This window comes from Sinohyriopsis cumingii, chromosome 1 (genome assembly GCF_028554795.1).
Source record: "Sinohyriopsis cumingii isolate HCF-2022 chromosome 1, ASM2855479v2, whole genome shotgun sequence".
NCBI classification, from domain to species: domain Eukaryota; kingdom Metazoa; phylum Mollusca; class Bivalvia; order Unionida; family Unionidae; genus Sinohyriopsis; species Sinohyriopsis cumingii.
Window position 1 is genome coordinate 192889430 of NC_142961.1, and position 144179 is coordinate 193033608.

General features: G+C 37.1%; 2 protein-coding genes across 3 annotated transcripts; both read left to right on the forward strand.

Moving 5' to 3' along the window:
• Positions 1–11266: 11266 nt before the first annotated feature.
• Positions 11267–15674, forward strand: LOC149808601 (uncharacterized). Its single transcript, XM_089950939.1, has 4 exons — positions 11267–11400; positions 11959–12176; positions 13556–13705; positions 13926–15674. The coding sequence occupies exons 2-4, from the start codon at positions 11969–11971 to the stop codon at positions 14129–14131; spliced, it is 564 nt and encodes a 187-aa protein (XP_089807065.1). The 5' UTR covers positions 11267–11400; positions 11959–11968; the 3' UTR covers positions 14132–15674.
• A 49698-nt stretch (positions 15675–65372) lies between these two features.
• LOC149808602 (protocadherin-like protein) lies at positions 65373–118236 on the forward strand. 2 transcript variants are annotated; one of them, XM_089979801.1, is made up of 19 exons: positions 65374–65869; positions 66399–66473; positions 69328–69483; positions 73563–73641; positions 74294–74469; positions 78928–79107; positions 80187–80308; positions 82245–82422; positions 83413–83571; positions 88554–88688; positions 89022–89141; positions 89903–90088; positions 91686–91879; positions 98453–98699; positions 99177–99681; positions 101633–101808; positions 104289–104306; positions 114054–114096; positions 114986–118236. In XM_089979801.1, exons 1-19 carry the CDS (start codon positions 65800–65802, stop codon positions 114999–115001), a joined length of 2835 nt encoding a protein of 944 aa, XP_089835927.1. In that variant the 5' UTR covers positions 65374–65799; the 3' UTR covers positions 115002–118236. The 2 variants fall into 2 exon arrangements, with proteins under 2 accessions (XP_089835936.1, XP_089835927.1); XM_089979810.1 differs by lacking the exon at positions 104289–104306 and having other exon boundaries at positions 65373–65869.
• Positions 118237–144179: the final 25943 nt, after the last annotated feature.

Consider the following 144179-nt stretch of genomic DNA (forward strand, 5'->3'; position numbering starts at 1 on the left):
CCTTTCTAAACTTGTTTTGTGTTTCTCTGAAAGTATTCATCTTGTTCACTTGGTCTTGGTAGTCTCAATGAACTATCGATCTTGCCTAGGGTTCCTTTTTATATACAGACCAATACCGGCGTGTCCATACGGCAAGGTGAAATGATTGGGAAGTCGCACTCGCTTCTGGTACACGATTTGATAGACTTTTTCCAAGGGTCGACTGACGATGCGGTGAGTGGGTAAACGTATAATCTTGTTGGGTTGATAGGTGGTCACTTTAAAGTGTTCATCCTCTCCAGATTGCAAGGCTTCTTTCAATATCTCAAAGTTGACCACACGACTGGTACGATAATTCAGAGTCAATCTTTTCACTTTACACGTCGTGTGCACTTCTCCTTGTGGGTCCCGGTATTCGCAGCCTTAATTTTTTGGACCGCTACTGACGAAACTTAGAATCTTATCGTCGGGATGCTCGTCTGTCCAGGCTCCTAAACGGTCTCCTTCTATGTCACGGTGCTGTTGACTCGGGTAATGGATGTAAATGCAACTGTCCTTGTCAAAGCACAGGACGCGTTCCCCTAACAGTTCTAAAGCTTCGTACAATTTTAAGCGAGCATGAGCTGTCACGTAAGTCGCAATGATGACATTTACAAAAGGGTCGTCTTGTACAAAGTCCAGATCTTCTTCGTAATTGACCAAGATTAAATCCTCGCGAACGACGTCCACGTGTTTCATGAATTTGGTTTTGTCGTGAATCATCTGGAAGTAGCGGGAAGGTTCTGTCAAATACTCCGTCTTGGGTAAACACGAACGTTGTGCCATTTTACCCCACAAGCAATTTAACATCACTTTGGCAAACGATCGCCTGCCTTCGTTTTTCTCGATGTGATCTAAAGTAATGCCTTCTTGTGCCCAGTATTTCTCTTTGAATGTCTTTTGGTCTTCGGGAGTGTGACACCAGGAAGGATAGCCATTGGCTTCTTGTTTGAGTTTCAAAAAAGCATCCACGTAGTCGGCGAAAATGCCTTTCTGCGTGGGGTCACCCTTGTGGTATTGTTGTTTCTTGGGAAAGTGACAAATTTCGTACACTTCTAACAGTTGATATCCCATGTCCAGAGCTTTGAACAATTCCACGCTGACCCATGTCCCCGTCAAGGCCCGTTCTTCCTGGGTGTGATGGCAAGGTTGATCTTGGTTGTACGTTTAGGCACAAGTACGGCACAAAGGAAACATCAGTTTGCCTTGGCAATGGTGAGGTAAGACGGGATGGTACAAGTCCTTGGGAGGCAAAACTTTACACTTGATCAAGCCTTCGTATTGTCGAATGTTTTTCAGGTCGATGTGTTCCGTGATCAATTGTGGGTGCCCTACAGGAAAGCGACAATATTTGCACACGTAGGGTTACAGCGAACACACGTCCAAGTATTTGATTTCTTCTCCTTTCTCTTCGTCGGCTTGGTACAGCAAACGGGTGGTATTGGTCCTTCCTCCGTACAAACTATCGCTCGGGTTCAGGGGGTCCATGAAATGGTAACTTTCCACGAGGCGTTTAAACTCGGGATCGGTTTTCATACGGTGATCGTACTCGTGTTCCCACATTTCCACCACTTGGTATCCTTCCTGTTCTAACTTTAGGCGTCGCTGACAAGTGGCCTGGTACAAGTCTTCCATGGCTCGTTGTAAAAACTGATTTTTAGTGTCGAGGTCAGGGTAACAGACGGGACATCCGTGAAATAAGCAACCGTTAAACTCGTACACGATCTTGGGGTTTTCTAAGTCCCAACCATCGACCGAATGCGTTCCGATGGTCTTTTCGCCTCCTCCGTTGCGGGCATGCTGAATCCATTTGTCTTCCTTGTCGCACAAGTAATGTAACCAGCGTAGGGCTTTGACCGAGTATTGACGTTTGACATAGTTGGTCGTTTGAGGACTGATGACAGCCACGGTGTTTTCAATCATGAATCTTTGCCGGTACACTAAGGAACACGCTTTGGCAATGGTGCAAGCTTCTTTCCAAGGATCGACCCCTCCGTGTTCCATGAACAGTTCTCGAAATTTTCCACAGCATCGCCGTAAAATGACCACGTCGGAACGACAATACTTTAGCATTTCTTCCTGAAAGTCGACAGGGTCGGAGGTGTGAGCCTGGTACCAAGCGTAGAAAGCGTCTCGTTGTTCGGTACGCATGTTGTCGGGGTCGTAATAGTGAGCTCAGGCAAATGGAGTAGAACGGCGTGTTGATTGGCTTCCGTATTGAAAAAGTGTGGAAAGTACCCTTTAGCCATTACTGTCATTCCAAACGTTTTAGGCATTCGACTCAAAGGCATGGCCAAATAGCTCATCGAATCTTTAAACTGTACTTCTCCCACTTGCATGAAAATGATTTTGGCTCCGTTCAAAGTGACTTTAGGACGTTCGGTGCCATGTTCTGTATAGTACCTGAGAAGAAACTGTCCATCGTATCCAGAGAAATTGTGAGCCATCACCGTGGCATGACGATGACAATCTCGGTAACGTTCGATGTCTTCTTGGCTCCATGTCTTGTCGATGGACCGATCGGGCGAAATCGGCTAGCGTGTTCTGTCCCCGAAAGATTTTTTCACGTCCTCCAGGAATCTTGCTGCATTGAGGGCAATAACTGAAGATAGGTTCTTGAATGCACTTCTCGCACGCTCGATGAGCCACGCAGAAATTAGGAATGTGAATGCCGGTCTCTTGCATGCATTCGAAATCGAAAAAGATAAAATTGCCTTTCTTCTTGTGTCCATCCTGTTTCTCTGGTGGGGGTTGGTATTTTTGCACGTAGCATTCGTGTTCCAAGTCCACGATGTGGTGACAAACGTGACATTTTTTCTTTCCTGAACATACGTGTCCCTTGGCACTACTGGTACATAGGCCTTGTCCACACGTGGGGCACAATCTTAGCAGTTGACAAGCGCATTTCTTCTGTGAACCTTGCGTCTTCAAATGCTGTTGGTAACAGGCAGGGCTGACAAACGTGCGCAGACAAGTGAAACAATGAACTGGTTTTTGTCCTTCGCTCTGACAGGGTGGAGAGGCCAAACATCCTGAGCATTTCGATCCACAATGCTTATGTTGTTCTCGATTGTTATAGCCATAGTCACATTTCTCACAGTAATAAACATATCCCGGGAATCCAGTGATAGTGGTAATGGTATCGAAATGGTCATCGTGATGATAGACGTGAATGTATTTTCCATCCTTAAAGTCTTTCCCTCGAAACAACAGAGGCCCACGCATTTCTTGAGGATGCACTTTCAAGGTGTAGCGCGGAGTTAGGGCATCTTGCAATTTTTGCATTTCAGGAATGCCACAGGGTTTGTCTTTGGGCAAGCCAGCTTGTCGTAACAGGAGTTCTGCTTCGTTTCGTTGTTTGGCTCGGTCCGATTGTCGAATAGTTTTCCAGGCTCTTTTCCATTCTACCGTGTCGTTCTTGTTGACATTGGTTCGTCCCACCACGATGACCCGGCTAAACACATCTGGTCTTGAGGGTTGTGAATTCGGACGAGACTTGTTTTGGTGCTGCGAAGCTCGTCCACCAATAACATCTTTTTGCGTCCAGTCCCTTGAGGAGGAGAGACGTGGGTCATGTCCAGTGTGGCTTTTCCATCGGTGATGTCAAACTGGTCATTGGATTGTTGTACGTGTTGAATCTTGTCCATGACTTTGGAAGCGGTCAATTCTGCAGGGGTGCTAAACTCGATCCAATCAGGGGATTTCAAACCATCGTGTTGTATGGAAAGTCTCAAGCGATCGTCTTCTTTGGGTTGACATTGTCGCTTGAGTGTGGTGAGCAAAGAATCCCACATCCCGGTGATGAACCCTTCTGCTTTCTCTAACGGTACTTCGAACTTGAAATCTTTAAACTTCACCGTGTATTTGTAAGCCGTGGTTCTAAATTTTCTAGAGGAGCGCTTTTCCGTCTCTTGAATGGAATAGTACTTTTCAGGGTTGACTAAGGGTGGTGAACTTTGTTTAGAGGGTTTGGATTCTGGTTCACTCATGTAAACTTCAAAATCACTGGCACGAATTTGTGATAAGACTTCAGCCCTGGTACGAGGCGATAGATCACGTTTCTGCCTCTTACTTTCTTCTTCTTTTTTCTTCTCAAATGAATTGGATCGTTTCATCTTGAGTGAAAAATGACAAATGACTCAAGTTTAAACACCATAGACTAATTTATAGTCCTGACAGACCAGCGTATATAAAAGGGTGTGTGTCTTGTCCTTTCACTATTCATTTCACTCTCTAACCGAGCACAACGATGGAAGAGACTAGCCAAATCGAACGTTTCATCAGAGCTTTGCGAGGGGTCATTAGAAAATTTTCTTGAGACCAGCCCACGGACTACTCTCCTTCCTTTCGAGATAAAAGTGAAGATACTTGCTATATCTGTCAGAAGAAAGGGCATTGGTCTTCAGAGTGTCCAGACCGTCAAAGTAGAAATAAAGGGGTTAGAAAAGACAAAAAGTCAAGATACCTGTTATTATTGTCAAGAAAAAGGACATTGGTCTCCAGATTGTCCAAAAAAGAAACAAGAGGAGTCAGAAGAATAGAGGGATTCTTCAGAGAAAGAAGAAGAGGAAGAAGAGGCGGAAGAAAGCAGATAGGTGAAGAAAATGAAACAGGAGAAGAAAAGAAAAAGGGAAGAAAGTGTGGAGGAAGAGGAGGAAAAGCCTGTGACGGTGAAGAAATTTAAAAAACCGATAGACTAAACAATGAGACAGAAGAAGTGTATGAACTTTTTAAAGTGCTCTGTTGTGAATTGTGAATTGGATTGTACATATTTATAAAAGAATAAATTAGGTATAAAAAGGTAAGTGTCTTTGGGTTTTGATTTTAAAATAAGAACGTACACTCACGCACTCATACACAGACACGTACTATAGGGGTAAAATGGTTTTTTTTAGTTATTGGCAATTGAAAGTTTATCTCTTTTCGAGGACTGTGGGTGGCCCTGAAAAGGGCCTTTTTTGGTGTAAGGGTGAGTTTAAGCAATCAACTTTAACTGCCTTAAGCCTTTGCCACGGCCAAGGCCAACTTCTGGACTGCGTACTGTTGATGATGATTTGGTTGAAATCACTAAGGGTGGTACGGTAGGCTTAGTCACAGGGTTGGCGTGTTTAGCTCGGGAAGGTCGTATTCTCTTCGGTCGTGATAAAGAAGTCTGATACATTTGTTTCAGACTTCTTAACTCCGCTAAAATGTCCAACAGTACCGTGACCGTTTGATTTTTACCCTCTTGTTTCTTTGCTTGATTCTTCTTCTTGTTTTTTTCTTACCTCTTCTTCTTGTTGCTGTTGCTGTAGGAGAAAAGCTTGTTCTGCTTCCTTTTGCCGCTGTATAAATTTCTCCAATTCTTCTTTCTGTCTCTGTCTAAAATTTTCCACGTGCGGTAATGAAGAAGGTGACGAAGGTTCCGGAACACATTCTTGCGAGGTAAGAAAATCCACAAAATCCCAATTTATCTCTTCTGAAAGTAAGTCCGGGTTCGCTTGGGTGGTCCCCACTGCTGGTGCACCCCAATGGATCGTTTTCTGAGTTTCCGTCATGTTGAATAACTGTCGCATGGATTGACAGCGCACAGGCGCTAGCGAATCTATATAGACCACGTGACGTCACAGACTGTTCTCTTCGGATTGGATGCGGACTGACTGAATTTTGTAACGCGTGTTTGGATTGGTCAATGAACTCAATCTGTTTCAATCCTTCCTCTACCTATAAATAAGCGCAGTTCACTGCATTGATTCACCTGTTCTCGTTGCCTCAAGATGTGGACCACAGTCGAATCATCCACCCTTGTTTCTTCAATAATGTTTAGGACGGACATGCTAATGTATGTCCGATCCAAGTGGACAGTTGTCCACAAGTCAGACACCAGTCTGTGGATACGAAGAGTATATATGGAAAGACAAGGATGCCTCAAAAGGACTCTGATTTATGGCCCTGCAGAAAGACGCAGCTTGAGGACAAGAAGATGCCGCAGATGCCCTTTATGTTAAGGGCATATTAACATAAATCCAAAGGCCCTTTTCAGGGCCACTCATAGGTCTCGAAAAGAAATTGACTTTCAATTGCCTACCCTTTTTTTTTTTTGTATTTTAAAAAAAAATAGAGACCCCTCCCTGTTTCAATTTTCGCCTGTTTCCTTTTCATAGACCCATCAGGTCGGGACCATATTAAAATAGGGTCCCGACCCTGTTCCATTTCAATTCCCCTTGAGGCTAGAGTGACCCAAGACTTTTTCCCCATGTTCAATTCCCTTGAGGCTAGAGTGACCCAAGACTTTTTCCCATGTTAAATTCCCCTTGAGGCTAGAGTGACCCATGATTTTTCCCCATGTTAAATTTCCATTGAGGCTAGAGTGACCCAAGGGGTCCTGTAATGCTAATTTCCATTGAGGCTAAGATGACCCTATTCACTACTATGGCAAAACATTCACATTAGTAATACAAATATTATCTGTGTTGATTATATGAAGTTTGTTACGAGTTTCATTATCTGTTTCATTGCAATCACTTTTCATACTCAGAGAAACATTTGTATCAATTAAACAGATGTTTAGATGTTGACTCCTTTTTGCACTTTCATAGAGATTCGGTTTACAGCGCATATATCAATAATTATATTTTGTTTTGATTTGTCTGTTTGTCTTTTGTACCCAGTGGTATTTTTAAAATTTTCATCCTAATATATCACAGCCTGATGCTAATGAAATAAAACTAAGTTGCATGGAAAACCGAGAAGAAAAAAATACCACTCTTTACATGATCAAATGCATAATTACGAGTTAATTCTTCACTATTGCAATAACCTAGTATGATTTCCATGTATATATAAATTGATAAGACCACCCCCCCTCCTCCTTTACATGAAATACGACTTGTATTTCGAAATACTCCAGATAAATTGCCGGTGATAAAAATTCATAGATACCATTGTGTATGGGTTCTGTTTACGTATATTTACTCCGTGTAACCAGTTCAAATTCGGATGATAAGCTTAGTAGCGGGATCGCTTATTTACCTACTCCCCTAATAAATTACTTCTCGATGACATTCAATATCATGTCAAATTTGCCATCGGCACATTTTGGTACGAGTTACTTTCCTTTATCTACCAAACGTTTGAGAGAATTCAAATGATCACTGTGCAAAGACATAAGGAGAATTTGCCATATCGCTTTAGATTGAAAGACAATATAATTTCCTTCTTTTTTCAAAAAACGGTGCCGTGTAGATCGAGTAGTTGTTGTAGAAGTAAAACGCCGCGCTAGGGCCAGCAGTTTACTAGAGAAGCGATGAATTTGGTCAGTTTGAACAAAAGAAATGGCGCAACGAAGAACGGGCTTTGGTGGAACGGAAAGATGATATAAGTACCAGACCTTAACTGATCGAAAAAAGCTACCATGTTTCTGAGGAAATCTCAAAGAAAAAAGGGAATAAGAATATTAAGAAAGTCAGAAACATAGGAAAATCTACAGAAAACCATGTGAAGAGGAAACATTGGCGAGGCTGGACTATCGTAATACTAGCATGCAATAAAAATAATAATAATGATATTAATAATAATAATAATAATAATAACAACAACAACAACAATAATAACAACAACAACAATAATAATAATAGTACTAATACTAATAATAATAATAATAATAATAATAATACTAATAGAAATGACAACAACAGCAGCAACAAAAACACAAAGGTTCCGTGGAACGCTCTGTCATGCCGTTCCGTATGTATGTATGTATGTATGTCTATCTGTCTCTATCTCTCTCTCTCTCTCTCTCTTTCTCTCTCTCTATATATATATATATATATATATATATATATATATATATATATATATATATATATATATATATATATATATATATATATATATATATACATACATACATACATACATACATACACACATACATACATACATACATACATATAAAGAGAGAGAGAGAGAATATTATCTTTTAGGTTAGAATGTCATAGGAACTGTGTATTGTGTGAGAGTCATTCATGCGAGTGTGTCTGCTACGCATGAATGCTTTTAAAAGCGACTCCGTTATATTCCTTTTTTTTAATTTTGACTCGCCAACTAAACGATAAAAAGAAACAAAGACTATATGATAACATGGTAAAAATAACTTCACAAAACGACACACAGAATGAGAACAACGGCCAAAAGAACTTCAATAAAACGACAGCAAACAATAAAACAAGATATAATCATTCCTCATTATTTTTAATGGCGGCATATTTGTCGTGTGGTCATGTTGACAGTCGTGTTATCGCGCTAGTTTTGTTGTCGTGTTGTCGTTAGATGTTTAAGTTACACCATAATGACAATAATGGGGACACAAGACTCTCATTATTCGTTCCTCTCGTTGTTTACTCTTGTATCTGGAATCTATTTTGCTAAGGATTCAATTTTTTTCGAAATGTTGAATTCCCAAATGATATTTTTATCCATCAATTTTTGCTGTTGTAAGCAACCTGTGTTTGTGGTTGTTATTGATGATGTTCAGTAACAGGAACGGCACAATAATGAATTAAAGTTTAGATTTGAACCTAGAATTGGAATATACATAGGCCTAGCGTGATTTAACTTTGATGAGTGGCTTCATTTTGTACGGTATGTAATAGACTGTCCGAATATCAACCGCTCCAGTGGCCTAGTGGTTAGAGCGTCCTCATCGGATGCGGGAGGTCGTGTGTTCGATCTCCGGCCGAGTCATTCCAGAAATTTACAAAAATGGTACTAACAGCTGCCTCGCTTGGCGTTCATCATTAGGAGGTTAGTGTTAGGAATGGTCAGCCTGGTGTCAGGATAATGTGACTGGGTGGGACATCATGCTACATGTCTGCGGCATGATGTCCCAATGCTAGACATCACTATAAACTGCCACATTGCAGAATCGTAGCGATATGACTGAACAACTGTTAAAGCTACGTTAAAAATCAAAATCACATCACATCACATCACTGTCCGAATATCAAAGTTAGATACATAGTGAGGCTCGAAGTTTAAGCACGACACGAGTTTCTTGTTAAATTCTATGACAGGGTACATTATCAGTTTGTATTTGATGTTCAGACTGAAATTAATGACATCCTGACCTTTTTCCATTGCTACCAAATGAGTCACTCCTTCGCCGTAATAGTAACTTCAGTGTCATGGTGGCGTGGTTTAGTTCAATGTAGTAACATAAATCACACGCGTGAAGCATCCATCAATAATGTATCACAAGAACAAGGTGTCAGTTTTTCATGTCTCTTGTACTAATTAAAAAGTGCCGCTGTCGTGTCCTTTCGTGCGACCACCGTTGGCATGGCGTCCATGTGCATACTGTTCCGAGTTGGTCTTGTACCGTACATTTTCAGGTTGTTTAAGTACTGTACACTTTCAGGTCGTTTTAGTAGCACATTGTTATGTTCGGGTACTATTTTAAATGTGCATAATTTGTGTCTTTACCAACTACGTTTTTAAATAATGTATAAATGATCAATACTTGCCAATCTACTTTAATGAATATGCTAAGTTGGCGGGTTCGGGGTGGGAGTGAGGAAGGAAAAGGTTACGGGGTAATAAAAGGTGGATTGGTGCAGAGCGGTGCACACATATGAATGAATTAAACGGAATCAACACCCGTTTCTTTGCCAGCATGGCACGAGAACCACACTGTTCATCTTTGTGACACTGGATGCAAAAATTCTGAAGCCAACTTTATTATTTATTAATTTATAACAATTGCTCCTTCAATATAGAATGAGTGTATGTACATGCATCTGTCTGTATATTTTTCTACCAGTCTTATGTATTTAAAAAAAATTCAGAACTGCGGAGCATTTCCAGTAATTCAGTTCATCAAATAAAAGACAAAACTTATCCAAGAATAACCAAATGATACAAAATACCAGTCACACATAGCCATGAGCGGGGGGTGGGGGGGGGAGCGGCACTTCGGGATTGAACCTCACAAGTTTAATTTTCATTTATATCTTTGTTTCCGATTTATTTTAATTGTTTTGGTGCGGGTTATTCCCTTGAAAGATCTTGAGACCCGCCATCCATGGCCGGTCTGGAACCATGCTTGATTTATTGATTGGTGTTTAACACCTCAAAACAAGAAAGGTTATATCGTGATGAGACGGTTGTAGTAAAGGTTCATTGCCCAGAGACTCCTTTTGCAGTTGGGCAGGAATTGAACCGACACACTTCTCGTTGCGTGATTGGCATAGTGACCACTGTAGCCGATTGCAGTGCATCTAAAATACCATATTTTGTATGCGGAGAAACCTGTCACAAAAACATGAAAAAACACTACCCCTCTACTTCTCTAAGGTAATGTTTAGCATTTCCTATGTTACAAAGCTAGTTGCCTTTTACCTGCCACAGAGAAAAACATAAATACTCCGGCTGCCGAAGTATAGAAGTAATGCATGAAGACTCGTCGGCAATTTCCGTCTGCGAGGTGCGGTTCATATACTGCTAAATTGGCTGTATGTGCTGTACAAATTCTGAAAATGCTAGATTTCTCTTAAATTGACAAAAGATAAGACCCAACAAATAGTTTAACCAAATTGAAATAAGACCCGAGCTCAGATATATAACACAGTGATAAAGTACTTCGACACCAATCATAACCATGGTCCTTAAGACACTCAAAAATAATGCCTAGCAGCAGCATTAATAAAAAAACACCCTTAACATGTGTTAAACCTCTGACCACATTTTACTGGCTCTAAAATAACCAGTAAAATCGGATAAAACATAATATTAAATATTTTTCATTTTGTCTTTATTTTGAACTTAGGATTTTCATTACTTACCAGTTAAAATAAAGTGAGATACCAGCACATATTGACAAGTTGTGGATACATTGTGATTAGATATTACACTATTCAATACAAAATCGATAGGCTTTGAATGTATTCAGGAATAAAAACCAATAGATCGTGCAGCAAAATGAAGCAAAACATCTTTTAATTTTAAATAGTGTATCCAAAATTTTAGCTTAATTTTATTTATCTGTTTATTCACACCTTTCGAGCTGAATTTCAAAATGGGCGTTGGCTATGAATTACACGTATTGAGACCTACATAGAAGATGGAGTGAACATATTAAATCAATATTTTACAGCCTTCCTTACCATGTCAATTGTGTTGACACAGAACTAAGCCCAAAGGGATATGATAATTTTAGTTCTTTAGTAAGAACACAAACGTGTGATAAGGGACATTGCTGTGTTGCAGTACTCTAAAGGTGAATTTTGTTATAGCAACAACCAAACATGATCGGGTACTATATAAGATTCGGGTGCTAAAACAAGAATAGAGTCGGGACTAACTCGAACAGGAAATTTAACCCGTCACTTAGGAGTAACAAATCAGGTAATTAAAGTAGAAAAAATTGTAGCGAAAAAGGATTTTAAATACAAAAAGTTTCACGATCTTTGCATTTTCTCGAATATATCACGACAACTTAATACGCTGATTTTTCTATTCACATAAATAATAACAAAGCTAATATAGTATAAATAACAGATGGGCGAATTTTCTAAAACTTATTTTGCAAATATGGTGCATTTACGGAATGCGTACACATTCACTTTCGCGAAACTTTTGTGAGTTATAATTTGCAGCGTATCCTAATTCAAATAAAACACATCTGATGTAAAAAGGAAATGGAATGTCATTTCTTGCAATCTTTCTAATAAAACGTTTACAGTTAAATTTCTGAAAACCTAAGTAAAATACAAAAAGCGATTCATCGATAATTTTAAATATATTGTCATATTGAAGGTATGTAAAACTACGATGATACACGTCTGGAAAACAAAATTAAGAAACGGAAACATACGTAATTAGACGCAATATGACAACATATTTCTTCAATAATCCTTGACTTTAGATATTATTATTATTATTATTATTATTATTATTATTTAGGACACATCAAATGGGAGTCGTAGAAGGTTTCAAGTCTGCCAGCCTCTTTGCAAAGATATCGTTTGTGTTGCTAGTGGTTGCAGCCTTGTTCACCAGCATTGCTTTCACGTGCACCGGATGGGCAAAAAATAATGTGGGCACACACTACGGGTTGTGGCGTGTATGTGGTGAAAATGTATATAACCCTGGTTGTGTTCAGTTGGATGGATGGGCAGTTGGTAAGGGCAATTGTGCTCCTAGTTACTCTATTATTATATATATGCATAACTACCAATATTTCTAGGTTAAATTTATTATATTTTTGCGAGGAACGAATCAAGCGAGTCTAAGCATGAAGTATAACGTGCTTTAGTATTATGCATTCAAACAATATTCTATTAAATAAATACAGAAATTTAAGCAAACAAAGTGATCTCATAAATAATGTGACGAGGCTTACACTCCAATTTTGTGTACCTAAGACAGATACGCTGCATCATTCCAGCAGCTGAAACCGAATTAATGACGGTGTAAGTCGTTGATGTAAGCAATAAATAAATATAATGGGTTAGAGCGTTCGCTTCGGATGCGAGAGGCTGCGGGTTCGAACCCCCAGCCGAATCATACTAAAGACTTATTAAAATGGTACTAGCATCTGCTTCGCCTGGCGCTCAATATTGAGAATTCAGCGTTAGGACTGGTCGGCCTGGTGTCAGCAAAACGTGATTGGGTGGAACGATGCTACATCTCTACTGCATGATGCCCCAGCTCTAGAGATCACTATAACCGTTCACACTGCAGACATCGTTGTGATATGAGTCAATTTTCGAGAGCTATTTTAAAAATCCAAACACATACATACATACATTCATGACAATTAAGTTCTATCCGGAATAATGACCGCCCAGTATAGTAATGGTGCTTATGCTTAAAAACAATAAACAATAAGCGTAACAGATTATATTTGTAAACTGAAGTGTAGGAATATTTTTTATGCTAGATTCTTTTCCTTTTTCCGAGAGTGGAAATTAAACTGTATTCTCATATAGTGTATAGAGTATAGCATACTATATATATTGAAAATGTACCCTTATGCTCTGTTTTGTCTTTTCGAAGCAGAATTATCTCAAATTTTCCAGCAACGATTGAAGACAACCACTACCACTATCGCCACACGCACCATTAAATAGTTTGAGTACAAAAATTAAATGGCATGCCCACCTATTTGGATTATAAGTGCTTTTTCAGAGTTCTTATGTATGCATATGCATTCTCAGCATATCAATATTCTGTTGTTATCAGAAGTGAAAACAAAATTCAATTGTTGGTCGTCGGTAACGATAATGATACTGGAAAAGATGCATTTCATTTGATTCAATATAGCGAATAGTTCAGTGTATCTTTAGGTATCGTTTGTATGTCTATGTGAGAGCATCCGTTTCGTAGATAATGTATTTATTGATGATGTTTGATGAATACTACTACTACCACTACTAATAATGTTGTTGTTGTTGTTCTACTTTTCTTTTTCTTCTTATTCTTCTTCCTTTTCTTCTTCTTCTTCTTCTTCTTCTTCTTATTATTATTATTATTATTATTATTATTATTATTATTGCAGACTGGTGGGCCGCTACACAAGCCTTAGTTAGCTTCGGGTTTTTCGGAATATGGCTGGCACTTATTCTTGTGAGCCTTGGCATGTTTTCAGAAAGTTTCAAGGGAAACAAGGAGATGGTTATAGCGGCGGCCATTGTGTGCATTGTTACAGGTAAAAAGTGTCATACATCTGTTTTTTTGCTGTTGTTTCTTTAATGTGATACAAATAAATTATTTCGATATGTCTGTTTGATTATTTTCTCTCATGTGATGAAAAGTGATTCTGATGTATGTATGTATGTATGTATGTATGTATGTATGTATGCATGTATGTATGCGTATCTGATTTTATTTTTCTCTTATTTATTTAATCATTTCTTTTATCCATACAGGTGTCCTGTATTTGATTGGCGTGATCGTGTTTGGTGCTGAATTCGACAAATTCTTTATTAGTAGGAATAATTTAACACTAATGAACTATTCTCTGTCATACTGCTTCGGGTTATCCATAGTCGCTCTTGTTTTCGAAATTGTGGCCGGAGTTCTGATGATCCTCGGTGGCAAAGGAGGTGGAGGTGGAACTAAACCTTCTGCCTAGAAGAAAATTGAAAAATGAAATATTCAGACTAATAACGTTCTTAAGTTATGTTGCTTCTATCGTATGTCAGCAAGTGTAAGCTTAGTAAATGTAGTACCTTGTTTCATTAAAGCTAGTTTTATCACATGAAAGTAAAATACAAAGAATATGCTATACGCAAAATAAAGAAGACGTTGTTTCATAGTCACTATGCAAGAAAAAGTCCGGAAGAATACTGTTTCATTTTAAACTTTTACAAGAGCTTTCACCGATGAATAGCCTTATGTTAAAGGCAAAATAAAGTTGACAATGCAATAAATTTGAGAATGAGATCAGATTATAACCAATTACGCCCTGAAAAGCATCAATACATTGTTAGAGGAATCACGCATGAAAGGCATTCGAATGTACACTCTTAGAGAGGATCAAGCCCTAAGAGGCATCCGAATGGATACTGTTAGAGTGAAGCAAGCCCTAAAAGGCATCAGAATGTAAAGTTAAAAGGAATCACGTCCTGAAAAGCATCCGAATGTACACTGTTGGAGGGAATCACGCCCTGAAAGGCATCTCTGTGTACACTGGAAGAGGGTCTGATAAATGTAGGGGTTGACTTGCCAGAAGAGTTTCGGAACCAACAGTTTATGAAAGCAAAACGCATAACAGACTGTACAGGAATAATTGTTTGAAATGAAAGACTCAGTTGAATAGGCGCTGACATGTTCCAACTACAGGAGACACAATACCGTCAAGGTTTAAGATGGTATCAGTGTATATGTTAGTGTAACATTTTGCAACGTTGCAGACGTAGATAATGCGGAAACAACATCTCTCCGAGTCTGGATTACTTGGGAAACTTTTGCCTGGAGATGCTATAATGGCCGACTGTCAATGTGACGAAGGCGAAGTTCAATGTACCTAATCGCACTAGAGATGATAACATCAGTAATATGTCAGGGAAGTTTATCAGTCCAATACAATGTCTAAGCCAGAATACACGTAGAACAAACAATTGGAAGAAGTAAAGCTATACGCATGACGTGGAATGCGCTATCAGTATCTTTAATGAAAACAATAAAGACATAAACATGCGAGAATGTGCCATGGATATGCGTCATAGTAAATTGTCTATTGCTAAAATGGTGACAAAGCTCTCTATAACACACTTAAGTTAATGAATTGTAACAGTGGGATGCATTAGGACGTTAAAGTATAATACTTAATCAGTATAACTTCATTTTGTTTACATTAAACTTTAAGATTTCAGTTGATTGGAAGTGCATGATTGGGAGTGTACTATTTGTCCAATCACTTTTCCAATGTAAGCTACCATATTTTCTGACAGACTCAATTTCTTAGAAGAAACCAGGTTTTCTTGAGAGGTCTCCGTTTATGAAACATTTTTCATCTTCGTCTTCATACCAGTGATACATAACTAATTCAGTCCTGTAATGTATATGTAATTGCTATATGACGGCTGAAACAAATTAAATTTTGTGTACATTCACCAATCATTTTCTTGAAAAAAGTAAATAAATATTGAATGACCTCCATTTGGATATACAAAGGTGGTTGTTTTTAGTTCTTTTAATACACACACACATTATGGCTCTGTCTCTCTTTCTCTGTCTGTCTCGTGTATGTACACTCATATATATTGTATTCATAATATGACAGGCTAAGACCTTACATTAAAATATGGATAAAAATAAGATTCAATTTAAATGTTTTCTCCACGTCGCCTTATAGATCTATCGTCTCTAAAATTAATGGATTCCGCCCCTCCTGCTTTAAAAAAATGAGTGAGTGTTTATTTACGCTCATGGATAATCAAGGAACTCTCTAAGCTAGAGACCCGTGGGTGAATGCTTGGCCTTTTGCATGATATGAACGTATGACAATGTATGGTTATAGAGTGTGCTGTGCAAGATTTCAAACTCATGATACGGCACCGAGTACCAGTGTGTAAAGGCAGTCACAGTGGCATAATCATGGGACAATGCTGGTCTAAAACAAAGTAAACTGCCTACTTAAACAAGTATCCTCAGATAAAACATGAGAGATACAGGCATCATCACAAATGAGCTATTAATTCAGTCAAGATATGTAGAAACTAAGAGGTGGACATTGACTTCCTTTAGCCACCCCCACCCCCAGCAGGATGGCGTTTACTTTGATGCGTTTAGATAAATAAAGCGATCTTCACTTCATAAACAGATGGCGTGGCAAGTTTCATGAAATTTTTACGAGTAATTTTAAAGTAAATGGCTAGCAAAAAAAGATTTAACATGGAATCTACGCTAACGACCCCAACATCGCAAGACATCATGCTTGCTACGTCTTGCATTTTTCTCCGAATAATAGTAACATTAAAATAGCAAAGCTACCTAGTATTATTGATGCATTTGCTTTTCTTCTTCTTCTTCTTCTTCTTCTTCTTCTTATTATTATTATTATTATTATTATTATTATTATCATCATCCTGTGTCATATCTTATGATATTTTAGTATGGTTTAGATCTTTCCCTGAGGTTGGCCTCTTTCTGCGACATTGCATTTCAAGGGCTTTGTTTAGTATCTTTCTGTCTTAAGGTCATCCGCATCTCAAAACACTTTGTTTAATATATTTCTGTCTCAAGGTCATCCGCATCTCAAAGGACTTTGCGTTGTATCCTTCTGTCTCACTATTATCGCTCTTCTCAAAGGACGTTGTGTAGTATGCTGCTGTCTAAAGGTTTTCCACTTTTCAGGTATTAATTACTTACATTAATTAAGTTCCTTGATATATTCACTGCATTAATTATATGTTCAAATATACTAAGACTGTCGTTCGATCCTAACCTGGACGCAACATATAAATAAAACCCAGCAAGCATTAAATTGCATTTTCTAACAATAGTTGCATTTGAATTAAATGACTGGAAATTTTAGGAAAGTGACTTTTCTGTATTTGGCCGTTCTCGTCTGTTTCGTCATTCTACACAAAACGTAAGGGACTATACAGAGTATGTTTGTTATTTTCTGTTTAAACCTCAATGATAATTTCTATTTAATGCAAGAAATATAACTCATTCGTTAGGAAATTTGCAAGGAAAATTAAAGAAAATTATGATCAAATATCTTTGGAATTACCACAGTTCATGGGTCCAGTTGGTGTAGTGATACCCCTTCTGCAGTAGATATGATTTCACTGCATTTTTAATTTTGTCATGTTATCTGAGTTTATGGAAAACTACGTGCTCTAAGTGCTAGCCATACGATTGGTACCATCAACGTCCCATTTAACTTAACTTGGGTCACTTTGTTTTCTTTTCCTTTCGTTGGAAGGTAGATTAACCTGATGGTATTGTTTTTATGACATAAAGTCAGGTTTCAACGGTGATTGTTTTGAGCCATCTCCAATGGTCTTTTTTTTTACCGCATTAAAAACAAGAAAACTAGAAGGACAACACGACACAAAGAGAGATAATAAAGCAGAAACGTGGCAGGGCAATACTATAAAAGTACGACATCACAACATAAATTCATGCGTAAAAGCATCTAATAATTACGTGACAAAACAAATTAATGGTTCCTTCTTAGTTTTGTCATCAAGCTAAATGTTTCGTTATGTCATTAACTGTTTCTATTGCTATCGTATTATCTTGCTCCGTTCTGTCGCTTCCTTGTACTTCTTCCTTGTTTTGAGGCGGGGGCAAAACGGAAAACAATAGAAAGAAAATATGATCACATGTCGACAATAACTCGACCATTTTGCGATGGTGTTGTCGTTCTGTCGTTTTTTCGCAGCGATCAGTGACCATCCGCGGAATTATTTGTTTTACTGATGTTGATCAAATTATCCTTAGAGGTGAAATTGGATTGGTGTGGAGGGCAAGTGCCCCACCTCCAATTTACCGAACGTGCAGGCAACCATAGTTGCGATAACACAATACTTGAGGCAAAATCAGTCGCCATAGGTTCCTCTCTTTATCGACAAGTACTATGCTTAGCCTCCAATGATGAGTCCTACATTACTCTCAATGTTGAAGTTAGACAGGATTTTAATACTGCTTTTACAAGATTTTAAATATAGTGAGTACCTGGTAAATGATTCCATTTTATACGGTATCTCTAAAATGTCCGATTATCAAGTTGCATACCTCTGGAGGTATGAACTCTAAGAGCGATAAGGTTTACCTGTTGGGTTCATTGATACTTTTATCTATTTACACGAGACATTCAGACTAAAATGCCGACCTGCTTTCTTTAGTACCGAATGAGTCACACCTAGTAACTGTATAGTGTCATAGTAGTCGTGTTTAGTTTTCTGTAGCAAGAGGACTAGCAACTTAAGCGGAGAAAGTATCCATAAATATAAATCTGACATAAGTACAGGATATCATTTTATCCTACTTTTGTTACAAACTTAAAATCTTACAGAGCAGCAGGGGTTGTGACCATAGCAGATTATTGTAGGGATAGGAGTTGGTCGGGTCTTGCCTCTAGTTTTTTCAAAAAGTCTTGTCAGTTCCCCTTTCATCCCCACCCCCGGTTGGATCTCTACAATTATTCACTGTCTTTTTAAAGAAATAAAAGTATATATTGACCAAAACTGTGATTTTTACAACGAAGTCCTGGCACTCAAGCACTTTAAATGTACAGGAGACATTTTTCTTCCAGTTTTTGTTAGTTTTTATTCCTGATTTTAAATACAGGGGGTGCCCCAGAAACTTGAGTTACAGAGTTCACTAAACGGATATAAAAAAATAAGGGAGACAAATCAGATCGTACCAATTACAAGGCAATTACTCTACTTGGTTAGTCTTGCTAATGAATTTACTGCTGTTCTTAACAACAAAATTTCGAATATTTTTCTGAGAGAAAATAATCTACTATCTGAGGCCTAGGTAGGTTTTCGAAAAGGATACTCCACAACTGATAATATTTTTGTTCTGTATTCCTTAATAGATCTTTTGAACAGAATACATAAAGCATTGCTTTGAACTTTTGCGGATTTTTTCCAGGCTTTCGACAAAGGTATTGAGAGTTAGCTGTTGGAGACAACTGATTAACACTCTTATAAATGGGAATGCTATCAAGGTGATAATGAATATGGATATGAATGTAAAGTCTTGTATATTCCAGAATGGAAAGAAATCAGGGCTATTTATTTGTAGTGAAGGAGTTAGACAAGGCGGAGCCTTTCTTCTGTATTATTTGTCCAATATCTAAATGACATCGATAATCACTGTTTGAACTCGAACTGCAATGACATTCCCGTTGATTTACTGGATGGAGATATAGTTAGATATTTATAACTATTCGTTTATTCTATGCAGGCGATACTGTTGTATTTTCAGATAATCCAATCAATATGCATACCACTTTGACATATTCTTTAATTACTGCCAAACTTATTATTAACACAAGCGAAAGGAAATTTACGATTTGTGGGAAATGTAGAACAGGAAAAATGTGAAGTTTAATTTAGGAGATTCGGAACATGAAATTGCCAGCAATTATAGATATTTAGGGCTGACAATAACGGAGAATAGTATCTATTTGCTGGAAATTAAGAACCTAGTTAGTGAAACCAGGAACGCTATGGACATTCTTAAGAAAATAATATTAAATCTGAACTTGCCTGTTGACTGTATGCTTAAACATTTCAATATGACAATAGTACCAATTCTCACAGACGTGGATGAGTTTTTTGGTTTTGAAAGATTAGATATGATGGAATGGGTTCATTTAGATTTTCTGAAATATAGTGAGCTTGGTAGAACCCCGCTACTCATGCAATTAAAAAGGAGAATGGTGAGATATTGGGTACATCTCATTAATGGTAAAGAAACGAAGCTATCTTGTATCATAGACCTGAGGCTATTGAAAGATTATAACACTGGTCTCGGCAGAAACAGAGGGGTTGAGTGCAGTCAAAACATCCTATCGGAAACTGGAATTCCATCTGTTTGGATTAATCAAAACATTCCCTCCAAATGCTGGTTAGATACAGTATCTAAGGAAACAATTCATGATCAATTTATACAAACATGGGAATCATCAATTACTAACTATATAATTTTTGAAACTGAATTACAATTAGAGCATAATTTGTTAACAGACCTATTAAAATATGAGGCAGATAAAATAAAATTTCGAACATGTAATCACTGTTTACCGATAGCAAAGTGAAACTTGGTATTTGAAGAAATCTATCTAAAATGGTTGATATTATTTTATAAACATTCCGTTAATTTCAAATCATCTTGACTTGATGTGTTTATTGTTCTTTCCTTGTTAATTTTCTGTTTTGTATTTGTAAGGAAGGAAAAAGTAACAGATGTTTATCATTGTTAAGTCATGAGCTTGAAAGAAAATTAATTTGTGTTCCATATATAGTAACGTATAGCCTGTCTTCCCAAATATGCCAATATCTATGTAATTATGTTTCCACATGAACTTATTCCATCGATGTTATGACTGTAATAATGTAAATATGTTGTCCATCTGAGTTAAATTGCATTTACAGTGACAAAAATATATAGTTCATTCAAAATGAGATACTTATATTTCCTCATATTTTGAGCATTGTAACTTGAGCGAGGTAAAGATTATGTCTTGTTGTTGAAGTGAAACCGAGTAAAGACTATACTTAAACAGGCCGACTCAGAACTGTAATTTTACTGTATAATCCTGGTACTTATTCATTTTAAAGTGAAGTGAAACTGAGAAATGACTACATTGGAACTGGAAAGCGAAAAGGTTTGCTACAAAAGATACGGGTGTCTGGTTAATGAATGAAATGACACATTTGTTGAGGAGGAAGGGTGATTACCTTGTAGTGATTAACATTTCACTCTTTTTGATCATTTGACTATCTTTTCAATCACTTATCAATACTCTGGTCACAGAGATATGCAAACAAAACGTTGCCACAGAAGTGGGTATAAGACACTACTATATGCGCAAACCAATAATGTTCTAAACTAATAATTAAATCAGATGTTTACTCGTCGTCGCGTAAGAAGAATGTTTACTCGCCTACGCAGTTGTAAGGCCACTATATTATTTCAAGATAAAATGTTAACAATAGTAAAGTGAGGGTTCCGTCGAGTCAACTCGGTCTCGGTGCAGACTGGATACACTAGATATATTGTTGGTTGGATCGGAGAGCAGGACACTGACATTTTGTTCCGATAGTCACTTGACAATCTTTTTGTGTTTTTTGAAGGTACATGTGAGATGGTGCTGTTAAATAAGGCATGATAAAGAATAACACGACTCTGAACACAAAGGTCATCAAATTTAATTTTGTACATAGATCGAGTCAATGTCTTCGCAACATGTGCTTGCTTGGTTAAATATATGCTTTGGTTTTCTATTTAGTACTACGATGCTTTAATCACACTCACAATTACTATGCTTTTAATGAAAGAACAGTTCTTTATTCGGTCTTGATTCAATTTTAACCTCTCGCTGACTGAGCTCCGTGTGTAGTTCTTTTTTATTATTCTTGCCTTAATTATTTATCCAACTCACCTGTGATCTCCTGCAGCAGTCAATTTGTATTGATAATACAGGCGCTCAAAAAATGTTTAACTGATTTTTTTTAAAAAGACAAGTCATAGTAGTCTGGAAAATTTATTGCTGATGTCTTCGTAGGTTTGGTGTTTCTGAATGTGGCAGTTTTGTTTGTGGTTGGGTTTTAAATTACGCATAAAGCAGGTAGTTGTTCTGATAAATGTTGATGGTGTAATGAGTAGTTTATGAAATTCTACAGCCAACTTGCATGTCATATCCTCGTGATGCCTATCGTTCTTATACATTTACTAAAATGAGTAGTTCATGAAATTCTACAGCCAACTTGCATGTCATATCCTCGTGATGCCTATCGTTCTTATACATTTACTAAAATGAGTAGTTCATGAAATTCTACAGCCAACTTGCATGTCATATCCCCGTGATGCCTATCGTTCTCATACATTTACTAAAATGAGTAGTTCATGAAATTCTACAGCCAACTTGCATGTCATATCCCCGTGATGCCTATCGTTCTCATACATTTACTAAAATGAGTAGTTCATGAAATTCTACAGCCAACTTGCATGTCATATCCTCGTGATGCCTATCGTTCTCATACATTTACTAAAATGAGTAGTTCATGAAATTCTACAGCCAACTTGCATGTCATATCCTCGTGATGCCTATCGTTCTTATACATTTACTAAAATGAGTAATTCATGAAATTCTACAGCCAACTTGCATGTCATATCCTCGTGATGCCTATCGTTCTTATACATTTACTAAAATGAGTAGTTTATGAAATTCTACAGCCAACTTGCATGTCATATCCTTGTGATGCCTATCGTTCTTATAAATTTACTAAAATGAGTAGTTCATGAAATTCTACAGCCAACTTGCATGTCATATCCTCGTGATGCCTATCGTTCTTATACATTTACTAAAATGAGTAGTTTATGAAATTCTACAGCCAACTTGCATGTCATATCCTTGTGTTGCCTATCGTTCTTATACATTTACTAAAATGAGTAATTCATGAAATTCTACAGCCAACTTGCATGTCATATCCTCGTGATGCCTATCGTTCTTATAAATTTACTAAAATGAGTAGTTCATGAAATTCTACAGCCAACTTGCATGTCATATCCTCGTGATGCCTATCGTTCTTATACATTTACTAAAATGAGTAGTTTATGAAATTCTACAGCCAACTTGCATGTCATATCCTTGTGTTGCCTATCGTTCTTATACATTTACTAAAATGAGTAATTCATGAAATTCTACAGCCAACTTGCATGTCATATCCCCGTGATGCCTATCGTTCTTATAAATTTACTAAAATGAGTAGTTTATGAAATTCTACAGCCAACTTGCATGTCATATCCTTGTGTTGCCTATCGTTCTTATACATTTACTAAAATGGCAGCGAAACGCAACAAGGTAATGTTATTGCCGATAATAGTTATCTAACACACTACGTTGTCATTGTAATTAAAACTGAGTCGGAGAGTAACTGTGCAAAGTATTTTTGAGTTTTGTTCCAGCAAAAGATGTCTCAGTTAAACACTAGTTGCTCGTGATGTTCGTTAGGATGCTGTTGGTAACGCCTGTGCGTGATGTCCTTATGTTTTATCATAGTTTCAGCTCAGTCTGAACAGGTACATGCCAGCTCCTAAGCGGCCCATGTTCTCTCGAATCTGTAGTTAATATTTCGTATCGATATCATACACTTTTTGCTACAGGACATAGAACACATTTAATTTTACTTTATGTTCTCTACATTTGTTTCTCAGTACTGACCTTTTTACTGTGTGACAATCAATGCAAATCATATGTTAATCTAAAATACCTACAAAGATGACTTCACGGTGAAGTTCTTGTCAATGGTTGACCTGCTCATTTTTGAGATGCTAGACTGTCAACATAGCAGCATGTAAACAGAACACATATTTCACTTCCGGATCATCATCAAGCCTTTATTACTCACTGTGCACTGTCGCCGAAATACACACAGACAACAACACCCTGAGCTCATATTATCAAGCATAAACAGTTACCTTTAAATCCCTACCAAAAATGCATAAAAAACTCTTGTATCACCTCCAAAATGAGAGAGGAAAAAATGTTCTAAAAATAGACTAGAACTACATTCGTGGGTACTGAACTAGAAGTATTAATTGTGACCCGATTCCTAACAGGCCTCATGTTTTATGACAGTTTTAGTCAAACTTTTATATTTGCATGTTGTACCTATTTCAACTTTATACATGACGTCTTTTTGAATTTCCGTGCAAGCAAAACATGTGACACCTGTCAGAAAGTATGTAGTAATTGTGTTGACTTTGAAAATAAAAGAATGAAATTAAAAGTAAATAATAAGTTTTTTAATAAAATGTTAATAACATTTATTAAAAAAATCAAATAAAATTTGTTCCCCCCGTATTGTGTTTATAATAAGCCGCAGTACGGCGCCAATTGAGGCTGTAGAGATATCCTCCTGTTCACGGGAGAGTATTCTCAGCCGCCTGGAGAGGGTTGATACTTTTGTTGATGATTTCTTGAATGTTAGTTAATTGGTTGCGAAGTGACACACCTAAACCTTTTTCAGTTTTAGTTGATCCTCGCGCTCCAAATCTAGATTTATAGTGCTTTCCAGTAACTCCTGAAGGCACGTTTCGTCTTTGGCTTCGTTGCGGTTTTCCCTTTATACGACTAAACATAATTTTAGCTCTACGGTCTTAGCGGATGTAATTGAAAGCTTACCAATGTTCATCTCAAGTATTGTTTTGAGAGAAAGACTTTTCCGCATTAAAAATATGTCAAATTCATGTGGTGCCATTTCTTTTAAAACTGTACAATCTTTATTCAACCACGCTAGAGTTATTCAGAGCTCAAAGTAAGGCAGCATCATCATCAGCGATATTTCTCTAAAGTACGATATTGTGATCTACGCAGAACTCGCACAAATTACCAGACAGCAGTACACGAGGAAAGTGGCTATACACTAGTGCTGCGCCATCGCAGATGGCAATGAATATAAGCAATGATAAATGAACCTAAGCACATCAACACAATTAGGAAGACAATAGTTTTACTCTCTGTATGTGGTGGCGCTTGGTTGTGATACGGAAACATTTCTATAAAACAAACCTATATTAATAAGGTGCCAGAGACGATCGAGGGCAATAAAACTATATCTATGCTTATAGGTAGTAGAGATACTAGCAGTCGGAAGAGACGATACCAATAATGGCGAGGAAGACGATCACGAACACAGTGTTGGCATCAATAGATGTTGGTACCTTGTACCAAAACCAGTTTGCACATGTCATTGATATGCCATCAACGGAAGACCACACGCTCCACAAGTGAGGAAGACTCATCGAAAACGCGAGCAAGAGGAACAAATGCAGAGGTGGACGATGTGTCAAACATATTCTTACACATACTCACTATTAAGATGTTGTAAATAATCCTCTTTTTTACTGCAAGGAAAATACTCATTTAGAGAAACACTAATATCATACAATATCACTAAAGCCGAGAGATCTCTCTAGATTTCTCAAAAATAATATAATTGGTAAGTATTTTCTATACAGAGACATACCAGTGTCCAACTAGTTTGTTTACGCCTTTTCGCTCCTGAGCTGGTGTAATGAGGTGACTTTGTATTTTGTATGCCACCAGCAACGTTGTAATGCTTGTAGTCCGAGTTTCCTCTGACCCTTGCCACCCCATTTTTTATATTTGGACATTTATGTTGGGGTGTAGGGTCAGAGTCCATTCCCTATCGAAAAGTTGGAATTCGCAGGCATGGGGTAGCCGCTTACTAGCCTGCCCAGCAAACTTAAACGACCTTTCATCGAGATATACCGGCATGCAATCGATATGAATATGATTTATTTTCTCAGAAATTGCGATCATAGCATTCGTTATGTCTTTAATCAGCTGACAGACGAGACGAAAGTATATCATTGCTGAAATTTGACCTGGATCTGGTCATTTGAATTCCTAATCACGTGACTACACAACTCTTGCAACTTACATGTCAATGACATCAGAGGTCATATAGTCAAATGATATCAACAATAAACAATTTCTAGTGTTGCTGTAGAAAACAAATCGAACATATAAATTAAAGTCACGTTAGTTGTTTTAGAAAAATGAAAAAACATAAACTTCTCAAAATATTTATTGTGAAATCAACGACCAAAAATCTGTAAACATTTCAGCATTTTGAAGAAAACCAGAAGTACTACGCAGAGAGCACATGTCAATGTAGTAGCCAAGTGACACCAGCAAAAACATCGCTGTCATGTGCTCGGTACTTCTTAAAAATGGTTTTCTCCACCCTGCTGCGATACCGACATGTTTCTGGTCGTTATTTTCAGAATAAATATGTTGAGAACTAATTGTGCATTATATTTATTTACATAAATTAAGTGATTTATATATAATATGTCCAAATTATATGTACAGCAAGTTTGGAAATTTATTGTTGATATCACGTGACTATATGACCTTGTCAGTTGATCTATGAAGAATACATTAGTTTGAGACCAGAGAAGAATTAATTATATTTATGGAGGCAGGCGCTTGTCAAATCTCTATACTGCAAGAATTTATAAATGTCTGGTCGGTTCGGTAGTGAGGATAATTCCATTTTTGTTTATATAGCATCCAGACGGACTATTAGGGACACGGTTAAACTTCGATTTCGTAGTGGAACTGTCAAAAATGGAAAATTTCCATAAACCGTTAGTCGCAACGTAGAAGGTCGAATTTACCTCAGATATAGCGCCTAGTTATAAAAGGCGGTAAAAACATTTAATCCTGATTGGTCACACTAAATAAGCGGCGTGTTTCCCACACTAAATGTCCTAGTTTTAAATATCGCCACAACGATAAAATCTAATTAGTCTAAGCTTTTCTGCAAGAGCAAAAGTACGTGGACTCTGAGAGGAATTTGAAAGATATTCTCTCTCGTAAAACACTTGTCCAAGGGACCAGAGGTCGGAAAGTTCAACGGTCACAATTTTGACGGAAGTAGAGACAAACGTTGAAAGAACAGGTATGTGCGACAAAATTTCCTGAAATCCGTTTATGCCAATATAATATTTTGCTTGAATTATTTGATAATATGTTCACGAATTAAGTTTGTTTAAATTCGTATATCAATTCTCCTGATATGAGTATAACTGTGTTGAGTTTATATATGTATAGGAATTGGTACAATAATCTTCTTTATATAAGATTGTCGAACTGTTTCAATTTGTCGTCTTGTTTGTATAGGAATTGGGTATTCTAAGAATGCATGTATAACCTTTATTTATATGAGTTACGGGAATCCGTTTGAATTCATCGATCTTAAATGATTTCACGTATGATAAAGACTTGAATGTGTGTATTTGCTGAAATAGCGTAATTACGACCTGTAATGAATTTCATTCATTAATTTGTGTATTTGAGACGAGAGCGGAACCGTTACAGCCATTAGGAAGTACATTAATTTTATGATACAAGGATTGTTTTGGTCTGCCATGCTTGGCCCGACTAAATAGCCTTTGGTATATGTTTGAATGCCGATAGTAAGATGTGATAACGAGAAGGGGAGGAATGATATATTTTCATTTGGATAACCGACGGAAAATGTAGGTCGCTTTTTATTTTAAAGGGAAAATAGCTCTTCCTACGTATCCTGAGATGTACCTACGCACTGACGCAATCAATTAGTTGTGTATCTATATGCTTACATAACCACCTACCCACACAAAAAAGAGGTCCGAAGGGAAGCGAAGCAGTAGAAAGGTTGGAGAGGAGAAAGAAAAAGGAAGGAAAGAAGGGACGAAAGGACAGAGAACAGCTATAGTGAAATTGGAGGGAACCAGAGCTAAGCATGTTTTGCAATTGTACAGGGCAACTACCTCGATTGTTCACTGGATGTTATGATAACTAATTCTATCAGTAAAACAGATCGGCTATTTTTATAAATATATTTGTGTTTTGAAATTCGGTGAAAGATTTATTCCAAAGAAGTGTATCTTCCTAATGTATAGTTTTATCTCCAGTGTTTATGTAATAGATTAAATTTTGATTCTTTTCGTACGGGGGCTCGTGTTATTCTGTTATATATATATCTGCTCAGATCTCTATTTGTTCCACCTATAAGTTTACTCGATCCAGGCAATAACACCGAGTGCGATCATCTCCTAGATAACGAGAACCGAATAAAGCGGACACCTTGAAAGAAGGTACAATCCGCAAATCAGCCCACACCCCTTGCATGTGACGGGCGTACCTTTACAGACCTCTGATGTCATTGAAATGTTGGTTGCGAGATTTGTATAGTCTTGTGACTCGGGATGCTAATGGCCATATCCAGGTCAAATTTCAGCGACGACGCGGATTAAAGATATTACGAATCCTATGCTCACGATTCATGAGAAAATAAATCATATTCCTATCAATTTCATGATGGTATATCTCGATATAAGGCCGTTCCAGTTTGCTAGGCGGGCTAATAAGTGGCTACCCCATGTCGACACCAAATGATGTCGGCGAATTCCAACTTTTCGATAGGGAATGGACTTTGACCCTACACCCCAACATCAATATCCAAATATCAAAAATGGGGTGATAAGGGTCTGAGGAAACTCGGGCTATAATACTTGCAACCTTCCTTTTACAATCTAGCACTCAACTAAGCAAAATTTTAACTTTATAAGAGATATAATAGGTGCTATAAGTGATCTTGACGAGATACTATATAGGTTGGCAGTCTGAGAGCGGGAAATCGGCACACTGGCAGTCGGAACGACGGCTACTCACATCGCGGTTCTCGTAGCCGATAAATCAACATTAGCACAGCAACATGGTGGTATTTCCGATGGCATATCCGCGTTGGTAGCTTCTGCATCAGCAAAACAGCGTAGGCTGAATTCTTGTCTTTGCTACGAAGAGCTACCAAAGACTTATGTTACATACGACGCTAAATTGACCACTTCGCTAAGATCATGTGTGCTTGAACAGTAGAGGGCAGTTTCAGGCCACATTTTTGTATATGGTTGACATGAAACTCTTGGCAAATGCATTACAAATTGTCCAATCATCGGGACCTCTTTGTCAAACATCAGACGCCAGCCTTACTTTTGATGCTATCACCAATTATGACATATAGACATATCAAATTTAAAACAATAGTAACGACAAGAAACTACTAGCATAACATGATTATCAATACAACAGCACAGCCGTCATGGAATGTGTCAGACAATTCACTGGACAATGTTAGAAAGTGACACATGTCACATGGTTTAACACGAGTATAGGGTGCTGCTGATAATCCACCTGCCAAAGCGATGAAGCAACGATGTTGTAATATCCTGGGCGGTTTAACGTTTGGTAGCTTACATTCTTTGCACCTTATGCCACACGCCAACACAATTTTGCGGAGTACAGGTGCAAAAACTATCGAAAGGGCAGAAAAACGTAACGACAAGTAATACAGATGCCCGAAATATCTATTAGACAAACGTCTGACAGATTTCATATGGAACAATTGTGTGTCATTAAAACAAAATAACATAAACACAACATAGTAACGGAACTCAGGTTCTCTATAAACCTTCGACACTTCCTTTACGATGGTATACCACTAGGAGAATTTGAATTAGGGCATTCGATGATTGCCAAGAGCTTATTTAAAAAGAAACCGACCTTGTATTAGAATACGCAACTAATGATTAACCATCGCAGTGCAGAGGCATTGGAAGTAGGATATGCAAAGTAAACAAGGGATAATTACTGCGTGTAGGTGAGGCAGGGGAAGACCAGCAAATCACGACGCGCAGTGCATTGCGGAACGGTTCAATCTTGATCTGTTGGAGCGATTATTTCAACACCAATATGAACATGAAATGTTGCTTTCCGCTGTCGACTAGGATCGCGTGTAGCACTTAGTGAGTTCGCCCATTTTAGAAACTTTTGCACTCAAATACCTTGACTCGGTGTCTATATGCACCGGGAGAACTGTAAGGCATGGCAAGCCGCGCTACCGACTCTGTGTGGAATGTTAAGGTCTACCTCAGTAATAACCTTTTCCTTCCGAGAATACAACGGTGTATCAGACTGAATACAGTGTGATCTTAGGAAAATATATGTTTTGGCGAAATACAATGATCGGTAAACACAATCCTCAATATACACACTCACATGCCCTGCGAGCAGAAGGCTGTTTACGTTCGTGTTGTTAGGCATGTTACTCGCCGTCTCCTTTCCGGATCTAAAGATATTACGGAAACTGAAATTTCTGTCACCATATCTCCGTCTTTACAGTATGCCACGGCGACAGGTTAGGGCTGCCTGCAGGCATGAAGCTAGCTTGTATATTCAGACCAAATAAACGTTCATATCACGCTCCTTATAAATAAAATTATTACACATCAAAATCCAGGACAGACAAGATGTTCGCCTTAATAAAATCTTAGAGGCTGAAAACTCCCTACGCACAGAGGTTGAAAAGTCGAGTGGTCTTTACAAAGATACCGGTGCACAGTAAAAATGATGGGTGATGCAGACTTTACATTGTCAGCCGTGTATCTGAATTAATACAATTGCGGACTGCGCGTCAAAAGCATCGACATATAATGACAGCCGTTGAGATGATTAAAGCATTGTCGATAGGCATGAAAATACGTAGTGCTCTAATTCGATATAAGATCTAGCACAGATAATGCTACCCTTTTGTTGTCACAAAAGCTTGAAACAACCGTAGCCGCCTCATGCGCTATTGCGCTTATTCGATATGACCTGCATATTTACAGTCTAAGGTCGTAATGCTATGAATTCCGGAAATAATTCAAACTAGATAGCAGTTACTCCTAGAGGATGAAGTGAAGGTAATTGCTCGCGTGTATTTAATACGTTTTGACTCAAAACCAGAACGCAGTTGATTTCATATTAGAGAACTAAATAACAACAGCTAACAGCTAACAGCTGTCTCGAACTAAATAAAAAGGACTTGAGTCCATGTGTGGGGTCCGGCCATATATCGTGCTGTAAGCCTCAGGACCAGTTTCCAAGTTGTGCGTCACATCATTAGCTTTGATTGATGTTAAGCGTTTGAACAGCTATGGTTTGGGCCATCTGTGTGTCCGTCGTCACAGCTATGGTTTGGGCCATCTGTGTGTCCGTCGTCACAGCTAAAAACGTTTCAGTTTCTCTTGTTGCCTTTTCGGGATGACTCGCCAATGAAAACTAACATTTTAAGACTTGGTTCAACCCTTTGGTGACGGATCCTGCATGCCTGACTAAGTGCCTGGCGGGAGAACAATAATTATTTTAGAGTGGGGGAAGAGAGAGAGAAGCATATTTCATTGCTTGTCTCTTTGCAATATATTTATTGAATAGTGTATATTTTATCAAGATTTTCGTAAATATGTCACTTAGTCCCGTTAAATTTAATTCTCACACGTCCTCATGATTTTTTGTTCCATACGCGTGTCTCTAACAAAAGAGTTTTCGTAACTCAAAAACGAGATTAACCCAGTAATTGTAGAAGCAATTGCGTCTGCTGATGAGATGAAGCGATGTAGTTCGTCATTGTGAGATAAGATGACATCACATTTCACCTCACATTGACATGTTCATTTCCTTATTTGAAACACGCTTGCGTCGGTAATGGTGTTAAATTCTATTGTTTGAAGTGTTCAATACTATTCGGGTTTGATTGATTGCAGAAAAATATGTCTGAAACAATTCTGAGATTGGGAGAGATATCTTAGTAGTTCAACTTCTAAAAGGAAATTTACTCAAGTGCCATGTACCGGTAACATAGACCAATGAAGCATTTTTTTTACTAAATTCTTGTATGTCAGAGCTCAAACGGAACCACAAGACAGTCTGGTTGAACGATGCTATACTTCATTGATCATGCAAAATCGGAGATGGTGGTGGAAGATTATTTTTCAGTGGACTTGTATATATGTGTATACCTTTACGCACGTCTCTATAAACTGCTGACAAAACTGAATGTAATGTTCATAAATGGATAAGATTGGTATTTCCGATCCAGAACAAGGATATGTCCACGAATTTGCTTGTGCATCTCTGAATCTATATTACTGCATTAAGAAAAAAGATAATAAAGTCATCATTCCTGAGATATTATTCCTGAATTCGGTCTGCAACGATAAAGGACAAATATCACCGAGAATATCCGTTGGTACACAACCTTGCATTTCTCTTTCAAATGTGTTACTTATTGATCTAATTACTGTTTTTGCTGCAGAACATTCTTTTTGAAAAAGTACGAGCAACATTAGCCAATGTCGGCTTCAGTATCCATGGCTGATTACTTGCATGCTTGATTAATGTTTAACAAGTAGCCACATGAAAGGTTATATCGTGCAAAAGGCAATCGAGTGAAGTTCCAAAACAGCTTTTCCGGCCTTTGTTGGACATGATTCAAACATGCTCTTCTCGTTGTGAGCCCGGTAAGCCATCAGAGGAGCAGTTGAGACTCACTATGCTTGAATACAGTGTGAATAAACTACCATATTTTGTACGCATATGACAGTTGTCATAAATATGATTTGAAAATTAACCCACATATTTCTCTGAATAAATTCTCTTATTTCTAGCTTTTCTATTCAAAAGCGTTAGAGCTATTTTACTTGCGGACAAGAAGGTCAAATGGTACCAACAGTTTGTCTTCTTTTCAATTTTTGTATAACAAAAAAGAAAATCACATCAATATTCCGGCTGTCGAGCTTATAACAATTCCTCTCTAAACCAGCCCTGTTTCCCACTTAGCTATCTGCATTAACACTTCATAGGGCCAAATAAATGTACTTTTAAAATGGTCACATAAGTCTGAACACGTTAAACTTGCTTTAAACAGACGAAACATAAGACGAAAGGAAATCATTTAAAGGAAGCGTAACTCGGGCTTATGTATATAATAATAATAATAATAATAATAAAATAAACCTCACAACTCACCACACAAAACATCATGATAAATATTCTTTGATACTCTGTTTTCGGTGCTGCCGACCAGAATTACAGTTCGGTCTAAATCACAATTCATATTTTTATGGCCTTGTTTCAACTGAATTAATCCGTTCCGTTCCATCTAGGGGTCATTAGCAAAAAAGAACAGCAATTTAAGATGAAAACGGGAAATCGTTAATCATATTCAGCGTCTTTAAACACTCTATAGACTTTCAAATAAACCATATATATGGTAAGTAATTTTGTTGATGAACGATTTAATACAAAATAGACATATCTTGACTGCTAGAATTTATTAACTAAAGAATGTCAAAGAACTTAGAATTCACATCTACATAACGCAACAGTTCCGGCCCATAGGCAAAGTGAAAGAGGCAACCGCCTTGGGCACCTATCTTTCAGGAAATCAACTCCGCAATGCATTTTTTTGCTAGGGGTCCCCACTCATCGCTTGCTGGCTTGGGCCCCGCACATCATAAGGCCGTGCATGTAAGGCAAAACAGGTTAAAATTTTAATATGTTACAAAACTTTGAGGATAGTTTTATTTACTAATACGTGCATTTTAAGCTGAATTTCAACATGGGCGGTGCATATAAATGAAATATGTTGAGATTTTGATAGCAGATCGATCGTAATCACAACCATCCCTTATACACCAAACACGGTGACTCAGGATTCGAATGATATGAATATTAAAATAAGAACTCGGCCTTGGTTCGGTATTTCGGCGACGCCATACAGAGGCGTTCTTTTGCTGCAGTGCGGTTGATGCGATTTTTGTTGTAGCAACGACTCAATATAATGGGGTGCCATATAACGTTCGAGTGTTATAGTAATCTTACAGTCGGGACCAATTATTGCAGGAAATTTAGCCTATCCTTCAGAATAGCAAAAAAAAAGAAGTAATTAAACGGTGAAAAAATAAAATAATCGAAAATAGTGATGTAAAGAGCAAACTATTTTTCTTTCATAAAATTATATATATCTGAGTATAATATTAGTGATACAGACAAACAGCGAGACTTATGTCTCAAGTATACTGAATTAGTTACATTATACGTGACTCCCAAAGTATGAATTCAAGTGAAGCAGACGTTGCTAAAAATGAAAGAGTATTTCCTTTCTTCCAAGCTTAAGGATGAAAGTATTTAATTAATTTTTTGTTTGTGAAATAAAATTAAAACATTGTTTACTGGAAAATATATCCTGTCCTATTAAAGTAGATTATCATTATTATTATTATTATTATTATTATTATTATTACTAACTTCGCAGGTTCGCTGCGAAATGGGAGTCGTCGATGGTTTCAAGTCCGCCAGTCTGTTTGCAATGATATCGTTTGTGAAGCTAGTGGTTGCAGCTTTGTTCGAATTTTAACGTAGCTTTAACAGTTTTTTTCAGTCACATCGCTACAATATCTGCAGTGTGACAGTTTATAGTGACGTCTAGCACTGGGGCATCACGCCGCAGACATGTAGCATGATGTCCCACCCAGTCACATTATCCTGACACATTTTTAAAGGTCTTTGGTATGACTTGGCTGGGGATCGAACCCATAACATCCCGTATCCCGCTACAAATGTGAAATATAAAGTTTTAGTAGGATTAATTGTAAATTTATGTCAAAAATAACTTAAAACAAATTTATTTACTATGGAAATTTAAATAGCAGGTCTGACTCAACGACTTATCCTAATAAAAGGTAAAGATAGCAAATGAGGACAATACATATTTATTTAGACACATTGCAATATAATTCGACTCACAAGCCTGTTTGGGTCAACTGTGATACAGTGAGCTTTTACTTACCGGCGACATGCGTTTGGTGCTATTTTAGTTTCTTAAACCTTTACAAGCAACAATATTGTTTCCGATCACAATTTCTGCATTTTCCAAGAGAGAGAGAGAGAGAGAGAGGTGACTATGTGTGTTTGTGTGTGCCTCTAGCTGAAGTAGAAAAGGAAGCAAATATGTATTCAATCTAAAGTATGAACAAATCAGTTTGGTTACTTGACAACTGACACTGGGAATGACACAAATCTCAACATTGGAAAATTATTTTAAAGTTTGAAATATCCAAAGAGCTACGTCACAAGCTTTACCCATGAAATATTTAAAAGCGGTAAGGTACGTTTAGGTTTTATTTATATAAGGGAGTAATGTAGCATTACTCCAAGCACTCTGGTTGATGAATCTAGGAACATTGATTACCACAAATAGTACTACAACTATTCCCATCCTAGCGCTAAACAAGCAATTCCAATAATTCGCTCCATACTGGGTTTCTGCTTGGTATCGAACCTAGGACATCTGAATGCGAGATAAGACAAATATCGCCTGCCTACACGTTCCAGTACCCGTACTACCATGGTCACTTCCACATCACCAAAACTGATGCTTTGGTATCCATTCATATACAGCACTAGAACGTGCAGACACTCTCGAAGCGTAGATATATACATTATTTGTCCTAAGAGGCCTTGGCACTGGCAAGATTAGGTTTATTTATATAAGGGAGTAATGTAGCATTACTCCAAGCACTGGCCTAAGGATAATTACTCGTAAGACTATATACTTATATCAATACGATGATGTATATTACAATCCCTACGTTTAACGAATCTAGGGACATTGATTACCACAAATAGTACTAGTACTATTCCCACCCTAGCACTAAACAAGGAATTTCAATAATTCGCTCCATACTTGGTTTCTGCTTGGCATCGCCTGCCTACACGTTCCAGTGTCCATACTACCACGGCCACATCCACATCACCAAAATGATGTTTTGGTATCCGTTTATATACGACACTAGAACGTGCAGACACTCTTGAAACTTAGATATATACATTATTTGTCCTAAGAAACTTTGGCACTGGGTTGGTTAGGTTTTACACTAAGTAAAATTCTTTGTAAAAATGTGGTAACATACATGTTTGCAAAACGTAAACAAGAACAACAGCAACAACAAGTTAAAGTAAGAGTATTACTCAGTTAATAGTGAATGTGTACATTAGAATTGGAGGCGGGGGTGGGTGGGGCGTGAACCAGAAGCATGGAATCCACCCTATATACAAGCGTGCTTTAAATGTTAATTTACAGAAGTAAATAAACTCACCTCTTTTCACAGAAGAACGTGGACATAAACCAGTTTGCAAACTTAGAAAAGTATTCAGACTCAGATGAAATTTGTTTACATATTCTGTCGTCTGCTGTTCCTAGTCAAATACTGCAAATATCCTGTCATAAATACAGTGCAGTATATATGGTAATTTCTGTATCATGAAAACATTCTTTCAAATGAATATTGCATACAATATATTGTTTAGTTGTGAAAGTGACATGCTAGGTTATGTAAACATGGACCGCCTACTGCATTCTAACTGGTACGTCATCAAACAATTTGACATCACAAGCATTGGACGTTTTGTTGAAAAATGATTTTGTCAGTGTAAAATGTTGTGTTTTTTCGGAAGGACTCTTGTTCTTTTATTTGTAGATTGTAAGAAAAGTGTAATCTACTTTTAAACGTTAATAGTAGTTCATCTTTGTTTGGGACTATTTTTATATGCACAACAAATTAAAGGTGCAATGTCTGTCAGAATGAACGAAATTATTCTTTCTTCTTTCTATTTACATAATTTCCAGCTTTTAGGCTAGCAAAAGTTAGACATTACTCAACTCGTTTCATAAATTCAAGATTAAATCATTACCCATTTGGGATCATCTATATATGTAGTAACATTGTTAATATCTCGCCGCAAAAGCAATGACGTAATTAATATTACAATGACGTTAAATTGTTTACTTGTAAAAATATTGTACAGAAATGACGTATTCACCTAACAAGCATTAATAAAAATGATGCGAAAGCAATCGAAGGAATAAGACATGGATATTTTTCTGATCTTATGTTACATTAACTAATATGTGTATATATATATATATATATATATATATATATATATATATATATATATATATATATATATATATATATATATATATATATATATATATATATATATATATATATATATATTATGTATCATGTCTGTCTGGACGTATGCATTTTTGTGTCTGTTTATTTGATTGTTTCTTTGTTTACTTCATCAATTTCTTTGCTTATGCAGGTGTTTTTGATCGGCGTAATTGTTTCTGGTGCCGAATATGACAAGTATTACAGTAAGACAATATGACAAGTATTACATTAAGACAATATGACAAGTATTACATTAAGAAGAATTCGCTTGGATGGCCACATCATTCTCTGTCCTAATGTTTCGGGCTGTCGATTGTCGCTCTTGTTTTTGAAATTGTGTCCGGAGTGTTGACGATTCTAGACGGCAAAGGAGGTGGAACAAAACAGTCAGCTTAGACGATTCACACTGACCTGAAAATGAAATATTAGGACAACGCTTTTTACATAATATCCTGTTTTTATTTTAAGTTGTTTTGTTGCATGCCTAGAGTTGAAACTTTGATGTAGTGGACTGTTTTTCAGAATCTACAATTCTCTAGTACGAACTTAGGATAAAACAATTCTTTATGCATTTGTAAGAACTTGCTCATTTCTTAGTCGTTCGTTTGTCAAAGGTAGCAAAATATATTAGTGTCCTTTTCATAATGATAAATGATCTTTAGTTGGCGAATAAACACCTATATAAGAAAAGCGCAATAAGTATAAGAATATTCACATATTTTAAATTTTATGATTTGAAAAGAACTAAAAAGAAGAGGTCGAGATTAGTGATTAGAAGGATGGCTTCCTACCCAGGAGTACTAGGTTCGGATTTGCTGACATGTTGTATTGTTAGCCTAAACACTTTACTCACGACGTTGTCCAAATCAAAGCCTCCTGGTAAATACCTCAATAAGCAGGCTGGACCTAAATGTTGCTCTGGCTTGTGTGTCTCCGTTGCACACGATGAAGAAAGTAGTCCGATAGACGGTCGTAGAGAAAACGGTGCTGAGACTATATTTTATATTAATATGATAAGGAGATTATTGAATTTTGTATAATATACAGACTTACATACAAGACTGATGCAATTATGATGGAAGATAATGAGACTTAGATGGTGAAGAAGAGAGGTATAGATTGCCAGTTTGTCATGGATTGATAGCTATTAGAAATCTCTATCAGCCCGTCTGGATTTCTTAAGGTGAAATTTAGTATGCTTGTGTGTGTGTGTGTGTGCTTGTGTGTGCTTATGTGTTGTGTGTGTGTGTGTGTGTGTGTGTGTGTGTGTGTGTGTGTGTGTGTGAGTGAATGTGTGGGTATCTATAAAAAGTGCGAAACGGGGACATCAGTGAGGAATCAAAACCATCATACTGAAGGACATTCATCAAAACCGTGGCGTCCCCCTTTTGTCACAGCCTTAAACCTTGAAATGCGCTTATCTGAGGACGACCCGTTAGGTCAGTGTCACACCATACACAAAAGTAGATACGTTGTTGTTGTTGTTGTTGTTGTGGGGTTTAACGCCATTTTTCAGCACACGATAGGCTATACATGGCGGCCAGTATTAATGGTGGAGGAAGAACCCGGGAAAACCCCGGAAAGAACCACCGACCCACGAGAAGCTACTGGCAAGCTTTCTCACATACCCACATTGGCTGAATCTTAGACTCGAACCGCCGCAGACAGAGGTGAGATGGCAGTGATCCGTAACGAAGAGCGCTTTAGACCACTCGGCCACTCGGGGCCCCAAAGTAGATACGTACGAATCGACGTAAAATGTCATGTGAATCAGTTCTCGTTTACGGCGTAAATTCTCATTTGTCAGCAATATACGGATGTACAAATATGTGTTAGATATTTCCATATTAAAAAAGAGATGAAGGTCGTTTATTTGTTTGCTAATGGATAGCCCACTGTTTATAATACATTTTGGATAAAAACAGAGATCGGAAATGAATGAAATTTGAATAGAATGTTTTGCAAATATAGCGAATATTTATGTTTCTCTTTCATTGATACTATATTACCGTGGGTTATTTGCTTCTAGAAACTTAATACATAAACAAATAGTCAATTTATGATTGGAGTAAAAACGCTGTATCCAAGATTGTTGTTGGCTAATTGTAAGCATGTGTGTCATGATGTGTATTTTAATTGAGAAATTGTAATGTTAATATGTTTTGTTGCATGCAATTTATATATTTGTCTCCATTAAATTTCTTGCTACTGTTAGTACTACTACTACTACAAATAATCATCATCGTCATCAGAACAACCATCATTGCCGTCATCATCTGGTTAAAAATAGTGTTATGATACGTTTTGTATCATAACCTTCTTCTCATCTCTTGCTATGAGAAGGGATTACTCATAAGTTTAGAAATGTCTTTGCCCATGGAGAGAGAGAGAGAGAGAGAGAGAGAGAGAGAGAGAGGAAGGGAGAGAGTGCAAGCGAAAAACAGGAAGAAGGAGTTTATGCTCTCTAACAAGAGTGTCACCAATAACCGTGTTGATACTGCTACATCTTGGGGAATGAGCTACGGAATCGCTGTAAGGAAACGACAGAGCTGTTCTGACTCGAGGAACGAACTTTATATATATATATATATATATATATATATATATATATATATATATATATATATATATATATATATATATATATATATATATATATATATATATATAATTCTAAAGATACATTTATAAATCCTTTATATTTAGAATACACGAAATACATATAAACTTACACTTTCCCATCGAGCTTACCATCTTCATTTGTATAATTTCTGCCTTTTAGAATGTAATACAGATAGTTAAATCTCGATTAACTTCATGATATCCAATGAGTATAAAATTCAATAGTTGTGATTAATGCAACACTCATTTTGAAGATATGTATTTTGCTAAATTTAAAATAGAATACTAATTTGGAATAGGTTACTAAACATTACTCAATATTATTTAAGGAATCTTTTAGTTCCACATTAAATCTAAACACGAAGTTGGTAGCGAATTCATCTTTTCCAATAATACATACCACAAATACAATTAAACATTCCATTATATTATAATATAGAATATAAAGAACTCACAAAAATGTTGGAAAAATATGAACTTTACCGTTAAAGTCTCAAATATTAAAAAGTGCCCATTCTTTAAAGAAGCTTGCGAACACAGATGATTCTTGCATGTAAGGAAAATACAGAGCTGTTCTGACTCGAGGAACGAACTAATCCTTCGTAAGCCCATCTTTATATTTATACAGTGTTTGGTTTCGTTCAGCAAGCCAGAACAAGACTCTTGAACTTTAACAGGGCCATCGTGTGAACCATCTGCGTAACTCATCCAGTATTAATATAATAAATTGTCTGTTCAGCAGCTCCCTCCCAAATCTAAATTGCTGACATTTAGATACGAGCGAAATGTATTTTATGCTGACAATTGTTGACATTTAGTTAGGAGCGAAATGTATTTTATGGATTTCTGCACCTGCTCGTAAAGCGCGATCTTTATAAAATAGCATACAGCTGTATTACACAAATTTATACAATTTATTTCAATATATTTTAGTGGAAAATTACTTTCAATATAATTTAATGAAAAATTACTTTTAACAGTTTAGAGAACATTTCAATGTTAATACTTTTATTTAAATGTTCTGTCCTACTAAGAGCATAACAATGCATAGTCGACATATTAATCAAGTAAATAATAACGATAACCTCTCCTTTCTCATAATTTTCAGCGATAGAGGTAAATCAAAGCTAAATTGTTTAATATTTTGCTTTTCTTTCTTTTTCTTTACTTTATTACTCCCTTTCTTTCTTAATTCCGTTTAGTCTGTACTTTTTATATTCTTTTCACTTCCCCTTCCTTCCTTCCTTTATTTCTAGCCTACTTTTTTATTCTTTTTATGTAAACCTCTTTTAAAGATTTGTGCACATCCAGTGGCGTCACTTGGGTTGATGTTACCCAGTGCAGCAACTCATGGTGTCATAGAGATATCTGGCAACTCACTATGGATCTTCAATTTCGTTGCAAACGTGGTTTGATTACAACTTGTCAACTAAAGCTAAAGGTCGATAGGAAAAAATTAAAATAATTGAATTAACGCTCGTTCAATGTGGCAGAGAGTGCATACACACAGGAGCGTGACGCTTTTTAACAGAATGAATACATTTCAGTTGGACATGTTATGCTTCATCACAACGAAAATCGGCAAATGCTAAACAAGTGTTTATGTTTGTGATAAACCAAAAAACCAGTATATGTAATAACCTATCTGCATGTGTCTACCAAATTTAACTAAGTTATTCGGTACAAAGCAAACAATCATACACACAAAACAAAAGCAAGAAATAGTTATATATGACCACCATACTGCATAACAAGCAAGATAAACAAAATAATGTTTCATTGCTATTCTCAGATTCCAAATTAATAGCAACTAAGAGTTTCAATATATACAATTATATCTTTCAGTTCTTTTTCTTATGATTTTGATATTAAGTTGAATAATCCTTATCAGAAAGAGAACTTTTTGGTTCTAAATTAACCAGGGGGCCCCGGGTGGCCGGGTGATCTAAGGCGCTCATCTTTACAAATCACTCACACGTCACATCTCTGTGAGCGTGAGTTGTAATCTGGGCTCTACCAATGGGGGCATGTGAGAAAGTTTGTCGATAACTTCCCGTGGGTCATGGTTCTTTCTAGGGTTATTCTCTGGTTATTCCTCCACCTAATAGTTAAATACATGTTTGCCAATTATTAGGTGGAGGAATGACCCGTTATTACCCATAGAAAGAACTACCGACCAACGGGGAAGCTATTGGTAAACATTCTCACATGCCCTCATTGTTCTTTTTTTTTTGGGGGGGGGGCAAGAAGAAATTGTTTATATGTTTTTGTTTCCCCCAAAGGTGTGTTGTATTTGTTTTTTAAATTAAGAATTTTAAAACAAAATTTTATTTTTAGAATTTTTCCATGGGGTATTTCTAAAAAAGCCCTAGTGTATCTAAAGGGTTGTTCGTCCGAAAATGATTTGTGTCACCTTTTCCGGAATTCCTTCCCTTAACTCTCTTTAGTGACCTTGCTAGTGGTCTCCTATGTCCCATGTATGCTATATGTTGGTGCTATTTGTTGTGCTTGCTATATTTTGTTTTCATGTTGGGACTCCAGCTCTAATCAAATTTAAAATCCCAGTTGTTCTATCTGCTCCTTTATTGGGAGCTTTATTTTTGAATTTTGACGAGTTAGCGTTTTCTGCTATGAAATTTAAACCCTAAAGGTTTAGAGTGTATGCTATATAATAACACTCTCGTTTATTTCTAAATATGATAACTGTGCTCGAGGTGGGGTCCATACTTATTTTTTTTTTGATGTATTTCTCCCAGCTCGGGCAGGTTATCTTTTTAAATTATTTATTTCCAAAGAGTCGAAAAAATTTTTTTTAAAAAGAAAAAGAAGGAAAAAAGGAAGGAAAGAAAAGAAAGCAGTTTAGTATATTTGGCTAGTGATCCTGTGTATTCCTCTATGGATTATTTCCTATCTCTTCCCCAGGCCTGCCCACTTCGCGTGGCGCCTTGTGGTATAGCCCTGTGGTTCATTGATAGTACTTCCTCCATAGAGGCCCTGTCCCTCCCCCTCCCCATATAGAGCTAAGGAGAGTACTTTGTGGGATGAACGTTCCGTCTAGTCTTTTCCAATTTTTATAACTTGTCCACAAGCCATCATAGTGTCTACTATGTAATTCGTTACTGTGTATAGAGTCTTTAATCAAAGTTTCCGTCCAAGTAGAGTAAGTTCTGTGTTTTGTATATATTTTTCTCCCTAATTTTTTCAATTACTTCTTGTCTTGTTATCTGTCTTTTGTCACATTGTAATATTGTATGGATTTTACTAAAATTATGTATTTTACACAGTGGGCATTTTGGCGATACTCTGATCATATGCCGTCGCACTGCAGCCTCTCCTGTCAACCATGCATTATGCATGTATTTGAAGCAGAGGCTCTGTATTTTTAGAGATTTTAGCTTCATCCAATTTCCCCATGCTTGTTTCCAATTCACATGTATGTTCTCTATTTCTACTTGATTCTTAATTTTCCCTGTTACATTTTCCCTGATCCACACGTATGTCTTGTTTTTCCCTATATCCCATAGTTCGTTTTTATCCCTATTTTTAATTAAAATTTCCCTAATTTCCCTAAATGTCCTTGGCGTTTCAGGTAATCTGCTTAATTTGTTATTTGCATACATATCTTTTCTCTGCCTTAACAGTAGGTCAAACCAATATATATATAAAGGCCTTCCCATGCCATATCTGGGACAGATTTTAGAACCTTAAACCTGTCTATAAAATTTGTGTATTTAAGTATTATGGGATTTGTAATGGCTACCCCCACCCCCACCCCTTTCCCTTGCTTTATAGATTGTTTCTTTTCGTATATAGTGGGTTTTAAAGTCCCAGATATAATCAATAATAAAGTTATCAATAATTTTTAAAATATCATTTTTAAAATCCAAGGATTTCATTAAATAATTTATATTTGCATACATATATGTTTTGGCTACCTGTGCCCGCTCCATAAGACACACAGGCGTAAGTGCCCAGATTTTCACATTTTCTGCTATTTTATTCTTTAAATGATTATAGTTTTCTTTTTCTTCATTTAAGCCAAAATATGCCCCTAGGGCTTTGACTCTTCCCTTAATTTGTTCTTGGGGTAGTCTAGAGTAGTTTCCCCGCCAGTTTCCTATTTTTAGAATTTCAGTCTTATCATGATTTATTCGGGATCCCAATGCTTTACCAAAATTGTCAAGTTCATTTACTAAGTGTTTGAATGAATAATCGTCCCTTATAAAGTTGGTACAATCGTCTGCGTGCTGTATCATTTTGATTTCTTCTATTAGGTTCGGATTTTGATTCCTTTTATTTCCGAGTTTTGCCTTATCCGTAAATTTAGCATTTCTATGGCTATCACGTATAATAGCATGGACAGGGGGCATCCTTGCCTCACCGATCTTTTTATTTCAGATTTTTCCGAGTTAGTTCCATTTACCTGTACTGTTGAAGTTATTCCATTATACTGGATTTTGGTCCAGTTTCGGAATTTTTTTCCAAAACCATATTTCTCTAGAACCTTTTGTAAATAGTTTTGTTCTAATCTGTCAAATGCTTTTTCCTGGTCGAGAAGTACCATGGCACCTCTCTGACCAGAGATATTTATATAATCAATAATAGTTCTTATGTTTAGAATATTATTTTGAATATCCCGCCCTTTAGGTCCACATGTCTGATTTTGATTTATTTTTTTTCCCATATCTTTTTTCACTCTCTCCGCTAGAATTTTACTTAGAATTTTATAATCGGTATTAAGGAGGGAGATGGGCCTCCAATTTTTTATGTCTTCCCTGTCTCCCTTTCCCTTATAAATAAGTGTAATCATTCCCTCCCTCATACTTTCAGTCATTTTGTCATTTTTTAAAAGTATATTATTGTACAACCATTCAAGTATGGGCGACAACTCACCACAGAATTTACGATAGAATTCTGCAGTGAGTCCATCTCTCCCTGGTGCTTTCCTTAAAGATATGTTTTGTATCGCTATCGTTACTTCATCTTGCGAAACGAAATCATCACATAAGTCCTTATGTTCTGATGATATCGTTCCGCATTTAATCCCTTCTATATACTCATCAATAATCTCTCTTTCTATTTCTTGTGATTTATATAGTTCACTATAATATTTATGTATATGATTTAAAATTTCATGTTTATCATCAGTTATTTTGTTTCCTATCCTAATTGTATTTAAAATTCTCTCCCCCCCCCCCCCCATTCTTACTACCTCCCTCTTATACAAGCCCTCTGCCTTTTTGTAAACTTGTGTATATTTTCCGGCCCTTATTTCTTTCCCCCTAATTTTTTCTTCTTTTATTGTTTCGAGTTTTTTTTGTTAGAGCTTCTTCCCTTTCTTTTGTGACTTCTTTCTTAAATATATCTAAGATCGCTTCCTTTTCTTTTCTATTCCTGTATGGTCGTATTTGTGAGTGTTTTATCGCAATGTTTTCAAAAGTTTCTTTCAGCCTCTCCCATTCCTGAATTATATCCTTGTTTCCTTTAGCTTTAAAATTTATTATTTCTTGTTTAATTTCATCAACTAAGTCTTTTGATTCCAAGATTTTACAATTTAATTTCCAATTCTCTTTACCCCATCTTGATGTATTGTTAATTTTAATTTCTAAATAAATTAGTTCATGGTCCGAAATTTTAAAATTTTCAATTCCTGCTTCTTTATACATGTTTGTATTATAACAAGCTCCATAAAATTTATCCAACCTACTGGCATCATTAATTTTATATTCATATGTGTATTCAATTTTTATGATATTTAAACGTCTATATATATCTACAAGGTTATGGTTATTTAAAAAATTTTCTATCTCTGTTTTAAATCTTATATCACTAGTTGTTAATTTACCATTCTTCCTGTCTATTTCATCCCCCACCCAATTAAAGTCTCCTCCCACTATAAGTTTTTCCATATTATATTTCTCGATGTATTTATTTAATTTTTCTAAAAACTCCTGTTTCTTATATTTATTAGCTGGAACATAGATATTAACTAATTGCATTTCTCCAATTGTTATGTGTAGTAATCTTCCTTTAAAAAATTCCCCTTCATTCTTCCTCTCCCATTCTATTCCCCTTTTATTTTTTATTATAGTTGCCACCCCTCCCCTGATGTCACTCCCTACACAATTATTTAATATTATTACTCCATCCATAAGTTCTTCACATAATTTAATCAACTCTTCCGTAAAACCATTGTGTGTCTCCTGTATGCACATAACATCATAATTTTTAATTTCACTCAGTTTAATAATTTTTTCCTTATTAATTCCATTTGTGTTTATAGACAGAATCCGGAAGGTTTTTCCTTCCATTTTTCTCTACCGAGGTTGTCGCTGGTTGTAAAAACTAAGATTTTCAATTGTGTAAGAGATATAAGAGTATATAATAACTATTTAATTTAACATATAATTTAATAGAAAGAATTTTATTATGTGGGGAGAACTAGGTCCCCCCCCCCCCCAGATCTATTTCCAATCATTGTCTGTGACTTTCCTGTGAGGTTGGTCTCATCTGTATCCATTGTCATATTTCCAGTGTCCATGTCTTTTGTCGTATTTTGGTCCGTTTGTGTTTCCTCTGTCTCGTCTTCATATGTTTGATTTTCACTCTCTGTCTCTGTCTCTGTTTCTATATCGTCTTCAATGTCTCCTCCATCCATACTCTCCTTAGTTATTTCTCGTTTCTTTTTCCTTGTTTTTTCCCCTTCAATATTTTTCCCACTGATCGGTGATGTTGGCGTCCTCTCTTTTCTTTTCTTTATCCTTTTATGTGTTAGTGGTGTAGAGCAATCAAGGGGAGCCATTCCTGATACATTTTGTTCTTCCTCTCTCCCACTCGCTATCTCCTCTTCCTCCTCCTCCTCCTCCTCTTCTTGTAGTGCCCCGTATTTATTGGTAAGTAATATCCCTTTTTTGATTGGTGTCTTTAATGGTGTAGTTTTATAGGGACTCATAAATTGATCCCATTGGGCATTTGTCTCCTCTGGCAATCCTGCTATTTCAGGAGTCTGGGTTCCCTCCCTTTCTTTAGTCACTTCTCTAGTTGTTTCCCTTTCTTCTTCTCTTGTTCTATCCTTATCTGTTGGTTTTGTTGCAACCTTGCTTGCATAGGTTTCTTTTCCTGGTGGTTTATTTTTTTCCTTTTTGCAGTCTCTGGGCTCATGTCCCACTTGGTTGCATATGGGACATATTCGATTGTTATCGCACCCTCTGTACCATGTCTTTATTCTAAATCCCATGACAAAGAAGTATGGTGGCAGTTTTTTGCTTCTTCTTTATCCATTATCATGATCCTGGTCCCCGACTTTATAGGACCGAATCCCCACACAGTTGCCATCTTGTGAGCTATCACTTGCACTTTAAACTTGTTGGCAACTTTTTTCACTATTTCCTCCGTGTCTATTTCCATTGGTAAGCCCATGGCGTGTACTTCTATGGTCCTCTGCTCTATATGTCTTGTGAATGGGGGCGTCTTCGATAGTAGCCACTGTCCCCCTTACTTCTAGAGTTGCCATTTCCAGCAACTTTTTCCTTTCTGTAGGATCTATGCAGAATTTGTTGTAGCCTGCATTCTGAAGGGCATCAATTTTTCCTATGTCTTTTATGTTGTTAAGTACTGCTAGGATTTCGCCCTGCCTAGGGATCGCCGCTGCCGTTCCAAAGTTGATAATCTGACATACTTCTGCATGTAGGGCATGCAGTTGTCCATCTTGTATATATGTATTAAAATATACATTAAGTGTTGTCCCCTTCTGTTCCGGTACTAATCTTTCCCCGATTGGATCCATTTTAATCCTTGGTTTGAATATCACTCACTTTCCAGGTCGCACACCTCACGTTTATGTGCTAAAGCACTTTATAGTCCAAATGAGGCGTCCAAGGTCAAAATTTCACAGTCACAAACAATGAAGTCTTAATTAGTTCTCACACATAAATGTACCAAAGAAATCTATTTGAATTGCGTATTATAAAACAAACACATGGAAACTTTTCCCGTATGACTAGGGATAGTCAATATTCAATCTAGTAATTCTCACACATATGCGAAAATATAAGGCATTTAAATTTCCCCGTAAGAAACGAGAAATGAAGTGTAAATGCAACAGAGAAGAATAAGAGAAAAGGAAGAAAGAAAATGAAGACACTAACACAAAAAACCAAAGGAAAAAAAAAATAGAGAAAGGATATAAAGCAAAAATATACAAAAGCTACTAAACTACCCGCTCTTGTCTTACTTAGTTGTCTTCAGTTGTCTTTGTTTTGTCCTTGCCATTTTCAGACGATAAAACAACAGACTGTACCTCTCAAGAACGAGTATAAGATTGTTCGAGCCGAGATTAAAACTACGCTCACAGAGATAAGATGCGTAAGTGATTTGTAAAGACGAGCGCCTTAAATATAGTTAATCCTCGCAAAAACAAGCAAACGGAATCAACGTTTTGCATATTTGCTATGTTTTGTCACAGTAGTTATCGGATGAAAAGTAAGTTTGACTATCATGATCGTAATTACGGCAGGACCAGTCGGTTATTGGTCTGCTATTATGATAACCGTATGCTTCTGCCTCTGGACCTTCCCGTTCAATTTAACGTGCCACTTAAAAAAGGTGTTCGATGTCATTCGTGCCTTCTTGTTACTTCGACATTTCTTAGTTGCGTTGTTTAACTGACATATCAGTATCCAAAGGTAGAAATATGTCCCTTTTTGTTGGAGTACACTAGGGCTGCAGTGCATTCTGTAATTTTATTTTCTGCTCTGAATATTGCTGTTTATGACGGCTTAAAGTATATCCGAAACGAATCAGTAGAAAATGTTCGATTTGTCAACAATGCAAGTGTTCACTGCTTTAGATATGCTTAATATAGCTTTTAGCTAATCTGCCAGCTACAAAGTTTCATCTGTCAAAGGCAACCGAATTAGCGAAGAGTCTTTAATTAAATTTGATAGATCAGCCAAATGAGGCCTTGAAATTGTATGTTTCAAGCTTTACGGAGAAAGTCTCTGCCGTTGCTACTAATATACTACTTGAGCTATGAATGCTCAAAGCGACAAAACTATTTTAATAGTGTGATTTCGAGGACTTAGAAACCAATTACAAAAACGAGTTTTCTTTCCAATCCAAACTTACGAATAGATATGTTCCAAAAATTAACTTATTTCACCATACTGTTATCGTTTCGGGTTGAGCGTAGTTGCGGCTATATGTTTGAAAGGAATAATTTGTCAACTCTAAGCAATTCTCGCTGCGGCTAATATCATGTTTAAAGAGGGAGCTTGATTCCTAAAATATCGGTAATCCCTGCTAAGGGTCAATTCCATAAAAAATACTGTCTGCTTTGTAATAAGCTTTGACAGAACTAGCTAGGATGAGTAAACAGGCAATTAATTCTCAATGCGGTTCATTTATTATAGCTTGGGAAGCTGATTATAACCTATATGCAATCTGTCTTAGTAGCAGAGTGATGCTTAAAAGTAGTATAAATGAAGTTGAACATTTCTGAGATTATTTTTTTATGCAGTCTTTGGCAGATGTATGTTCAGTATGCCGGTCGTGTGTTATGGTGCATCTATATTATTTCTATGCAAAAACGGTCTCTAATCCATAATAAACCATATCCAAATTATGTTGACCTATCTAGTTTCGAAAATTATATTGAAAATTTGTCAGTTTTTAAAAATTACCTAGTAGTCATATGTAAGAAAGAATCGACACTGCTGATACAAATGTCAAAAATCCCTATATACTAGAACATTTTTTTCAGATCGGTTCAAAAACGCGTATTCGAATTATTTGTACAAATCTCATGGACTTTTATACCATAATGCTCTGCATGCAATTCAATTAAAATTTGTTTGATGTTTTTGAAAGTCATTTAATGTGTGTCTTCAATGTGTTTTTAATAACGGTAGCTGTTACATGGTGGGGGTTTGGTTATTGTTATCTACAGGACAATCCACCGAGGTGTTATTGTCAAGATCGAGTAAATAAAAACCTATATGAAAGTAATGAATGAAATAAACAGAGATCTAAGTAGAGCTATATAATATAGCATCACGATCCCCGTATGTAAATATAACAATCCAGTCAATTATATAAACAAAATGAAGCCGAACATGACTTTGAGTGATACACTTTCACTTAGAAAAAAATTACCAAATTTATAAGAAAATTGTAATTAGCCATTCTCTCTATACCGACAAGATAAATTTCATCATGAAATCGGGTAAACGATCAAACGCATTTATCCAGAATGCCTGTATAACCTAATTGCTTGTCGGTCCTTTCAAATTCAACGTTGGTGATAGGTTAGAGTCCACGTATTCCTTTTCCTTTCCTCTCTATCTTCAGTCTCATTTCGGGTAATTAACCGTACTTTTTCTCTTCTCTTTTTCTCTGTATGGATTCGTACGTGGAGCTATTTCCTTTGTTTAAGTAAATAACAGAGAACCTAAGCGTTTGTCAGGTTTACTTCCACCTGGAGTCAAACACTAGACCCGCTCTCGTTACGCCAGATATCGTCTTATCAAAATTCAACAGAAATTAAGGGTAAGAGGATCAGTTCAGTCGGACGACTGATACACTATGTCATAAACTAGACCTCTTAACAACCACGCATACCCATTTTGTGGACTATAACTCACTCACTGCACTAAATGTCGGACTCCAGGCGTCCTTAATGCTAATTCTAATGATTCTAGGTTAACCGAATTCACATCTTAATTATACAATGAATTAACAAAATTCACTTCGTGCCTTAACCACAATATTTGTTAACTAACCCAAATCATCGACAACAACAGGTCCAGAAGTAGGCCTTGGCCGAGGCAAACGGAAAGGGCAGTTCAAGCTCATTACCTCCCATTCCTGCGTTTATATATGGAAATGTGTAAGTGCGTGAGTGTAGGTCCTTATTATAAAGAATCAAAACCAAGAGAAACATTTTTCATTCTGGTCTATTATCTGGTACAAATTACAATCAATCTCTGAGGGAAGATACTGACCCTTTATATAGGGAAGACAATTTGTTTACATGGATATACAGCGGACGATAACGTTTAAAATGTAGTCGTTTGACATTTTTTAATCGAGATTTAACGATCTCATTATTTTGTGTAGAAAGGAGATAAAGGAAAAGGCAGAAACGTGACCTATCTCCTAACACAGTAGATGAAATTTTGGCTCAAATCCATGCCAGTGATTTCGAGGATGACATGAGTGAGCCAGAATCCAGACCCCGAGAGTCTACATCAAATCAAAGTCCACTCTCAGCATTCCTGTAATTCAAAAATAGTAAGATATATTGGCTCCACGCTACTCGTCGAAAGTACACCCTCAAGAAGTGCGTGGACCTCTGTTGTTTCGAGGCAAATCTTTCAAAGACGGAAAATACATGTACGCCTATCATCACTTGAACATTTTGATGCCATTACCAGTATCACCGCATTCCTGGGGTACATTTATTACTGTGAGAAATGTGAATATGGGATTAACAATAGAGAGCAATACACGAATGCGGATCCAAACGTCCATGATTTTTGGCCTCTAAACCATGTCTTGACGAAGCACGAAAACGGATATATTGTCCAGCTTGTCAGCGAACCTTTGTTAGCCCAGCCTGTTACCAACAACATCTGAGCAAACTTTCGGGCACCTAACACGCTGACAGATTTTGCCCAATCGATCTTAGACCACACCAAAGAAACGTGGCGCCAAGAGGACATCAAACGTTACGGAGCTTGTCATCGCTATGCCACGGTGATTGCTCACAATGTCTCGGGATCCGATTGACAAATTCTTCTTAAATACTATACAGAACAAAGCACCGAACGTCCTAAAGTGTCTTTGATCGGAGCCAAGATCATTTCATGCAAGTGGGACAAGTTCAGTTTAAAGGTTCGATGAGTTACTTGGCTATGTCTTTGAGTCTAATGCCTAAACAGTTGGAATGACAAAAATGGTCAAAGGTTATTTTCCGCACTTTTTCAATACCAAAGCCAATCAACAAGCCGTTCAACCCCATGTGCCTGATGCTGACTACTACGACTCAGTCAACATGCACACCGAACAACGAGAAGCTATCTACGATTGGTACCATATTCACGCCTCGGACCCTTTCGACTTTCAGGAAGAAATATTAAAGTATTGTCGATCGGACGTGGACATTTGACGGCTGCGCTGTGAAACATTTCGAGAATTATTCATGGAGCGGGGAGGTATCGATTCTTTGAAAGAAGCCTGCACCATTGCCGAAGCGGGTTCCTTAGTGTACCGCCAACGATTCATGCCCGAGAAGACCATGGCTGTCATATTCCCTCAAACGACGAAATTTGTCAAACTCCAATACTTGCTCAAAGCTCTACACTAAAAATCAGTTTTTACAACAGACCATTGAAGACTTGTACGAGGCCACTTGTCAGCGACGCTTAAAGTTAGAACAGCAAGGATACCAAGTGGTGATCACTGTTTGAAAACCGATTCCGAGTTGAAACTCATCGTGGAAAGTCACAAGCTGGTGGACCCTCTGAACGCGCGGGATATTTTTTTATGGAGAACGGACGAATGCCACACGTTTGCTATACCACTCCGACAAGGAGAAAGTAGAACAATCAAATACCTGGACTGTGTTCGCCGTATCCTTACGAGACCAACCTTATCAGCACACCCAGGAAGAAACTGCCTTGACGGGGCATGGGTCAGCGAGGAATTGTTTAAAGCGCTAAACCTGGCATACCAACTGTTAGACGTTTACGAAATTTACCAATTTCCCAAGACTGAACAGTACCACAAGGGTGACGAGACTCAGAAAGGCATTTTCGCGGACTACGTGGTTGCTTTTAGAAATTGAAACAAGACGTCAGCGGCTATCCTTTCTGGTGTCACAGTACTAAAGAACAAAATAAATTAAAAGATAATTACTTGGAGCAGGAGGGCATCACATTAGACCACATTGAGAAAAACGAAGGAAGGCGATAGTTTTCCAAAGTGATGTTGAATTATTTCTGGGGAAAACTGGCACAAAGTCCGTGTTTACCCAAAATGGAGTATTTGACAGAACCTTCCGGCTACTTCCAGATGATTCCCGCAAAACCAAATACATGAGGACTTGATCATGGACAATTATGATGAAGAACTTAACTTTGTAGAGGCTGACGAATTTGGAAATGTCATCATTGCAGCCTACGTGACAGCGTGCTCGCTTAAAATTGTACGAAGCTATACACCAGCTAGGAGATCGTGTGCTGTATTTTGACACGGAAAGTTGCATATACATCGATCGAATGGGTCACCCTGACATCGAAGGAGGCCGTTTACGAGCCTGGAGGAACGAGCATCCTGACGACAAGATTCTAAGTTTAGCTAGTGGCGGTCCCAAAAATTAAGGCTATGAATAATGGGACCCCAATGGAGAAGTGCATACCGAGCTTAAAGTGATAGGTTTTACTTTCAGTTATCGCAACTGTCAAGTGGTGAACTTTGGAGTATGAATGAAGCCTTGGCGTCAACATTTTAAAGTGACCACCTACCAATCTCACAAGATTGTTCGTTTAGCCACACACCAAAATCGTCAGTCGGCATTTGGCGAAAGTGTATCAAATTGTGTACCAAAAGCGAGTACTGCTTCCCAACTATATCACTTTACCTTACGGACACACTGATACTGGTCAGCATATGAAAAGGAAAATGTCAAAGACCGATAGTTCATTGTGACTACCAGACTGTCATTGACATAGACATTCCAGAGATGTCATTCCGGGAGCGCTCCAGTGTGACTGTACTAAGGAATGTAGAGACTCTAAGAACATTACAAACTTTCCCTTGGACACCACACTGTCTTTACCAAAAATGTTGTGCAGTGACTTGTTTATAATCCACTTTGATTGTTTTGATGTGTATTTTATCGATGAACTTAACCATTTCACTTTTATGTATTTTTGTCTTTCTTGTTCCATCTTAAAAAGATAAACAAACGTGTCCTGAAAAAGTATAAAAACTCTTGCCTTGTCTGTCTTAGTTTCAAAAGTCACATTCCCTGCACCATGGCTACCTCTGCCTACTCTGCTCCATCTTCCCCCATCTTCAAAGTAATCGACGAAAACTTAGATCGTACCAGTTCGAATGCCTTGTATCTTTTTCATCCATTTACCATGTTAATTGATGGACTGAGTGGCTCATGTAAAAGCCAAAGTGTCAAACGTTTGATCGAACATTAGCACCCTTGCTAAAAGTCACCTTGGCACCAATGGTTACATGACATGACGGGAGCTGTTTCACAATGGATAGGTAAAATATGTAGGGTCCAGAAGATACAAGGGACCTCTGGGGTTCAAAATATAAAAGACGTGACCTTTGGAATCTGATGGAAGAACAAAAACTGACTTTAGTCTCTTACAAACGATGGACGGAATTCCATTGTTGTCAAGAACAACGTACTCTGCATTTACCTCCCCGCAATCTTCACCTGACCGAGACGTCCCAGTTACAACACGAATTTGTAGTCGTTGATGAATCGCAACGATGTGTCAGAAACGCACAAATCGCAACGGTACGGTTGAGTCTTTCAGCGACTTCAACTCTTTCACCAGAAAGCTGTAGACGGAACAGCTCGACCGACTCTGAAATATCTCAAGCTCATAATAAAAAGTCTATCACCACCACCACTCCTAGTGACCAATACAGGTGCAGCCACACGGATGTTGGAGGAAGAATACGTACCATAAGTCTTTCTAGCACCGTCAGCGACTCCCATTCCTAGTAAGATTGCAACTTCCTTGTTGATCCCTTCCGCCACACCTCAACGAGAAGTACTCAAAACCTATGTTAAAAAGATGATGTCCACTTCTCCTTCGACAGAACTGAAAAAGAAAAAAATGAAACCCAGAAGTGAAAAAAGAAAGCAAGACTAAATCCATCCCATTACCACCACCACCACCACCACAACTACCATCGACTTCTACTCTTGTGGCACGTAGGACACATACAACCGTTTCCAAACCACCACCTCACCCCATTCAAAGTAGCATCCGTAAAGAGCGCATGATATATTAAACAATGGAGAATGTGTTATCCAGTATTTACTGTGATCCATCCCATCCTGCGGAATACGGAGGAGTTCAGAAATTATATCGTGCTGCCAAAACCATAACGGTTTTTGCTATGATGGATTCTCATTAATTGCTTTAAATGATCACTCCCTGGCTCTCCACACTACATTGTGCTCTAGACTAAACGAACTGGCAATACATTCATCATTACCTAAATGTAAACAGAAGCGAAAAAAGAAACGTTTCAAAGCTGGCCGGCGTAGAACAGGAAGAAGATTTCCAGTTATATCCCTTATTTCGGCTCAACAATTTTAAACAAATTCGACCCTTGATTTAGATAACCTAATTCAAATCCCTATTAATTCGTCAACCTTTGTGTCAAATATCCAAGAGATACCTCTGCGTATTGCATTATTCAATGCCCAGTCAGTAGGACCACCGGAAAAGAGCACATAAATAGTTAATTTTATCAACGACCAGAATATTGAAGTCTTTTTCCTGATAGAAGCATGGCTAAAAACATCAGGCGATGAGCCCAAGTGTACGGATCTAACACCCACTGGTTACTCCATCAAGTCCTTCCCCCGTTAATCTCGCGGAGATGGAATTGCTGTCATCACAAAAAAACTCCATGATAAAACGTCTTGAACACACCACAACATTCATTTTTCGACCACACATCGTTTGAACTAGTCCAAACAACACTCACACTGGAGCAAAGGTCAGTCCATTTTATTTTTGCCTATACCGCCCTCCTCCTAGTAGAAAAAACAAGCTGGCTGAATCTCTCTTTTTGGAGCAGCTTCCGAATCTCCTGGAGTATAGGTGACAACCTGATTATTCTTGGAGATTTCAACTTTCACTTTGACTGTCCCGGAAACCCAAACACATAAAAACTCATAGATTCCATTAATGTTGTCAACTTCAAACAGTCAGTTAGCCAACCCACCCATAAACATGGTCACATTTTAGTCTGAATTCTTCATAGACCTGATGATAACATTCTACTGTCCTCCCTGGTATCCCATGAACTTGCATCAGATCACCTCTGCATTTTATGCCATCTTGACATATCAGTCCTTAACCCTCCATCTTTACCTGCTACTAAGGGAAACCTCCGTATAATAAATAGAACCAAACTAATGCACGACACCCAAGAAAACCTAACAACTTGCTTACCTCCTACAGCAGATCAACTCGATAACTGCCTGCGCTTATTGCTCGACAAACATGCCCCAGCTACCAAGTGCAGAGTATCAATTCAAAAGTGTTCTCCATGGTATAGCAGTGTTAGGGACCAGCTTCGCACTGCTAAAAGAGACCGCCGTAAAGCTGAGAGGCTTTGGCTTTCCACCAGACTCACTATTAATAAGCAAATCTATGAAGCCGCTAAGAAGAATGTCACAAATATAGTCCATGCAGCGAAATCAGCCCACTACACTACTAAGATCATGGAAAGTTCCAGCTGCAAAGAGCTCTTCCAGATTACTAACAAGCTAATGTCAAGGAACAAATCTACACCACTTCCAACTACCTTCTCTCCAGTCGACCTTCCGGACATGTTTGCAAATTTCTTCCGTGACAAAGTACAGACAATTAGAGATAAGCTTGACACCACAGTTTCAATTGACTCGTCGTCACCATACAGTTGGGATACAGAATTTGAGCGGCAACCATTAGCAGCATTTGACCCTGTCTCTATGGATTTCGTACGTACAATCCTGATGAAGAGTGCACCAAAGTCACTAACTGATGGTATTAATACCTCTCTCTTATCCGGGGAATTCCCAACATTTTTCAAAACTGCCATTGTAAAGCCTCTGCTGAGGAAACCAAACACTAGACCATAACGATTTAAAGAACTACCGCCCAGTTTCTAATCTCCCATTCATTTCAAAAATCTTAGAAAAGGTCGTTCTATCCCAGCTTGTATCTCATTTGAATTCATCCCGTCTTTTTAGCAATGTACAGTTTGCATATCTCCCTTGCCACAATACTGAAACTACTCTTCTAAAATTAGTTAATGACATTCTCTCTGCGTTGGATAGCACCCCTCACCCTCCTTGATTGGTCTGCAGCATTTGACACAATAGACCATGATATATTACTTCAACGTCTCCAGCATGTATTTGGCATTCATGATACAGCCTTACTGTGGTTCAAGTTCTACTTGGTCAACAGAACACAAATTGTATTTGCAAATGGAATACACTCCAGCCCAGTTGATCTATGTTATGGTGTTCGAGAGGGGTCTGTTCTTGGACCTGTTCTCTTCATTCTATGCACTCAGTCGCTCTCAAGTGTCATAGATCATCATCCAGTGTCTCACCAGTTGTACGCTGATGACACCCAAATATACAAATCTAGCAACCCAACTGAAGTTGATGCTAGCATCCAAGGTGTAGAGAGGTGCATTTCTGATGTGAAATCATGGATGACATGTAACAAGCTGCAGATGAATGATGATAAAACTGCGGCCATTCTGATCACAGCACAAAGACTTTCTCATTCACATCCTTTACCTCAAACAATAAATATCAGCAACACCAACATTAAATTCACACAATCAGTACGAAACCTAGGTGTTACTCTGGACAGTTCTCTCACATTGCACCAACATGTCATGAACATACGCAAGGCTGCATATCTTGAGCTGAGACGCATCAGCTCAATTCGCAAATATCTTTCAGTTGAAGCCACTAAAACACTTGTGTGTTCATTAGTACTTTCTAGACTGGACTATTGTAACTCAGTTATGTATGGTTCATTTCAATATCTGCTCCAGAAACTCCACAAAGTTAAAAACACAGCTGCTCGGATCATACTTAGAGTACCACGATCAGAGCACACCTCCCCGCTGCTCTTTACCCTACACTGGCATTCGATCCAGAATCAAACATAAAATTTGTTCTCTGTGCTACGTTTCACTGTCAGACTCTAGTCCAACATACCTATCCGACCTCACCTATGTGTACACACCAGCAAGATACTTACGCTCCTCTTCTGTCAATCGTATTCTCATTATTCCCACTATGAATACAAAGTCATATTGACAGCGTTCTTTTGCATACCAGGGCCCAGCAACGTGGAAAGAATTGCCCACTGAACTTAGACACAACGACAGTGATCCCATTCAAGAGTGCTCTCAAAACTCACTTATTTCGACTGCAAGAACAAGCTTAAAGACCTAATAATGTTTCCTAGCTTAAATATTCTCAGCATGTTTTTATGTTTTCTAATTTTATGGTGTTTGTTTTGGTAATCATATCATTATATGTTTTTTATGTTATAGGTGTTGTCTAATGTTGTAAAGCGCTTAGAGTTTCTAAAGATTAGGCGCTATAGAAAGTCCTCATTGTTATCGTTATATATATATATATATATATATATATATATATATATATATATATATATATATATATATATATATATATATATATATATATATATATATATATATGTATATGTATATATATATATATATATATATATATATATATATATATATATATATATATATATATATATATATAATCTGATCTCTCAATCACAGACAGAATTTCCACATTTTAACCTATGGTACATAACGAGGACACTTGCCGAGTATATCGTATATGAAACGTCGACCACACCCACAATGCCCTGTATCACTTTAATCAGTGGCATCACGGGGGGAGGGGGTGCGGACCACACCGGGGGATACTATCAGAGGGGGTGACACCAAAGTGACTGTGGATAAAAGTTTTGAATTTTGTGCAGGAAGGCGGTCCATTAGGTGACACCATGAGTTACCGCACTGGGAAACAACAATTCTAGTTATGCCACTGACATTAATTACTTTTTTTTTATCACCCGTACCCAACCCCAACCCCCGCAATGGAGCCCATGAGTTAAGACAAAAGGTTGTGAGCTTCTGAAGTAGCCCATCCTGTATGTTAGGCGTGGTGCAGAGATTACATGTTCTGTAATATAAAATGATTTTAAATCTCACGCTTGACACTGATTTGATGTCATACTCCGTTCGATACAAGCCATGACGAGAGAGAGAGAGAGAGAGAGAGAGAGAGAGAGAGAGAGAGAGAGAGAGAATATTATCGTATTATGATTCAGCTTAGAATGTCTGAAGTAGCCCATCCTGTATGTTAGGCGTGGTGCAGAGATTACATGTTCTGTAATATGAAATGATTTTAAATCTCACGCTTGACACTGATTTGATGTCATACTCCGTTCGATACAAGCCATGACGAGAGAGAGAGAGAGAGAGAGAGAGAGAGAGAGAATATTATCGTATTATGATTCAGCTTAGAATGTCATAGGAATTGTGTATTAGATGAGAGGCAAGCATGCGGGTGTGTCTGCTACGCATGAATGCTTATAAAACCGACTATGTTCTATTCCTGTTTGGGGGCATGTGTCTATGATCTAGATGGCATAGCCATTGGTGCATGCAGGCAATTATGTAACTTTGTAATTATGGTACTAAATTTACGCTGTCTACCTACATATCTACCTTCCTATGCATTTGTTTACATTTGTTGCTTCCACCCTCCTCCACTCCGTCCTCTGTCCCTACACCCACTCAATAACTGTTATCACCAGAACCGTCTTATTGAAATAGTTTAAAGAAAATCCCTATTACGCTGTTGGTGTTTGAGGTCTAACTTTTAACTATTTATTAAGTAAAGAAGAAAATTTTCTCATCTTACCCAACCGTTTTCTAAAATAGTTATTCTCTGCGTGCTGAAATGAGATACATTTTTAGACTAATTTTTTTTTGTTGACACTCATTAGCTCCATCCGAGTGCTGGTTAGAACTTAGAAGTGACGTCCTGGGTTTATAAGAGTGTGTTTTGATGTGGGTTTCCCCTGTACATCCCGTCAGTGTTGTGATTTCCTTGTTCAAAATAATAGTGTAAATAAATATGAGTTTAATTTGGTCAGGTTTGCTCTATGATTTGTTCATCAAGTCTTTGAGTCTGATTTATCCCAATATGAAGTTCAGTTGACGTACTCTCTCTCTTCCCTTTGCATCGGCTGACAACGGGCCTGATTTCCATCTCCCTTGCTTGTAACTTAGGATTGTACTACCAACCCATGAGTCTAACATGTCTCAGGGCTGTGTTCCATTCCTTGACCCGAATGTTATTTTTCCTATGAGTAGTGACTCTGCCAATTTGTAGACTAATCTTGATGTCGTTATAAGAAACATGTACATTTTTGGCACAAAGGCTTTTTTGGTATTTGACTTCACGTTACACGAGTCACATCTACGATGAGTCTATTGCAGTCGCTTAAGAGGAATACTACGTAAATGCTTGACTGGTTCCTTTTCATTGTTTCTACCATCGCGACAATGACAGGAAAAACGATTACCGTAAATCAACAGCATCGAACTGAAAATGATTAATATAGACACTCTGAGGAAACCAGTCCGGAAGTAAGGATCAAATTATGGGCCATGAATGTCCTATTCGGCTATGTCAATATTTTCGTTCAAAATCACGGAACACACACTTTTCCAGTTTGTAGTCCCTTTCATAACATCATGCAAAGGATTTCAATCGTTTCAAACGACATAAAAGTCGATGATTAATCCTCAAAAGTTTAGAACTGTTACTAAAGTTAAAATCGGCAGTTCTTTAGGTCATCGAAGTCACTCACGTTGTGCACGGTATCTCTTCACCTAAGAAAAGAACGTTTAGAGAAACAAAAACAAAAACAAACAAAGCTAAACCAAAAACTATCAACTAAACAAAATTAAACGAAATATCTAAACACAACACATCAGAACGATGCTAATGTTACATGCCAAAATATACGTAAAAAGAACACCATATAATTAAGTCGGAGTTTACCAAAAGTTTTCAATCACGTATTATTAGATTGAAAGTGCATTGAATCTGAGCTATATTATCTTCATTTTAGATTCTGACATCTTCACTTTACACAAAGCATAACATAATGGAAATAGAGAAAATCGACTACTTCTGTCAAGCCATTCCAAAAAGTAACAGTAATGAATACAGTAAACACTGCACAAACTTTGCGAATGTTCTGTACAATGTTAATTTAATGAAATACATTTCCGTGGGGATTGTGGTCATATTCACAAACTCATTCTGTATAATTATTCTAACTTATCTCCAGCGACGTCTCATAACTGTGTTATTTGAACTCTGACCTCAATTTCTTCACAGATAAGCAATTTAATTATGACCGGCAATTTACACAAACGCTTACGTGTAAAGCTGCATGTCAATAGATAATATAATATTTACTTAGAACTATATTATAACTTTTAACATTAAGTTTACAATTTAATTAACTGTTTTGAAAAAAGAGTAAAGGTAACAGTGAGTGCAGTAAATGTAATGGGTCAATTTCCTCTAAAAATATTGTCATAATCACTTTACAGAGTTATGTAGTTTGGATTCATTTGTAATTATAAACTGAATATGCAGTTTAATAGCCGAGGAAAGAACCACCTCTCTCTCTCACACACACACACACACACACACACACACACACACACACACACATATGCGCGCGCACACACACACACACACACACACACACACACACACACACACTATTGCCATTCTAACTATGAAAGTAAAGTATCACTAAATTGTTTCACAAGATACTTATCAGGTATCAATGATTCTGTTTTGTATAAATTCTTAAAAAAAGATGAGATTTTGTGACGAGTAGAATCTGAGAGGCTCTCTGATCAGGGGAGATCACCCTTTTAAACGTTGGCCTGGAACAACTATGAATTGTCATTCTTCAACAAAATCAACAGGCTGTTCCTTTGATAGTGGTAACACTCAGTCAGCTTAGGTTGCTTTTACATTCTTGGTCAGTTGAAACCAATAGAGGGAAAACACCATCCATACAATTTTAGGCATGAGTCACACAATCTTGTTCTCTTAATTGTTTATTCAAGTAAATCAAGTACCATTAATTTGTTGTCACTGAACCGATAAGTTGACAGATGGAGGCTTGTAAGGGTTGCGGATAACAAGTGTCCTTGGGAAGGAACTTCACTCAGATATAGCCAATAATGGGATAAAACATAAAAGTGTCCATAAAGTTAACAAAATAAATTTAAAATGTTTGCAATTTTACAACCTTAACAAAAGACTCCTTACTTGTTTCCTGTTCCAGTTATTAAAGATCAATCACCAATTTCTTTTCATGGATCTTTAAAGATTTTATCAATATTTTCTGTGACTTTTACATCTTTTATCTATTTGGTTATCTTATGTAAATCACTCTTCTTTAACAATAATAGCAAGTTATTAATGGTTGGCATGCTTTTTTGTTCCTGTCAGTGATTTACATGCTGTTACAATTTAGCTTTTGAATTACTTGGTTAAGAGTTATAAATCTCTTTTTCATATCGTATCTTGGTTTCCTGTTATGTTCTACAATATATTTCTCTTTTTATATTTCTCTGACTCCTTGGCTTTCTATACTGTTTTATTTTCTTTCCCACTATCGTTGTTTCATAAATATATTCTTGTTTTCTTTAAATATTAAACAAAACCCAAAATGAAACAACAAACCCCACTGTTCAATGTTTTTATTGAATCGTTAATTATCAATTAAGTTGTTTACTATGTCGCAAACTATCCCGTCCATGTTGCACCAAATCCATTAAAAAGCCATGAGAACAACTGTTGCTGCAAGACATTATCTGGCTGCTGCTATTATCATAGCATTATAAACTGTTGCCTCACAATTTAAAACTTCGTATGCTACACTGGAATGTTTCCCTTTCAGATCTATAGATTTATCTGAGCAAATCAAACTAATACCATTAATGTATATAGGCCGTGTGTGGTTTAACTTATTTTCGTTTTTAAAATATCGACTTATTTCTCTTTATTATTATTATTACTATTACTAGTTTCTGATAGCATGACGACAACATGACACACATGCTATCTGTCTGTATGACCACACTATGACAACATGAGTTTTCTGACAGCTTGACCACACTGTGACACAGATGTTCTCTGAGAGAATGACAACACGATGACGACCGGAGTCCTCTAACTGTAAGACTATACTATGACGTGATTTTGTCTTTACTCAAGGTAAAATTCATTGAAGACGCGACGATTCATCTCAGGAATCTCTTCTATATCTTCATGAAATATCTTGAAATCATGCCTGTTGCCACGTCGTGGTAGTATTGCTTAAGTTCAGCAGCCTATGTTCCTTTGCAGTGATCACGCGCAATCGATCTATGTCGCAGTTGTCTAAGCCAGAAAATAAAACGCCTATACTTGAGGTTAGCACAGCTGGTGTTACAATGAAATACTTTCTAATAAACGATACTGATTTGTCAATGTACAATGCAGATGCAAATATGAAACAGCATGTCCATAGCAAGCGATGGATAAATACAATCACATTCCCCCATTTTCTTTAAATAATGTGAATAGATGTGACTTCAAGGCATCTGCTTCGTCTGAGTAGTCAGGAAAAAAATTTCCAAAGAATTTCTTTCATACATTAAGTGTTAGAAACCTGCATCAGTTCTCTTACGAAACGGTTTGAAACAACGAATGACGCACAAATTTTAAGTTAAAAAATTTTGAAACAGCATACGGGAAGTCAAATATTTATCCTAACGATTCTTCATAATTATAAATTAACCGTTATCAAATAAAATAAAATTGGTTAACATAGAAAGCGAGCCACGTCAGGTTAGGGTATTCTCTGTAAATTACAAAAATAAACAAAGACAACGTCATACAATGAAAATATTGTATGTATATGCCGCTTGGTAATCTCTAGAGTAGGTAAATATATTTGAAGAGCAAAGATTATTAATTTTATTGATGAATAGTTAAAGTGTAATTAGTAATGAAATGTTTTCACTATCTTGTTTGATTTTGTTACACTGAAGTTGGTATTTTCTACCGAAATGCTAGTACAGAAGAAAAAATACACCAGAAGCCAGAAAAGAACACCATTATCAAGTTTAAAAAATATTTGATACAATATCACTGCCAGAGCCCTTTTCCTAAAAAAATGGAAAGATTCAACGCAGCCTGCAAAAATCAATGTGTTAAAGAGTAATATATTATGTACTGTTAAATAAATTAATACATATTCCCCTTTATTAGAGTTTACTTCCGCATGTCTATATTACTTTGTGAGTATTCAGCCATTCTAGCTCACAATTATCTCTAATTCTACATTTTAACATAGTTACTTGTTTTCATCTGCGACATAAGATTGAATATCTTTCCGAAAATTAATTAAATATACATTTTACAATGTGTAAAGATTGCCCTAAGAATACATATTGTTAGTACAGTTTATTAAATCGTCATTCTCCTAATAGAGCATCGCTTATTAAAAAGGACAACGTTGCGACACATAAATTATCGTGACACACAGGCCTAAGATGAAATGTATTACGCTGGTACAATAATTTTAATTCGAAGTTTGTGAATTTCTTGTTCTGCCACTAAAGTTCAATAGCATGTTTGCGCATAGTCTCTGAAAGCTTTAACAGATGTTGTGTCAAACATTTTCTGAAATTGAAGCAGTCTGGTAATTGTGTAATTTAAATTATGTGAAAAATCTTGCAAAGTTTTGCTATGCGTTACGTTATTTGCTGCATTATCATATGAACGGCAGTGATAATAACAGCTATACAAATGTCGATATTCTTTAGACTCATAGATTCACGTTACAGCTCTACGTTTATTAATGGATCTCTTCCAAACAATATGTGATTGAACGTTTGAATACTATCCTAACTGCAACCTTTCGAATTCATAAGTCTAATAAATATTTATATATTGCTAACTCTAGGATTAAAATTAACATTAATAGGATTATGTTTACCTTTCTTAACTTTGTTTCGCACTCTGCAGTAAGTAGACGTTAAGTATTATACACCATCAATTTTTCCAGTTTTCCCCTAGTCATAATGACGTCAGAAACGGGGCGACTGTTAGCAAATCTGTCTAATTTGTGAAAGGTCTACGTCTATGGTGTGTTAAGGTAATCATCAATCACACTTTATATTACAATATTCCCCCATCCCAACTTGACCCTAAAGAACCCAACCATAACCGTGACCCAATGTTCATATCCCAAAATCCATTACATATGCTTTTTTTTTCCTCTACTGTGACTATACTCGTGAAGTTTAGCAAAACTAATGTCAAACACCTCAGTGTAATGCAGCCCGATGACTATCTAACAGTGAACCCGACAGAGCGGCCCCAAACTAATACCCTTCTAGAAAATGGTTAACAACATGGGAACATAAAACCAAGTTTGGTGAATTTCAAACCAGAATTTTAGAAAGAGACATAGACACGGACAAACGAACAAACGGATAATAGACCGATAGACAATGGAAGATAAAGGAAATATAAAAGTGTTGCCTCCCTACCACCTTTTAAATTTTGTCCTAACCGTACCCACTATCACACGTTAAGGTTTTTCCACAAAACTTATTCAGATGTTCAAATTCTGCTTTAGATTGGTGTAAACCATCCCGTTTACCTGTTAGTGTCTGCACTGACCTTTTGTGCCATGGAGTTTTATTCTATACATTATTTGGTTTCATTTATATTTCTTGCACATTTCCAAGTATATTCCGACGTATGCTTTGCATAAAGGGTGGTTACTAATACAAAACTGGGCTTTCTTTTATATTCCTTGCACGCTGATCTTTTCATCTGATATAAATATAAATCCGACAGCTTGAAAACAGAATTTATGTCATTCAAAAAGACTAAAGCTGAATTAATTCGGTTTTCTTCAGTATATCTTATGATCTGCACCAATCGCATATTTTTAAGATTAAGCTATTCAACATGGAATTTTAATTTACTCATATGCTTGTATAATATCTCGATAAAGTGTTGTTTTTTTTAGCATAAATAGAAACAAGCCATGACATACGACCTGTATATTATTTTGTCTCCATCATCTTAATTAACTTATATGCACGTAAATTTCTTCATTAAAAAGTACATGAATTGGTAAATGAATGAAGATTCATATTAGAGGAAAAAGAGCAAGAAAAAGATCCATGATAATAAGATCTAATATATTCAGAGTAAATATCAAATTGTGAACATGACTGAGCTCCATATACATGAAAGAAAACCTCGAAACACGTTCTGTGAAGGTTGTTTACAACCTGCGTCTGTAGGACATTTATACTGACTTAATTTGATAGACTGTGACCGTGTTTATGACAATCTTAACAAATGACGTATTGATCTACAGTGCCACCTACCTCTTTCCATAAGAAAGGCAACCGATGTCGAAATATACACAATAATGTATGACAGTAATGCTGATGTACTTTTGAAAACATTAGTTTACGGAAATCTGTAATGTTCGAGAAAGTGAACTCATTGAAGAAAAATATTTGTCATTGTAGAAAATCTGATTACTAATTCCATAAGTGAACTGTTTGCAACATATTGTGTTTTGATATATAGTTTAGTCGCCTAAAATATTTCGATTCTACAGGATTAGAATGAATGTGTGCAGATTGTTCATGATCGTTTTCTTCTTAAGTGGTCGCATTTATGCGGTAGCTTCTTCAGGTGAGTATATATATATATATATATGTGTGTGTATTTGTGTGTGTGTGTGTGTGTGTAGATGGATGGATGGATGGATTGATGGATGGCTGGATAGTGTGAGTGTGTGTGTTTCCTTTTGATAACGGGATTAGAAGGGCCCGAATGAGCTAATACTATTTTCACATTAGTTCTGCATCACATATTTTTTGGTTTGTGCAATATATGATTTTGTCCTCTGACGAACGCAATCCCTAGGAATCATGTGCTTTTGTAAAAGGTGATTTAGTTTGCCATATGAGCCTTATGAGCATATGTGTTTCAATAATTGAGAGAGAGAGAGAGAGAGAGAGAGAGAGAGACCTTATGATATAATTGGTACAGATATATTATAATATAACGTGTGACACAACTAAAAGTGAGACCACTGAATAGTTATCATTTCCAAAAGATCGTTAAATGATTTGAAAACAAGATTTAATAACAAAATATTTCCAAGAGTAGATACTATATCTTTAAACAATGGAAAATAATATTAAAATATCTATTCCAGATTGTACTGCAATTGGGTATGTCGGAGTAGCTGATCCAGCGTCTTTTGCAACTCAATCGCCAAGTACTGATATAGGTGAGATAGTGATAATGGAATAATTAGTTGTGTATCATTTCAAGTAATGCATGTTTGATTGTGAACCTGTTATATCTCAACCAATATCGGCATGTGCATTGCTGGATGGTAATTAATCATATTTTGTGTATATAAGCAAAAATTATGCTATTTATTCATTGAAGGATTAAATAATTTCAAGGAAAGTGTTAGAAAAAGTATAAACATGTCATGCTTTTATGGGGTGTGGATTTTGTTAGTCTTTGACTTTATGTTTTTATGTTTTTATGGTTTTTTATTTTTTATTTTTATTTAATTGTTTTGTCTTTGGTTTCTATCAATTCCTTTGAATATTTTCTAAGTTGTTTGCGATGTGAAGTTAAACTCCGAGGGGACCTTTCCATATTTATGCAGTAACCTTTAAAGTTTCTTTGCTAACTTCGTTTCTATTTTAGCCTTGATCAGGCCCATTGAATTTTAAACGAAGTTGATTTAATTACCTCAGCGATATTTCAAGAAGGTACAAAGGTTATCTATGTCATATTTAAATGTTACTTATTTAATAGTGAAATGTGTTTTCTGAAGATCAAATAGAACTTCATATGCAAAAGGTGAATCATTAAATGTTAATAACGGTACCATCGACAAAACTGTGCTGGGATTGCATCTAGCATGATCTAGAACAACACTGTCAACTTTTTTTTTATCATTATGGACATTATTGCAGACAGACGACCCTAACATTAAAATTGCCATATCATTGTTTTCCATACGTACTAACCAGTGCACATTTATTTATTGATACATTTTTATTTTTCTTCTTTTTTATTCCTTCATTTTAGTTTTATATTAAATGGTCGTTATTGTTATTTGTGTCTCCACAATATATATATATATATATATATATATATATATATATATATATATATATATATATATATATATATATATATATATATATATATATACACACACACACATGCATATGTGATGGTAGATATTGAAATAAATAAGCATATAGACCTATTATAGCCACATTAATACAGAAAATCTTCCACGGACCGGACACTGGTGCGATGGTACAGCGTTTCAGGATATGAAGGGAATGGTTTCGTTGATACCAGATTTCCTTCCATCTAAAACGAAATATAGGTTACTGGTATGGGACAGCGTAGGTGGAGGATGCCCATGGAAACAGTCAGCTTTTGCAACGGATTGTATCTCTGGCGCATGTTGTCTTGGATACTATTGGGCGTACTATGCCCCATGGAGTGTTGACTGTATTTTTGTCTAATTTGATGACCATTCCTGCTCAGTTTCAAAAGAAAACTCTGAAAAATTAGCAAAAGCAACATTTGCATATCTGCTCACTATAAATGTGTTTTCGATTTTATTTTATCCCAGGTTGGTACAAGTTATATACGCATCAAGCAGTTTTGTTTAATTATGTGGAATATAAAAATTGCTGGAAAAATACATTGTCGATTGTGTTGTAGCCTTTAAGTCTGTCTCTAAAAACAATTTCGAAAAGCTGAAATTTCTTTATGTATACATGCAAATTTACTTTTTGAAATTCTTTCAACTAATTTTTTTAATTGCCAATCATCTGAAATAATGTGTCAGTGTCTTTTGGCCTGGCTTTATGGTATACAATTTTTACATGATATGGGATTACATGAGGAATATACTACATATTGGTTTCCTTAATATGAACATTTGTAGACAAAGTATTATCAATATTTTTTAAAATTACATTTACATCTGAAAATGAAACATGCGTACTGGATACAGTATAAGTAAATTTAATCGTCGGGTGAAAATGATGTAGTCGATCAATGAATGTTTTCATCTCTTCTTCTGAATGGTTCCAGATTATAAACATGTCATCTAAAAATCTAAGCCAAACAGATGGAACAAACGTTTCGTTTTGAATAAAATCTTTTTTCTAATTTACCCATTAAAAAGGAAGCGTATGAAGGAGCCATTATTGGCGTTTTTGTTTTTTTTTATATATAAAAATCCCTATTGCAAATAAAGTAATGCAAGAATATTTAGCACCATTAGTACACGTTTATAAGTCGTATCAAACTGCAAGCAACACACATCCTTATCTTCCGTAGCACAATGCGCCTGCACATAAGAGTATATGCTATTTCTTCTACCGATTATTCCTAAGAAAACTGCATAGACCCAGATCTGCAGGCTCATCATACCCCCACATATATGGGTGTGTGGATGCTGCAGTTGGACTCGTCTAATAAGCTAGTACAAACGGTAACTGAGTGACTTTTAGTTTTTTTCAAATAATAGTTATACTTCATTTTCTTACTTCATTTTCTCATCTGTTCATCTTTATTTTATTATAAATGGCTTTGCTATTAAACAGCAATCCGGTTATTCTGTGTAAATGTTGGCAAGTTGAAAAACAGGAAAATAGAAAAGTTTCTTGTCTATATAATTTCCCACGACGTTATCAGTTACAGATACCTTTTGCAACTATGTCAAAAACTGTAGATCACGTCAACTTTTAATTTTTCACAATGATGCCCTTAGTAATATATTAAGATATTATACGGAAATAAACTGCGTAAGCCACTATATTGAAAACGCATACCCTTCTACTTTTGCACATGTCCCTTTACATTTTCTTTAATATTTCATTCATTACTTAATAACCATTTTAAAAATATTATACAGCTATAAAATATGCAACTCACGGCTACACAGTGGATACACTGTTCTAAGTATTTAATTATTTCCACCTTAGTTACACATCATAATAACTGAATCTCCAGAGTTGATATTGCTTATCGCATGTCAGACCGACGCTGAATTGTCATTTTACATTCCATCAATATATATATTCTTCGCGTAGGTGTGGCTTATGTAGTTACGCAGCCGAAATTCCCTTGCTGTGGCGTCATAGAAAAATGGAATGTCTACATTCGTGAGAAAGGTGCTATCACATTTGATATATGGAGGGGTGCCCCTGGTGGACTTAGGCTGGTCGGATCTATGGAGTTCAATGCAGGTGGGTCTGACGTTGAATATTCGATTCATACGCCGACTATTAGCTACGTACATACCCCTGTGGAAAAAATGGACACATTTTAAAATTAATTTGTAGTCTGCGCAACTGTCGTTTTTTTTTCTTCTACAACTGCCTATTTATTTATCTCTCTATCTACCTATTTATTTATCTATAAATAATTTATGTTTTGATTGCCTGTATTTTCTTCTGTCTGCTTATATTCCTTCATGTTCCTCTGTCCGTTTGTTCCTCTCTCCCCTTTGTACCAATCTCTCTTCCGTATGATTCGGCATCTGTTCAAGATTTCAGAAATTACGTATTTTATAAAATTGAATTCAAGTAATAAAGAATGTTGCAAAAACAACAGTCTGTAATTTCATTATGTCGCAAGTCAAGCTTTGTGTTTTAAACTTCAATTTACAATTTTGTGTGTAACCTATCAGAGATAGTATATGCTGTGTATGTTATATAAGTACACGTTAGTCCCAGGTCGTATCAGAGAGGGGCGCCGGGTAGCCGAGTTGTCTAAAGCGCTCACCTCTGTCCTTGTTGTTTAGAGTCTCAGAACTACTGATGTGTGTATGTGAGAAAGCTTGCCAGTAGGTTGCCGTAGGTCGGAAGTTCTTACCGGGCTTTCTCGAGTTCTTCCTCCACCAGTTATACTGGACTCCATATATGGTCTTAAATTAAGTAATGGGAAAGAGAGAAAACTAACATGTCTTGTAAAATTCAAGAAATAATTTATTTCCTAAGAATACAAAAGTGACCAGTTTAAAAGAACTTACAGTAATGTGAATAATATCCTTAATAGTCGTAAAAGTTCTTCACAAGTAAAAAGGATTAGAGTCCCAAATGTATTCCAGTCGTAATCCGAAAAAATCCAAAATTGAATATGCAGATGTGTCAATAACCTCGAACGTGCTACGTGCCAACAGTCTTGATGTATCACAATTATATATCTGAAAATGTTTTGAAAGAATTTACAATAATTTCAAAATAATTATCTAGTGCAGAAAGTATTAATGAGCAATTTGTAATTCCAGTGAGTCATTTTTAAAAATAAATAAATCCATACAAATTATAAATTGGAAACAATAATAAGATTCCATATCGTATGTTAAGGAAAGAATTGATAATCATGAGGTAAGTAACATTAATATAAAAACTAGCACACCGAAACAGAACCAGGATGTAGGTCAAATTTCTTTCTAAATATTCTAAGTTGTCGACAAGATCAGGAATTTCAAAGTAAAACAATTAATGTTCTAAACTTAGATGCATTTAACATTTTAGCCTCCAATATTAATGAGCTGAATATTTAATCTCTTTAGTTATATATAGCTATATATTGAGTTGTTTACAAAATAGATGCATCTCGTTATGCAGGTTCTTAATTCGATTACTGAGAAAGGTCAATCACAAAATATAGATAAACATAACATATAATCATGGAGAAAAGCCAACACATAATGCAAATTAAATATAAATAAAATATTAGATGCTATTTATATGCATGTTCGTCCAAGGTTCTATCAAAAGCATATATATATATATATATATATATATATATATATATATATATATATATATATATATATATATATATATATGTATGTATGTATTTATGTGTGTGTGTGTGTGTATGCATGTGTTCGTGTGTTCGTCTTGTGTTAGTCCCAGGTCCTCCCAGAGATCGTATACGCTATACATCTATATTTAGTCATTTTAGTCCATGTACTTTTAAGAGATAATATATGCTATGCGTAGGTATGTTAGTCACAGGTTCTATTTTGCATAAGTAAAAATCTATTCTGAAAATGAATTACTCAGCTAACTATCTCAAAATAATGGCTTATTAACTTTCTCTACCTCCGACCCGGATTATGGTTAGTCTATCTGGAACCACTGTTTTTATACTATCCTAAATAAAACGCCCCCAAACAAATCGAAAGATTTCAAGGATCAAAACAGGAAGAATGGTATACTGATGAATTCGCTGAGGTGCAACGTAAACGAAACAACTATCATAAATAATTTTCCTATTAACCTTTATGCCGGAACAGAGACAGATCCCTCATTGCGAAACGTAAACCTTCCTTTTTTTTAAAAAAAAGTTATCGCTTGAAACCCTGATAATAGGTCCATCTGGAATCACTTGTGAGAACTATTTTTAACGAAACCAGTCAATGTGAAATTAGAGACTAGTTGCAAGTGACCATCACGATATTTTTCAAATCAGCTAAACCTCTAATTTGCTAATATTTCCCAAACACTCGACTGGTCTAATTTTAGAGTCAAACACAGATAAACGTAACGGCTTTCGCGAATGAAAGGGTATCGATTATGTTAGTTTTAATATCGCCCGAATTACAATAACGGATACTATTGTTACTGTCAAAAACATATGCAGAAACAAATCCAAGGGTTTAGATGGAATTCGCCCCAAAACTCTAAAAATGTCGGCTTTATCAATCTCTGATTTATTGAAAAAAATTAAATAACTCTAGTATCACTTCCTGTAAATTTCCAGTCATTTGCAATTCATAAGGGAAGGGAAAAAATAGACCCATCCAACTATTGACCCATATCTGTTCTTTCTGTAATTTCAACAATAATTGAAGAACATATCATACTTTAAGTGGTGTTCATGAAGGCTCTATATTAGGGCCTTTTCTTTTTACCCGTTTATCACTGACTTAACCTTGTAGCAAGTGCACACTAACACCGCTGTTTTCGTTGACCAGTCTGCACTGCTTTTAAGTTAAACTTTTGACTCAACTGAATCTAACTGAAAGTTAATAGATAAGTTTGTTGTCAACAATACCGAACGTGCAATAATGCATATAAAATTAAAAGTATGACAGTCGGAACAAGGCACCGCACATCAATAACATGGATTTACGTCAAACTCAGAATAACGTTGACATGTCTCGTGTTAAATAGCAAAACTTCAAAGTATCTACATTGATCATTATCTCAGTTGGAATACGCATATCGATCACATATGTGAAATGATCGTCAAAAGAACAACCTTCTTAAATTAACTGTCGAAATTTATACATCTACAGTCGCCTGAACTTTATTTCCTAGGATACATGCTCCCATTAATAGAACAACGACTGTATCGCATATCAAGTTATAATCTATCCAGAATTGACCAACTCCAGAAAAGGGCAGTCTGAATAATTCTAAAACTTCCTATTACGACTCCTCGAATTGGTTTGTTTTCGATTCTTCAGTGCCTACCTAGACATGAACTTATTCTCTATTTTAAAGAAATCATGACATACTAGTCTCTAGTCTATATTTCCTCAGATTATATCTTTAACATAACTGAACTTAGATCATCAACGACTAAGCGTAATCAACATGTAACAACTTAGTAAAACCTATGATTGCAAAAGCTCTTTTACTGTAGCAGCACCCACCCTTTGGAATTCCTTACCCTGACGATACTTAACTAAAATGCTCATGCTGTACTTAAACCCTTATTCAGGAAAATCTTTCTTGGCCATCTAGAATGATATACTAAAACCTTCCAGAAGCTTATCGTTGTGTCCAAAACTAATATATGCATGTTTTATGTTCTATGTATGTATGTATGTATGTATGTATGTATGTATGTATGTATGTATGTATGTATGTATGTATGTATGTATGTATGTACGATTTCGGACATGCTGAAATGTGTATACATGTTTATAGTAGTATATCGTTCACATATGTACCTGTTATCCACTATAGTTACATATATTAAATTATTGTAAATCTGTGCGGGTACAAGTGCAAGCATACCTGAGTGTGCAAATAACTTTTTTTTATAACATAATATGTTAAAACAATTCAGGACAACATAGCAGATGGATCTTTAATGACCAAATGTGTTATCCACGTTAAACAGAGATTATTATTATTGTTATTATTATTATTATTATTATTATTATTATTATTATTATTATTATTATTAATAAAACCAGGTCTTGGAAGTCATGCACATGAATCTGAAATCAGGAATAGTCTTCGAACCATGCATTATCTTTCAGACTTTTATGGATACGAGTGCAATTCTTCTATTTCAGCTTCGTCAGATACGGACATTACTATGAACGTACCAAAAGGTTCCCAATACACCGTCTTACCCAATGACTATATAGGATGGTAAGCGTTACTAACACGTAAAATCATTTACGTTATGTCTATTTGTCTCTGTCTTGTTGCATGTCTTTCTCCACGATGACCTAGTCCACGGTGATGGTGAATATTTTATCTAGCTGGGAGAGACAAGAAAACTTCTCTTCAATATAGAAAACATTGATGGTAACGATTACAAACGGCTTACTGTATGTAAATGTGTCGAATTACTAACAGCTTGACTCCTTTAAGGATTAAGAGCTTGCTATAGAAGGTTAATCTATCCCAGCTCTTGAGCAAAACCATTACAGCACAATACAAGAAGCAAGAACATGAAAGAGTTACAGAAATAGCAACAACAACAACATAATGATATTATTATTATTATTATCATTATTATTATTATTATTATTAGTAGTAGTAGTAGTAGTAGTAGTAGCAGTATAATAATAATAATAATAATAATAATAATAATAATAATAATAATAATAATAATAATAATAATTATTATTATTATTATTATTATTATTATTATTATTATCAAATGATGTAATTATTGGGAAGACGCTTAAGTTGTATCAGGGCGAATAAGGCCAGAAGTTGTGTATAGTACCAAAATAAAATGTGCATAATTCCGTATAGTAAACTTTTGTCACACAAGGCTATTTTCTACACAAAGGTACACAAAAGATAAAGAAATGATAGCATACAAAGCAGGACCTATTTCCACAGCAACACAAGCCATGCATTTCAAGTTACGTCCGACCTACATGGCTTTGGGTGAAACTCTTGACTGGTCTTTGGCTACAACTGAGTCGAGTAATACATATGCCATTAGGGCCCGCTATGGGGTCAGTAAGTATACATTTCTGTTTTACATTTTTGTTGTTATTTTAATTCTAGAATATTCCAGGTTTGAGTCGGTAGCTGTGCAGATATTAATCTGGACTTTTAATACAAACTATGTTTCGATTCTTACCGTGCTCTTTTCAACATTCGTAACCAAAGCTGAGCAAGGGTGCATCTTTCAATGATCGTTTTGCCCTGTAACGAATTACTATTTTGTTATAAAGATTTAGAATATCATTACAACAATCTTTTGTTAATTCTTTGCATAAACAAAGTTCTTTTCTTTTAATAAAATTGACATGATATGATATGTTATAATATGATAAGATATGATACACTATATGATATGATATGATATGATATGATATACGATACGATATGATATGATATATGATGTGATGTGACTGACGTGACGTGACGTGACGTGACGTGATATGATATGATATGATGTGATATAATATGATAAGATATGATACACTATATGATATGATATGATATGATATGATATACGATACGATATGATATGATATGATATGATGTGATGTGAGTGACGTGACGTGACGTGATATGATATGATATGATATAATATGCGATATTATATGATATACGATATAATATACGATATGCCATGATAAAACATGACATGATATGATATGATATGATATGATATGATATGATATGACGTGATATGATCAATCTTACATACCTGTAGATTGCAAAAAAGGGTTAGTAATACCACTGTACAAAGGTAACAGAAAATCAAAGAACTCCCTCGAAAGTTACAGGCCTGTTACTTTACTGTCTGTTATCTACAAAACCTTTGAGAAAATTATTCATGAACGTTTGGTAACTTGGCTCAAAGATACTAATTCTAGTATACCCAGTTCACAACAACATGGTTACCAAAAAGGTTTAGGCTGCACAACAGCGAGTTTTGTGCTGTTGCAATCAGTACAATATAATGTAAACATGGGTTCACGGGTTTTTGCTGCTTTTCTTGATACAATAAAGGCATTTGATACCGTGTGGCACGAAGGACTGCTTTTTAAATTATTCACGTTGGGAATTACGGGTAAATCCCTTTTGATATTTTTTAACATGTATACAAATTTACAGATTAAAGTTCTTGTAAATGGGCAATTTTCAGATTGGTTCTCAATTGGCCAAGGAGTGAGACAAGGGGGTGTTTTGTCAACCTTGATGTACACAATATTTATAAATGACTTGCTGCTACAGTTAGAAAATAGTGGATTTGGAGCAAAGATTGGATCCTTAGCTGTGGGAAATCCAACCCTAGCTGATGATATTTCACTTTTGGCTATATATCCTAGCAATCTACAAAAGCTGTTAGATATAGCAAACGACTACAGTAATAAGTGGCGATTCGAGCTTAGAGTTACAAAGTCATACATTATCATTTTCGGACCCCAATACAAGAATTATATCAATATGAAATGGTATCTTGGCCCGTCATGTTTGCCGGTTACCGATTCGGCAACACACATGGGTCACCGGATTAACTCAAAGCTGACGTCGCATGACGCAATACTCGATGCATGCAAGAAAGGGAAATAATCTTTTCACGGTCTGTTTGGTATTGCATTAAACCGAATGGTTTAAATCCTTTGGTTGCTGCAAATGTAATTAAAAAGGTAATTTTCCCTTCAATGTTTTATGAAAGTGAATTATGGTGTAACATTTCAAAAAGTGACCTCGCTTTATTGGATAAAACTCTGAGGTATTTTGCCAAACATTTACAAGGTTTTCCAATACATACAAGATCAGACATTGCCCTGGGAATGCTAGGATGGACATCAGCGCAGTCCGAAATTGATAGAAGAAAATTGATGTTTTTACACAGATTGTGTTTGATGCCTAACAATGTACATACTAAACGTGTGTTTAACGTTGCGTTATTTCACTTCATTCTGAGCGGATGCATGTCAAGCTGCGGGTTAATTTCAAATTTATATTATACCTCAAAGAAGTTTGACTTGCTCGGGTATCTAACTGATTATTTACATCATTCTGAAATTCCAGATAAACATAATTGGAAAGAAATTGTAAGGTCAAAAATTGTTGGTCTTGAAAATAGCCTCTGGAGAGTTCGTATGTCTAATCAAGCAGATTTTGATAGATTCTTTTCGATACACGAATACTTACGACCTGCCTCAGTGTGGCAGTCGGCTAAAACCAGACAACACACTAAGGTATTTACATATGTAGCTAAACTATGGGCTGCTGTTCCACAAACATATATATATGTCGAACTTTCGAAATTCTTTCTGGGATTTCCTTACTGATAAATTTCCCCTGAGCCTGCACATTACGTTATTTAATGCAGAAGATGAGCTGCAACTACAATATCTTTTAGGTAAAAGGTTACCATCAGGAGTAATCGACAAAGAAAACTCCAAGCTATTCGTCCTGTATGCAGCATACTTTGTCATGCAGTGTGCAGCTATCTTCTGTAAATAAGGTACTGAAACTTGCAACTTATGAGTTGACGAACACTTTGTTGATTGATATTGTGTAAGAATTTGTATTCTAATATAGAATTTTTTTTTATTTTTTTTATTTTTTTTTTTTTTTTTAATTATTTTTTTTAAATATTTATTGATTGTATTCAGATGATTTATTCTTATATCATGTAATCTTCCATGGAAGGAAATAAAGATGATGATGATGATGATGTGAGTGACGTGACGTGACGTGACGTGATATGATATGATATAATATGCGATATTATATGATATACGATATAATATACGATATGACATGATAAGACATGACATGATATGATATGATATGATATGATATGATATGATATGACGTGATATGATATGACATATGATATGATATAATATGATATGGGTCATGTGACAATTCTTCAAATAATAAATTACGAAACATAGTCGATAGCCTCTTATTTATCAATCAGAAATTATATCAAAATAAATGTATTATGGCCCTTTCTAAAATGTTTCTGTTTTGTTGCATTAGCTTTCCTCTATTTACCTGGACATTATGTATGTTCGTTGCAGACACACTAAAAAACAAACACAAATTGGGTTTTTGTATCACAGAACCCAGCAGACTCTTGATTCAGCCTTAATAGAACCTGCATATTATACATATTCGGCTATTGATTCCCTGCCCAGTACAGTTATATTCTAAGTTTCTAGGACGAACTATATGCTAGTGATTAGCGAACTGATGTTTAAAATGGCCGCTAAAATTTTCAAGTAGATGACACTTTAGCTATACTTGAAAAAAACTGGTTTTGTCCTCATTTGTAGGAAAAAATAAATGCATATCCATATCCATTATCTTTCTTAAAAAAGAAGAAAACATACTGAGGCAAAATAGATAGTCTGTCCTTATGGTCTAAAGGCATACTATCACATTGTTGCAGGTCTATTCGTTACTGTAGCAGGTACAGAGAAAGTAATCAAAACTTACTTGCTATCTTAATGTAAATGTATGGTTTGAGTAGTCCAGCGTGCAAACACGCCTGAAATAACTACATGGGTGGGGGGGGGGGGGCGCCTAGGGTGAATTTTTAAGAACGTTTATACTTGTTGGATGACCCGCCTTGGCTATATAACATAGGTAAGGGCAAAATGTCAAAACCAAATACTAAAGAAAGGAATGTGCATCCCTGAATAAACTACAGTATGATAGTGGCCTGCAAAATGAAGCTATTTTAAATTACCGTCTCTTTATTCAGTTGAAGTTCCACTATCAAGCAGAAGATACTGTATGTTTATATATATTAATGTTTTTACAGTGATAGCCATTAAACATAATAAGAGACTATTCATTGCATATCATTGAAATAGCCGCACAGCCTGGAAGTCATTGAATTGTTCACGATTGACAAAGGCAGTCTCTGCTACGGCCATTCTGAACGGGTAATGCAAACTCCCAAATAGAATTTGAGTGAACAATCAAGCAATGCCTGAAACAATCAAAATAACCATTCACATGCAGACAGACGACAACAAATTATATTAATAATAGTAATGATGCTTTTTTGGTGATAAGACGACTTTACTGAGGTTAGCATCACTAAAGTTTATAACGTTCTGTTGTTGTTGTTGTTGTTTTGGGGGTTTAACGCCATTTTTCAGCACACGATAGGCTATGCATGGCGGCCAGTATTAATGGTGGAAGAAGAACCCAGGAAAACCCCGAGAAGAACCAACACCCACGAGAAGCTACAGGCAAGCTTTCTCACATACCCACATTAGCCGAATCCTAGACTCGAACCTACGCAGACAGAGGTGAGATGGCAGTGATCCGTAAAGGAGAGCGTTTTGGACCACTCGGCCACTCGGGGCCCTTATAACGTTTTGAGTATGTCGTGTATGATCTCACTAGTATGAATAATAGGCGTCATTTTCTTCAGGATACACAAGCAAAAATAAACTTGAAAATAAATACATAAATTCTGTTTTGCAGATAATAATCCAACCTTTACGAATCTAGATGCTGAGATTATAGTGACTCCACCCATTGCTATAGGAACCAGAATATATACAGTATCTGCCACAGATCCTGATATTTCGGACACAACCATTACACAGCTGACCTATGCCATGACTAGCACAAGCAGCTACTTCTCATTTGACATTACAACCAGTGAGTTACTGTTAATAGTATTACTGTTATTATTGTTATTATTATTATTATTATTATTATTATTATTATTATTATTACTATTATTATTATCTTCCGGAACCTTTTTACCGTGATGGTATTAGAATTATGAATTCTGTAAGATAGGGTCGATACCCGTGATTTTAGATCTCAAGGATTTTCTTTAGTACTCATTCTGTATAAATGAATGTCATCTTTTAGAGTAAGACTGATTTAGGGTTACTTCTATCTTCTCTGGTTTTGTCCTTTTTTATTGACAGTTACTTCTAGCTCTCAGATAGACTGCATTCGCTCTGAGTTTTACAGACCTTTCTTAGTTTTCATGCTCACCATTATACCATCTGCCTCAAGCTGCAGTCGAATTTCAGTGTTTTGGCTTCTTTCGGTTATACTGTTGTCAGGGCTGGATTAAGGCCTTTGTGGGCCCTGTGCACAGCCAACATAGGGGCCTATAGTTATCATGCCTTGTCTGTATATATATATATATATATATATATATATATATATATATATATATATATATATATATATATATATATATATATATATATATATGGTTACCGTACTAATAACAATACCGCTTGTGAAATCAGACGATAATATACGGGTACTCCTAGAGCCTCGGGGACCCTGGGGACGTTACCCACTTTGCCCTATGGATAATCCGGCCCTGACTGTTGTAATATCAAATTCTACCATATCTTTCTTTTTTCTATCCAGTCTTTATGCTATTATTGTGTTCCTTTATTACATAATTCCGATGATAAATTCTTATTTATTGGCTGACATAAATCGTGTGATATATATATATATATATATATATATATATATATATATATATATATATATATATATATATATATATATATTCAAATCGTTAAAATCAACATGTCATTAGGTTGTATATGTATTTCCCAAATAAATACAATTTGTTTAGATTAATTAGGTAATCAAAAGTACTTATGAAATTTATTTTTAAGTTATTTTATTTATTCAAAAACTGACTGAATGATTGCCACTTTAGAAAGCGATGATAACGTTTATATTTATTTTTATTCCAGAGGAAGTTAAAGCTAGTCAAACCTTAACAACTGCAGTAGGCTATCACTGTTTGACATTTGCTATCCAGGACATCTGCACAAATACAGCCAACGGCCGGCTCTGTATCTTCATACACAATGACGTACGTATCTATTTAATATACAATAATTTATAGTTAATATTTTCCTTTCCCACACTAGTATATAAGATAGACTCTATTCATCTTCCACCAGTATGCATGCTAGATTCTATTTTTATTTTCATCTTCCACGAGTATGTATGATATAGTGAATTTCACGAGACCTTTTATCCTTACTCTACGGCATTCGATGACACCACAAGATATTGTGATCTTTATGAATCTTGCTTTAGCAAAGTTTACAGGAATTGAACAAAGATTAAATTTTTAATGAATTCTTCGCTTTAAACTAAGATGTGATGCTACGTTATGTGATGTAACTGATTACTTCACTGTACAATAAGCTGTGATATTATCTTATGTAACGTAACGCCTGTGCAATCTAGTCTATAGAAGTACATACATACCATAGTCTCGTTCTACTAGATTCTATCGTGATTACCTGAGACTTTCACAATAATGGGGCCTGGTAAATGCGTCATTGCTCTTTGACAGGAAAAAAGCATTGTGGTAAACTTTAAAGAGGTAAAACGACATCAAGAACTATCACTGTCACGAATAATTTGGGAAACAATTTCTGCAATCGTTAAAACCAAAAAGATATTGAAAACTATATTACATGTAAGTAAGACATCACCTCATCTTTACAGATGATTTAATAGCTTTTGAAATAAAAAAATTTCCCAAACTCTTTGTTCTGGCATTACGAGAAAAACTGTTTAGTTAAGCGAGACTAGTATTAAGCTGACTCTCTACAGTTTGATATTTTGAATTGGGTTAGGTTTTTAAGGAAAAAATATTTTCCAGGATTTCCACATAGGTTTTCCTGGCTTTTTAAAAGGACCCTATATATCTTAGGTATTTAAAAACAATTAATTTCAATTAATTTGGCGCATAATTGACTGGTGTAATTTGGGCTATAGAGTCTACAGCTTGGCCTTACTTCAAATGTGCACCTACAAAAAAAAACTGCTAGCTCCGTTTAGTTATTTCACTACCTGGATTTTAAAAGTAAATTCTAGAAAAAAACTAGCCCATATTTAAAAAAAAATACATTTTATGTGTTTTGCAATTCATTCCTTGTTCTTTCAGTAGCTGGTATTTATACTCTGGTAAAATTCGATTCCTTTATTTTAATAACTGCTAAAGATAGTGTATATTTGACTAATTCAGTCTAATTTTTCGAGTACATAGGGAACGACATTTTGGTGAGCTGTCTGCTTAAATCATGTACAATTTCCACAAGAACAATATGCAAAGAAATTTCAGTTACAGTATATGAAAATAGCATTGAGGTATGCCAACATTCTCTCCATTGTGCATGTTGCAAATTTAAGTAACTTCACCTTACACATGTTTTTCTCTCAAAAGTACGAAAAATCTGTAGAGCTAATGTTGCATAAATTATAAGAATGGGTATCAGGTGTGGGCCTTGTGACTTGAAAATCTCTATCTACGTTGTTGGAGGTATGGAATATACAACATGGATTTCAAACGTGGACAGAGAGTGTCAGATATGTACAAGAGAGAGAGAGAGAGAGAGAGAGAGAGAGAGAGAGAGAGAGAGAGATTTTAGATTTGTAACTTAGCTTTAACAAGTTTCCAATCCTATCGCTACGATCGGTGCAATGCGGCAAGTTATAGTGATGTAAACACTGGGGCATCATGTCACGGACATGTAGCATCATCTTCCACCCAGTCTTCCACCCAGTCACATTATCCTGACACAGGGCCGACCAGCCCTAACACTGACCTCTTAATTCTGAGCGCCAAGCAACTCAGCTGCTATTACCATTTTTGGTATGGCTTGGCCTTGGTTTGAACCCAGGACCTACCGCATCCAAGGCGGACGCTTTTACCGCATTAGCAACTGGAGCGGACTATAGACTTAAACTTAAATTGAGATGTTTATTTAGCAAATATTTTTATATTGATACAGCCACCATCCGTATCATGTAGCCCAAATACGGCCTTGGTTCCTGAATCGACGACCCAACAAACAAGCATCATCACTGTGACGACATCTGACGCAAATGGTGATGCTGTCACTTGTTCTCTTGCTCGTACAAATCCGTCCGGAAGTCCGTTTAGTCTGCAGAAGGATCCATCAACAGGAGGTGAGTTGAAAAGTCTGTCTTTAGTGGCTAATAGAGGAACCTAGCCTAAACTAATTCAATAATTTTAAATGATAATACATGTTACAGAAAGTTTGTCGTATGTGATTATGCGACATCAGCTGTGCTCAGTTATAACAGTTGCAAGTGCTCATTAGATACAGATTTCATTCTTTCAATACAAAATTCCATTTGTGTGTGCTCCGCGATTTATCACTCTAGCATTTCATTATGTAAAATTAAATTGAGGTCTACTTTAAGCACCGGTTTGCAGTGCGAATACTTTAGTTTAAGTAATAAACTAGAGCAGAGTCAAATGGTTACCATTGTAAATCCACACGTATATTTTACGATACATATCGCAGGGTCCCTGATCACCTCTCCCTACTAACTCCACATCTAAACCGTTGCTCGATGGTTCCAAATACATTTTTTAACAATCATTATGTGTTTGCCTGTTACAACTGCTTGTTTAATGCGAGGTGAAAACATTTTCAAAATGCCTCTGCAGTTGCAAGTCGTACCTATTTGACAAGGGCAACCTTCCAGAGTCAACAAGAAGTCACCTAAACATGTCTCCACCACAGATGGTTACTACATAACATAAGCAACACAAGTATAAAACTTGGTGAATTTCCGCTTGACGGTTTAGGATATATGTGTGTGCGCGTGTGTGTGTGTGTGTGTGTGTGTGTGATTTAGGTTTATAGCGTAGCTTTAACAATTTTTCTATCGGTACGATGTCTGTAGTATGGCAGTTTAAAGTGATGTCTAGCACCGGGCCATCATGTCGCAGACATGTAGCATGATGTCCCACCTAGTCACATTATCCTGACACTTGGCCAACGAGGTCGACCAGTTAGTAACATTTTTATATGAATATATGAATCTCATTTGAATTCATCACTAAGGGAGCCGCAAATAATTCACCCTCAAAGATCATTATATTTTAAGTAATATTTTGTAAGTAATGAAACATTTCGGTTCTTTCAGTGTACATGATTTATACAAAGGCCAATCCAAACTTCAGAATGGCTACACGTGACACGTACACTGTCTACATCAGGTGCACAGATGGAAAAAATTCCAGCAGTGTTGAATGTGGAGTGAGGATATCGCCCAGTCAACCTCCCGTGTTTACCAATATACCAAGTAGGTAATTTAGCAATTTAAGTATTTGCTTACTCTTATTTATAACACAACTTAAATTCGTGCATATTTTGGCCGATTACATCAGGCAGTTTGCAACATTAGCTGGCAATACCGTGTTTACGCCCTGACGACTCTGAAACACAACAGTAGTTGTACAGGAATTAACATTAGACATTAGGTTTATATCAATAAGCTATTTAGGTAGTATACTGTAAAATCCTTTGACACAGTTGTACATAGGTTTGATATCGGGTTTGTATTATGGGGTCAAATTATTTAAGGTCAAAAGTTGTAAGGGGTGAAAGCTTTATAGGTTCGAAGTTTCACTGTCTGACTTCTGTTTTTAATTTTCTTAGTGGCATCGGTTCCACCTCTTCCTTGTGTTCTATTGGTTTTGCGTCTTTGAATTTCTTGAATTGTTCTGTTTCTTTTTCGATGGAACGCTTCTTCTCCTTCTCTTCATCCTGCTTGTTGTATTTTTTCCTTTGGAAACTCCGAGGGTCAATGTCTTTTTTCATGACAATGACAAATGTATCTTTACCTTGGTCTCTCATTTATTTTCTTTGATTTTATGGATACTCATTTCCGAAAGTTAATTTTCCTGACAAGAAACCACACGAAGCCAAGAGACGACGACAACTTGGAAGTCACCACCTACGCTAAGTGTAGCGTAAGCAGACGAGCATGCCAGTGATTCTGAATGATCAATGTATACTAAGCCGGTGCCATCCTCGTAGGTCAAACGTATACAGAGAAGAACGATGCCACCGGGAAACGTGACTAAGGATTCCGCAGTCGTCACTAACAAATTCATTGTGAAGAGAGATATCGTGGGTGTTGAGCTTTAAGCCGTTGCATGCCTGAAGGAAATCACCGAATTCATTGCTATACATACAAAGGAACATTCGTCAGTTCTCCTATTTCAATTTGGCAACAACTTTTAAATTTGGTTTTAGCAGCAAGATGCATTTTTTAAATTTCGTCGTAATCATCAGCATAAGCATAAGCAGGATGAATTAAATGTCTCTAAGAATGGCCTGACAGTTTTGTCGTTGCTGATGCTTCTAAATAAGTCACCCATTGTTCAATAATAATCTTATTTAGATGTCAGTATGCTATTACTTGGAACTGCGATAAGGCTTGACTTCGACGACGAGCAATATTTATGTATCTTGGACAAAGGTACCGTACCTTTTAAAACATTCAAACAAAATTCTCATACGATATTGACAATTTCTTTGGGTGCTTTTAGAGTGCTTGTTTTTCGCATTGGAGGACTGGATTTCGTCAGTACTGACAAAAACACCTCAAACTTAGTAAATCACGGATAAAGTCTATAACATAGAGAAGGGTTGTATCCTGCGACTATGAGAAGGGTGGTGTGCACTTCTTGATTATATATTTTGTCCCAAAGGATGCAAAAAGCACTAAAGTAAATCTTATCGTACAGTTCTTTTTATACAGGAATTCAGCTCCACTGCTTGTGGCTCACTTCGTATGGACTGAACTATAGGCACCACTCGATGAGATCTCCAGTTCTTGTTTAAATAAATCCAGTAACAATTGTAACACATGTTTTCTGTATTGTGGTTTCATCTTTCTCTATTGTGCTCTCGTCGATCAAACCTTCGTTTTACCGAAGCTTCTACATCCACCACGCCATAACTTTCGGTAATCAGTCTAACTTATGGATCGGTTTTGAAACGTTGGTCGTACACGTGTTCCCACATTTTTCTATTACATGTTATCCTACACTTTCTAAACTTGGGCGCACAGACATAATGCTACCTCCAAGATGGTGAATACATTTACACAACATAGTCAATCAACAGTCATACGTTAGCGACGAAGCAAAAGAACGACCCTCCAAGTGGAAATCAAAATATCGTATGCTGCCCGTCGAACACTGACTGAAAATGTTAAGGCTACTGACCTATTGTCGAATGGCAAAGCACCTGGAGACGATGCCATACCAGCCTCCGGTCTGGAGGCTCATACATGGCACAGAAACTAACTGAACTCTTCCAGTCAATGTACATTCAGGGAACTATACCCAAAGAATCAAAAGATCTCTTTGCGGTCAATTGCTCACAAAATCCTTGCCAGAATTCTGCTGAATTGTCTTGTGGATCATACCGATCAAGGGCTACTGCCAGAGAATCATTATGATTTCATGAAAGGAAGGGGTACTACAGACATGACATCTTCACCTCGTCAACTCTAAAATAAATGCCAGGAACAGAACTCCAGACTGAAAACGACATTCACCGACCTGAAAATCTTTGATACCGTCAGCCTCTCAGGCAGTTAGAAGATCATATTAAAATTTGGATTCCCAGGGAAATTCAACGTGATGGTTTGAGAATTCCATTGTGGCGTGTGAGCTTAAGACATCTGAACCATTTCAAGTCAAACCGTTGGTCAGACAAAAGCTGTGTTCTCTTCCAGGCTCACCGGTGCCTTCCGTGGCTGTACCAATGGCTATCGACATCAATTTCTGGGATGACGGCAATCTATTGAATCTGAAGAAATTGCAGACGAAATTACAGGAAGTGACTGTTCGTCATTCCCAATGTGCGGACGATTGTTCTCTTAATGCCACAATTTATGGACCACTTCTCTTCAGTTTGTGAAAATTTCGATCTCACAGTCAGTATCATGAAGAAACATGTGATGCGACAACCGTCACAGTAAAAAAGTCAAATTCTCTTGGTTGAAGGAAGTTTCACCCATTTCGGCAGCACATTGTCAAGTGCAGTTCTCAATGATGATACAATCAACGCCAGAATTAATAAAGTAAGTGTGGCGTTTGGTAGACTACGTGCAAATGTGTGAGAGCGCAGAGGCATCAGTGCACGAACAAGACGAAAAGTTTCAAATCCATTGCATTGCCGACCCTGTAGTATGCTAGCGAGACCTGAATGCTTTACAGACACTATGCTAGGAAGACGTACCATTTTCACGTGGGCTTCCTGAAAGATACTGATGAGGAAAATATGACAAGACAGAGTCACACACTCTATGGTTCTCATATAGGTAGTCATACACACTCTGTTCATGAAAGCACAAATGAGATGGACATGCCATGTCACCAGGGTTCCAGAAGAGTAACAACTAAAGAATATCCTCTTCGACAAGCTGAAGGGAGGAAAGCGTTCTAAGTGCGATCGGAAAAAGCGCTTCCAAGATTCCCTCAAATCATTATAGAACATTTCAGCATTGACCCAGATTCTTGGGGAGATCTCACACAGAATCGATCCACCATGCGGAGTCTCGTATATACTGTAGTCACAGACCTTGAATGGATGAAAACTGCAGATACCGTTTAGAAACGCAAACAGCGTAAATCTCAGGACTACAGCAAGTCCTCCATTGATCAAGCAAACACAAGCTGCATCGTGTCAAGTTTTCCACAAAACGTTCAAGACATAAATTGGTCTGATCAACCACATATATACTCACAGAAACCAAACCACACAGTGATGTCATGGTCGTCTTTGAACTCAAAAGACGAGCAACAACAAACTTAAAAGTATACGTTTGCCAGATAAGCAACAATAGTTACAAGAACAATCTATGTATAGGTTACACAAACCCATTCGAAGAATATTTTCCAGACATCAAAACCTAAGTAGCAGTAGCAGCCATTGATCAACAATGGCATGCCAGTTTAGCCGACGTTTCGTTTGGCAGTGAACAATCGTGGTTACAACTAATTTTTTTTTATATCTTTATGTGTTTTCAAAATCAGCTTGGTTTGACTTCCCAAGCAAGCATATAGATGATGCGAGGTTTAAAACAGGTTTCGAAAACAAAATGGTCGACATTCACTATGAAGGCAGACAAGCAAAAGCACCGAAATTTGGAAGAAAGCTTATGAAATAAGAATCGATAAAAGGACAAATTCATCTTATCAGTACTGAAAATGCTGAAGCAAAAGCTTGTGTCATGGATTGTTTTTCGAAGAACTTTGAAAGAATATATTAGAAAATATTTTACCCATCAACATACTCTCCAGGAAATCGATGTATTACCATATTTCATCAAAGTTTACGATTATTCAGAGCATTGGAGCAGAAATTCCAAATTTTGAGTTTGCAATAGGGAAACAAACAAAGTGTGGATTATTTTACTTAGTAGCACTGATTATCCTCTTTCCAGTCTATCCTTGAAACGTGCTATTGACTGTAACAACAACACCGGTAACTTTGTTGCAAACGCCGGTCACCACAAGAACTCTTCCAGTCACAACAACAGCAACCCTGTTTTTGAACATTTGCAAAATCATTCTCCTTTGAGCACGAGTGACTCCCCAGAAACCAGCACCATTGAACTATGAAGCTTAACGTGCAGCAGTTCTATGGAAGTGTTTCCAAACAAAAATACACGTTATATTGGTTCACAACCAAATCACATCAAGCCATACAACTGGATCACGAAGCTCACTGAGAAGTAACTTTGGTGAAAATCATTCGTCCTACGCAAGCCTTGAATATCAACGAAGGTCTAAACGCTACTATCATCAATATCCTGAATAAACAAGTTCAAGATCAGTTGGACAAAAATGATCCTACATATTCCGAATGCAAACAAAACCGACATACTCCATACCATGACATTTCCTGTACTGTAATACTTAATAACTCGTCGAAACGACTGCGGGTATTTTCAACGACCAGTTTGATTAATCCTTGGAAAAAAGCTTACAAACGTGTGCTGATCGAGCATCATAAAATTGCTCGTAGTCTTTATATGCATTTTTCTGTATTCATAATAATGAATATTACATTTTGTCCCAGATTGTTTTCTGTTCTGGGAGATACACTTCTATAATTCCTTTAAAAGACATACTCAACAACGATTAATTCTACAAGTAATTTCGTTCCCCCCATAAAATTTACTAAAATCGTTATAATATACCTCTAAATGAAACCAGACATACACCTGACGTTAAATAATTAGCTGTTTTATCCATATTTTAGAACTGGTAACCATGAGCACGTCAAACGTCAGCCCGGACACTGTTTACGACGTGAGCGTGACGGATCCCGATAGCACCACATTGAACTATTCGATGACGTGTGTACCAGTCAACTGTCCATTTACAATATTCAATAGTAAGTACATGTGTTACGCAAATTGTATACACAGCTTTACATACTTTGTTTCCAGATAGTGGTTGCTGGTGTCCTCAATGGGGAAAAAACGAAACAAGTGGGCCAGAATTATTATTTTTATATTATTCCGAAATTCCAAATCAAATGATGTTTTTAGCCAAAAATAAATAAATTTGCATAGTAAGTGATTAAAATAAATAACAATCTTATCTTGAGTCGCAGATATAGTAGCTTAGGCTTAGGTCTGGATCAATTAAAATTTCTGACGGCAAAATCAGACACAGATTAAATTTTAAACAAATCTCTCCCCATTTATTATTCGTTTTCTTCCAGCCGGACATATTCAGTTGAACAAAGATCTCAGTGACCATACCGTTGGAGGATATGATGTGTATGTTACGGTAACAGATGGTTACAACACCGTTAGCAGTACACTTTCCGTTACAATATCTGGTAAGTCACGGCGAAATTACAATTATCCTATCAAAAAATGTTAATCATTAGGTCGGGTGTATTAGTGGATACTGACCATCACACATAAGGAGGAATGCGTAACAAACTGTTTTATCTCCATTTTTCTTGATGATTATTATATGCTTGGCAAAGAGGTTTAGATGACCGGTAAGTATTCCGTAACTGATATATTCAAATCCACATTGCTATAAACTTATATTTCAGTATGCCAAATTGCCGCGAATAAATTCATTAATGAAAACTACTGTTGTCACGTGGGTCAGATTTAATCTGTAATAATAGACAGTGCTCACTGCATGGAAAAAAAGGTAATTTAACGATAATTACACAAATATAATCGCATTTTAGATCAACAGGAAGAAAAGACAATGCATAGAAATTTGTCCAGAAACGGAGATCGCTTTGGTTTAACAACACACTGTCTGTACTTGCTTATAATACGAGTCAAACTGCAAGCAACGAGTATGTTGATCTACCATAGCATAATGCGCCTGCAGACCAGTATATATATTGTTTGTTCTACTAACTACTTCTTACAAGCTGTACAGACAAAGATCTGCTGGCGCATTATGCGATGGCAGATCTGTGTCTGTACATTTCCAAGTTGGATTCGTCTTAGAAGCGACTATAGACGATATGAATGAGTAAATGTATCTGAGATTTTATGTTGGGTTTTATTCGTATTTTATCATTCTCGTTGCTCGTCACCATATCTACCAACCACTCTATTTTAATTTCAGGTATCAACGTCGCCCCCAAGTTTACTAATTTGCCTCTGGCTAATATATTGGTAGTACCCGAAAACACGGCACCCGGTTCTTCAGTTTACCCAGTCAGCGCAACGGATATCAACAACGATAAGTTGACCTACAGCATGACGTCATCCCCTGGGACAGGAGCTACCTATTTCACCATTGACAGCATGAGTAAGTGGCGTTGTTTTAACTATAAGTTACATTCAAGCAATGTGAATAATCGGATCGATGCAATAAGTAGGATGTTTAGGATGTGTACGTTGGGTATATTCCAAATATGCGAAAAGCTTACTTGAATTCCATGAGAAAACCTTTACTATAAATGTTGGGAATTATTTGCAGTTACATAGGTATTTCAGTGTATCCAGCAACGCTCATGCTTTCGAATAATATACGCGTTTGCAATTCCGCACTTCGCAACACCTGAACACTGATATTGGGCATAAGAAAACAAAACCAGGCTTTATTCTAGGAAGTGCTTTTCCGAAATAGGATCTAATTTTTCAAACAACCGAGCCAAAAATTCGACTTGTGCGAAAATTGTCCACAACAATTTCAATCCATACCTTTGTTTTTTCATGAAATTCTTTCTATGGAGCCAACATTCCGACAAAAGGGGATAGGAAGGAGAGAAGGGGGAGGGGGTACTGGCAGGGCCGGCGCCAGACTATCTGGCGCCCTAGGCAAGGTAAGATTCTGGCACCCCCCCCCCCGAAAATATCAATTTCGAAATTTATAAACAATACATTTTTATATATAAAAATTCAACATTTGAGCACATACCAAGGGTAATTTAAAAAAAAATACCCCTCTGTGCTCAAATGTCTGCTACTTAATACTATTTTTTTTGTACAAAATTAAGACAAGAATAAACACACATAAAGATAGACATTAGTGATGAACTAACAGCATAAAGGACAGTTGAAAATTTCTTTTCTTGTTTATACCATTAAAATTAGGAGTTGACCCCCTCAATTTGGTTTCCGCGGCAAACTGAAGGTTTCGTATACGCGTGATTGCACGGAAAAACTCGTTATTCTATAAAAACACGCGAACGTAATTACGTCCTGAAAGTTTCGTATACGAGCGATTTTCACTCACTCATTTTGCTTGTTCCGGTCAGTCTGGTGTTTCGGTCAGACTGAATCTACCCGATTATTTGTCCCTGTATGAAATAAACCAGGATAAAAACGACCCTTGTTGATTTGGAGAAATGCGCCTCCTGAAATCAGCGCCCTAGGCGGCTGCCTAGTTTGCCTATATGGTAGCGCCGGCCCTGGGTACTGGCTTCCATCGTGTTTTACTATATTCCTGGTCGTTAACAAAAGTTTCTTTGCTACCAATCCATCAGTTTGACATAATCAAGTCGTAGCAGTCTGGACTGACTGAGCTTAACGTTTATTTACAGCAAACTCGTGTCGGACTTGTCATTATGTAAGCTATCAAAGTTTATGCTACCATGCACTAAGCAAAACAGAATCTGTGAAATGGCTTTAGGCGTTCGAGATAAAAATTATATTAATTATTAATAAAGAAATTAAATTATTGATCCAATTGTTTATTCCCCTTTCTCCCTCACCGTCATCTAGTCTCCTCTGAGACGGCTTATATACCTCAACATTTGGCTTCCGGTTCGCACAGTTTGCTCTTGTTCCTGTCACAGTTTGGTTTATTCAAACACAATTTTTTTTACATCATTAAATTCCTCAGCTCATTGAATCTTTCCTTCGTTTTGATATTACTTTGTAACAACTCTTCTTTTTTCCAGGTGGTTTAATCAGCACATTAATAACTAGCGTCTTGAATTTCGAAGCAATGACGGATAAGTTATTTACCATTACTGTCCGTGTTACCGATGGAAAACTTACAACTCCCAGCACGTTAGTCATACAAGTGCTGGATGTGAATGAGGGATTATCCTTCGCTCAGAATGAGTACCGAATCGTGGCAAATGAAAGTGTGGTGAGTATTTGATAGGCGAAAATAAAAACTCCTTTTCCGAAATAGTAAATCTTGTTGTGGAGACTTTCTGAAGAATTTTGGGCATATATAAAAACTGATAATACTAAACAGGTATTAATGCCCAATTCTCTTAGTGGATTGCGAATATAACTGAGGTACTAATTATGTTTAATAATACATGGAAAATATTAGTGAATGGTAACAATGTCTTTTTCTAATCGTAGAAAAATATTGGCATATTTGCGTGATGTTAGTATTCACAAATTTTGACTTTCGCTTTCATTTTTAAAAATAAGTTGAAAATTGAAGGGGAAGAAATTATTGTGGCAAAATTGCTCAAGCAATCTTTTAAACAGTCTCGATCAGTCATCTGTACTCTCGTTTGTCAAACAACCACTGATATACACCATAATGTCTTCAACGAAATTAAATTGTTATCAAAGGGTTATCATCTTGATGGGATTTTGGGATATATTCTACCTTTCTGATGGTAATGATTTGCATCCGGTTAGCGGAACAAGATATACATTCATTCGAAATGACATTAGCTTTTTGAACATATCATGATGAGTCAAAGAACTGGATATATACCTGACTAAGCATGCGCTCTTACACAATAATCTCTTTTCGAAACCTGGTAAAAATGAAATTAAGTACAGTCGAATTCGCTTTCTATCGCAATAAATATCAGTATATTGATGGTGATAATGTCAGTTATAGTACGAATTATACACCATATCCACATGTAGTGGTTTTTAAACAGTAACTGTGAACATGCCAGCACATATGGTACATTTTTGTACCGTATTTCGGTGCAGCAGGAGAGACGTGGAATTTCAAAATCAAAATCTTGTTGAGTCATTCTTAACAAAGATCATCTATATGTCAATTATAACATGAAAGAAAGGAAGTCTTTAAGATGAATTGATTTCGTTGATGCGAAGCAGCAACAACCATGTATTATGCAATTTTACTTGGTGCCTCTATAGTACTAACATTATAATTGTTATGATAATTGATGGATTCTGAGAATTTAGCTTACTTTGATAAACGCTATACCCAACAAGTGCGCGGTTGATTACCTGGATATGTAAATTTCATGTGAAACAAAGACTGAACTGTTACACTTGATTTATATGGGAGCATCATTATCAGGTGTTATGTATATTTAATTTGTTTTGTTTGTTGTATTTTTCCATGGTTATATATTCTGTATTATGTAATTGAATTTTGTTCAAAATCACCTTAATGGTATACATAACCAGTGACATTTATTTCGAAAATGTTTGTTTTAATTAAAAACTAATATTTCTTTAAGATGATAGATTAAATATTCATATCAGTATTAATGGAGGTAAACATGCTTATTTGAATGAAAGTCTAGGATATCCGTTTTTTACTATGAAATTCAAACTCATGTTGACACATTTGAATGATTTAGGAAGGAAACTGACCTCCATCCTGACTCTGTTATTGTGTCTTAGGTTTTTAAATAATGTTGTCTTTCTATTGCCGTATCATCCAAAGAAGAATCATTCATATTGTTGTGTTCATTTCTAAAGTTGGTTGGATTTATTTTTTCATTTAAATTACTATTCACTGGCATTACAAGAATAGTATTGGTCTAAACCATTAAATGTGGAATTATAGTTAATTCAGACCAATACATTTTGTATCGTGTTATTGTGATAAATCAAAAGACTGTTGACAATTCACCACATTCCAGGCCATGGTACATTAACACGATCGAGACTATAGGCACATCAACACATTCAATATTAAACTCTATTCGGGTCACGACTTAAATTCAGTTTGAACTTCATACATTTGGACTTGTTATATAATTTAGGACTGTTTGGGATTACACTCACAATATTGTAAGCTCTTTTTACATTTTCACTTTTTGTTCTAGGGAAATACATTATTTGCTGAACTGTGCACAAACGTATTGGTTTATGCTCTTTTGTGTTACTTACTTTAAGGTCATAGAGTCATAACATAAGCTGGTAGCTAAAGCTAAGTACTACGAAAATTTTGTACAACGATATACCGCGGTATTTCTAGATGTACCATACGATAAGTACCATGGTATATCGCAGTTAAATTAGGGACTAACACTTAAATGTTCTGCAGCAGGGGCCCGAGACTTTGTGTATTTAATTTCCATCTGTCAATAGCTGGAAAAATATCTTGCTCCGATTTATAACAAAATAACACCCTATTCTATCCATGAGATTATTTGGAAAATATTTTAATTATATTGAGATAAAGAGAGGAAAATATTTCAACTGAAAAGAAAATCACTGCTTCCTTCCCACTATCCGAATATTAAGCGGCCAGTTCATTATAGTATATGAATTCGCTATGTATGTGTTAATTGTTATTGTATAAATTCCAATCCAAAACACTGTGACTCATGTAGGATGATTAAGCTTACACTATGGCTAATACTGTGAAAGACACGATCGTGCTGACTTTCGGGAGACTGTTAGTAAAAATAGGAAGTGTCCTTCTAGTAGTCTACAATTTTCTAGCTACATTATTGTTAAAGTCTTATGTTACGTGTTTAGGTTCGAATAAACTGTAAAACATGAAAGAACGAAAACAACAAGCTTTGAAAAATACAATAATATATCTCCCTGGAAAAATTCTGTAAAAGTGAAAATATACGAACTTACGGCTTTATAGAATCGAATCCAAAAATAAACCAAGAATAATCCACGAATAATATTTTAGAAGTCCTAATAACAAAATGATATACTGATTTCAAGTTTGAATCCCGACGAATGACGTATGCTGTAACCTGTAGTGTTGAAGTCTACAGTTCCTTGTAGAAACAAGATTTATCACACAGGTTTTGGAAAGCCGAATAAATTTTTATAAAAGCTGTCCTTATTCAACAAGTTCACATGAGCACACGTATTTCCCAGGAAAAGAACCAAATTAATCCTTTTTAATCCAGTGTAAGAAAAAGCCCAGCTTCTAATGAGAATAGCTCTCCAAAATAAAGGTTGTATCGTCTTCCAAAACGAAAAATGAGGGTCGCGTGATCATGTTCTATATCATCATGGAAATTAGGTACTTGTTATGGATCACCTACACCAGTGTGGCCCTGACGAAAACCAGTCATTTTACTCTAAGAAATTGAAAAATTGTGTACATCTTAAACACGTAGTCCCATCATGACCTCGACAACAATCAATCATTTTAAAATAAAAATAGAACTTATTTACGTGGTTGCTACTAATTTTGAATCAAGGTCAGGATCTAGATCAACACCTGTTTGTTTACAAAATGAACAGACTAGGTCAAATTATTTTCTGGAAAAAGGATCATCTCTAGAGAATAAATTTACATTACAATAACATGTATTTTTTGTTACAACTGACAAACAATTAAATTGAAATAAATATATATTAAATATTATTAAATCAAATATACATAACACTAGTAGGCAAGGATACTCTGAGTGGGATGAGAACATATAGGTAAGATATTCATCAGAGACGGCGAGTAATATAAAACACCCTCAACAAAAGGCGAAAATATTTAGTGGATTTGTGAAATTTCGTAAGTTCAGACAGAAAACAAGTGCGCCCCTGAAAATTGTAGGATGATTCTCAGTCTTACAAAGAAGTACATATACTAACACATTTACATAAACTAGTAAATTACTTCAACATGTCATGTGTTTTAGTGTTATTTCTTTTTAACCCGAATTTGTTCTGAAAGTCGGATTGAGCTCGAAGCTGTTTTACAATATTCTATTTGGCCACCGCATTGTAATATTTACCATTAATTTGTTACCGAGAGAACAGTTTGTCTAAAAGGTAATAGTTTTGACTATTTTGTTATGATGCATGAAAACATGCTATTAATATCATTATAAGTCGCATCAAGATTCCTCGGGAATTTCTCACGGAAACTACCGACGTATAGGTACAGTGAAAAGTACCGTGGTAGGACCATACGGAATCAAATACCGCGGTAAACTTGTATAAAGGTAACGCCACGCACCTCTACATGCCACTATTAATCACCTACTTGGAAAATACCGGCAGAATGATGTATAACTTATGATTAAATTTTAGAGAAATCCTAGTAAGGCATTACATCAGATTTCCAGTCGATCTTTGGCGCAGAAAAAAGTACTTATACGTCCTTGAAAAGTGAATTGTTTTGATTTACTTAATTGCAACGAAGTAGTTCTCTATATGGTGGTCGGATAACAATTCGATCTAGCGAGACAAATGCTGACATTTTTAAAATTAAGAAACTGTTTGAATATGTGATGATGATTCGCTTTGCCAACGACAGTAACATTATTTAAAATTTACTTACGTTAATAGCTGTCATCTTTTTCAGAATCCTTCCACATGATACCTGAGTTAGATATTTAATTATCGAGCTTTAGACTGGTAGTAGCTGTTATTTCTGCTTCAACCAAAAACTGACATGTTTAACTGAAGCATGTTTTAACAATACAAAACTTATGGAATTCAGATTCATTTAGAAAGAAATAAAAAAATTCACTTCATTTCATAAAAAGGAATCGTATTAAAGTTCTGTAAAATAATCCTACGGGTTTTTAAAATATTAGATTTTCTCGCGCCTTTTTCCGCATGCAAATTTCGTTGAAGCATTTCAACTATCGGTCCACATGTCTACTGAGCGATGGGTTGACGACAATATTCAATGTCTGAGATTTTAAGAAAATGCAAAACAAAGCAATACAAAGAATTAGGAAAGTATTACAAATACTTGCTTTTGTTTAAACGTCAAGTGATATAATAACACTGAAGCTCGCAAAACGAAATGCACACTTGCTCAATTATTATGATTGTTAATGCCAGTGTTACCAAACAATATGCCTGTAGTCTATTGCAGACATCATCATCGATTATATCCGCGTCCGTTTCTCATTCGGCTTTCAAGTCATTGTCTCGAAACAAAGCTAAAAATACCGAATTCGTTTCGTGAACTAATGATTTAAACAAACTGACCATGACATACAGCGCAATGTCTTTCATTCAGTGCATGCTGAAAAAGATAGTTCTATGTATATTTAATCCAGTATGTTCATCCTGAGTTCTAGAAGATTACATTTTTAACACGGCATACACATCAACGGGAGACAAATACATTATGGCCGAATATATCCGAATAGTAAAGCAGATACTCCTTAAAAAAACAAATCGACTCTTCGACGGGTTAAGGCGGCATTGAAGAATTTCACTTAAACAGACCACCGTGGCTTAGCACGTAATGAGTTGAAAGTGTAACACTGTTTGTTAACACAAATTGTATTGAAATAGTTCATGCGCGAAACGAATTAAGTAATTTTACGTAAATGTAAAGACGCTGAGGTGAAAATTCTCGTTGCTTCATATAGGGATATTATTCGCGATGCTGTCTGGAGGGATTTATAGGTGCTGATAGTAGTTAGCAAAGGACCAGTTTGAATTAAAATAATAACAATTTAGTTTAGGTAAAGTCAAGTATCAAACTGCTATTCATAGTAAAATGTTTCCTTATGCTCAAGCGATCATGACATATAGCCTAAACATACACAAAGAACGATGAAAAACTAAACCTCTGCACTGTGGTCCACAACGACTAACAGTTGGACTACTGGATTCATTTGTATACACAAAACCTACATGAACTCGGTGAGACAGGCAATCACGTAACTAGTTTTAAAATGTAGGATACTATTTTGTAACAGGTAGGGAAAATCATGATGTCGCAAAAGACCACACGCGTGTCCTCATTTCTATATCAGAACTGTAGGCGAAATCATGATGTCTCAAAACACCACATACGTGTCATTTCTATATCAAACCTATATCAAAATAATGATGTTAAGAAGACCACACGCGTGTCCTTTATTCTATATCAGACCTGTAGGCCAAATCATGATGTCGCAAAAGACCACTTGCGTGTCCTCTTGTATATATCAAACCTGTAGGAACTTCATGCTGTTGCAGAAGACCACGCACGTTTCCCCATTTCTATATCAAACGTGTAGGAAAATCATGATGTCAAGAAGACCACACGCGTGTCCTCTTTTCTCTATCAGACCTGTAGGCCAAACCATGATGTCGCAAAAGACCACATACGTGTCCTCATAACTAAGAACTACACAAGTACTTTGACACACATCTCGGCTGAAGTACAGTTGGATAGTAAGGAAGAAAATATTGTATAAATTTTCTGATATTTAAATATAAAACCGTTTGAGTGTAAGCACTTGTAGTCATGCTTGAAAATAATTTGAGTTTTCAAAGGCAGCTCGACGAAGAAACAGAAACAGGATCGTTTTGATAAATTTTAGTTCTTTGTGTTCATGCATGAATCCATCCATCTAGCCATATCAGCGGCGGTTTTAATGCAGTGCGGACCCGGTGCGAAATGAGGACAATGTGTGCCCCAAAGTCTGATTTCTGTATCACTGAAGAAATTCTGTGAAATATTCATAGCAGAACACACACACACACACACACACACACACACACACACACACACACACATACATACTTACATACATACATACATACATTTTCTTAATTTCAGGCAGGTACCCAGCTACCCTCCCCCGGTTTTGTTGTAACTGATATCGACACTAGAGACTCGGTGAGATACTCACTAGACTGTGGAGCCAACACCGGATATTTAAGGATGAGTGCCAACAGCGGGCTGCTCACTTTTGCTGTAGACTACAGCTTGGACGTTGCGGGGAAACCCGATTTGATTACTTGTATTGTAACCGCTACAGACAAAGGTGGACTGACTGCAACGACCACGCTATCCATTAAAATAAGTAAGGGGTTTTTGTTGTTTCGTGGGAATTTTTCTTCGTTCATGTGAGTAATTGTAGATTGTATTTCCAGCCATCATTAAAAACTTTCGTTGCTACGCGAATACAAGTTAGTGATTTATTTCCCCATTAAGTAATTTGCTTAAGAAATGCTACTTTGAGGTACATTTCTTTTACGAACGGCACTATAACCCACAAAGAGAACCTGTGTTCATTCGTTGCATTGTTTGTTTTAGTTCTATCCGATTTTCGTATATGATCCATTTCGAGAATTAATATTTGAATTCGTTGACTCTTTTGAAACAGAGAGCTGTTCCCTTGGTGGTCAAGGTAGCATTAAATGTTTCTTGAGTTCTTTCCATTCCTTATTTTTAACGTTATCGTTTTCAGTCTAATTATATTTTCTGTTGTCTCGTAGACATTTTCATGAAAAGTTCCATTAACTTTTCCTTTACTACTTTTTATTTTTATTTGCCTTAGATGAAATCAACGACCATGCACCAACATTCCAATACTCTTCATACACTTTCTACGCCTATAACAACGCACCCGTTGGTTTTACATTTGGAAACGTGTCCGCGACTGATGCGGATACTGGTACCAATGGCAACTTTGTTTTGTCCGCAGATCAAAGCAGTCTGCCTGAAAACTATTTCGGTGTGTCCTCCACCGGTCAGGTTACAATTCAGAGGAGTCTGTACAGAATTTCCGCTGGAACTGAACTACCATTCATCGTTTATGCAACAGATGCCGGATACCCTTCTCTCCAGGGAGCCACACATGTAAGAGTTATAGTTCTTGAAGGCTCAACGACAACTGTTCCAACGACGACATCCAAGTATAAAACCTTCTTCAACGATGAACGGAATATAGCCTGGTTTGCTTTGGCTTTGATAACAGGACTTGCCGTTGTAGCTATAACGGTATTCATTTGTTGGAGATACATAAGGGATTGGCCATCGAATGTCGACCTTTTAAAAAATTGGTAGGTGTGTTTGTCCGTTTAAACCAAATCTTAATGTTTCATAGTCCAAACTGCTGACCTCCTAACCGTTCAAACTCAAATGAAGAGAGTGAAATAGTTCGAGATTTGAAGAAAAAAATTTACTTTGGAATTCAATTTGGCTGTTATAGATCTAGTAAATCTAGAAATTTGGCGTTGTTACAAAACACGCAAAATATAATCACTTTTGAACCAGCTGAGTGAATTACCTTAAGCCAATACGCACAAGCAAAGACTGGTAGAAGCAGTAATATTTTTCCAAAATTCTATTTTATTTATATTTTGAGTACAAGCTATACCCACATTTAAGGTGACATAGTGTCTTATCTCAGATCTTGAATATTCAATCTTGCATCAATGCTTTAATCGTCGAAATACGAAAAGAAATGTAGTAAAGGTTGATTAACACTAGTGTGCGTTTAAATTCATTGAGCTCGGATCGAAAGTAACTTTGCGGTCTAGTCTACCAAAGCGAAACGCTTTGTGTTTGACTCCTCTGAGAGCACTCGCTTATCAACTATATCACCTAATCACAACGCAATAGTCCAGTTGCCAATCATATTGACTATCCCCAGTAGCGTACTAACGTGGCGGAATGGGGTGGGTGGCCGACGTGGTGGTTGCCCCTGGTGCTAGAAGAGGTCTTAGGGACCCAAAACAGTGGATATTCTTTTTCTTTTCAAAAATGACGAAAATTGTGTTTGTAAGTTTGTTACTCTTGAATACCAACCTATCAGCAAATTACACAACAACGCATCCGTATAACAAGAATTTGTAAACTCATTTCTGCTGCCAGCGTGTGCTTCATGAACAAACTACTACTCTATTAATCGACGCCACCAACATCCCGCTAATCCTCTTTCGCATCATATCGCGTAAGAGTGATCCAAATATCGATCAATACTATCGCCTGGGCACAAATCATTTAAAGTAGACGTCTAACTTCGAATCCGTCTGACGTCCGCTAGTAGTTTGATTTATGGGAAGGGTATCGGGGGATTATATTTTTGTATGTGTCCTAAGATGTCGCTAGTTTCAAATAACGCCGATTTCTTTATCATGGACATTTGAAATTGTGTCAGTTGTGAATCGTGTGTGTTTTGCCAGCTCTGTATTGCGGTTGGTAGTAATCGACAACGTCAGACTTCAAAACGTTACAGCGATTGATCCTGGAGGATTGTGTTTCTTGAGTTAATTTCATTGGCTTGGTGATGTATTAATACAAAAGAAAACTGAATCTTTGATGCGCTGAGAACGGTTGCTGGGTTTCGGCGAAGTATTTTACACATCTTTGTACTGTTACTATTGTACAAAAATATACGTGTAAGTAGCTGTGTATATATATATTCGTAGTTTCTTAAACAAATATTCCATAAATAGATCGATTTTGTTAAAATTTATGGTTTCTGTACATGCTTAACAGTAAATGTTTGAGGTGAAGTTAATAGGTGTAATGTGGAAATGACAGAAAAATATACAATGGTGCTTGATTGTTTTGTGTGAATGATACAATTTAGATGCCAGTAAAATCCGCAAAGAGCCATTAAGTTGCCGGCAAAATTGTTGAGGGCCTCCTAGCTTATTGGAGGGAGCAATAATCGCCTCCCAATGACCTTCCACCAGCTTTGACTCTTTAAGGCCTCATATTCTGGCCCATCAGGCCATCATCGTCACCCTGGATGCAGTTTACGCCACTGGCCTCGAACGCCATGTACCTTTAGTAGGCCACTGACTAACCCAGCTAATTTTAGTGTAAATCTCACTACAGTTTGTCACAGTAAAATGTTGGTTTAGCAGCAACCGACTTTACATAAATACATACGCCTCATTTACTGGTACATATTTAAGTCCTACTTATCTAAAGTTGTGACCATAACAAGTACCAAACACGTGACCAATTAACAATTTAATTCATTTTTCTCCTCTTAAAAAGCACACAGAAATTTCGGAAAGTTCACTGTTGCAAGAACATCTTCCAGAAGTCCTATGATTCGGAAGCTCGACCAGAGTCCAGCCCCCTGAAGAAAAGTCCAGAAGTTCGATGGCGTTCGTCACCGTCACCGTTACCATCTTCTCCTGGGCTGTCTTCTCAGATGACACCTCCGCCTGGTATGCACATTTTTGACATCAGATATGGACTATTTAATATTATTTACCAAAGCAAACATTTAACTAATTGCACCTAATACGAGTTACCCAGAATAGCCTAGTTTTTCATATCTCGTCACAAACTTTAATAATTATCTGCCTTGTAATAACATTTTGCCAGCCTAGGGATCATACTTGCAAAGTAAAGATTTTTATATGATAAAAATATGATAAATCTAAGAAGCTCTCATTTAATTAGTATGTATCAGAAATACTAGAGGTACGGGAAATAAGATTATAAAGACTAGAGGTAGGCAAACTTGGGCTTGTGCAATGTTCCGTTCTTCTCGAATTTCCTTTTTTCCGTTTGTTTATAAAAATCGATACTCACTTTTATTATTTAAATTTGTACATAACTTTCCCAATAAATTGTGAGTTATTTCATCGGGAAAAGCGGTTGAACGAGACGAAATTCATCAGAAAGTGATTAGTTAGTTTTTGTGGCGAAATGTTTTTAAATCACAAATAATCTGTTTTTGTTAATCGATCCATCTATTTAGAGCGCTCGACAATTTATTTTTCTTCACATAAGTAAAGAGCTAACTCATTATTGAGGAGGTACCTGGTTAACAGGACATACATTTAAGTTCATTGTTCCGAATTGTTTGTTGCACAGTTCATTATTTCAGTATGATATTTATAGTGGCGAAATCAACACTTTGGGTCTTTAGAAATCATATGCTATACTGGAACGCTTTATTCCTTAAGTGTTTGTAATTGAGGTCGATTGTATTAAAAATGAAAATAAATAAACTAAAAATGGTAACTCTGGTACATGACACAGAAACCACAAGCTCAGATTCCAACGAGGGGCAATGCTTGGCTAAAGCAAAACATCTGACTACAAGCATAAATGATTTTTTTTTATTATGTTGGATTAATGCTCCTATCTTTTGGTTTATTGGCGAGTTGTCCAGTTATAAACTAGGTCAGGCGATCACAAGTTGTGTAGTTATAAACTGGGTCAGGCGACCAAGCATTTGAAACAAATTTTGTATGGGTCTTCATAATCGATACTTGTCTGTCTTAAATGAGTCAGAATTGTGGCTCCAGAGTTATAACCTTTAGCCACGAATGTAAACAAGAGATGAGTTTATTTTTGGATAAACCCACATTTTCTCAACTAATTCGTTATGGTAATGCATGATTGATGTTAACAAATCTATTTTTTTTTGTTTGCATAATTAACAATCACAGCTTCGTTTCATAATTTAATTTCGCACTAAACAGATTTCGTTTACTCATTAAATTCGGCATCGTTATTTGTGACAAACCTTACATCTTTTCAGCACTGCACAAACAAAATCTTGTCGTAACATTAAATCAAGTAAATATAACATAGTCAAGACATATTCCTTTGATATTAAAAGTAAATATCCATTGCGTCAAATGGATACTTTTAGACTCAAGTTTTTGATTAGCTGCGGGATAGAAAAAATAATCCAAAGAATCTCCATATCGGAACGACATATGCTTACATCAGTCTTTATACCAGAGTCCTATATCATAAAACACTACTGAGCATTTCGAGTAAAGAATGTTACTTCAGACCTGGAATATTTGATTGTTCGAATAAGCTTTTGAATCCAAGTATGATTTTATAATAGAAACCTGAGTCAGAACTTTAAGCTTGAGTTTCATTTAAGTGCTCATAGAGGTCCGACAGTATATGGTGAGTAGACATTGCTTAGATAGGTACAAATGCTGTGCACACCTGATTCTAAACAGTTTGGCTCTTAAGATGGAATTTCTTACCCTATACCCAATCAAATTTTTGTATTTTTCTCCTAATTAACAAGAGATAGCGTTGCAACAACACAGATGATGAATCAGTGCAGAAGTTGTGTTTGTGAAAGAAAATATAATATTTTAATTTTTTTTCATCACTGGAATGAACGCGGCAGAAGCAGTTACAATGAAAGCATTTTGTGTGAGTGTGTGTGGACTTGAACAGTAATTAATACGACGGTAAAAAGTGACTTTGAAATATTAAAATCACCAGAGACCGTGGTGACCTACATGATGTCATCGCCATAATTCAGCTAAAAAATATGTTTGAAAGCAGTCTTTTAATACATGCGTCTCATATGGATAGCTTTGTTACACAAAGGCGTGAATTTGAGGACATATTATTATATACATCATCCGATATTATTTATATCTTATTACGGATTCCAATTTAACATATTGCAATGGCAAGAACTGCAGCCTTTCGCTGTTTAGCTCGTTAAACATGCGGCTGAAATGGTGCCTGTTTGAATCCGACCATCTGATGATCACCAGCGGTGTTGTGAACGTGATAAAGGAACTTTACTCCAAATGTTTCGGCACAATATCAAACCAAATCTTCCAATGTCATAACTCTGAATTAATGTACACCACATAAAGTTTGATTGAAATAAATTTAAAAAAATTACACAAGAACACGTCTTTTTTTCCAGAGCCCAGAAGTGTTCTATGTAAGTAAACACGTCACTCTACCCGTCTCCCTATGTATGTATATATATATATATATATATATATATATATATATATATATATATATATATATATATATATATATATATATATATATATATATATATATATATATATATAAAATTTATTAATAAATAGAGATAAACAGTTTTAGTAATATTTATATTATGTATAAAACACGCTTATTAAAGGTATAGAAAATAAATTTTAAATAAATAAATAAATAAATAAAAAATTAGAGTGTTGGCACAGCCTGGTTCCGATCCTAGCTACTTTAGCTAGGCAGGACACAGATGTGGTACCCTTTTGTATATCTATTTTTCCTGGGTTACGTGTTGTGTTTGCTTTATTTTGTTTTGTGTAGTGCATTTGAGACATTTAATTAAAAAAATTTATATATTTTTTAAATTTTTTTTAAAATTTTGTTTTTTATTTTTTATAATTATTTTTTTTAATTTAATTTTTTTTTGTTGTTTGTTTTTTACTTTCTTAAGTAAAGCTATTTGGAAGGGTTGTTCTTTGCTCTGTTCATCGAATTCTATGTTTGGTTGTGGGTATGATGTCCCTCCCCGTTTTACTCAACTTTAGGCATTCATTGAGGAGCGTGGGTGGTTCGTACATACCCGGAACTTGGGTTGGTACTCCTCCCCCACTAAACCACTTGGGTCCGTGAGGTGGTTTCCCTCCCCTTTTTTATATTTTTCTCGCGAAGTGACTTGGTATAGTCAGGTTTTTGTCCTTATGTGGTGCTTTGTGTGGTGCTATTTTTGTTGTCATGTTGATAGGTTTGTAAGGACTGTGTTCCAAATTCTAGTTCTAGGTTGTCTTATTTCTTAGTGTTCTTTTTTGAATTTTGTTTTCCAAAGATGTGTTATTTCTCATTTGTCGCTAAGTTTTGGTTGCTTCTTGGTTTGCGTGCGTGAGTGCGGTCCCTTGGGGTACAAGTTTATTGTGGGCAAGTGTTTTGGTTTTGGATTTTCCTTGCGTCATTTCTCGTTGCGTTGATTATTGCCTGGGCACGGATTGTATCTTCTGTCCAGAGGAACGTTGGGGTGATTGACATTTAAAGTGAGAAGAAAAGGAAAGAGAAAATTTGAGTTGAAGAGATTGTATGTTATGTTGATGTAGAGAGAAATGGTGGTTTGTTTAGTGCGATCTGTATGCATCGCATAATAAATTTATTTTGTTGTGAGTTCCGTCTTTTTGTTGTTCTTTAACTGTTGTCATTCTTATTTTGCGTGTGTTGTCTTTATGTTTTTTATGTGTTTTTATTTTTATTTTATTTCTTTTCACTCCCTGTTGCTTTTTTTGCTAGGTGTTTTTTTTTACCTTTTTCAGGGGATTTTTTTTATCTCATGTTTGTGCTATTGTTTTTTTGTTGATTTTCTGTGCTCCGGTATGTTTTTTAGTAGCTTTTGTAGCTCTTCCGGATTATTTTGAAGTCTGTTTGTGGTTCATTGTGTTGAATTTTTACCTCCCTGCCGCCTTTTTGCTAGGTATTGTTTTTGTTTTACCTTTTGCATGGGAGTTGTTTTTATTTTTGTGTTTATGGTATGTTTTTTGGTAGCTTTTGTAGCTCTTCCGGTATGTTTTTTAGTAGCTTTTGTAGCTCTTCCGGATTATTTTGAAGTCTGTTTGTGGTTCATTGGATTGAATTTTAACCTCCCTGCCGCCTTTTTGCTAGGTATTGTTTTTGTTTTAACTTTTGCATGGGAGTTGTTTTTATTATTGTGTTTACGGTATGTTTTGTAGTAGCTTTTGAAGCTCTTCCGGATTATTTTGAGGTCTGTTTGTGGTTCATTGTATTGAATTTTTCCTCCCTGCTGCTGTTTTGCTAGGTAATTTTGTTTTACCTTTTGCATGGGAGTAATGTTTATTTTTGTTTTGTGGGGAAGTCCCGTTTGTTCTGTATTATCTTGATGTATTGTGTTTTGGTTGTATCTTTCTTATTGTTGTTGTGTTGTTTTTTGTTTCCCGGGTGCCATTTGGCTAGGTATGTTACCTGTTTTCGGGGATGTTTCTTAATTTCCTTATTTTTCCGGTCTTCTTTATAGTAGCTTGTTCAGCTTTGCCGGATTTTAGTTGTTTGTGTGTTTTGTTGTGTGTTTTTTATTTTCTTTTGTTATTGTGTTTCCATAAGGGGTGGGGGGAGGTGTTTGTTTACAATTTTGTATGTATACCCTGCTCTCATGTTTATTGGCTTCCGAGCCGTTAATTATTTTTCCTCCCGCCTGTCGGCACCCCGCTGATGGCTGGCGGTTTTGTTTTTCTGTTAGTGCTTGCATTGTGGGGCGGGGGGATGGTAATTAGTGGCACCGTGGGTTGGGGTGTTCTGGCCTTGTATTTATTATGGGTTTTGTTCTTAGTTTTCTGTGATCCATGTATTTTTACGTCTTATTTCGATTGCAAGTATAATATAGTCTATAGTTTCGTGGTATAGTGTTTTGTTTTGTATTCCTTCTGTGTATAGTAGATTATTTTCATCGAAATGTCCATTGGTGGTTATGATTTTTTGCTTTATTTTTTCCCTCTGTGGGGTGAGTGTTTTGCATTCTAATATTATATGCTTTTTTGTATCCCTTCCTTTTTTACATATGGGGCATGGGGGAATTGATTTTGTGATTTTCCTCATGAAGGCTTTTTCTCCTGTCCACCATGCGTCATGGATATATTCTAGTAATTTGCTTTGATGTTTTCGTGTGTTTTATGTCTGACCAGTTTTTCCATATCTTGTTCCACTGTAGGTGTGATAGGTTTTCTTCTATTTTGTGTGGCATTTTTTGTGTGTAATGTTTTGTATGATGGTTTGAATTTTATTTTTATTTTCCTCTTTCCATATATCTTGTTGATCTCTGTAGGTTTTTATTGCATTTGCTATCCGGTAGCCTCCCTTTGGGGGTGCAATTTGTTTGGTGAGATTGTTATTCAGATAGATGTCGGGTTTGTGATTTAGGAGGAATCCAAACCAATATATGTATATCCCTTGCCATGGGTATGTGGGGTTTGATGTTAATGTATTTATGCGGTCTAAATAGTTGATTGTTTGTTTGATTCTGAGGTTTGGGAGGAGAAGACCCCCTTGCGTTTTGCTTTTTTGGAGGGAGTATTTTGCAATTTTGGATATTTTCCCATTCCATATGTGTTTTATTATTTTAGTTTCAATTTTATTTAGGAATGTGAATTCAAAATTTGTTGCATCAAATTCATGCCATATGGAGCTGTATAGATAGGTTTTAGCTATCTGTATTTTTTCTATTAGGTTATTTTGTCTTGTGTTCCATGTATTGATGTGTTTGTTTAGTTTTTCTATAATTTGTCTAAAGTTTAGATATTTACTGCCTTTGCCGATGTTTACTCCTAATACTTTTATGTGGTCCCTTATTATTTCGGGTGGCAAGCCTGGACGGATGGATGCCTTTCCAGGTCCCTATTAGTAGTGCTCCCGTTTTACTGGGGTTGATTTTTGAGCCGGATATGGTACCAAAGGTTATATATTGTTGTATAAGATGTTTATAAGATGTTATTGTTGTTATGAAATGGGTGCAGTCGTCTGCATGTTGGTACGTTTTACTTTCTTCTTTAGAGTTTGGAGTCTTTATCCCTGTAATGCTGGGGTCTACTTGTATGTTATTTCGCAAAATTTCTATCCCCAGGACATAGAGCAGCATGGACAGGGGGCAACCCTGCCTTACCGATCTCTGTACTGGGAAAGGTGTCGTTTGCGCCCCGTTGATTTGTATTGAAGAATTGATATCATTGTATAGAGTTGTTACCCAGCTGCGAAAATTTGTTCCGAAGCCGAATTTCTCTAGCACTTTTACGATGTAGTTAATTTCTATTCGGTCAAAGGCTTTCTCTTGGTCGATTAGTATAATTGCACCAGGAGTGTTTTTGTTTTCCATGTGTTCTAGTGTGGTTTGTATTGATAATATGTTGTTTTGTAGATTTCTCTCTTCTTCGCCGCATGTCTGGTTTGAATTGATGAGTTTTCCTAGTGTTTGTTTAATTCTGTTAGTGAATAATTTGCTTAGTATTTTGTAGTCTGTGTTTAGTAGTGATATGGGGCGCCAGTTTTTTAGGTCTGTGCTATCCCCTTTGTTTTTATATAGTAGAGTTATTAAACTAGCTTTCATAGATTCTGTCATTTCTTGTTTGGTTTGAATGTTATTGTACAGTTTGTATAATACCTGTGTTATAGGTATCTTGAAAGCTTTGTAAAATTCTGGCGTAAGACCATCTAATCCTGGTGATTTATTTTTTGTTAATTGATCTATAGCTTTGCTTATTTCCGCGATAGATATAGGTGCTTCGCATATTTCTTTATCTTTTTCATCTATGGTTGGTGTGATTGTTGTGTCTAAATATTGTTGTATTTTGTGACATTCTATGTTTTGTGTTTGGTATAGCTGTGTGTAATATGTTTTTGCGTGATTTAGTGTTTGTTCTTTTGTTTCTAATGTGTTTCCTTTGTCATCTTTTAGTTTTGTCATGTTTCTTTGCATACCTCGCTTTATTTCTTCTTTCTTGTATATGTTTTTCCCTATCATGTATATGTCATCAAATTTTCCTGCTCGTATCTTATTTCCGTTGTGTCTGTTTTTTTGTATGTCTTTCAGAATATGTTCAGCTGTTTTATGTTCTTCGTCAGTATAGTTGTTTGAATTTATTATGTTGTGACATTCTTTCTCGGTTAGATGTTGTTGTTCTGATTGTAGTCTTGCATATTTCCTACTAATTCTTTTGATGTTCTCTTTTATTTCATCCCAAATTTCGCATGTATTTAGATTTTGTATGGAGAAGAGAATGTTTTGGATTTCTTCCTGATATTTTGGTAGATTCAGGATTGTGTTATTGAACTTCCAGTATCCCCTTCCCCATTTGTCTCTATTTGTTATTTTCATTTCTATTTCGATGTGGTTATGGTCTGCTAGTTTGTCGGTTAAAATGTTGCTTTGTCTGACATTTTGTTGGAAGTTGTTTGTTACGTATGCTCGGTCTATTCTTGTTGCATTGTTTGTGCGGTGATAGGTGTATTGTCTTTCGGTTGGGTGGAGTAATCTATATGTGTCTACTAAATTGTTGTTGTGGATTAGTCCATTTACGTGGTTCAATATACTTTTGTCCCATTTCGCTAGTCCCCTTGTTTTGTCTATATCATGGGTCACTGAATTAAAATCTCCAATGACTACCGTGTTATTTATGTTATATTGTTGTAAATAGTTTGATAGTTTGTATATAAATGGTTTTTTTTCTGTTTGTTCTCGGTGGCATGTATATATTTATAATATTAGTATCGTAGAGGCTGATGTGGAGTAGTCTCCCGCGCATTTCTGGCAGTGTGGCTAATTGTTTCCAGTTAGCGTGTGTTACAGTTTGATTGATGATTATTCCGACTCCCGATCTATTGCTGGTGGAATCTCTTTGCACCAAGAATATAGCGTTGAGTTGATCTTCTATAAAGTTAATCACCTTTTGTATGGGGTTATGGATTTCTTGTACGCAGATATTATAATATGAGCGAGCTATTTCTATTAGTTTCTTAGCTTTTTGGAAATCTATTCCATTTGCATTTAATGATAGTATCTTTAGCGCTCTATCCATTTCTGTGTCTGTTTTGTATTTATATTTGGGTTATTGTAGGTGTTTTGCAGTTTAATTTGTTGGTTTTATGGTTTGGTGGGTTTTATTTACCCCTGGTGGTGGGTTTGGGTTTCTTTTGTTCTTTAATCTGTGGTTGTTTATGTGTTTTGCGTGCCGGGCTCCTTGGGCGCGGGCTGTTTTGGGGGGGGGGGTTGAGTGTGGCGTCGATATGTTCTTTTTCTTCTTGTGTGAGTACTTTTATGTTTGGTGGTGTTGCTGGTGTTTGTGGTTTTGTGTTTATTTCAAGAGGTGGGAGTAGAGGTGGTTGGTTCCTCATTTCTTTGATTATGCTCCTGAAGTTTTTTTGGTTTGTGGTGTGGAGTTTCCGTGCAGTCGTTTTGGTGTTTTTCCAATTGGAGATTTTTTTGGTGATTTGTTTTTTCGTTTTTTGTTCTGTGTGGGTGTGTGTTGTGAGGAAGGTTCTAGGTCTATCTCGATGTCGCTGTGTTCGTTGTCTGATTGATTGGGTGTTGTTAGTGTTGTTGGTGTTTCTGCTGGTGCTTCCTGTTTTTCACTTGTTTCTGTGTAAGTCTGTGTGGTTGTTGTTATTGGTGTTGTGATCAACATTTCGTCTGTGTCGTGTGTTTCCATCTCTCCAATGAGGGTGGTGGTAGGGTGTGGTGCTAGTTGTATGATTGTTATCGTTTCCTTTTCATTTTGTGTTACTGTGTCCTGTTCAGGTTCGTTTTGGTTTATTTGGGTGTTGGTGTATGCGTCTGTTTCGCTTTCTTTTTGTGTTGTCTGCAATTTGCTGAAAGAGCTTGTGACAGCTTCAGCATAAGATGCTGGTGTGTTGTGTGGTGTTGTTGATGTGGTTGGGGTGGGGAGTAGTGTTTTTCTTCCTTGCCCTTGTTTGGGACAAGTCCGTTTCGTGTGGCTCTTTTCATTGCAGTTGCTGCAGGGCCGCACTAGATGGGACTTGTAGAAATGTGTTTGTACCAAAAGTCCCAGTACTTTAAAGTATTCTGGGATCTTATGTGTCTCTGTTTTGTCTATTTGGACTACGATCTTGCCGTTGTAGACGTCGATCGTATTTTTATAGACGTCCCTTTTAATTTTATGGACTTTGATGTCCAGTCTGTGCTCGAACGCTTTCTGAAAGACCTCGAGGGAGATCTCTCTGGGGAATTGCGATATATACACATCTGTGTATTTACGGTCTATTAGTTTTGTCAAGGGTGGTGGTTTTGTGATTTTTGCCGTGATACCGTTGATCAAAATATTTCCCCCTTTTAGGAGGGGATCCTTTTGTTTGGGGTATAGTAGGTAGACTCCTTTACCAATGTGGTAGAGGGTGTCTATTTTTCCTCCTAGGCCCTTGGCCGCCAGGGCAGCAATGATATGTTGTGCTGTCGGCCGGTCCTGTTGTATTGTTTCTGATAGGTCTATTGCCTGTACAGAGGGATCTCGATATGCTTTGTAGAGCCTTCCTTGCTCTATTTCTTCCTCTTCCGTCCGGAAATATTCCCGGAGGAAGGTTTCGGCATTGAAAGTTTGTGGCGTGTTGTTTGCTGCCATTGTAAGGTGTGTTTTTATCCTAGTGTTTTGTAAAGTGTGAAGAGGATAGATAGTGGAAATTACCTCTGTCCTTCTAACGAAATAAAATCCTTCACTGTCCTTGTCCTTGTAAGATTTTGTCCTATAATGTTCTTTTATAGAGAGTGATAATCCTTGTTTTTATCCTTTGACACGAATTTCACTGATTTATTCACAGATATATTTTTATGTTAATGATTTTTCCCCTAAGGCGAAAGATTAATACGATGTGAAGAGAAACTAGAGAAAATATAAAAATATAAAAAAAATAATTACTAAATGTCATATAGTGTTTTTTGAATTTAGACCTTTTGGATATACCGCATTAAGACGGTGAATCCAATACGTTTCCTTTAGTAGACGTTCCATTTCAAAATGCCTCTTAAAACCGGATGTATGGTTAAGGTTTTTAGACGATATCTTTATGATTTGGAGTTATTCATTAGAAGACCTTTATTACTTTATAGACAATTTAAACAAATTACATCCAACAATAAAATTTACATTCAATGTCTCTAAAACAAAAGTTTCATTCTTGGACGTTGATGTCATGAAAAATGAAAATAATGAAATTACTACCATTGTTCATGTTAAAAACACGAATATTCATCAATATGTTGAATATTCTTCATGCCATCCTAAATCATGTAAAAATGGGATACCATATAGTCAAACAAAAAGATACAGAAGAATTATTTCGGATGATGCTGTTTTTAAATCGTCTTTGACAAAGCTAGATCAGCATTTGTTAAATAGAAATTACCCTATTGACATCATTAATACTGCTTTCCAAAAAGTATCTTCTCTTACACAGCTTGAATCTTTACAATATAAAATCAAAAATAGAAGTGAAGATATCATTCCTTTTGTTATTGAATATAATCCAAGTTTGCCTAATATAGGTAAGATTATCAATAAATATTGGGATTTATTAGACTTATCATGTAAAGCAAGTGTTAAATCGCTACACGAAAGCAAACCCACACTTGCGTATAAAAGGACTAAAAATCTTAAAGATTTCCTAACTAATTCCAAATTAGAAAAACCGTTATATAAAATAGGATCATCAACTAAATGTAATAGACCTAGATGTTCACACTGTTCATTTATTAATGAAAATACTTCTTTCAATAGTAATAATACGAAAGAAACTTTTAATATGCGTTGTGACATTAATTGTGCAACATCAAATGTTATTTATTTGATAACATGCGAAAAATGTGGCATCCAATATGTTGGACAAACCAGTCAACAAATATCTAAACGTATGAGCCAACATAGATCAGATATAAAAAATTATATCAATCAATCATTTTTATCTCATGTTGCCGCACATTTTAACAAAAATTCCCATACATTGCAAGATTTCTCTTTCCAACCTATTGTTAAAGCTGATTCTGAAATGGAACGTCTACTAAAGGAAACCTATTGGATTCACCGTCTTAATACGGTATATCCAAAAGGTATAAATTCAAAAAACTATATGACATTTAGTAATTTTTTTTATATATATTTTTATATATTTTTTATTTTTTCTGAATTATGTCCCCTGTTTACAATTAGATATGAATATTTCATATTATTTTACTTTGCAGAAAATCTTAATTTGTAAAATCTAATAACATAAAAATAAGTTTAATAATTCTTTAAAAATGAAAGTGAATTTGTAAATTAATTTTCAATATAATGTGATTAATTATTTATAAAATACTTGATAGTAAGCGTTATGCACACCATATTTTTATTATATAAATTGAGTTCTGATAACCTCTTTAACGGTTGTAAAGATCATATTAGTATATATGTTCTATATATTTATCTTTCTGATTTTTTTATTGATTTTTTTATTTTTTAAAATGTATATTCTTTACTTATAATAAGCGTGTATTATACATAACATAAATATTATTAAAACTGTTTATCTGTATTTAGTAATAAATTTTATATATAGTTATGAGTAGAGATATATGTATCTAAGATCCAGTTTTATATATATTTATGTATTAAGATATCATTAATCTTTGCTGTATATGCACATCTCCATGTAAATCATTCGTTAAAGTATAAAATAATTACGTTAAAAATGTAAGCTATGACGTCATCTTGTTTATGTCATTGTTTATTTCATTGATCACTTAGAAACAACATATTTAATGACGTAAGCAATGATACTGAATTCAGTTTGAATTCAGTCTGATGAAGCATTAAAGCGAAACCGGTCACAAATTCTACGTGTTGTTTATTTTATTATATATATATATATATATATATATATATATATAAGATACTGTAGTATTCAATGAATTAGCTACCATTTATTTATTGAGGTAATTAATGTTGGTATTGACGAAACTGAAATCTCTTAAGTATGAAGAACAAATAAGACTTTATTTCATATGGTGTGGACAATGTTCTATCAGGTAAACAAAGGTTTTATTCAAAATAGGTCTGTCATGCAAATTAAAACTAAATGGGGTTGGGTGGTGTTCGAATGGACTAGACGATGGGTATTACATTTTGTTTAAAAGATATGTTCAACATGGCTTTTTCAGATGAAGGCAATACTAAAGCATACAATTTCTGGAAGAAACAGTGGTAAGTTGGTCATTTAAGTTTCTCACATCAGGCCCCATATTCTCGAAACGTTTGCATAACATATCATAGCTCAAACTCGAGGGCCAAAACTAAGATATGATAGTGAAAACACGTCTTTTAAAGGTTGGCATTTTAGTAAAGAAACACAAGTAAGAGGTTGAAAGATCTGCTTTATCCTGTTGACACTCACAGTATGATAACATTTTTCCAAACTTACACCTACAAGTGAGTTTAGCGTTCACATGTTTAAAAAAAGCAGGACCTGGTTTAACAGTTGTACCACTATTGAGTTTCGTGTACAGGTTTGGCAAAAGCAGTATAATTCATCTTAGGGGTTAAATATATATCATATGTTTAAGATACAGTTTCCATTTTAAGATATACGTTAATGGTGTCTCTGATTTTTTATTTTTTACCTTTTTATTCATTAACATTCGTTTCTGGAATCATATTTTAATTTTTTTGTTGTATACAGCGAAATTACAAATCCTACTTAAGCTGGGTACATAGAAGAAAGTCTAAATATTTCAAACCAATTCCATTTTATAAAATAAGTGTTTTTCATATCACCATCTATGAAAACATGAATATCTCAAGACTTGAATATCGTTGGTTTTTCTACGTATTTAAAAAGCGTTCAGTATGAAAATTCAGTGTAAGTGATGTCAATAATGTTCATTTAATCAAAATATAAAGTGCAAAAATTTTACCCCTAAATTAGTTACCCACAGTGGAATGCTCTTGCAAAGTCTCGAACTGTAGAAGCATTATGAGAAACAATAATTTTTCTGTAAAACGAACAAATAAAGGAAAAAAGAAAATAATATTTAGCAATTAATTATTCCTGGTCATATCGAAAATGACATACACATATTTATGTCTTTTACAGGCTTGGAAACATATAAACGAAGAAAAAACATTTTTGGACGATTGGCATGGCGTACAGGAACATCACGAGGACTATATAAATAGTGTTTTATAATCCTTTCTTCCTTCTCTACCTACACTAACAACAATGCTGAAGAAAATATTGCGGACCACTGAAGAAAAATAATCAAATTAACTGCTACATTAATTCAATGATGGAATCAGATAATTTAGTTGCCAATATAAAAAAAATCACTATACATTACATATTTTTGTCTGAAACACTGCTTTAAATGCTCAAGCAGACTTTTTTGTGTCTAGTCTTGTCTGCGAACCAGAATAAATACGTTACTTTATATCAATAGATATGGGATAATGTCTGCCACAGCGTTAAGATTTGGTATTAACTGAGAATTATGCATTTGAAAATTTGAAGAAATCTGTAAATTATGTAATTAATTTGCCATTGAAATATATTGTCTAGTGAATCTTCATTCCCTACAAAATCCAATACAATACTATCTAGCTGAGGATTGTTTAACCTTTTTGACCCATAGATATTTCAAACCTTTTTTTGTTGTTGTTGTGGGGTTTAACGCCATTTTTCAGCACAGGATAGGCTGTACATAGCGGCCAGTATTAATGGTGGATGAAGAACCCGGGAAAACCCCAAGAAGAACCACCGATCCACGAGAAGCTACTGGCAAGCTTTCTCACATACCTACATTGGCCGAATCTGAGACTCGAACCCACGCAGACAGAGGTGAGATGGCAGTGATCCGTAACGGAGAGCGCTTTAGACCACTCGGCCACTCTGTGCCCCTTATTTCAAACCTAACTTTATTCCTTGAGCGCAAACTGTTTCACTTTGGAAAAATAAAGTCATCAGAAGCGGGTGCAAGGTTACAGAAATGCTATCTTTTGTAGGTGAAACAGAATATTACAAAATATACATTCCAAGGTTGATGGTGTGACGAAGATGCTCGTGTAGGTAAAAAAATAAGAGTCCGTATATTGGTACTGTATACAACGCGCAAGATACCTTCGGCTATGAACAATTAAATTAAAATAAAGTGTGTGAAACCACAGAAAAAAGTTCCTCTGAATCATACACATGTAATGCAAGTAGAATATAAACTTTATCATTTTTTGTCATTACCCGCACACGTTCCAAAATAATTCCACATGAATACAAAAATGGCTATATCATGTTTTGTAAACTTCTTATATTTCTATTTCAAACTCCAAATATATTTCGAAGACCGGGTGTAGATTATTCATAATGGACGTAACCCAGATTTCTAGTATTTATAGATACTGTCAGCCACGTTGGATGTTCCTGGATATAATTCTGCATGGTTCACAACTTTGCGGTTTAGATGAAGACTACAGTGTTAAATAATCCTGTCATACATGATGACGTGAACACAACAACATGTAAGACGAATTTAAATATGTATGAACTTTTCAGATGGGATATTCCTATAGCTAATACTTTAGCACTTGACATCAGCAATTTTAGAACTACCTTTCAAAAGTATAGATTTGATATCCCAACTATATTATGATTGAAATGCTGAGCTGATAGATGTTTTTATATTTTTCATATTAGTTTTTCACATCCCATGGTCCGCTTGTAAACGCCACTTTTACTGTTCTGTCCCTTCACATTGTGGCATACCAGCCTAACATAGTGAACGTTCAAGATTCGTAGCAAGAGATTATCCTTTGCTTAAATATTGTTAAAGCACACACTTGTGAATTTACTCCATATTACAATGAGCATGCCGTTCGTTCTTTTATTTCTTTCCTCCCCCAAAAATGGATATTCTATTCTCATTTCCTTTAATCAGGGGTCTTCACAGTAAGTGTAAAGTCCTCAGAACTTTAATGCTGTTCTGGTTACTCAGATTAACTATTCACCGTCTTTGACAGATAAATATTGTTACCCGAACCGTCGATTTGATGGGATCCTGACAGGAATCAGACATGTTCAAGATCGGTGCATAACTTCGTTTGTTTTTTATTTATTGAGCTCCGTCTCAGACGGACACTTGTCAGGTTGTCTTGTCCAAAATACGCCCATGAAGACCGTGTAAAATTTCATTATTTATACTTTAAAACCACTTTCACGTTTAAAAAATTGTCCTCTGAAAACATACATTTTAACATTAAGGAAATTGCCTGTCAGTCATTAAAATTTGCTAGGAAACTTCACTGTAGTCTACAAGCAGCACACCAGTTGTAAACGGGACACGTCATTCATTGAAACCATCAAAGTCATTAAAGCTACAAAATTCTTTACATTTTAGAGTTAAAAGATCGAATACTATTACAGGAAGCATCTTGATGAACATTAAAGAGTTGTTATTGGTCGAGAATTTATACACCATTAGCTGATGACGGCGCTTTTAGATAGTTACATGCCTGTTGTTACCGACGCTGTCATATCATCTAGGTGAAAAGTGCAACGTTCAAAACATAGGATCAGACCACTCATTAATTTCTTTTTTATTAAATGTAATATTAATGTATCACAAAATAAAAAAGTATCGTGTGCTTTTAACTGCAATACAAACCACACATACCTTGCCTCATTAGACTTAGAGAAACTTTCAGCCGTGAAAATCAGCCGCTTCGTGACATTTTGTTTGAACCTCTTGCTGTTCAGTAGGAGGACTGTATGCTGTATGCCAAATAATACAGCCTCCTTGCACCAGCAGTACATATGATATTTAGTCAGTAGGTTGTTCAATACAGGATATACCAATAAATGCAAATGCTTTTTTTGTCCTCAACTATAGCACATAGATTGAATTTTTAAGAAAATAATAATTGGAAAAATGTTCCATTTCTAATGGATATGCACATTTCAAAACATTTTATGCTCTATTTTCAATTCACCCACCCCATACCAACACCTGTAGACTGGTTCATTGGCTGTACAAGTAGTGGTTCAATACCTATATATCCTAGATATCAACATTAAACCTACCAGGAATATTTATTTCATTGCTTTGGTCTTGTCAAGAATATGTTACATTAACAATGATGCTATGTATGAAAGTAAGCTAATTTTGCACATTTTGCTCTTGCTTACACAAATTTTGCCAGTATAGTGCGTGTAATGATCGTACGTATGGGGAAATTAGAAGTCTTCGACCTCAGAAACAAAGACTACTTAAACGCGAACGTTTTGGCTTAAGTCAAAGAAAAGTGTGGCAAAACTGTTTATTTTCATTCATTTGTAATAAATTAAAGGAACTATCATGACGAAGCATGTTCGCTTTCTTCTTTATTTTCGTTATAGAAGAATTAGCCATCATTTTACCCGGTGACGTTTCATTTGTCTAAACCTGATCTGGTCCATTCCTGTTCAAGTTGTGAAATTTAGAAGTTAAATCTCAGGAATAACTGTGACAAGTTTCAAGTTCCTGTCCTTTTGCATATCATTGGTTGTTATGGTTTTAGATGTCGCTAGAGCTTTTGATGATCATGAGGTCGAGTTTGAGGAGAAGGAGGAGGAGGAGGAGGATATGATTTATAAATACTCTTGTCTTGATAGAGACAATAGCGCTCATAGTTTTTCCTCCCATGATCCATCAGTTTTTGCCTTTAAAGACTTTTAGTCACGTGAATTGGAACTTAACATGGTTTTTCTTTCTTTATGCATGACCAATGACATGTTGTTTTTGCACCTTGAGATTGCAGTTGCGTCAAAAGAGATTGACACCATTTTGAAGACGAAAACTGACGTTATCTTAAAAGTCAAAGCGCATGCCAAAGCAAATCTAAATTCAGGAAAAAGAATCGTCCGTCATAACCTAATAGGTTTATTCGAATACTTCCTCCAAACACATAGACAACTCCAGTGGTCCTGTGATTAGAGCGTACATCTTGGATGGGGAATGTAAGGGGTTAGAACCCCGGCAGAGCCATACAAAAAATGGTACTAACAGTTACCTAGCTAGGCGCTCAGTATCAAGAGGTTAGTGTTAGGACTGGTCGGTCTGGTGTCAGGATAAAGTGACTTGGTGGGGCATCAGGCTACATGTGTGCGGCATGATGCTCCAATGCTAGGCGTCACTACAAACTGCCATACTGCAGACATTGTAGAGAAATGACTGAAAAATTGTTAAAACTACGTTACAATTCCAACACACACACACACACACACACACACACACCATGCATATGAAGCTAATTTAATTCCGTGTGCAAATATGTCAGTTCGAAAGATTAAGAAGAAATCATCCTGAAATTGCAGCGAAAGAAACTAGGAAGTGGACTATCCTCCATCGAATAGGCGTTTCAGACGTAGAAGTTAGTTTTCGTTTTTGACCTTTATCAATATACGTCATCGACTAATGTGTCATGCGATACTCGGTCCTTTCGCCCAGTCGAGTAAAATTTTCAGTTATGCCCTGAAATCTTTCGTGCATGATTAAGTAGAGAGAGAAGCTTTGCTGTTCAAAGAACTGATATTCTCCAGCTGGAGACTCTGTTTTGCGCTCGCCCATGATGATTCGAAAGATATCAATTAATATTCTCTACTTTGTGAGGGAAACATATTACTATATAAACAGTAAACCCAAAGGGAACTGCCAACAGAGCGCATGAAAAGAGTACACTCTGAATACATGAGAGCACATTGAGCATTACCGTTGATCATGTGGATTTGTGTCTTGTATCATGTTTCATGATTGAAATTATTTATATCTGATGTACATTAACAAAAGAAGTTGGATATCTTATCCCTAGATCTTCTGGTTGTCCAAATGCTTTAATAGCGCCATTCATTTCCAAGAACAATAAAGTATTCAGTTTAAAAACACTATGGAATGTTAAATAAGCATTGCATAAAAAGATTCTAGAGATTTGCTCAAGAAAAGTGTAAGAAAATGCATCGAAACATTTTTTCTCAATCAATGTAGATTAATAAAACTTGTGATACACATGCATATGAAAATTAACAACTGTTGGACAATAAATCCAAATTTATTTGCTGAAGATTGTTTCGATTGTTACATTATGGATCTGAAATAGGATTTTAATTGCTACGCTCAAAATTCCCATATTTTTGGAAACGTATTAAATATTTATACGATACGTTATTAATTTTAGTGTACAGACTGAAAATGCAAACAAACTCTATCTGATCGTCATTTAAATTGGACCAACCATCAAAAAAAAAAAAAAAAAAAAAAAAAAAAAGAAAGAAAAAGAATAGCGTTTCTACAATGTACATACTCTCCTAGAAAGGTTGTTGAATTTGTTTCCATGGCTGAATTCATATCTCTGTGAAATGCGACGACGATTCGTTGTTTTGAACTGAGCAAGGTACCAATCACGAAGATGTGGGACATTGTTGTTCTTGTTGTTCTAGGGTTTAACGGCATTTTTCAGCACAAGATAGGCTATACATGGCGGCCAGTATAACTGGTGGAGGAAGAACCCTGGAAAACCCAGGGAAGAACCACCGACCCACGAGAAGCTACTGGCAGGCTTTTCCCACGTACCCACGCTAGCCGAGCCTTGGACTCGAACCCACGCAGACAGAGGTGAGATGGCAGTGATCCGTAACGGTGAGCGCTTTAGACCACTCGGCCACTCGTGGCCCCATGTGGGACATTGAATACCGGTTAATACATTAAAATATTTAATTTGTTATGATCTAGTAAGTGGGAACACCGTATGAACATTTTAATGCAATATTTCCTCTTTGGTACTTTTGATATTTGCCACTTGTGTTCTTTTGTAACACAAAGATTGGAATATTTTCGCACCGAGCTCAGACAGGAAATAGTTGGAATGTTTTATTGACGCCTCAGCGTCCATATTTTTAGATGTAACGAATTGTACTCTTTAACTGTCTGTTTTTCTGCCTTTCTGTCTAGCTGTCTCTCTACAGTACGGGTGGTCAGTAATTTTCGCAGTGGTGTGTGGCCTCTTCACAAACTTTTTAAAGTCATCAAATCGCCGTACATTTTTAATATATTCATAAAATTATCTCAGTCTATCAAGACCCGATTTTACCAAAGGAAAGTAAATACATGTACACTTAATAACTGCTTATCTATATTTTTTTTGTGATGCAAGCCATATTGTAATCCGTTATGCATAGCCGTATTTTGCCCACCTCTGCTCTAAGCACGCATCCACAAGTCAATATGGAGGTGAGTGTGTACAACTGTACATCTTCTATCAATACCGCACAGTTAAAATTTGTAGAAAGTTGAAATCATCTAATAAATAAACTCGTTTTGATGTAATACATGAATATGTATTGATACAACACACGAATACGTGCTTTAAGTGTTGTTACACTATAATGGAGCTCGTTCTTTATCGCTAACTGCGTATGTAATTTCACGTGCTTCTAGTACCCGTCTTTATATAAAATCCGCGTTATTCTTGTATTTGTAACAGTAGGAGGTCTATAACACACCTCAACAGATCAGTGTATGAAACATTATTCAGCATTCATCAGAACTTCTTTGTATTTAAATCGGTTGCTTGAACATCGCGATCGCCCAATGATTAAGAACCTATACAATATGTGTAAATGACATCAAACCTCGTTGATTCGAACTATCTGTCGAACTGATTCATTCGAATCGTACGAAGTTTGACGGAAGCTTATTAAAATTAGTGACAAATTATTTACCAATAGAAGTATGTGATATTTTAAAGTCTGGCTTCATTATAAACAATAGTTTCATTTTTTCTGTGTAATATATAATAAGAGGGAAAATATTCCCGCACTCCATTCGAATACGATACTTTCAGGAAAAATCACCGTAATGTAGATAATGATTGAAAGTTATAAAAAAGATTGTTAGGCTAATCATAATTCCATGAAGTCGTTTATGTGAATCTTTTCAGATGCACACTCCATATCTCGTTTGATTGACCAAAGCGCAATTTGAGTTATGATGCACGATCAGCACCTGTTTTGACTGGCCGAAACACAATTTAAGTTATGAATCTTAGAGTCCACGCAAAATACATGATTTTGAATAGTTATTGAGATTATTAGGCAAAAAATAGAGGAAATGTATAGTCTGGATTTCAGTCACAATCAAATTTGCATTTTATGTGATAGGCACTATTGATCTATCGGTTGATGATCCCATAACGACTATGTTCTGCATACAAAACAGTCAACATATTAACAGTTCTTTCATGAACAAGTTACGCTTCCCACCATTCAATATAATTAAGTGTGAAATAATCTGTCGACCATGCATATCATCTTAAGTTACTCCAGATTAGTTAATGTAAAGGAATATTCAATGAGAAGTAAAGCATGATAAATTGGCAGGGAAACATCCGTGTAGCTATGAACAACTATTTCAACATTGCACCTAGTGTAGATTTTGTATAACTGTTGAATGTTAGTAGTTAAGTGGGACGATCTGGCGAAAGTGGGAATTAGCATTACAAGACCCCTTGGGACTGTCTAGCGACAATAGAAAATTAACATGGAGAAAACTCGTGGGACTGTCTAGCGACAAGGGAAATTAACATGGGAATAGAGTTTGGGACTGTTGAGCGACAAGGGGAAATTAACATGGGAATAAATCGTGGGACTGTTGAGCGACAATGGGAAATTAACATGGGATTTTTAAACAAAAAAAAAATGAAATAAAAAAGGGGGTTGGCAATTAAAAGTCGATCTCTTTTCGAGAAATTGGAGTGGCCCTGAAAAGGGCCTTTGGATTTATGTTAATATGCCCTTAACATAAAGGGCATCTGCGGCATCTTCTTGTCCTCAAGCTGCGTCTTACTGCAGGGCCATAAATCAGAGTCCTCTTGAGGCAACCTTGTCTCTCCACGTACACTATTCGTATCCACACACTGGTGTCTGACCTGTGGACAACTGTCCACTTGGATCGGACATACATCAGCATGTCCGTCCTGAACATCATTGAAGAAACAAGGGTGGATGATTCGACTGTGGTCCACATCTTGAGGCAACGAGAACAGGTGAATCAATGCAGTGAACTGCACTTATTTATAGGTAGAGGAAGGATTGAAACGGATTGAGTTCATTGACCAATTCAAACACGCGTTACAAAATTCAGTCAGTCCGCATCCAATCCGAAGAGAACAGTCTGTGGCGTCACGTGGTCTATATAGATTCGCTAGCGCCTGTGCGCTGTCAATCCACGCGACAGTGATTCAACATGACGGAAACTCAGAAAACCATCCATTGGGGTGCACCAGCAGTGGAGACCGCCCAAGGGAACCCGGACTTACTTTCAGAAGAGGTAAATTGAGATTTTGTGGATTTTCTTACCTCGCAAGAATTTGTTCCGGAACCTTCGTCACCTTCATTACCACACGAGGAGAATTTTAGACAGAGACAGAAAGAAGAATTGGAGAAATTTATACAGCGGCAAAAGGAAGCAGAACAAGCTTTTCTCCAACAGCAACAGCAACAAGAAGAAGAGGTAAGAAAAAAACAACAAGAAGAATCAGCAAAGAAACAAGAGGGTGAAAGTAAAATCGTCACGGTACTGTTGGACATTTTAGCGGAGTTAAGAAGTCTGAAACAAATGTATCAGACTTCTTTATCACGACCGAAGAGAATACGACCTTTTCGAGCTAAACACGCTAACCCTGTGACTAAGCCTACCGTACCACCCTTAGTGATTTCAACCCAATCATCATCATCAGAAGTAGGCCTCGGCCGTGGCAAAGGCTTAAGGCAGTTAAAGTTGATTGCTTAAACTCACCCCTACACCAAAACCCAAAGGCCCTTTCCAGGGCCACCCACTTCTCTCGAAAAGAGATAAACTTTCAATTGCCAATAACTAAAAAAAAAACATTTTACCCCTATAGTACGTGTATATGAGTGCGTGAGTGTAGCTTCTTATTTTAAAATCAAAACCCAAAGACACTTACCTTTTTATACCTAATTTATTCTTTAATCAATAGTTACAATCCAATTCACAATTCACAACAGAGCACTTTAAAAAGTTCATACACTTCTTCTGTCTCATTGTTTAGTCTCTCTGTTTTTTAAATTTCAAAACCGTCACATTATTTTTCTACTCTTCCTCCTCACTTTCTTCCCTTCTTCTTTTCTTCTCCTGTTTCTTTTTCTTTACCTGGCTGCTTTCTTCCCCTGAAGAATCCCTCTCTTCTTCTGAAGAATCCCTCTTTTCTTCTGACTCCTCTTGTTTCTTTTTTGGGCAATCTGGAGACCAATGTCTTTTTTCTTGACAATAATAACAGGTATCTTGACTTTTGTCTTTTCTAGCCCCTTTTTTTCTTTTTTGACGGTCTGGACACTCTGAAGACCAATGCCCTTTCTTCTGACAGATATAGCAAGTATCTTCACTTTTATCTCGAAAGGAAGGAGAGTAGTCCGTCGGCTGGTCTGAAGAGAATTTTCTAATGACCCCTCGCAAAGCTCTGATGAAACGTTCCATCTGGGTAGTCTCTTCCATCGTTGTGCTCGGTTTGAGAGTGAAATGAATAGTGAAAGGACAAGACACACACCCTTTTATATACGCCGGTCTGCCATGACTATAAATTAGTCCATGGTGTTTAAACTTGAGTCATTTGACGTTTTTCACTCAAAATGAAACGATCCAATTCATTTGAGAAGAAAGAAGAAGAAAGTAAGAGGCAGAAACGTGATCTATCGCCTCGTACCAGAGCTGAAGTCTTGGCACAAATTCATGCCAGTGATTTTGAAGAGGACATGAGTGAACCAGAATCCAAACCCTCTAAACAAAGTTCACCACCCTTAGTTAACCCTGAAAAATACTATTCCATTCGAGAGACGGAAAAGCGCTCCTCTAGAAAATTTAGAACCACGGCTTACAAATACACGGTGAAGTTTAAAGATTTCAAGTCCGAAGTACCGTTGGAGAAAGCAGAAGTGTTCATCACCGGGGTGTGGGATTCTTTACTCACCACACTCAAGCGACAATGTCAACCCAAAGAAGACGATCGCTTGAGACTTTCCATACAACACGACGGTTTGAAATCCCTTGTTTGGATCGAGTTTAGCACTCCTGCAGAATTGACCGCTTCCAAAGTCATGGAGAAGATTCAACACGTGCAACAATCTAATGATCAGTTTGACATCACCGATGGAAAAGCCACACTCGACATGACCCACGTCTCTCCTCCTCAAGGGAGCGGACAACGCAATAAGGTGTTATTGGTGAACGACCTTCGCATCACCAAAACGAGCCTCGTCCAAATTCACAACCCTCAAGACCAGATGTGTTTAGCCAGGGCTATTGTGGTGGGACGAACCTATGCCAACAAAAACGAAACGGTAGAATGGAAAAGAGCCTGGAAAACTATTCAACGATCCGACCGAGCCAAACAACGAAGTGAAGCAGAACTCCTGTTGCAACAAGCAGACTTGCCCAAAGACAAACCCTGTGGCATTCCTGAAATGCAAAAATTGCAAGATGTCCTAGCTCCACGATACACCTTGAAAGTGCACCCTCAAGAAGTGCGCGGACCTCTGTTGTTTCGAGGGAAAGACTTTAAGGACGGAAAATACATTCATGACCATTTCGATACCATTACCAGTATCACTTCATTCCTGGGATACGGTTATTACTGTGAGAAATGTGACTATGGTTATAACAATCGACAGCAACACAAGCATTGTGGATTGAAATGCTCAGGATGTTTGGCCTCTCCACCCTGTCTGAGCGAAGGACCAGTGCATTGTTCAACTTGTCTGCGCACGTTTGTCAGCCCTACCTGTTACCAACAGCATTTGAAGACGCAAGGTTCACAGCAGAAATGTGCTTGCCAACTGCTGAGATTGTGCCCTACGTGTGGACAAGGCATACGTACCAATAATGCCAAGGCATACGTATGTTCAGGAAAGAAAAAATGTCACATTTGTCACCACATCGTGGACTTAGAACACCAATGCTACGTGCAAACATACCAACCCCCACCAGAGAAAGAGGACGGTCACAAGAAGAAAGGCAATTTTATCTTTTTTGATTTCGAATGCATGCAAGAGACCGGTATTCACATTCCTAATTTCTGCGTGGCTCATCGAGCGTGCGAGAAGTGCAATCAGAAACCTATCTTCAGTCATTGCCCTCACTGCAGTAAGATTCCCTGAGGGCTTGAAAAAATCTTTCGAGGACCGAACACGCTAGCCGATTTCGTACAATGGGTCTTAGATTCCATCGACAAGACATGGAGCCAAGAGGACATCGAACGTTACGGAGACTGTCATCGTCATGCCACGGTGATGGCTCACAATTTCTCCGGATACGCTGGACAGTTTCTTTTGAGATACTATACGGAACAAGGCACCGAACGTCCTAAAGTCACTTTGAACGGAGCCAAAATCACTTTCATACAAGTGGGACAAGTGCAGTTTAAAGATTCGATGAGTTACTTGGCCATGCCTTTGAGCCGAATGCCTAAAATGTTTGGAGTGACAGAAATGGCTAAAGGGTACTTTCCACACTTTTTCAATACGGAAGCCAATCAACACGCCGTTCTACCCCATTTACCTGAGGCTCACTATTACGACCCCGACAACATGCGTACCGAACAACGAGAAGCTTTCTACGCTTGGTACCAGGCTCACGCCTCCGACCCTTTCGACTTTCAGGAAGAAATGTTAAAGTATTGTCGTTCCGACGTGGACATTTTACGACGCTGCTGTGGAAAATTTCGAGAACTGTTCATGGAACACAGAGGGGTCGATCCTTTGAAAGAAGCTTGCACCATTGCCAAAGCGTGTTCCTTAGTGTACCGGCAAAGATTCATGCCTGAAAACACCGTGGCTGTCATCAGTCCTCAAACGGCCAACTATGTCAAACGTCAATACTCGGTCAAAGCCCTACGCTGGTTACATTACTTGTGCGACAAGGAAGACAAATGGATTCAGCATGCCCGCAACGGAGGAGGCGAAAAGACCATCGGAACGCATTCGGTCGATGGCTGGGACTTAGAAAACCCAAAGATCGTGTACAAATTTAACGGTTGCTTATTTCACGGATGTCCCGTCTGTTACCCTGACCGTGGTACTAAAAATCAGTTTTTACAACGAACCACGGAAGACTTGTACCAGGACACTTGTCAGCGACGCCTAAAGTTAGAACAGGAAGGATACCAAGTGGTGGAAATGTGGGAACACGAATACGATCACCGTTTGAAAACCGATCCCGAATTTAAACGCCTCGTGGAAAGTTACCAGTTCATGGACCCCCTGAACCAGAGGGATAGTTTATACGGAGGAAGGACCAATGCCACCTGTTTGCTGTACCAAGCCGACGAAGAGAAAGGAGAAGAAATCAAATACTTGGACGTGTGTTCGCTGTATCCCTACGTGTGCAAATATTGTCGCTTTCCTGTAGGGCACCCACGATTATTCACGGAACACATCGACCTGAAAAACATTCGACAATACGAAGGCTTGATCAAGTGTAAAGTTTTGCCTCCCAAGGACTTGTACCATCCCGTCTTACCTCACCATTGCCAAGGCAAACTGATGTTTCCTTTGTGCCGTACTTGTGCCGAAACGTGCAACCAAGACCAACCTTGTCAGCACACCCAGGAAGAACGGGCTTTGACGGGAACCTGGGTCAGCGTAGAATTGTTCAAAGCTCTGGACATGGGATACCAATTGTTAGAAGTGTACGAAATTTGTCACTTTCCCAAGACACAACAATATCACAAGGGTAACCCCACTCAGAAAGGCATTTTCGCCGTCTACTTGGATGCCTTTTTGAAACTGAAGCAAGAAGCCAGCGGCTATCCTTCCTGGTGTCACACTCCCGAAGACCAAATAAAATTCAAAGATAAATGCTATGAAAAAGAAGGCATCACTTTAGATCACATCGAAAAAAACGAAGGCAGGCGATCGTTTGCCAAAGTGATGTTAAATTGCTTGTGGGGTAAAATGGCACAACGATCGTGTTTACCCGTATTTGACAGAACCTTCCCGCTACTTTCAGGTGATTCACGACAAAACCAAATACATGAAACACGTGGACGTCGTTCGCGAGGATTTGATCTTGGTCAATTACGAAGAAGATCTGGACTTTGTACAAGACGACCCTTTTGAAAATGTCATCATTGTGGCTTACGTGACAGCCCATGCTCACTTAAAATTGTACGAAGCTTTAGAACTGTTAGGGAATGCGTCCTGTACTTTGACACGGACAGTTGCATTTACATCCATCACCCGAGTCAACAGCACCCTGACATCGAAGGAGACCGTTTAGGAGCCTGGACAGACGAGCATCCCGACGACAAGATTCTAAGTTTCGTCAGTGGCGGTCCAAAAAATTACGGCTACGAATACCGGGACAAACAAGGAGAAGTGCACACGAAGTGTAAAGTGAAAGGATTGACTCTGAATTATCGTACCAGTCGAGTGGTCAACTTTGGGGTATTGAAAGAAGCCTTACACTCTGGAAAAGATCAACACTTTAAAGTGACTACCTATCAACCCAACAAGATTGTACGTTTGCCCACTCACCACATCGTCAGTCGACCCTTGGAAAAAGTCTATGAAATCGTGTACCAGAAGCGAGTGCGACTTCCCAACCACTTTACTTTACCGTATGGACACGTTGGTATAAAACATTGGTTGTAAGAGGATAGTCACCCGCTAGAAGGATGACTTCGCCGCAACAAGAATCGAGTGAGAAACCCGATGAGAGCTCCAAGTTCAAACCCCACCATTTTCCGGTCTTCTTACCTGACTATTGTGATTGTGCCCGTCGATTGGACACGTTTCAAAAATGGCCTACGGATAGGAAAGGATTACCTTCTTCGAATGTTTTAGCTAGAACAGGATTTGTTTACTTGGGACCTGAGTCAGGATTGGGATACGAAGTACAGTGTTTCAATTGTGGCCTGAAGTTACGAATGGATCTATGTATCTATAAAGATTCAGCTATTCTGGAACATACTCGATGGTCTCCGCACTGCCCTTACCTTTCTATGGCCTTTCCGCCCATTACACTACGGTACAATTATGACGGCACCTTAGAGACGGTACCTTCCAAAACAAGACATAAAAAAGGAACGATGTACAAGCTTGAGACTGCATTGCGACTAGTATAAAAAGGAACCCTAGGCAAGATCGATAGTTCATTGTGACTACCAAGACTAAGCGAACAAGATGAATACTTTCAGAGAAACACAAAACAAGTTCAGACAGGCACAATTCAAGTGTGGGGCTTCTGAAGTGGAATGCGATTGTGAGCCTTGCGATGGGAACGATGCTGTACACTGTGACCTTAGCGATGCCGTAAAGCATCATGGGAACTTTGTACTCAGTACCCCTATCATGGAAAGTGATGTTGTGCGTGTCAAACCTAAGGGATGCGAAAGCGATGCCGCTCGTCCTCTTGGACATTTTCGTGGGTTTCGTTTTAAAGGTGGATGTTCACCTTCACGTCTACCTCCCTACGGATGTCATCCAGCCCTGAGCAAACTCCTGTCCGTGTCACCCAACCCTCATCGAAACGAACCTGTGAAAGACGAATATTCGTTTCCTGTGCGTTTGTCGGAATACTGCGACTTTGAAAATCGTCTTCAATCGTTCAAAGGAAAATAGCCTAAGTATCTGGGAGGACCGACCCCCGAAGAATTAGCCAGAGCCGGATTGTTCTACTTGGGCGAAGGAGATAAAGTCAAGTGCTTCAGTTGCGGTGTGTCACTTCACCACTGGGAACCACACGATTCGGCCTACGTAGAACATGCTCGATGGTCACCGAATTGTCATTACTTACCCCCATTGAGACTGAGACATTGAAGTAACTTACCATATTCTGTTTATGGATACTTTACAAGAGAACATTCGCACTTTGCCTGTGGAGTTGAGAGAAAGGATTTACCGAGAGCTGGTCAAAATACAAGTGAAACGTAAAGAACAATTGCATCCGTTACGTCACCGGTGTTTGAACCACTGATACCTGAATGCTATGCAAGGACTGATTCAGTTGAAAGTGTTTCATTGGACAAACATTGATCAACGATCCCCTAGTTTTAAAATGGATTGGTTTGCTATTGATGATTCTATCTACTACATTGTAAACTTACTGCATCGAATTCCAGAGGAAGAGTTAACGAATTACCAACATCTTGTACACAATGTCAACTTAGTGAAAGAGGAAACTTCTGAACGAATTGTAATGTGTAAATTAGTGACTAAACGATTTAAATTCGACACTGAAGTAAAACCATGTCTGTGCAAAAGGTACATTTCTTGTGTCAGAAAGAGGATTTAGTATGACCTATTCATGGATACTTTACAAGAGAACATTCGTGCTTTGCCTGTGGAGTTGAGAGAACGCATTTACCGAGAGCTGGTCAAAATACAAGCAAACGTAAAGAACAGTTGCATCCGTTACGGCACCAGATCTTTAACCACTGGTACCTGAATGGTATAAGAGAACTGATTCGTCAGAAATTGTTTCAGTGGTCAGACCTTGTTCAATACTTCCAGGGCCCCGATGATCCACATGTTGATCATTTTGGTTACTTCGAGATTCACCTAGTGCAACGCATTGAGGAAGACAAGTTAAAGGATTACCAACATATTTTACGTGGAATCTACTTAGCAGAAGAGGAAACTTCTAAACAAACTCTGACGTTTCGGTTACAGTATGCAAGATTTAGATTCCCTGCTGGAGAACGAAGATCTCTGGCTAGAAAGTACGTGCATTGTTTCCGAAACAAAGAGACTATAAAAACAGGCTGCCATGCGACGACTTTTATCACATGTAATTGAATAGATTCCGTGGAAGGAACTCAATGACCATATTCAAACCGTGGATCATTACCATCAATTATTACAAGAACTGTATCCATTCAATTTGGGTCGACAAGTGGTGTGTGTCTTGTGGACTCTTTACGAACAGTACTTACCACCCCAATGGCCTTAAATGGTCACGAAAGACTCCTTTTGCTTAAAGCCTTGCGTTTTTATCTGGATACTTCTCGACCTCAACAGGAAAAAAAGATTCGTCAACTTTTAGCTACTGAAGACGTGTATGACGATGTGTGTGTCGCTTGTGACTTACACCCCCACTGACCAGATGTTCGTGACTGGAAAAAGGGGGGTTTTGAGGCTTGGACCCAAGAAGTGGCCCAGTATGCACAAGAGTTGTTCAAGGAAAAAAGTTACTTTTGAACCTGTGTTAGTGACAGTGCCAGAAGAGCCCGTCACCGAGAACAACCACTCGCTTCAGGACAAGACTGTCATGGACGTTCCTGAAAGGTCATTCCGGGAGGACCCTTATGTGACAATACCTCATGAAGAGACTGTAAAAACATTACACACTGTCCCTAGGACATCTTGGTTACCCAAACCATGTTGTACAGAGACTTGTTTATATTCCACATTGATCGTTTTGATGTGTTTTTTATTCCTGTACATAACTATTTGGCTTTTATGTATTTTTGTCTTTCGTGTTGTTCATATTTGAAACATTCAATAAACGTGTCCTGAAAAAAGTATATAAACTCTCGTCTTGTTTGTTTTCGTGTCACAAGTGACATTGCTCACACTATGGCTACCTCTGCTCTCTCTGCTCCCTCTTCCTCTACTGTCAAAGTCATCGACGAACACTTAGATCGTGCCAGTTGGGAGGCTTTGTATCTTCGCCATCCCTTTAACATGCTCATTGCTGGACCTAGCGGTTCAGGCAAAACCGAATTCGTCAAACGTTTGATCGAACATAAACATCATTTGATCGATCGACCACCTCCACGCATCGTGTGGTGTTACAAAGAGTGGCAATCGGCGAGAGAGTCAAGGCGATTCCATCGTGTTTGTGGAAGGCATTCCTAAAGAAGACGACGGCATCGTCTCTGACTCCCGTCAAACCCATTTGGTCATTTTCGACGACATGTTAGGAGAAGACGAAGAAGAAATTAAACTGCTTCACGCGTAAAGTTCATCACCGTAATGCCAGTGTCGTTTACATCACTCAAAAGTTGTTTCAACAAAGTAAAGCCCATCGCACCATCAGTCTCAATGCTCATTACGTGGTCTTGTTTAAAAGCCCTCGAGATAAATCGCAAGTGCAAGTCTTAGCCAAACAGTTAGGAACGCCTTGGCTGACTCCGACGTACGACGATGCCACTCAAACTCCACAAGCCTATTTACTCGTCGATTTGAAACCTACGACCCCCGATGATTTGTGATTTCGTACCCACTTGTTTCACCACTGGTGCCAAGACGGAGGGCCTGTCCTGTACACGTCTCCGTGCTCGACTTCATTTCATTCCCCATAAAAAAAAAATCTATAAAAACCTCAGACACTTTTCTGTCTCACACAACGTCAACATGACGTCCCTTCAGTCGCATCTTCCCGTCAAATTGATTCGTGCCTTGTATGGTATCAGTCGAGAAAAAAATCCACAAACACGAGCTCGTGTCTTAGAAGCTAGTCTCAAAGAAGTCTTACGATGGTTCACAGTGACAGCACGTCAATTACTCCAAGCGATCATTCAGATTCCTCATCAAACCAAACGCTTTTTTGATCGAAACAAAGTCGCTTTGACCCAACTGGCCGATCCTCGCATCGACACTCAAACCAAAAAACAAATCATTTTGAAACCTGGTGGGAGCGGTACTCTAGGAAAGGGTCATCATTCGCTCTCTCTTAAGATGGGATCCTAATGCCCCCAAAGTTCTCCCCAAGAAAAAAGTCAAACGAAATTCCAAGAAGAAGAAAAAGACCAGGTCCCCAAGGAGAACTTCCCCAATGGCGGGACCCTCCTCTTACCAGACACCACCCCGGAAAAAGAAAAGAAGCCCCCAGAAAAAGAAACAGAGAAAAAGTCCCCAGAAAAAGAAAAGTCCACAGAAGAAAACTAGTCGCAAGAGAGGCACTTCGGCCAAGACGCAACCTTACACTCGCAAACACGACCTGCCACGACGGTGACTGCGTCTCCGGCAGCCTGACGTTCATCCACTTCTCCCTTGATGACACCAAGAACTGAAGAGTACTTGGAGACGTTGATCACACCAATAACGTTTCCGTTGATAACCCCAAGAACTTCCCCAGTGGCAGGACCCTCCAATTTAGTGGCAGTGGCTGCTGCTCACAAAGTACCTGCTCCCAAAATCAAAGTTCAAGAAAGATCGGGCATGTTACAAAGTTTACTGGATTTGTCCAATCAAGAACTGGCTCGATTTAGTCCGTTGCGTACCCCTGCACGACGTGTCATGCCTGTCCTCAAATTGATACGCCGTAAAGACAACCAGTGGCGACGCGTTCCAGTATAAAAAAGGCCTGTGACCAAGTAGGGGTATCAGTGTTTTTGGTGCTGAAGACTCAAAGATGTCACCCCCAGAAAACATCCCTCTTCTAAACAACCCCAAGGAAAGAAAAGGAAAGGACTGCCTCCTCGTTTAGTCAAACATGGGGACATGTTATCTGTCCTGTCCAAAGCTTCTCCACCCCTACGAAAAAAACTCATTCAATCGGCCTCCAAAGAGGTCGTCGATACCGTGTGCGAATGTTGTTTGAACGTCTTGAAAGGCACGATCCCTTTGTCCAAACACCAGAAACAATGCTTAGGCAAACATCGTCACGTTCTTCGCCAAATGGTTCAAAAGAAAATTCCCATTCGTCAAAAAAAGAAGATGTTGGTCCAACGTGGAGGCATTTTGCCTCTCTTGTTAGGCCCCATACTGAAATGAGTCTTGGGAACCATGTTGGGAGGACTGGTGGGAGCAAGATAAAAAGGCCTCGGAAGTCCCAAGATCTCAGAATCGATCCCTGACAACGCCATGGAAGGACGAAAACTAGCTTTAGTGCCTTACAAACGATGGATGGAATACCATCGCTGGCAAGAACAACGCACCCAGCATTTACCTCCCAATCCCAATTTGAGCGAGATGTCCCAGTTACAACACGAGCTGCAGTCCTTGATGGATCGCCAAGATTTGTCCGAAACAGAAAAATCGCAAAAGTACGGTCAACTCTTGCAACGACTGCAACTCTTTCACCAGAAAGCTTTAGACGAAACAGCTCTACCCACTCTGAAAGATTTTAAGACCTTGATGAAAAGTCCAGCACCATCATCACTACCACCACCACCACCACTACTACCATCCCCAGGGGTCACCAGAGATGCTACCCCACGAAGACCTGAAGAAGAAGAGATGCGAGAAGTGTTTCAAACACCGTCAGCAGCACCCATTTCAAGTAAGATTGCAGCATCCTTGTTGACCCCGTCCCCCACACCCCAACGAGAAGAAATGAAAGCTTGGGTTAAAAATATGATCTCCACTCCTCCTTCGACAGAAGTGAAAAAGAAAGAAGGGAAGCCAGAAGTGAAAAAAGAAAAGAAGACCAAAGCCATTCCATTGCCACCTCCACCACCACTACCTTCGACTTCTACTCCCGTAGCCCATCGGACACGTAAATCCGTTTCTAAAGCACCCTTTCGTCCCACCCAAAGTAGCATCACGGAAGAATGGGTGACTTATTAACACACCAAAAAGAAATGGAGAAGGTGTTAGCCAGCATTCACTACGATCCCTTGCATCCTGCAGGTTTCAAAAATTGTATCGTGCGCCAAAACTCGACTGAAAAGTCTCCGTTTACCTCAAGTGCAACGATGGTTACAAGAACAAGCTACCTACACTTTACACAAACCCATTCGACGCAAGTTTTCCAGAAGTCGCACCCGAGTGGAAGGCATCGATCATCAATGGCAAGCCGATTTAGCCGATGTCTCTCATTTGGCCAGCTACAATCGTGGCTACAAATATTTGTTTTGTGTCATCGACGTCTTTTGCAAATTTGCCTGGGTCGTACCCTTGACTTCCAAATCGAGCAGCGAGTTAGTGCGAGCCCTGCAACGAGTGTTGAAACAAAGCGGTCGTCACCCTCTTCGATGGCAAACGGACAAAGGCACCGAATTTCTGAACCAAGCTTTCCAAAAAGAATTAAAGAAACGTGACATTCATTTTTTTTGCCACCGAGAATCCCGAAACCAAAGCCAGCATCGTGGAACGTTTTCAACGTACTTTGAAAGAACGCATGTGGAAATATTTTACGCATCACCACACTCTGAAGTACATCGACATCTTACCGCACCTGGTGCAAGCGTACAACCAATCTTACCATCGAAGCATTGGACGTGCCCCGCAAGAAGTGACTCCCGACAACGAAGTGCTGGTGTTTGAGCGTCTGTTTGGTACGTCCCCGACGAGGGCTGTCCCCAAGAAAAGTGGAGAGTTGACCGTAGGAGATTGGGTGCGCATTGGCAAAACCAAACGGACTTTCGACAAAGGTTACTTACCTAACTGGACGACCGAATTGTTTCGTGTCACTGGACGAGTGCATGGCCGTCATCCTGCCGTCTATAAATTGGAAGACATGAACGGAGAAGTGCTCAAAGGAACGTTTTATTTGCCCGAGTTACAACGTGTCACCAAAAAGAAGACGACGTGTACGACATCGAAAGCATTCTCGAACGCAGAACCCGTAAAGTGGGCAAACGACGTGTCAAAGAAGTCAAAGTACGTTGGAAAGGATATCCACCCAGTTTTGATTCTTGGATCGACGCTTCGCAAGTCATCGACTATAAAAAGAAGTGACCATCATGCCCTTTCACACAGACGCAGCTACGTCGACCACTCCTTCACCTAGTTCTTCTCTGCAAGATTTACAAAAACAACCCTTGTGGGTGTGGTGTGGAGAACGTGTACCTAAAACGCAAATCGTCTTTTTCTGCCAAATCTTCGTGGTGTATTGTGTCATCGGGGCAGCCATTGCCAATTTGAGTTTGCAACAAGGAGACAAACAATTGTGGACCGTTTTATTAAGCAGTTGCATCGGTTACCTGCTTCCCAATCCCTCCCTGAAATTCTCCTCGAACGAGAACCACGGGAACCTTGCATCCAGTGCCAGTGCCAGTCACCACTCCAATAACAACAACAACAAACCCATTTTAGGCGGAGACACGCCTCTGACGTCCAGTAACCCCTCGGACAGCCACAGAACTCTGGAATTATGAGTCACCAAAACCAATTTTACTTAACCTTACCCAGTGACAGTTCCATGGAGGTGTTTCCCAACAACACGTTGTGCTGTTACACGGCCAAATTACCTCAGGCCATCCCATTAGATCACGAAGCCCATTTGAAGTGGCTTTAGTAGAAATCATTCACCCAACCCAAGTCCTCAATGTCCTTCCCAATCAAATTTTTTTTACGGTGGAAGTTCATGACGATTCATTGCAACAGTACTTGGATACCCATGTCAAATATGACAAGAAAACCCCTAGCACAAAAAATCAAAAGTGGTCCACCTATCACTTGTTCATTCCCCCAAGCTATTATTTTAGTGGTCAACATTTGGTGAGCACCATAGCCTCCAGATTTAATGTCGTGTTTCTGAAAGCTTTGGAGAGTGTCAAAAAAGTGTCACCCTGGAGTACCATAAAGTAGCTCATCGCTTCCTCATGAAATTTCCTGAAGGGGGTAAAATCATGTCCATTTTATTTTGCCCTGAATTGTTTGCCATGTTGGGCGGGGACATGGAGCTGAGGAAGATAGTAGAACAAAAACACGAATCAGCAGTCATTTACGACAACGATTCTTTTGCCAAGTTTTTTCGTGCCCCGGTAGAACTGAACCAAGGACTGAATTTGATATTTGTGTACTCCGATGTGGTGGAGTACAACATGGTGGGACACACCTCCGTACCGTTACTGCGTGTCATTCCTTTCAAAGTGGATTCTGCCACGGTCGCTGACGAGGAAGGTGGAAACATTTACCACGTCCACCGCGAATTTGTACATCCTCACTATTTGCCTGTCAGCAAGTCGTATTTGGACACGGTCAACATTGCTATAAAAGGAGATCTGGGACAAAATATTTTATTCACCAAAGGAAAAGTCACGGTGAAACTCCATTTTCAAAACCGGTTCTCTCACGACTAAGTCATGTATCCAGTGTACTGAGGCGTTGCTCGACAGCGAGGACACGGTTTAGGAGATATGCTAAAATCGGCTTTTCGTTCGGTGGCCCCGGTGTTGAAACCGATGGTGAGACGCGGATTTCACGCCTTGAAGGATGCGGCATTTACACAAGGCAAAGAATTTCTCCAAAATGTCATCATCGACAAACAAAACCCCAAAGAAGTTTTCTTGAGGGCAGGCAAAAATATCTTGCTGCAAACGGGTAAAGACCTTTTGGGCCGACGAGACACACCTATAAATGCCCTGCACGCTATCGAGTCACTCATTCAGCAAGGACAAGGCAGAAAGAGACGACGAAGAAAACACCCTTTCACCAGACTTTACACATCTAAAGCTAGAAAAACAAAGAAAAGTAGAACCGTTCGAGACTTAGACGTTTTCGATTATTGACAAACAGAAACAAATGATGCACCGAGAGTCCTGTGCTTGTTCCAGGTCAGAACTGGAACTGTTTGCCATGCCCCCCACCATGATGACCATGCAGGAATCCCAGTGGGTGGAATTTCATCCCGTCTCCTCTTTGACGGATTCCGCTCCCATCGAGTTTGAAATCAAAGGACAGCCCGAAGATTACATCGATCTGAATAACAGTTACCTGTACTTGAAAGTGAAAGTGATCGAACCACCCAACGCTAACCTAGACGCTGATGAAGCAGTAGCTCCCGTCAATAATTTCATGCATTCCTTGTTCAGCTCAGTGGACTTGTACTTGAATAACAAACTGGTCAGCAGCAGCATGGATACTTACCCTTATTGGGCCTACCTGGAAAATCTCTTGACGTACGGAAAAGAAGCCAAGAACACTCATCTGGATGCTTGCGTGGTATGGAAACCTGACAAAGCGACTAAGTTCAACAGCCTTACAATTGCTGGGGATGCTCAAAATACAACGGGATTTGTAGAACGACGAACGAAAATTGCACAAAGTCGTAGTTTAGAACTGATGGATCGCTTGCATCTAGACATGTGGTTACAAGAAAAATATTTGTTGAACGGGGTGGATATCCGCCTGAGACTGAATCGTAGCAGTGCCTCTTTCCATTTAATGCCTGCTGCTGATGCCACTTAGAAAACTATCATTCAAGAAGCCAGACTCTACGTGCGTCGTGTGGAAGTGTTGCCTAAAGTGGGAAACGACATCAGTCAGACGTTGAGCAGAACGACCGCCAAGTATCCGATCCGACGAGTGGAAGTGAAAACGTTCACGATTCCCACTGGACAGCGATCCATGATCGAAGATCATCTGTTCCAAGGACAGCTACCCAAGCGTTTAATCGTTGGTATCGTCAAGAATTCAGCCTTCAACGGAGCCTACAACGAAAACCCTCTTGAGTTTCAACCCTACAATGTGTCCAAAATTGAAGTCAGTCGCGATGGCAAAACCTTGTGTACCCGACCTTTCGAACCTAACTTTGGTGCCGCGAAGAATTACTTGAGGTCGTACTTGTCCCTGTACGAAGCTACCGGTCAGTTAGGAACCAACACCAGTCACGGCATTACGTACGAGGATTACGCTGGAGGTTACGCTTTGTGGGCTTTCGATTTCACTCCAGACCAAATCAGCGACGAGGGACATTTCCACCCTATAAAATCTGGCCAGATTCGTGTGGAAATTCAGTTTACTACAAATCTACCAGAGACGGTGCACGTCCTCCTGTATGCAGAATTCGATAATACCATAGAAATCAACAGTTTGAGAGAAGTCATTCTAGACTATTAGAAGCCATGGAAGACTATTATCCCTCTTTACCTAGTGGAGAAACTTTGGAAATGGAATGTGAGGAGACCGTGGAAGAAGAAGAAGAATCCCAAGACGAAGAAGTTATCATGATGAAGTCAAGATGGCCAGAACAAGAAGCCCATTTAGTCTCCTGTTTTGCTACATTCCTGACAGATGTAATGAAAGAATTGATCAAGGAAGAGTGCTATGGATGTCACAACGATCATCCCAGTCAAATTCAACACGACAAATGTCTGATGTTGAGCCAAGAAGAAAAATTGGACGAATATCTGGACAAAGCTTGGGGTGTCATCGAGATAGAATTCGTGTTGAACGAGTGGTATAAAGGCTTGGATAAACATTCTTCTCCTCCATTAACGTCTCTGGAGCGCCGTCGCATCGAATCTCTCTTTGACCAGAGTAAGAAGTCGGATCTAAACGCCTTTTACTTGTCAGACATTTTCAAGCAAAATGTCAGGATCGAATTGATCACTTATCATTACCTGTGAAGAAAAAAAACCAACACAAATCAATGGATACCTGGGAACTTTATTATCTTTTGAACCACAGTTCGTACACGGCTTTTTGGAATCCTGTCGTCTGTGCTAAAGATGAACTCCCTCATCGCAAACCTCAAGACCATCTAGCTTATGTCATCAACACGGACGACAGTCATCTCCCAGGAACCCACTGGGTAGCCGTCTACTTTCCTCAAGAAGGATGTGTGGAATATTTCGATTCGTACGAATTGCCTCCTTTGGAAGACGATATCATTGACTTTATGAGAAGAAATGCTCAAACCACCTGATTCAATAATGTGAAATTACAAGGCAGAGATTCCTTGGTGTGTGGACAATATTGTGTGTATTTTCTGCATCATCGCAGCCTGGGCTATTCCTTAGAACATTTAGTGACTCATTTTGATCCTCGTTCTTCTTCTAGAAACGATGTGAAAGTAGATCAATGGTTTTGTGACCATTATGCTTATCTTTTGTCTCAAGCTAGGAAACGTAGTGTCCATCAATGGCCTAATGACTTCCAACAGTGGAAATCACAATTTCATTCACAACGTTGTCAGCCCTGTTTAAAGTAGAGTGTTAATTGAAAAAAATGTTTGTGATTTGAAAAAATGTTTGATGTTATATTGTTGGATTATTGTTAAAACTATTATAGTTGTTTGTTAGTGTTAAGTGATTTTGAATAAAAAAATGTTGTGTTTTGAAAAAAAATGCCTTTGTCTTTTGTTTGGCTATAGGAATCTTGATTCATGCTCTTTGACTTCTTACTATCCCTCTCATGACACTCATTGAACGTTGCGGCTCGAAAACCGTAGAGGGATGTTTTCCTTCACGTCCTCGCTTTGACTTTAAGAACCGGGGTTGTTTCCAGTCTAACCATCCATTGTCGACTCATCCTCCTACGAAGATGTGCTCCAATTTAGCTAAGCTAAACGAAGCCTACGTGAATTTGCATAGGGTCAGACACAGTCTGATACCGAAGCCAGAAGAGATAGAGAATGTGAGAATGTTAAAAGTCACTGAAGACCTGATAGAAGAGCTCTTCAGAGAAGAAGTGAACAGGGAGAAAGAAGAATGGACAGAGAAGTACAGACTTCAGAAACAGCAGAGAGAGCAGCAACAGCAACAACAGCAGCAGGAACCTGAACCTGACAGAGGCTTTGTCGATTGTCGTATCGACACCAAAGAGTTCTTCTTCTCTTTCCGAAGAAGCAGACCTATCGTCAGAAAGTCTGTCCTCAGAGGACGTCGCATTCTTAGAAACTAAAAGATTGCCATAGCAAAAAAAAAAAAAAAAATAGCAAAAAAAAAAAAGACCAGCCCTTTTCAGGGCTACCCCATACTCTAGAAAAGAAATAACAATCGATTTGCCAATGTGTGTATGTAGAGTAGTGTTAATATAAACACTGACTCTTTTTTTATAGTGTGAGTGTATGTGTTTGTGTATATGATTGTGTGTTTGTAAGTGCTCACGTAAGTTTATGTGGATAGTAGATTATGATAATGTTTCTTTGCTGTTTGACGTGTAGGGAGAGTAGATTTGGTGTTTGATTGCTTTGCGTATGTGGATAGTATAATGAAGTGACTAATGAAAATTTTTAAATTAGTAATGGGTAGTATAAAAAAGTGAGTGAGTGTTTCTTTTAGGTCCGCGCGTTGTTTGGTTATGATCTAGGTAAGATCAATTTTGTTTTAGGGGGATGTTTTCCATCACGTCCGGGATTTCAGTATAATTTAAAAATCGTTCGGCAGTCTAGCTACCTTGTTGATTGATCAACATAAACCAGAATGAACACCAGACTAGCTAAACTGCTTGAACTTCATGTACACCTATAAGAACCCACAAAGTTCGTCGTTCGCACCATTCTAAGGAATAAAAAAAAAAGAAGATGGAAATGTCCCAACTGTTTCATGATTTAAGGCATGTTTATTTTTGGATGGTGGATGGTGAATATGGAGTTGAAAGGATTGAAAGAGATTGGAGGTTAAGAACCAGTGTGCACTACGTGAACGAACTAAAATTAGCCAGGGAGATGATAGAAGGATTAATTGAAGAAGAAGTGAAGAGATTGAGAGGGCTAATAAATCCCCCTTATGTCAGAGTGGGGACATTAAAAGAGGCCCTGCAGAAGGTAGAAGAAGTAAGAAGGTTTTTGGAAGAGATAGAAAAAAGGTCAGAGTGGCCCTTTGTCAAAAGGAGTGTTGAAAGATTGAAAAAAGGGGAAGAAAAGATGAGAAAGGTGATAGATGAAGAAGTGGAGAAAATAAAGGACAGGTGGGCAAAAGATAGAAAAGAAGAAGAAAATAGAAAGAAAAAGGAAGAACTAGAGAAACTGAACGCTAACTGGATAAAAATCCAACAGAAGTTCCGAGCCATGGGTCACCCGGACTGGATACCGGAAAATGAAAAGAAGAAGAAGAAAGGAATGATGAAAAAATAAGGGGATGGATAAAGAAGTGGACGAGTTAGAAGAAGAAGAAGAAACCCAAAGACCCTTTTCAGGGCCACTCCAATTTCTCGAAAAGAGATCGACTTTTAATTGCCAACCCCCTTTTTTATTTCATTTTTTTTTTGTTTAAAAATCCCATGTTAATTTCCCATTGTCGCTCAACAGTCCCACGATTTATTCCCATGTTCATTTCCCCTTGTCGCTCAACAGTCCCAAACTCTATTCCCATGTTAATTTCCCTTGTCGCTAGACAGTCCCAAGAGTTTTCTCCATGTTAATTTTCCATTGTCGCTAGACAGTCCCAAGGGGTCTTGTAATGCTAATTCCCATTGTCGCCAGATCGTCCCACTTAACTACTAATATTCAGTGTAGTCACCAAAAATCATTGAAATCATGGTGGATGTTCTGCTCCTTGTGCCACTGTGTCACTTTGAACAGTTTCCAAATTTTCATGCTCTGAAAGTGATTTAGATTTGACCATTACTAAGTACATACACATGTCTTGCATATTTACACGTAACGCATGGTAATTCTTTATAAGGAAAACTTCAGAATGATACCTAAATACCAATACCATGAAATACATTAGCATTAGTGTCATCGACTGCACATTCAATATATACCGATTTTTCGATGACTTAGAAAAATGCATCATTTTAATCACTAGGCTTAGTCAATTTATGTATGTTTAAACAGCTAGGGAATGGACAAAACGCACCGGTAGTGCCAGGACAAAGTTCACCGTTTATTGAATCGGATATTTCGACAATAAAAATATTAATAATTCCATTCGTACAGAAATTGAGGGCCACAAACATAAATTACACACACACACACACACATATATGTATGTATATATATATATATATATATATATATATATATATATATATATATATATATATATATATATATATATATATATATATATATATATATATATATATATATATATATATTGCGAAGGGAATATAAATGGTGTGTGGGTGGTGTGGGTGTGATCCAATGCCTGCAGTGTGGCAGTTAATGGAGATGTCTGGTAGTGGGGCATCGTGCCACAGACATGTAGCATGATGTCCCACCCAGTCATATTATCCTGACACCAGGCCGATCAGTCCTAACACTAACCTCTTAATGCTGAGCGCCAAGTGAGGCACTATTTTTGTTTTTGGTATGACTCGGCCGGGGTTTGAACCCGTGACCACTCTCGTCTGAGGCGGGCGCTATAACCACTAGGCCACCGGAGCGGTGAGATAAATAAGTAAATTTGTAACAAAGATAGGTTGTCAAACAAATGATGATGATTTGTGGAATATTGGTAGTGTTAATGCTACTAAAATTGTAAGTCTGTGCAAAAAGTTAGGATCGAAAATATGGCATCACTGATTCGAAGATTTCTTCCGACTGGCAATTTATACAATTTGTAGAAAAGCTTCATGTTGACCACAGGACATTAAATGGTTTCAGATACTTAGCTAGAACGTAGCCATTGAGGCTTGGTTTACCTATATCAGCAGTGAGTGCATGTTTGATTATATATAAACACATCAATATTAGAAAAGTTAACTAGTGATATCATAGAAAATTCTGAATAAATGCTTGACGAATAAAATGTCGCCTGGTTGCATTTCTGTCGATGCATTGGTGTATTTAACCACAATGGGTGTTTCAAAGTCTGTTATTACATGCACCACTTTCTCCCTTTGTTATTCAATAAATCAGTTTGGTTGGGTAGGCATGTGTCTAGTGTTGATAAGAGAAAATAGTTTCTCTATTTTTACGATCTTTATGGTCCAAGAGGCACATGTTCCAAGACTAAATCATCGTCATAATAGGTCTGTACACACCGACAGTAGAAGTCTATAGGTAGAACATATTTTTATATGGTATCTAACGTCTTTATGCAGTGTTTTTAGTTTCTGTATTTTAAATTAAATGGAATATTTTTCTCGTTTGGGTATTTTTGCTTTTATACTTATTTAGGTATTTATTACAATTATTTGTGTTCTTATTCTTCAATCATTTTGATTGTTTTGTGGCGCGTGACCTTTGACGAGGTTTATAATAGCTGCCATCTTTGTAAAACTCAGTTCAGTTATGTTTTTCTCATCTCTGTATAAAAAATGGAGACGAACAAAAAAAATCAAAACAAATGACGAACAGCATAGCTATGTTTCTTCAAATCCTAACCCTAAAACGCATTAATATTTCAGGTATTAAATTGTGATAAATCACATATTTAATCATAAGGTAAATTATACAGCTCTTGCCTGCAGTTACTTTCTGGCTGAGTTGCAAAGCATAATCAGCTCTATGTACCACAAACATAGACAAATGCGTTCGAACAGTTTCGTTGATTACGATTTTGAAACGAAACGAAAACAAATCACGAACTCAGTTGTCTATGTAAATTTAAACTTCGCTCTTACAGTTGTCTACACAGTTGCTTTTAAAACCTCTTTTCTGGTTTACATTTGGTACATCGTTCCTTTTGGATATTGGAGAATGCGAAATGATCATTCCAAATTTTGTCAGACAATGTATCGCTGACTACCTGAG

What these genes read in the sequence shown, in the direction of transcription:
- LOC149808601 (XM_089950939.1), top strand. Translation starts at nt 11,969, where the DNA reads ATGGGAGTCGTAGAAGGTTTCAAGTCTGCCAGCCTCTTTGCAAAGATA. An exon ending in GTTGGATGGATGGGCAGTTG is followed by an intron (nt 12,177 to 13,555) that starts GTAAGGGCAATT and finishes TTATTATTGCAG; the next exon opens with ACTGGTGGGCCGCTACACAA. An exon ending in CATTGTGTGCATTGTTACAG is followed by an intron (nt 13,706 to 13,925) that starts GTAAAAAGTGTC and finishes TTATCCATACAG; the next exon opens with GTGTCCTGTATTTGATTGGC.
- LOC149808602 (XM_089979801.1), top strand. Translation starts at nt 65,800, where the DNA reads ATGAATGTGTGCAGATTGTTCATGATCGTTTTCTTCTTAAGTGGTCGC. An exon ending in GAAGGATCCATCAACAGGAG is followed by an intron (nt 82,423 to 83,412) that starts GTGAGTTGAAAA and finishes CGGTTCTTTCAG; the next exon opens with TGTACATGATTTATACAAAG. An exon ending in TCCATTTACAATATTCAATA is followed by an intron (nt 88,689 to 89,021) that starts GTAAGTACATGT and finishes GTTTTCTTCCAG; the next exon opens with CCGGACATATTCAGTTGAAC.